Genomic DNA, 137415 nt, shown 5'->3' on the forward strand with positions numbered 1-137415 from the left:
CTTTGAAATGTGAGCTGCTTTAACGTTCTACGTGTCCGACCAAGCTCACTGCCACAACCCATTTCACATCCTTGCTGCTCTTCTGGGCTCTGCTCGGTGCTAGAAAGTGGCTGCTGCAGTGCTCAGCCCTGCAGGGCAGTGCTTTGGGCAGTGCCCAGCTGTCGTTAATGACTGACACTGGGACTACAGAAGCAATAAAATCCTTGGAGGTGGAAAAGGGTTAACTACTACTAAGACCAGCAAGAAACAAGAAATGCATAATATAGCTATGTTCAGGCTCTATGATTGTGGTGCTGAAGATCTGTGACAAAACTGAGTTAATCAGCAGGGAAATGCCTTTTCCATGGTTCCCTTCAGAGAATTCGGAGTTACCAAAGAAACCGGGCTGAGATCTTGCTCTGTGACATCTGATGGGAAATATGGTTTTAGGTAATGCATCAGTGAACCATTAGTGTCCCCACTTTACATCAGACACTGAACAGTCTCATTGTAGATCTACTCTCATTTATATAATCTTCTGTAGAGTACCTAAAAATGGGGATTTGTACCTACTTGGCTACTTACCACAGTCCTATTTCAACCTCTCCAGTGGACAGTCTGCTATTTTTAACCCAGCTGTGATAAACAGAAGCAATATACTGGCTCTGTGTTGTGATAGCCAACCTGAAATATATAAAATAAAGAGAAAATGGATATAGCCAGAGAATCCAGTTTAATAGGCTGCTAGACAGGAAGACTTTGCTCTATGGTACATTCTGGAAATAGTTTTTAAATGTTACGGTATTGTATAAAATAGATACCGGTTTTATTCTTTATACATCAAGTTTCTTTGATAACTTAACCTTCTAGTAAGTAATACATAAGATGTGTGATGGAAGGTGAGCAACACTTTACAGAACAATCTAAATCTAATAAATAGATCTCTATCTCACCACCCAGTTGAGCCACTGCTGTGCCATCATCAGACTACAGAGCAACCACAGTCACACGCACCAACACGTCTGTGTCAAGAATTAACAGAATAAAAAGTCCCATTCCTCAAGCAGCTTCTCTTCCTTGCATGACTTCTTGGCTTTGGTCTGTACAGTAACACTGTGTGTGCTTGTTTGGTCCATGCAAAGCAATCAACAGTGTCTTCTTAAGAAAAAAAAAGGAATTCAAATTGAAGAGGCATCGTTTTGGTTAGTTTAGGGCTAAAACGAAGAACCACTCTGAGCCCAGAAAGGTCAGTAACCACTCTTTGTGTGGGCCTACTTAAAAAGGGTGCAGGGAGGTCCCACGTAAGTGTTTTAAGCAACACAGCTCTTGGAGTCCACTCTCTACAACAGATATTCTGTTAGCCAAAGAGGTGAGCAAGGATTGCACATAATACAGCATGTTTAGGAAAATACAGGCCAGGGCAAAAAAAAACCAAGCTCTGAAACTGGCACCTCTTTACCCACAGGTTTATCACATCATTAAGAACACTTTCACTCTAGAATATACAACGTGGCAGCTGGGTTAAAACTGCAGACTGCATGTTCTCTACTGTCACAGGAATCAATAGCATATTTGAAAGAAGAATGCTGCTGTTTCACGGGATCGCAAGCAGTGTGCACATACGCCAGTTTTACAGAGAGATTTCCCATTGAAACCAACTGGAACAAAAACAGAGCACGGGAAACAAACTGCATATTTAATAAAATACCATTGGCACCACTTGCCAAAACCGCTGTAGTTTTACAGTCCTTACGAAGAAGAGGGGGTGATCTTCACTCAAACATTTCATAGTGGCGCGTTTGCCGTACACGGGGCACCATATCAATAAGCAGCCTGCAAAGGAGAGCACAGAGCGGTTATGCGGAGACACCGTGTCACAGTGACACTGTGCAGGAGCAGGAGGATGGCATGGGCACAGCGTGCCTTCGCAGACTGTTCTGAAGGCTCCTGATGCCCTTTGGTACATTTAAATACTCAGCACTGACTTGCCTCTGCAGCTTTCCGTATCAGCTCTGGGATGAGAGTAAAGAGTGGTCATAGTGATTCCTCCCAAAATGGCACTCTCTGTTAGAGTGTTAATTTTCCATGGTTAAGGGAAGGAAAACACACAGCTTCCAGCTGAGGACTTACTGCATCCAAGGTCCACCTCTCAGCAGTCATGGAGCTGCATCTCTCCATTTCTCTTATGGGGAAAGTGCAGTAAAACACAAAACCCTCAGATTCCTTGCAGACAAAGGGAAACTGTAGCAGAGTTTCTGATGCCTTGAATCAATAAATAATCTTAACATTCAAGTTGAAAAAAACTGGCTAACAGAAGTCGTTACATGGAGGCAGGAATCACAGGTAAGAAATACTACTCCTGAAATTCTGGCTTCCTGCCTTAGGACTTTGGTTCCTTTAGAGAACACAGCACTTAGAAGTGTGCCACAAAAGCACCATTTTTGAACATGTCAAAGCCAAAACTCTGTTTTGTTACTGTACTTCCAAATTCAGGTATAGAAACATAAAAACTGTTCCAATTTCTTTTAAGTTCTGGCTTCTTTCCTATTGATGTGAGACAGACAGTCCTTTGTCCTTTTCCATGTGCCATGCCTCTGCTAGCAGCTGGTCTACTGCACTGCAGTAACTGCAGTCACTGCATTTAAGAGCTATGGCTTTTTACAGTAAATAGACAGCCCACCTGCAACACACACTGAGATACTCACTTGATTCCATAGGCAAATATTGTAAGTCCAATTAAAACTCCTATACTGCCATCCAGATACCAGACAGAAGAATTGTGTTTAAAGACTTCTGCGCTAAGAAGGATGGAAAATCCCATAATTCCACCTACGAGAGAGTTGAAGCCTAGACAGGAGGGAAAAAAAAGAAGAGGAAGAACCAAATCTCAGCAATCTCAGATGAAAAGAGTTCACCTGCAGGGAGAAAAGCTGTGCTCGTGCCTGTACCCCAGAGAGTGCAAAGACCCCTGTGCGAGGGGTCCTGCGTGCTGCTCACAGTGTGAGCGAGGCAGCCGTGCCATTTGTTCTCTGTCACTTGGATGTAAGCTCTTTTCTATCAGAGCAGACATTTCCTTGTACTAGGTGCCCTGATTCAGTTGGTCCCAACTGCTGCTTTCCTTTCCTGATGCTGATTCCTCCAAATGCTGGACTGCTCCACGATGACTGCCACTGCAGCACTTCTCCCTCTTGTAGCTCATCATCATGAATCAGAACCAGTCACCTCTGAGCCGTATGAGGCACTATTGCTCAGAGCTGCATGCCCTGCTGACTGCATTAGGGAAGACGTGCCATAATCCCAGGAACAGCTTCATATCTGCTACTCAGAACTTCTACAAACATCATTTTACATTCCTCTCTCCCTCCCTATTTTTTAAATGGTTCTTAGTTCTAAGACTGTCCCTTCAAAATCTTTCCAGAACTTTCAGAGTAATTAGTGTCATTTGTTAGCCCGATTATTTTCCCAGTCATGGCTCGTATTCTTTCCAAACTCCCTTTTCCTGACTTTTCTGTTCCACAGTAAGCCAGAATGCTCACTGTTGTGCTACAAAAGAAGTCACTGATAATGCATTCATCTGGCTCATACCTTGATGATGACTGTTTACATGGGTTGACAGTGACAGGACAAGGGGGAATGGTTTTAAACTAAGACAGGGGAGATACAGGTCAGATATTAGGAAGTTTCACTCGGAGCGTGGCGGTGCACTGAACAGGTTGCCCAGAGAGGCCGTGGGTGCCCCATCCCTGGAGGCATTCAAGGCGAGGCTGCACGTGGCTCTGGGCAGCCTGCTCTAGTGCTTGGCGACCCTGCCCATGGCAGTGGGGGTTTAAACTGCATGATCTTTGGGGTTCTTTTCAACCCAGGCCACTCTATGACTCCAAGACAAAGGAAAAAGTCCAACCTGAAATAGCCAATATTGTGTGCTAAGTCAACTCTAGTCAGCCCAATTCTCCCTGTCTACCAACAACCACACACACAACACTTATTCCTGAATGTGTCCTTTGAGGCAGTCTAATCACATCCCATCCCATCCCATATGAAGTCATTTCTGCAAGATGCAGATAAAATCTGACTACTGCTACAGATGAAATACTTTTATAATCCATCCATGTATTAAGATGCACCACATCTTTGTCAGTATTTAAATGCAAAGGAAACCTTGCATGGAAAGGCACATGTTGCGTAGCAGGTCTGTGGCAGAATGGGGAATACAAAGCTCCCAGACCTATGAGGATTTGAGACTGCTGGATTTTTTTGGGACAGTGGTAATGCCACTGGGATCACAAATCTTGCATATGCATGCTTGGTTACTGGAATAATTGTACATCTAAACCAGCATACAGCCAAAGCTCTCTGTTAACGCAGTCTTTTTATTCACACTAAATACAACATACTACTTCTAGTGTGAATGCAATGTATATTGTGTGTACAATATATTAAGTATAAATTAATGCAGTATAAATTATAAACCAGTGTTAACTCCAAGTACCAGCCTTAGCCAGATTCCATTAGCATGATATCCAAAGGGCAGGAAATAGTAGGACATTTGTCTGATGTTTCCAAATGATCTAAAAGCTACTTACAGAGGAAATGGTCCCCTTTTCCTGATGTCATTCAGTCAAACTTTTCCCTGCTGGTATGGCAGGAAATCATGTAGCAACTGCAGGTATGGATCCAGACACCACATTCTGTGCATAAGGTCAGCACAGGAAAACACAGGTGGCTGAATCTGGGAAGGAAACGGGTATCTAAAACCTACAGCAGCACTGGCTGACATTACCTGTGTGTCTCATCACTGCATTTGTCCTTTGAGATGGTACAAGATTCCAGATAGGAAAGAGCTGTTTGTATTATCCAAAAGACCCTGACCTTTTGCTGTACACAGACTGTACGAGTAGCACTTTGCTTCATAAGGATTGGTATGCTTAGGCTTTGAAAATCTGTTGTTGCAAAGTCCTATAAAAACAAATGTCCTTAATAGAGACTGACGTGTATGAGAGGAAAAAAAATACATCTATTTGTCAGGAAGAAAAATGTATGCTCGAGTTACTCAAAAAACAGTTTGCTGGTCTACGGCCAGTGATCACAGGAGGTAAGTTAGCAGGAAACAGAAATCACTAAAAAAAGAATTGCAGGGGAGTGCTAAATCCGTCTCGGGTATGGAATCACACTGTCTCCTCCTGATGGTTAATTAAGTATATATGTAAATGTTTCTTTGTGAAAGAAGGTATTTATCTACACACGGTAAGACCAGCCTCCTACATTTTCTAAAGTAGTTCTGGAAGGGAGAAAATAGAGGTAATAAGCAGAACCAAGTACTTGTATACCTTATTCCCTAATTTTTTTAATCAAAGAATGAGCAAGCTCCAGCTCAGAAGCAATATAATTAGCTCAAGGATGTAATTAGGCGGGAAGCAATTTCTGTGTCATGCAGGAGACCAACTCAAAGCTAGAATTACTCAGGATTTTTTCAGCTAATATTTTGTCTGAAAAAGCTGACTGTTTAAGAAACAAACCACACTTTTTTCTTAGTGAGGGTTAATCTGCCTAGCAAACACGTCCTGCTTACACTGACAGCAAAAGAAGGCAGACTCGGTCTGCAGTTCCCAGGATCCTTTCCAGAATCCATCTTGCAGGCTGGAGCTCCTTCTGATTCAAAACGACTAGGGGAGCCTGCAGTAAGGAGCAGAAACAGCACATCTATTGCAGCTACACACACACAGAGGCAGTACCTTAGTTCTATCCTCTGCACTGCTGTTTAATTCTTTCTTTTTTTTCTTATTTTCTATTTATTTTGTACTGGCTCTGCTGAGCAGGTGACCAGAAAAGAACTGGGGTGGCAAATCACCTCTACAGGAGGAAGTCTGAATGAAGGCTGCGACTCCTGCTGAAGGCAGGACAGCATCTGCTGCAACAGACTTCCTACATTTGAGCTGTGGGGATGAATTTGTTCACCAGGTGTAGGCAGTAAGAACAGACATGACTTAGCCAAGCCTCTGTAAGGTGTCAGATCCCTACGTGGTACTCCAACCTCTGACAAACACACAAACACACACCTAATGTATATTACGTGCCCTCTCTACCTTTCCATTGGTGCTCACTAGCCACCCATTCAATGTTTGACTTCCATCCTACGTACTCACTGCAGCTGATGCATCTGTGTAAGAAGCCAGAGGTCACAGATGGCTCTGTTCTGTGTTTTTCCACTTTCTCATTTCGGTATTCTCCCCCAGTTGCCCTTGTGCAGGGGATCATTTGTATCTCTGGGTCTACCATATTCCCTGGGAGAACCTGAGACTGCAACAGGTTCGTGTTCACACTCACCATCAGTTATCAGCGCTCTGCTTGTAAGGACCTTGCCCAGCATAAACTTGATTACAGCCAGAACAGTGCAGAGGATGCCACTTAAAACGGAGACACTATACAGAAAGTCATCCTGAAAGAAAAGATGCCAGACATTAGCACATCTTCTGGTCCTGCACAGTATAATTAAGTGACAATTATTAATAGTTAATATGCAATTATTTGTGCCATTAAAGTATACAACCAGAGAAAAAAACACTTCCTGAGTTATGACTTTCAGGCAGCTGGTAATTATTTTGCTTATACTGCTATCAGTAACTGTTCTTGCAAACATAATTAGTGATGGTTCATAATTAGTGACAGTTCCAAGCAACACATTTTGAATAGACTCAAACTCCTGAGATCCAGGAGATGATTCCCTGCTGGGCTGGCTGCGGGCTGCCTGGTAACCTGATGTCTAATGCAGTCAATAAGGAAGTCAGTATGCAGGGTAAAGGATTGAGATCCCACTTAGTGGATCTTTGTTGACTTTTTGTGTGTGAGAATTAATAATTCAGCATTGTTTCTGGGTCTGCAGTTGCTTTGGCACTGCCTCTTGCTCCTCCTGCTTGGTGAAGACACTGGGTGCTGAAACACAGCTGCTGCAGTCAAGCACCTAACAGCAGTCCCTGCTTTGTTTCTTCTGCCATCTAACCACAGTGCTTTAGAGATTAATTTCTTACTCTTAAAACAAGCTTTAATTTAAGCCGTCATCACATCAGCACAAGCAAAGGCAATAGCAGGAATATTTTCATCTGCAGGTCTAAGTGGGCCAGTGCCACTGGGACCCTGTTACTGATCACAGTACTCTGGCAAAAACCCCCTCCTACAGTAAACGTCGTCATGACGATTCGTCATCAGCTCCATCCATTTTCAACACAAGGCACAAAGAAATGAAAGAAGAGTTGTGAAAAGCTGCTGAGGAGGATGTTGGTAATTACAGGTGTGATGTGCTCCCAGCACACAGCATATCATTCGCTGCGTTTCAGAACATTTCCACGCTGTACTTTCAAACTGCTTCATTCTCCACCTGCCAAGAGCTCATTCCCTCTAGTCCTGGTATGGTATTGAACATTATGACAAAGTGCATTGAGAGAAAGAGCACGAAACAGAAGCACTCCGACAACAGAATTAAGGCAACTAGGTAACAGTGGGATAAGAAGAACTGATGAAATTATTCTACAGAAATGACCAGAAAGTGCTCAAGCAATTTTGAAGGGCTGGGGAAGGACTAGGAGACTGTGGCGTCAGCCAGCGAAGGCAGTTGGGAGCTTCCAGAAGATCTGAAACAATACCAGTGCTTCCACACCTGACAAGCTTTGCAAGAACCTCTTGTCATATTTATGTTCCTAAATTCCATTTTGATAGTCTGACAAACTCCCATTGGCCTTGAGATTTTAATCTAATCTCAGCTATCATTTTACTAATTCTTTTAGCTAATATTTAATATACAGCATGAGTAAGACTTCAGAATAACCTGAAGCAGAACAAAGTCCAGCATCAACCTCAGGACCACCGAGTCTGCACCCCAAGCTAGCAGTGCCATTCTCACATGGCTGTTCTGTGGATGAGCCAGTCTCTTTTCACTTAATTTGCAGTAATAAGAGTAGCAAGCAAACCTGATCGTGATGCTTTCAAGTGTCTGAAGGCCCTGCATTCCTTTTTCTCAGTACAGAATATCAACCCAGTTGTTCAGAACCTGAAAGCTGACAGGATTTGCCTCTCAGCAGTTAGTGCTGCTGGAAAGAGTCAGGCAGGACTTAAATGGTGACTGCAGAGGGGATGAAAAGAGGAATGCAAAGGAGTGCCACATTACTTTGAGCTGGTTTGGTTTTTTCCTTGTCATAGCACATACCACAGATTTTTGGGGCAGTTCAGGTGGCTTGGTTTTTTTTTCTGTGTTACCAACCCATGGAACATAGGCACGCATCTTGACATACGTTCCAGCTACTGTATCGAGATCAAAGTTAGTCACACTAATTGCTTTACTGGCAGACAAGACAACTTAAGCATGGTAGGGGTTCTTGAATTAATTCACCGAGGTAAAATTTTATAGAGAATTCAGGAACTCAAAAATCTTCCTGATTATTGTTTAGTAATAGAGCACAGGCTCATTTTGTTTCTAGTACTAAACTGACAGCCACCAATACTGCAGATCTGATCCATCAGAGCTTCTTTGCAGTCACAGTGAGCACAGAATGGGATGAAACTAAAAATGTCCCCTTCTTGCTTTAGTCTGTTCAAGATAGGTTTTGTCAGGAGACTCTATTCCCTGTTCTTTAATTCCGTATGCCAAACCATAGTTCCTAATGATCTCCAGCTCAGCGCAGTTCCACACAACACCCACACGGAGGCGGCCGACACTGCAGTACCAGGCAAGGAGACAAAACCGAAGCGAAAAAAATCACCTCAGTGACTCCCAGGCCTCCCGCTGGATGCCCAGGCAGCCGGCAGCCAGGAGCAGCATCTAGCAAGAAGGCATTGCAACAGGGCAAAGAGCTGCTCCAAATGCTCCTTGGGGCCCGCACGCAGAGCAGGAAGCTGGAAGTGGTTTAGGACAGTGGCTGGCTCCATTGCCAGGCCACATAGCAGAAAGGAACAACGCTTACCATCTGATCCTCAGGGCTACAGAGCGTGGGGACACGGAGTGCATTCCCCTTTCTGCCGCAGAGCTGCAGGGACCTTAAACACATCATACTGTGATGAGAAGTGACTGCCATTGAACTCAGCCATCCTTGGGAGAAAGGAAGACAAGAGGCCAGAATAGAGAGCTAAATTAATAAAATAAGCCCGGCCATCTGGCACTGCCTCCCTCAGGATCTTCCCTGCACTGTGCCCCCTCTGTGTCCCTTTGCCTTCGCATCTGACGGTCATTAACAGCACGGAGCACATCTTGCCAGACTCCCTGTATGTATTAAGTGTTATTTTAATTAAAGCAGAAGCAGCAAATTTTGACAGATGATAAAAATTTAAATTCTGATTATTTCCATAGGATGAAAGCTTCTCAGCATTGTAAGAAAAGCTCATTCCCCGTCCATTTCTTTTGATCAGATTCACTCATTACTACTACATCATACATGAAACCTCAATGAGCGGGCATACGTATCTTTCTGGGTGACTTCATGTATAAAACAACAGTGTGCATAAAGCAAGCTGCTCAGCCTCAATGCCCATCTCACTATACAGCATTTTATGCTGTGACAGTGTCCCAAAAGAAAGCTTCCCCGTGCTGCTTTCTTTGGTCCCAGGAAGGGAACAATAGCGGTCAGCAGGCAGCTGTCCTGCACTTCATTCAGATGCATCATCCCCACCAGTGCAAATGCAAACAGAGGCCTTCAAAAAATGGGACAATACTTCTGTCCCTGCCTTCTGAGGTCGCACCAAAAGTCATCATCTTACAGCTTCAGGAAAATTTGTTGACGACGTTGTTGTGACTTTGACCCTTTTGAATCTACTTTAGAAACTAACAAAAAGCTGCAGGGATGCTTCAGTGCTTGGCTAGGTAGTTGGAGATGCTTTAACACAATTCTCAGGCTATTCACTAAATTTTAGCTGATCTGTGCTCCTAGCATGTCTTACTAATTCTGACCTTAAGACTTCGCCCTACTTTCAAACCATATTATTTATATCAATTATCTTTTCCCCTCCATCCTGCATTTACCATTCTTTACATTCATTTACACTGTGGGGATGCAGAAACGTTCTCATTTCACCTTAAGTTCACAGTGTTGAGCGAGAAGGTATTTACTGGTGTTGGAGGAAGAAGGAATCTTCAGCATTCCTCACCAGTGGTGACAACACATGTAAAATCAAGGTTAAAATCTGTATGCATGATCCTCCTTCTCTGGCCCTCCTCTGCCCCAAGATAAGCTGCTGCTTCTCCTCCCACAGCTGCAGCTTTCCTTCATCTCCTCTTAGCTTTCTCTGGGTGCTTCTGGTACCACTCCTTCATCCCGTTTCCCTCTCCCCCGCCCAGAAAAGCAGTGTCTGGTGGTGGTGTACCCCTTTTCTGCTGAGCTTTACCGAGGAAAGAAGGATTTAAAATAAAACGAGACATCTTGGCTCAGGAGGGAAGGATGTATTTCTGGAACACTGTAGCTGCTGTTGGCAGAAGTGATGTTGTGACTAGGCCAAACCGAGCGGGCTCTGTGTTGTCAAATAGCAATTCTGTCCCTCTCTGCTCCTCACCACCTGTCCCACATCCCCACAGCCGCCTGCTCCTGCAGCTCCCTCTCACCTCACCCAGTCCTGCTCTCTGAAGTTAACCAAAAAGGACTGGTTCCCCTGCTCTTCCCATGAAGGATTATGTTTGTGCGGATAGAAAGAGGGATGTTTCTAATACAAACACTTTTAAAAAGAGTCCAAGTTTCTATCCTGCTTTCTCACAAATAACGAGCAGTTTATGTGATCATCTAGAGGCAGCTTCTGGAAAGCTGGTGGGCCCGACTCACCAGCTGACTTCAAAAGGGGTGAGGCCCTTAATTGCTGTGCACTGTCAGAAAACAGACAGCCCGGCGTCTGACTCACGCAGCAGACTCTTCACACCAAGGTGGAAGGATCTATTATTAGTGCCAAAAAAAGTTCTCATGAATACTTAAACTTGCACCTTTAGTGCTGAAGCACTGTGACAAAGCAATTGCACAGAGCACTTCAAGAAGTAATGAATGACGACAATGAGGTAAGAGCTGATCACAGGACGCAGCCTGGCCCAGAGCTGAGGGGCAAAGAGCAGCCCATATCACCTATAGAGAAGCATGTACACGGACCTATCTTAGGCACATACAGTCACAAACAGCATTTCCTATATTGCCACTGACCTCAAATTCAGCTGTTGCTGTTAAATACATTACACATTTATAATCAATGATTAAATTAGCAAATAAACTAGAGCTCAAAAAGGTACACCGTGCCACTCCTAGCTTCCGTTCAACAATCAATAGTATGTGATAGAATTACAAGCAGCCTAATCTTACAAGGGATTTCATTTCTAAAAGCATCACAGGCACCACATCAGATGTGCATCACGTCTTCTGTATACAAATTGATTACATTTTCCTTCTTTGTTCTGAAGGAAGTGTCAGAAATATGGTGTGATGCTTGCTTACTCTTGCAAAAAAGTGTCCTTTGCCATACTAATGAGGACAAATGCCAAACTGCATTGACATTACATGTGTTATACTATTATCTAGGGAAACATAAGCAGTAACTGAATAGTAAATGGATATTGATTTACAACCCCAGGTGAAATTAAAACGGTCACTCTCAGTGTTGCTGGGTTGGGCTGTTTTTAGCCTTCTCAAAAAAACAAACAACAACAAAAAAAACCTCTTGCCAATTCTTTGTGGAAACAGTCAAACCAAAATATACCATTGACACTTGCTATTCAAGAAGATGTAATGATTGACATGGAGAAGGTGAAAAGGCAAAAGAAAAAGAATTTTTACTAGAGAGTTGTCAAACATTAACACTACAAGTCCAAACACAAAACAATGCTCGAAAACTATGCCTAATCTGAGTTTTACATATAGAAATCAAAGCATAATGTCATCAGCATTATGGAGTATCACCAAATGCATGCACCAAGCCTGCAGGGTTGGTTCTGGCTATGGATACAGCTCTCTGAAACAACAATAAAGGAATGGGTAATTCCTTTGCCAACTGGGAATTGTCTTATTACAGCCAACATAGGCTGGAGAACAAATGCTGTGGGCAATGATAGGGAAAATATTCTAAATCTGATAGCTAAAAAAAATTAAAGAAGTAAATCACTTCTGAGCCATGAAGAACTGATTCTATTTTAGGTTCAACACACAACACTGTAGAAAAAAAAAAAAAAAAAAAAACCCTGAAATTACGTGATCTGAAATGATTCATTTAAAATTAAGTGGAAGGGTAAACACAGCAAAGCTTTATATTCCCAGTGCCAAATGTTGATTAACTTCCTAAGTCTGATGTAATGAAGAACAGCTAAAATTATCAGAAAATTTAATTCCAAATACCCTAGAAAGAAGAGCAGCTGGCCTACTTCTAACAGTTCCAGCAAGGGCTTCAGGAACAAAGAAAGTGAGGAGAAAAAAAAAAAAAAGAAAAAAAAGAATCAATGAGTGACAACATTTTTCCCTAGGGGCCAAGGGTATAAAACCCAAATAATGACTGTGGCAGCTACGTAAGAAATAAATAAGAGAAATGTAATGGTACATTCCTCTGTCTCATTAAAAAAAAAAAAATCAAGAATGCTGTGACCTTTCTGTGCTTTCATAGCCCCCCCTTCCTCCAAATGTATTCACAATGCCTGGGCACATGCACTGTATAACTAATGCAGAGAAAGCCCAAGGCAGCGTTATGCACTTAAACGAGAGCAGAGGGCACTGCCCAGGCCTCTATACAGCACATACACACCTTCACCTTTTTTTTTTTTTTTTTTTAACCAAACAGTGTAGAACAAACATGCAAGCATCGTAGGTATAACAACAGGAGAGAAATAGTAAGATTTCCTTCAAAAACACATTTGCAAACAAGTGTTCATGGATTTAGAGGTGTGTTGCTACATCTCTAAATTCATAAAATATGAGTGCTTTCATTGAAATTGCTTTCAGACAAATGAGAAAGGAGGTCACAGCCTGATCAAGAAATAACTTGTGCTTATGTGTTGTTGCATGCAGGAACTGTGTCTACATGCACACCCACACAAATCTGTCTCCAAAGGAAAATGAAGCATCTCTGTAAACTCAGGGCAAGTTTAGATATCAGTCAGATCCACTCCAGAACATACACAAAAGATTCATCTTCACTGACAGTCCAGGCTATCCGGGAGGTGCCAGCTGAGTGCCAGTTACCTAACCTGACACCAAGGTACAAGGGGAAGGAAGGAAGGAAGGGAAAGGGGAAGGGCAGGAAGGACGACCCAGAGAATTACAGGCTTGCCAGTCTGACCTCAGTACCAGGGACACGGAGCAGACAATCATAATGTCATCTCATGGCCCATACAGGCAATCAAGACATCAGGTGTAGCCAGCACGACTTTCCGAAATCAGGACCTGCCTGATTAACCCAATTCTGTCCTCTGGTGTTCAATATAAGTCATTTCCAAAGCTTCAAAATCTGTCCTATGAAGAAAGAATTTTTGATTTCACAATGTTTTTCACAAGAATTGTATAAATATCAGAGGAACTGCCATAGGACTTGCAATAGGTATGGTGGGATATTCACCTGCAGGGCAGTTGTCATTGTTCCTAAAATTATGTGTGGGAGAAAAACAATCCATTATGCTCATCATGATAAACATTCAAAACTGGTGGTTTCCAGATTGTTTGGACAAACAGATCACTTTGGTTCCCTTTAGTTTCTCCTACATCTACATCTTATCATCAACCTTATAATTTGTGACTTCATGAATTAACTCATTTAAAAGGACATTAATATAATTCTATGGATCAATAGTTGGAAAACATTGTTTGATATCACAAATACTGAAAATGCTAGCAGAAGGGATTGTACTTAAACCTTGGGGATTGATACATATCTCAATTATTTAAAAAAAAAAACATTTTCCCATGATAGCATAATTAATGTAAGAGTTGAATTCTACCGTATGTGAATAATTAATGCACTGGCCAACTCTCCTGACACAGAATGTCACTTCTCAGAGCAGGCTTCTTTTTAATTATTATATAACATAATGTGCATAGGGGAAATCGTAAGCTGACCTAGTAGTGGTAATTTCTGAACAGGCAATTAACTGCAGGATATGGAATTTACAGTCTCAAGTTCTGCAGAAATATCAATTTAGTGCTCAAGAGTAATTTGGAAAAATGAATATAAAGTATCAATCTCTGGTGTCTCTTCTACCTTCAATCATATGGGCTCTTTGGGCTTCGCCATCTGAAAATGGAGACAAAACTGAAAAGAAAGTTATGAAGGATGCCAGTGATGACCAAAGATAATGAATACCTCCCAAGTGAGGAATGATTAAACAGAAAAGGTTCTCCTGCTGTCAGAAAAGACAAGTGGGACATATGGAGGTAGACTTATGATTGAGATGGAGGTGATTAACAGTGAGACACTGATGCCTCACTGAGCTAAACCTGAGACCCAGGACTGCAAATTATGTTGATCTTCTCCGCAGCCTAAAATGGTCCTGTGGACATCTTAGCCCCTCATGTAATGGATAGGGTACTCAGTCTGGAAATGTCTTAAGTACAACTGTCATTCTCTTCTTGGTTGGCCGAATCCTGGTGAGGACTGTCAGACCTGCAGCTTAAATCATTATACGAAATGACAAAAATACCAGATACCCCCTTTCTAAATGTTCACAGAAACAATATTTGTGTTCCAAACACTTGAAAAAGCATTCCAAATTATTTATTCACCATACGAATTTCACGTCCTTTTTTGTTAGCAGTATTTTCATGAAAGCCATCTGGCCAAGATCCACAAACTTCAAGGACAACAGAATCTCTGTATTAAAGATCTCAAATTACAGAATCACAAAACTGTGGGGGGTTGGAAGGAACCTCTAGAGATCATCTAGTCCAACCCCCAGTTCTCCTTAAGGAAAAATCTTTCTCACTACATGAATAGTGAAAATCAACAGATAGCCAACACTGTGCCTTATATACAATGAGAAATGCAACACACTTTGTGTAAGTGATCCAGAATGATTCCAAATTTATTAACTATATTGTTAGGTTTTTAATCTTAGCATGCTACAACTCATTAATGAGTACTTGATTGGTTGTTCTGTTTCGTTCGGTAAATTTAATCTGTCCACACTGCATACTATTTTCTTCAAAACCTGCACAAATTAAGATGAACACAGAAGATACAATTGCCTCCAATTTTTAATTCTGACAAAGTCAGGGAAGTGTACGACAAATTAAGATGTAAAAACAGACTTTATAGTTCTGACAGCGATGCAGTCAGCCATGTTGCTCAGCACTAACATACTTGTTAATATTTTCCAGTTGGGTTTCACCACATCACCCCCTCAGACTGAAGTCACACATTTAAAATTTCACACAACACTTTGAGAAGTCCGCACACCTTTAACGACCTTTGCTTCAAGAAAGACTATTTCAGACAAACTATACAAAAGAATCACGCAACTGTGACTCATATGTGAGACTTGCATTGTAACCTCCATCATCTTGCTCCAGAAAGGAGCTCTTCATGCTTGTTTTGTATGAGTTTGATGTCCTTAACACTCTTGATAAAAGAGTGGAAGCAGAAACTTACGCCCTGACTGATTTCACTTGAGCTAATCTCTGCTCTTCTAGGCTAATAGCATTGCCTAAGTGGCTGCAGATTAACTAAAAACATCTTTGACCAGCAAAGACCCAAAGAACTGTGAAGAACAACTCTACCAAGACAGAGAGCTAAGGGAGCAGTACGTAAATAGAAAATCATCATCAGATTTGAGCACAGTTAGAGCAACAGAACAGGTTTCTATTGAAGAACATTCTTCTCCTCAAGTATTTTTAATAACAGTAAGCTTTATATTTACTGATATTACTTGAGAGTCAGACAGCCTGGTGTCACAGGAACAAAATATTTATTCTTACACTGGGTCAGATGTAAGCATAATCCACCTACTCAGTACAGTTTTTAGGCCACCAGAGTCTGAATCCGAGGTAGTCTGCCACAAAATGGATCTGTGCAAATCATTCCTACAGGACATTTGAAACATAGCAGGACCTGCTCTTTGAGGACTCATTTCTGTAGATTTCAAATCTTACTCCTTTGCTATACATAGATTTCAAAAATTAAAAGTTAAAGTATGAGAAGTTACAATATGTCTCAGGGACTCTTCTTTCCAAGTAAGAGTCTTCACCTACAGACAATACCTGTAATGATGGAAGATTCTGAATATACGTTTTAAACTTTTGTTCCTACTGCTGAAAATACTAGGGCATTTATTTACCTCCAATTTATTAGATCGAGTCATACAAATTAATCTGACCTACGCTACCATCAAGCCTTCTTGGCTTACTTCTGCTTCTTATACTTAGATTTCATTTTCTCATTCAATCTGAGTCAAACTGCACCAGATGCACTGTTTGGGTTTAGCTAAGTTAAGAGGTTGTCCTTTAGCTGACCATCAGCATAGGGTGTTCCCCCACCCTTACCAAGATTTCCTTCTGCTTTGCTGGCACAACAGCATCCATGCTTGCTCCCTAACCCAGTTCTGTCACAATGTTTTGGTTGAGTTGGAGAACTGACTACTAAAAGTGTTTCAGTTAACCTAGATCATTTTGACAGAAGCAAGCTGGGGAATAACTACATGTGCTGTTTACACTGGTAAAAATGAGGAGGCAGTTATTTATGAAGAGTGGAAAAGAGGAAAAGTGAAATTCAAAGAGAACATGAATCACTTGCAGCCAAACAATGCATTTGGCTTCAATTCAACAACACTTTCGCTATGCTATGGTTGCCCAAACTTCACTGCACTACTGAAAGCTATCTTCTGCAGTTTCCCAGTTCCTATAAATCTTCTATGACAGGACAGCACCCAATAGGTCATCTGCACTGCTAACATAAGCAATGGATTCAAATTTCATTTTGGATTTTTTTTTCCAGCTTTGCCTCCATCTCTCAGACAAAAGTAAGGTTTCTCTGCAATTATTTGGAAATACTGATAACTGTATGGAAGAAGTCCTGATGTACAAGTCAGTATACACTCACAAATAGACCATACTTCAAAGCACAATGCAAAAGGTCCAAGTCAGGTAGTATATACAGTAGCTAAAGCCTAACTTTGTTTGGACACATTAGGAAGAGTCTTCTGAGAGTGGAACCACTGCCAAATGGCTCTTCCAGTGAGAAGCTGATTAGGCTGAGTAGAGCTCAGGGAAGTTAATAACCACTGCTGGAAGTATGCAAGGAGGACAGGACAGAGCAGAACTGAGACAAAAGCTGCTGGGAAAAGTCACTCTGTAGGCCAGGTAAGGACTGGCTTTCATAACCAAAACAAAGTGGAGAGCAGGAGAAAAATCCTTAGTGATGCTCCATGCTGAGCTGGTTGAAAAGCCAACTCTTTTACCCAGTATTCTCCCTTCACCTGTTTTATTCTTGCTACTTGTACATGGCTCTGGAATTGGAGGCAAGAGCTGGGGAAAAGAAAAGCTTTTTTCCAAATTAAAAATAAAGTATTGAAACGCTTGGAGTACTGAACTGTGGAAAGATTGTCCTACCAAAATTCCACCACTTCCATTAAACTCAGGGAGACTGCCTCACTTTCTTTAAGTGAACTTCTGTAGTCCTGTATAAAAGTTTTAAGAGATTATGCTGAGAAAGATTTGGCCTGTAAATGTAACCATAGAGAAGAAAAGGTGGAGTGAAGACTATTAAAAGCTTTAAAGGAGGAGACACTGGCCTTTCTCTGTCTCACCGGCAGCATGAGGGATAAAATGAACATTTCAAAGAACATGAATCTTACCACTTCTGGAAGAACCTGCTTTGCAAGATCATGGAGAGCTTTGATCACAATACATATAGATGATAGGAGGAATATGACACCCAGGATAACACAGGCTCTACGGAAAAAGGAAAAATGAAGTTAAGAACATCTGGAGTTTTCAACTTTCTCAGTACTGGTGCATAACAAACAACAAAGTTTTAATGTTAAAAAATCTCATCTATGTAAACATAAAGGCTGGAATTAAAGAACAGAATGAAAAGAAACACCAAGATCCTTCCCACTTCTTAAAATCCAGTCTGCGTGTGAAAAGGGGACAGATGTTTTGGACTGAGAACGGGGAAGAAGGACATGCCTCTTCTGCTCCTGATGATTTACCACATAATCCCCTAGAGGTGTGTTTCTCTCTGCCTGTTTCTGTGTTTTGCTAAGATCTGGCACTAGAAATAATCAAGGGAACTTCATTCTCTTTATCAAGCCAGAGCAGATGTTTGGTAAATCTGAACAGTAGCATGACAGAACTTGAAACCTGTCTCCCCACCAAATCTAGGAAAAAAAAAGATTTTAAGTGTAATTATTAGAATATTCAGCATGTTAGGCCAAAAGGACCACTTCACAGGTTATCCAGGTTATCTCTCAAACCTAAATGTCAGAAATAAGAACGAAAACATAACCTCATAACATTAGTTCTAGAATTATATGCTTCCTTCCTGTCCTGCAGAGCTTACAATCTAGTTTTAGAGAGAACAAACAAATAGGACGTTTTGTTTTTCAAACAAATTTAAGAAAGAGTGACAAAACAGAACAATTGTTTTTAATGGGATGCAGGCACAATGAGGTGCTTAAAAAGCAGCTAAGGCATACCCAAAACTTCACAGTCAAAAAGAAAATTCTAGATGTTGTTCAAATACAGATGGATACTGCTTTGAGATGGCGTTCCACTCACTTAGAAATACTACAGGATACAAGGCTGTGATTTTCTCTATGCAAACAATAACAGAAAGTCTTGGAAGTACTGATATACCCATAACCATTTTAATAATAGCTCTTCAGATAAAAACCCTATTAGAAAATAGCAAAATACTATAAACACATAAACAATGAGTGCATTTTTAATGTTTGAAGCCTTAAATATTTAAGTGATTCCTATATGTACATATTTTTTCTTCAAAATTTTTATTTCCTTCGTTTGATATTCATCATTTGTTATCTTTCTGTTCGCTCTGTCTATGGATTCTGTAACTATTACAGTAGCATACTACTATTTTTAACAGTTCAGACATTAGGCTGGCAGCACATGTAATGCTCATGTCAAACTCAGGCTACCTGGACTGCTACTGCTCTGCCTAGGTCAGAAGACCGAGTAGTGAAGGTGTGCAGCTGGTGAATGTATTACTCCCCAACACAGGAAACACTAAAACACACCATGGAAAATCCACACGATCCTGCATAGGCCAGCACCCCTCCCAGCACCATAGTGGTACAAGCTAGATCAGTTATTTGTTTCAGGCAGGCACAGCTCTGCTACATCTGCAGTTAGAGGTGATCACTAAGTGGCCAAAGGTGTGAGAGGGAAGTTCATCTCTCAAGAAGAGTAAGCAGAATGGAAAATTAGTGAGCTTTCAGTTTTCCATTGCATATTTGCAAATAGGTCCCTGTTCTGCAGTTGATTCCTCTCAGAGCATTACAGTTTCACTGTATGTGAACAGAGTGCTGCAGAGACCTGCCCAGAGCCTCTTGACCTAGTGCTGCCAAACTGAAAATTTTTCAGTACCACTCTTACACATTAATTCTCAAATATTTAGCACTGTTATAATCTAGAGATTTTACAATCCACCATCTTTTATGATCAATTCTGTTTTGATTGTTTTATTTTGGAGTAGATAAACAGGTACTAGAATTTCTACTCTCACACCTGGGACAAAAGCAGGAGTTAGGTGCTTTGAGCACAGAACTGGCCCACAGAAGTTGGTCATTTGCTGAGCCAGTGACAGGCAGAAACAAGAGACAAACACTTTCTGCAAGACTGCTGACATTTCAACTGAAAGCAACACCAATGGAAAACCTGTTTCATCATTCCCAGCAGGCTTAGACCAACACAGCCACAAATCCTCCAGTTGGAAACAAAACATTAAACTCGTGCTGATACATTCTGTTTAACACCAAGGCAAGAGAAGACAGTGAAACATCACCTTCCCTTGGCATATCTTCTATTCCCTATAAACATCTTCGGAGGAAGACAAGCAAACTTTCTAAGGGCTTGGCAGCAGCCTTCCTGGCCCAAGCTGAACATGTCCAGGGAATGAGCACTTGCCCTGACCAGTGCCTGGGTTCAGCTCTCTCTTATACTGCATTCTTTCTTTCCTTACATTAGACCTTCCTTTGTAAGCTCTCCCACCACACAACTCTAACAGCAATTGTGTATCTTTGCTTATACCAGTAGAAAATAGTAACTTCAGTAATCCTAAGCTGCTTATGTTATTTCCTAGATAAATTTTACTATGTCAGAAAAACTCCTCTGTACATACTTAGCTGGAAATAGCTGAAGAAGAAAAAAAATACATTAACAACAGTGACAAGAGTATTAATAGCAGAGAGAAATACAGTCTGAAGCTTGACTCAGCATTCAGACAAGCCTAGCTTTCTCCTTTACATGCTGGCTTTTGGAATCCACTGCCATGAAAAATTCATGAGCAATGGCATAGTGCTTTAAGTGCTAAAATAGATGTTTCTTGTCCTCTTGAGTGTATCAATTCATCTGCAAAACCACTGGAACAAAATATTGCATAGTAACTTCTTTCAATTTATTTTGCCAGAGGTTTAATTTCTACCTAAGCTGCAAGTCATGAAAAATACAACTAAATAAGAAGCCTTCAAAAATTAATCTGAAATTTAACTATCATGCATAGCTAAAAAAAAAAATAGATTGTAACCTTGCTTTTTTCAAGCCATTGGACAACAAAAATTTACATACTAGCTTGTTCACTTCCATCTGCCACCAATTACTCAACTGCTTTGTAACTAACTAAATTGTTTCCAGCTCCAAGTGAAAGGTATTGGTGCCAAGGCTGTAGGTAAATACAGTTTCATTAATAACATTCAATTTACTGGATGATCCAATTGCCATTTCTGAACAAGTTCAAGGCAACTCAGAAGAAACTATAAAAACTATTGGACAAAGAGCTAAACAGAAATCTGGTTTGATTGGAAAAAACAGGTAATAGTTTCCAGATACCATGAGGTACCTCCAGGTCCCCTGAGCCGTGAAGGCACTCTGCCCAGTGCCCCCCTTGATAAGCAGATCTATAAGTATTATTAGCCACCAGTATCACTCATTTACACCTCACGTCTCTCACTGAAAACTGCTTTCACACTTTCTGCCTGCTGCCCCCATCAAGAAAGACATTCAGAAAGTTCTTGCTAGTTGTATTAGCTTGAATCTATCCTGCCTCAGATCTATCAGTGCTGGACTAGATGATCTTGGAGGTCTTTTCCAACCTTGGTAATTCTATGTGGAGAGGACTCACTGAACTGGGGACTGCCAAAACACCAACACGTGGCTGTGAGCTAGGTGTTGCTTCCCACAGTCCTCACTGCCTACAGATTCTCCACCTTGCAGCTTCTGCCTACCTTCTGCTCACTGTGCTGGGCTCTTCCACCAGTATGGCACGGGCAGGTGGAAAACATGATTCTGCCCTGCAAGGCAGTAGTTCTCTCACACATTTCCCAAACCTTTCTGGAGCTCTCTGCTATTCTTTCTTGACCACAGAACCAGGTCCTAAATATCTGCTCTCCTTCCATGCTCCTTCACACCACAGCAACTTAACTCTTGTAAGAAGATTTTAGCATGATCCATAAATACCTCTCAACTCAAGATATCTGTTCCTTTTTTAGAAGTCCAAGTTTCTTCCTGTTTGATTTTAAAAAAACCTGAAATGCTAGAAGTTCTATATTGAATTGAAACAGAAAATAATAACGAATGCATTTTTTTGTGAAAACCAGCATCAGCTATGAAAGAAACCTATTCTTCAAATATAAGTGACTACCTTATGCTTCCTTAAAAAGCAATGTAAGAAGATTTTTTTTTAAATCCCCAGTTATTTTACAGCAGTTTCTACATGAGTTAATATATGTTGTCTTCCCACTAAATCTTTACTACATCATTAGTGATATAATTTATCCATAGCACAAAATAATTGACCATTATAGGCTTGATAGGCAACAGAAGAGATCTGATGAAGAATGCACGAATCCAAAATTTCCTTCATTACTATGTAACATTTCTTCTAAAAGCTTCTGAACAGAAAGAAGTACAAAGGAAAGTAAAAACATTTTAAAACAATGGTAAAACTTGACTGCATTTTCACAGACAATGAACTAGGTTCTAGAGTCTTTCAGAAGGCAGTATAAAGAACAACGGGACTAACTAACTCAGAAAGGACAAGGTGAAGACATCTCTTTGAAATCCAGGTAATAATTGACTTATAGGACTACTAGGGTGTAAAGATCCAAAGTCATTTTTTCTTAGTGCAGCAGCACTGGGAATGTAAGAATAATCAAAATTATATCACTAAGCAGTCAATAGAAAATATTTAAGTTTATAATTTTAATAGTGAAATCACCAAGTCTATTTGCAGCAGATGATGACCTGCAGAACATATTTCTTGATGTGTTTTTGAAGCAGGCAGTATTTCTATATGAAAAGTCAGAAGACAATATAAAGTATAATTCACGGTATTAAAAATGAATTCATCCATTTTGTCAGCTTTTCAATCTAAATTTCTTGCAGATGGATCTGTTAAATCACTCATACTACTGCCTCAGGAATTCAGAATGTAACTATATTTGGACTTAAAAAAAAAAAAAAAGAAAAGAAAACAACTTGTCTGGCTTTTGAGCTCTGATTTCTCCTAGTCCTAGTCCACTACATCTAAACCTATGCCTCCAAGATAATTTCCTTTTTCTGAAAGCAGTACTACAACTCATTATGGTACCAGTACAACAACCCACATACAGCCCATGAATATTTATACAACTCTATAAATATCGGCTCTGATAACACCAGTCCTGGATATGTGCACTCACAGCAACCAAAATGAGAAGATCAGTAGAAGAACTGTATTTCACAACATTAAGATGACACCTCAGTTGTTTTTTCCCCTTCTTGTCTTTTTCCAAAGAAAATAAGTCCAACTATTCAATTCATTTGCACCTGCAGACAGAGGAAAATAGTCTTCTAAGCATGGATTTATCTTTAATTTTGTCTTACATTTGGAATTATTTGTTTCAACTCTCTGCAAGTACTGATAAGAGCAAAATTCTGTAATATTTCAGTCAAGAAATGAAGACCAAACTCATTTGGTTAATTCTCATTGTAACACAGCAATTTTGCATTTCATATGGTTATTACCACACTGACTACTCTTTACCTGAGCCAAGGAGGTTACTCCTCTTTACTAGCAGCAGCCAATCTGAATTTAGTCTCCCAGGTGTTTATTTTTGGTATCTTTTGTATAAAAAATAAAATAATAATAAACAGATAAAAATAATTAAAAAGACAAGCTCTTCTATATTATTATTTCAAAAGAGATATGGGGTAAGTTACACCAGGATGACTCATAAAGAAGTTTTCCTCATACCAATTGACAGCTATAAAATACTCACAGCAAGATGCTTTGCTTCTTAATTACTATCCTGCTATCTTTCTGGTGAGGAGGGCTCAACACTAAGCTTGTGGTAATTATTTCTTTCAAGTCAATCTGCTCTGATATTCAGTAGAGGTGGTGAAATACAATTAAGGATTCAAAAAAAAAAAAAAAATTGATGAACATAAAATCAATCTGCAAGTATGTGTTAACATTTTCTTAGCAGCACCCAGATATAATTGTTTAGCAATGGAGAGGGAAAAGTTTTTCCACGTACTTGTTAGTATTTCTGTTACATCCTGGAACCAATTTTACCATCACACTTTAAATTCATTAAAATTATTCCTGCCATGGGATGACACCATGTGGAATAAAACAAGATTTCCAGCAGCAGTCTAATTACTCCCCAGTTCTATTAACATATGATACGAAATGCAATATTAAAATTCTAGCCTCCCTCCTTACTGAGCAATAATATCTACTACTAAAGTACTATTATCCAAGTTGTTATCTTGGATCTAACTGATGTAAAAAACTGATGTAATAAAAAAAAAATCAGTCAAAGCCAGAAATACCTATTTCTTGGCGTTGCCTATACTGTTAGGTTTAGTTCATCTGAAAGGGTTGCTGATGGTAAATACTGTGTAGTTCTCTAGCACTGCTACTGACCCATCAACAGATCTGCTCACTAAGGTCATAGATTCATAGATACATTAGGTTGGAAAGGACCTACAAGATCATCTAGTCCAACCATCCTCCTATCACCATCCCTACCCAACTACTAAATCAAATCCCTTAGCACCTCATCTAAACGCTTCTTGAACAGCGCTAGGGATGGTGCCTCAACCACCTCCCTAGGCAGGCCATTCCAGTGCCTGACCACTCTTTCAGAGAAAAAATGTTTCCTCAAATCTAATCTAAATCTTCCCCGGTGCAACTTGTGGCCATTCTCTCTTGTCCTGTCATAAGTTATCTAGGTCCTGCAGTAGCCTTGGCATGGCACTGCATTCTGAAGTACAATCAAATATTTGGATGCACATGTGCACTCAAGTTTTAAAAAGCTTCCCTTTCTACTGATAAGATGGCAACTCCATTCTTGAAAGTGCAGTCTCCACCCTCAAAAGTCTTCAAGATCTGACAAAGTGAAGCTCTGTGCAGCTCCTCCTGATGTCAGTGATGACTGCTTTGAGCAGGAGATTGGACTAGAAACCTTCCAAGGCCCCATCCGACCTGAACTGCCCTATAATGCTATGAGTCCTTATTAACAAAATCTTTCCTCCTGCAGGTCCTGTCAAGGTCTTTCAGCATTAGTAAGTCCCCATAGCCCACAGAAAAGGAAATGTTAAAACTTCTAGAGGCTATTTTCACCTCTGAGTGGAAAGGCAGTGTGAAAACCATTACTTCACAAGGAACTGAAACACAGCATTAAAATGTGCTGCAGGCCAATAAGTGCAATATGAGTTCTAAGTCCTGCAGTAACCATGAGTTTTTTCAGCAAAGCTGGAGAAATCACTTTTATGATGAATATGTGATTTAATCTCTGAATATATCCACTAATGAATCCTCTACAGATCAAATGAGAAAAAATTAAATCATCATCTGTGTCTAGCTGCATTTTCCTCTCTTCATTTTGCCTGTATTCTTGTTTTCATTCTTTCTTCTCATAACCAAATACAAATTATGTTCTGTGAATTCATGAACAATTTGGATCCTTGCAATAATCTACACCACATTTCTTCCAGATAAGAGGAAGTCAGTCTGCTTAAACAGAGTGAGGCTTCTTTCTTTTAACACCTGTATTATGGCAGCTCTTATATCCTGATTGCAGTAGTCAAGTATATCATTCTTTTTGCAGCCAGGAAAAGATTTTAGTGTAGGTAAAGTTGTTGACACTCAAAGAATAAGAACTCAGAGAAATAAACTCAGTCCCTTGCTTGCCAATTGATTCCAGGGTGGCAAACTAATGGCTCCTGGCTGACAGCAATGAGGTACAGGAGGGCAGAGGTAGCCAAAAAGGACTCAGAAGTCAGAGAACAAATAATATGTAATGGGAAAAATTCAGAGGACACTTAAGAGGGTAAGCAGCCACTGATGAAGAAGGCTCTGCCACTGGGTACTAGCAGGAAGAAGGAAGCTGCACACTTTGCCACAAGCATAGTTCTGACACCAATTATTTCAGGAACAGAGATCAGAATAACAAAACAGCTGTCACTAACGTTTCTTCCTTGAGACCCACTTTGCAATATTGCTGAGACAATTCTAGCCATACTTTTTCTTAGGGTGACTTCCAGAACTGCAAGGACACAAAAATCTCTCTCTAAACTCATTTAAGTTCTTACTCTAAAAAGAACAATTAATAACCACTGTGTTTTTTTTATAGTAACATACAGGCAAAAAGTCTTGAGCTTCCTGCTTCTTTGTCATGCTCTGCTACTAGATATTGAGTTCTTCATGTCCAAATAGTTATACTCTTGTGGGCTTTTTTGTTTTCAGTGCAGCTTTTTAATTATCAGGTTTAGTTACAAGTGAAGGCTTGGACACCAAACTATACACACTCACAGCTGTTCAGTGTTTACACTGCCTGCTGCCTAGTGAAGAGGGAACACTGCCACTTTAAAATGCATAGGAACAAAGTGGTTCATGGCACGTGTTCCAATCCACCTCCAACTGTCAGAATCCAAAGATGACAAACAAAAGGCAATTCAAGTATTATTCCAAACGATTGCTGAAACCTCTTTCAGTATTTAAAAATATACAATATTACCACATGGTCTAACTTCTTTTTTCAGAGCACACAGAGGGGAAATGCTGTTTATGTCTGAGACTCAGGTTAGCTACCTTAGGGACGCATTTCATGTTGAAAACGTTACAGGCCTTTTAAAACTTGTATCACTCTCAAGTAGATCCATTAAAATTGTGCAGATGCACTAGAGCAACAGTTCCATAAATAATGTGATTCTCCATCTATTAAAAAGTCTGTCAACAAAAGCCTAAAGGTACCTGTACAACCCACAAGATTTGAAATAACTTAGGATCCTTCTTCTGGTTCCTTGGTGGCCTTACAGCAGGTATGAACGGATTCTGGCATTCCTCTGAAGATGGAAATTAATGCCTTTTGAGAATTTCTGTGATACTCATTTTTTATGGTGACTATTCGAGTACAGAACACAATTTTATACATATGTAGCGTATGTACGTGTGTGTGTGTGAATACTAGGCAAAACACATATAAATACTGCCTAATCAACTACCAGTGAAGAAAAAGGAAAGGTTTTCATCAATTAAATAGACTATGGATCTGGCTATGGTAAAATCATTGCCAAGTCTCCAGAAGCCACAATTTCAGAAACAGATTTTAGAATGTATAAATATATACATTCACTGTTTTGTATTTAGTATAAATTCTATATGTGAGAAGTGTGTGTATGTGTGTGTGTGCATAAATGTACACACACATGCATTTCTGTCTGGATAAAAGCAGAGTTCATAATTGCTTCACTCTTTACCTGAATAGCAGTTAATGGATTTATGAAGAAGTGATGCAGCCTTACAATACAGCCTACTGAAGCACCAGTAAGACTTGTATTCAGTACTGTACTTGGATTTGTAGTATTTTGCCTACATATTGCAGAAGAAAAAAATGACTTAGAAATTTTCTCCTCCTATAAAATAGATATGGAAGCATAGCCCAATACATATTTTAGAAACTTTCACTCTGCTCCTTCAGACAGGAGAGACATGCATGCTCCCCAGGAGGACCAACTCCTGCTGGCTGAGAATTGGACAGGAACTGCAGAGCTGGATTCTTAGCTACCTCCATGCATGTGACATTTTTCCAGACCACTCAGCTATTCCTCTCACTCAGCACAAAAGAGTTTTTTTCCTCCAGCCACAGAGGTTTGCCCCTAACTGTGGGTAGGCGTGGATTGCTCTCATCTGTGCATCTCTTTCTTATGTGTGGCATGGATCAAATTATCCACAGTTTTTTCAGATGTGACTGATACCACTGAATCTGAATTGAGAGGATTATTTTCATTCAATGGCACCTAAACTGACAGTACATATTTAGTAGAGCTAGCCTACATAGTGGAGCCAGTATGCCCATGAAAATTTAATACAATGCTGAAACTGAAAATCTTCAGTGTTTTGTGCTGGTTTTATTTGTTTGTTTAGTATCAAGAGAGCACATACTCTGCAATGATTTGGATCAGTATGTTCTCTTACTGCAAATGAAAAGAAAGTAGAGCCATACCCAGCCAGGCCATATGACAGCCATTTTGTCCCATTAAAGGCAGTTTGTTCATAAGTTCATAAGTTCATAAGGTTGGAAAGGACCTATAAGATCATCTAGTCCAACCATCCTCCTATCACTATCTCTACCGAACTACTAAATTAAATCCTTTATCACCTCATCTAAACGTTTCTTGAACAGATTGTAACTCTTAAGCTTTGAAGGCAAGAGTAGGGTATGTCTCAATATCCATACTGCATGACTAACTACCAATACTGTTATATCAGTGTAGCTTCAGCAAGGCTACTGTGACCAAACCTGAAATAATAATGTCACATGGTATCATCTGAACATAACCATGACAGAAAAATTGATTTCAAATACTTTGGAAGGAAAGGCTTGCTGTGTTTCTGTGTCCCACCTATCTCCAAATTTTCTTAATGAGTAAGAAGTCTTTACACAAATTCTCTATCCATTAACTCACATCTGCTCACCAACACACTGACCAGCCCACCTCTGTTACCAACAGACATGGTTCTGCAGGACTTGACAGTTTGACAGCTCTTTAAAGAAGACATTCAGAAATTTTCCCCAGCAAGTGAAGAGAAATAGCATGCACACTCTTATTTCCCCTGGCCTCCAAAATGAACTGCACGAGATACTGAAGAGCAGAAGAAAACAGATGCCCAAAGAGTATTTATATCCATATGATACCCATGCTGACATAGGGAATACTATGGCAAAGAACATATCCCTCAGGTATTTTCAGAGTGGGTGTCTACTTACTGCACAGAGTTTTATAGATGATTCTGTTACTGCTGTTTGCTTAACTCTAAATTGCAGAGAGAAGGTAACTAAGCAACTGGTAAGTGTTTCTGGACACTTGACTAGGCTTCTCCAAAGGTTAAATGCCTAAGAAGATGTAATGTTATTACAGAAAAGCTGTTCAAAGCTGTATCCATCTCCTAGAAAAACATCCACTGGTCCATGGCAGTATTTTGAAACACTGACATGGCCTGTAGCTGCACTGCTCCATTTACCTGAGCATGCTACTTGTCAAAAGCTGGTTGTAACGCATATTTTGTGAGAAGGAAACTGGCAGTGTAGTTCCAATGATGCTTAAATAAATAAATAAAGGAAAATGATTAGTACCCTGGTACATTTGTAGTCATGAGGTGTTCTAAACTGGCTTTTGGAATCATTAGTATGTTTCATTAAGTGTTTTTAAATATTCTAACTCCCATGTCATACCGTTACACACCCCAGTATTTCAACACCAGTGCATAAAGTCCTAAAAAAAGTCAAAGTACCCTTATTCCTGTCCATTCTACTCTTCACTGTAGCCTGCATTGGATATCTACTTAGCAATTTCTTAGAGAAGTCCTCCAACATCCATATCTCTGTGTGCATACGTTGTGTAACACATACAGAATTAAAAAGGAATGTACACATCTTACAGTGAGCAGCACAGAGGTTTGGCAGTGAAGTCTGTAAGAGATTTTCTAATTGTTGCATCTGGCATGCTCATAACGAGCCACGTTTCCTATTTACACCATTCCTGAGGAAATGTAGAATATTTTTCTTATAGCTGTAGCTCACACTAAAAAATTCTTAGATTTCTTACAGCTCTGCTTTTCTAGTTGTAAAAATGGATACTGGTTCATCCTCACATTAATTTAAGAATCTATTTAGAGTCAAATCCTCAGGGCATGCATTTTTCACTTTGCCAATAGGTTTTGCACTCTGACAATATCAAATCTAGCCGCCACAGCTCAGGTTAATATATGGAGATTAAAGTTAAGTTACTGACATACAGCAAAGCTTTTAGACAACATCTAATAACAAAGCTGCAAAGACTGCAAAATCTTCCCAATTTTTGATTCATTGTTTCTAAATCTAGCATAAGGTGGGAAAAAGTATGCAAAATAAATACAGAAACAGAGATAATTTAAGCCACCTACTCTTCCGAGTGAAGCATCATCTTACCCATAAAGAGCACTCCAGAATAATATGCTGCTTCACTGTAGACAGGAATGCCTATTTTCACCTGGCAAAAAGCTTTCTCAGCAGCAGGTGGAGGCGTGACAGATATCTGCAGCCTCGGCTGACACACAGGAGACTCCATCTAATTCCTGTTATTTTAAGTTAACGTTTTGAATGACAGATTCACAAATATTACCCATTATAGAACTTAATTTTTTTATTACAATAGTAAAAGTAAGAATAGCTGGAGTTTGATAGTCACAATAAAAAAATTAGTGAAAACGACAGTTGTTTGCTCTTGGTTTTATCCTGTGTGCTCATTATGAGTAAGGTTTCTTATTTACTCTGTCACTGGCTTAATTGGTTCTCAGGAAACAGAGAGTTTAACTTGATACCACATACAAAATAACATATAATAAACATCAGCTGCAGCTGTCAAGCATTGCTGTGTTATATATGCTGCACAGAGTTAGACTTTGCAATACTAAAGATACAAGCATAAAAAAAAAAAAGAAGTGCTTGAAAAAAATCATAGGAGCATTGGGTCCTAAGGGCACGAGCAGAAACTCAGCCCCTGCACTGCATTGTAGCAAAATGCAATTGGAGCTCTATAACATAGCAGTGTTACTGATTTATAACCTAAAAAGAGCATTACTCCATTTGAACTGAATATTTGACCTGAGGCTGCCAACTACATTAATTTACAATGAGCCATTTCCTGAACAGAAGGAGAATCACACAGGAGATGTTTCCTTTGTTCACGGGTTTGAGACTTTTCCAACCAACTGTACATTAAAAGTTTTATCTTTCACAGACTTTTCACAAGCCTACGTGACCTAAGTTTGTTATTCTGTTTTTTCAGTCTTTCATTTTTTTAGTGGCAGTTATCACTGTTTCCTCATACTCAGTTCCACCGCTTCAGTTCACATTCTCCATCTCTGAATTTACCTGATCAAATCTCTGACCTTTGTCTGTATAGCTAGGTACTATTTCCACCTCTGGTGAGACATTTTTCCAAGTCCCTAATGACCCAGGCTTCTATTAAGAAATGACTTTACAGCTATACTCTGGCTTTATTTATGTACATGAAAAACTGCTACTACCTCATCAGTTTCAATAGATTTCTTCCATCATCAAAACCTAGAATTGCTTCAGCATCCCAAGAAGCCATTATGTTGTTAAAAATAACCAAAGGGCAGAATATTCAGGAATATATTTACACTGCTCACATCTCCTGGTGCATCCTGAATTGCCCAGTGACAGCTTGATATAAAAGCAGCCAGAAGACTGGCTTCAGAACTTTAACCTGGCACAGATTTTCTGCACGTATATCTCCATAGAGATCCCTCATCCAGTGACAGGACAAGAGGCAATGGCTACGAACTGGAATACAAGGAATACTCATCTGAAAAAGGCTATGCAGAAAGGTTTCAAAGCCTCCATCCCTGGAGATATTCACATCCCAACCAGAAAAGGGCCTGAGCAACCTGCTCTACTGACCTTGCTTTGAGAGGAAATGATCTCCAGAGGTGTTTGCCAACCCCAGCCCCTCCACAACACCACACTTACAGTAGAAAGTCTGCAGGCACAGTGCCATACAAAGATTCTCATCATTAAGTAGTAAAGCAGTTGCCCAAGGTGCACAGGTAGTCATTCTACTGTATTTTTAACAGCTATATCAGAGTTTAGTTCTTTCTCTTATGAAGAAATAGGGGGAACTACAAGGACTTTTAGTCATATGTTTTTATCTTTTGCTGAAATTCAACATTACTTCTCTAGTTATCTCAGCACACTCCTCTTTTTGGATTTCTCCATCATTGCTTTTTAGATAATTCACTCAGTACCTCCAAATTCCCATTTGTAACCCAGCAGATCATGCCAAGCAAGCCAAGCACTCAGAAACCATATTCTCTGACTTTCTTTCCAATTATTTGCAGTCTTTCCCAATTCCTCAAGATCTACAATTCTTTCAAAAACTTTTAAAAAACACATGTAAACACCACAGCCTGTGTTGAGCAGTGGAGAGACTTGGCCCTTTCATTTATTTGACTGCTGAAACAGAAAGACAGAAAAGTGAGAAGCTATCCAAGGAGTATCAGTCACAAACATTTGCAGGGTTCACCCCACTCCTACACACACTATGATTAACGAGGCAGCTAGACAGAATCAAGCAGTGTCTCCTATGGCTTACAATCTTATAGTGGCTTATATCTGATCTTTGTGAATATTCACTGTATGTTCAAAGCCATTAGGTAATAATAATAAATATAATTAGGTAATAATAATAATAAAAATAATGCATACAAAAGAAATTATAACTTGAGACACACCTCAAAGCCAACCAGGTAAATCTTTTCACAGCAACCTAAGAAAAATTCTCTGTCAATAGAAGACTTGAATAACCTTTAAATCCAGCTCTTTGGGCCACCAATTTCAAAGAACTTTCAAGCAGGGTGAATCCCAAAGGTAAGTTAAAATATATTTTAGGCTACATATGTGAAATGCCATGAGAATTATCAAAGATGTACATTGCAATACATGTACACCAAAAAGTACCTTCTCCTCTTGCTCCAGAAAAGGAGAGAAAGCAAATGAAGTAGCAAAAGGTTAAACTCAGCAGGACACATTTTAAGGACTACAATCCCCCTGAAGTCAAATGATAACGTATCAGTTCAACTTAACAGAACTTGGCACAGAGCAGTTTTCTGCTGTTCATTCTGAGTACTTGCACATGAAATGCTACATCTCTCACTTCCATATGGCCACATTATAGCAAGACTATTCTAGATAAAATACATTATTTCATATCTTAGCATCTCATTGTAAGTATTTAATTGATCATAAATAATGATTCAAGCTGTATTCTCTGAATCTTTTTCTAGAGTTCTGTTTTCCTCTCTACATTTATATCCTCTCTCAACAAAACCTGACAGGGCAGGATCTACCTTCACCCTTCAGTGAAAGGTTTTCCACTGATTTCAGCAGATTCTGCATCAACCTCCTACTGTCAAGCTGATAAAATAGCACTTTTTATACATTTGTAATACATAATTTATTGGCAATTTCATGTGGTGCCTGCCAAGGAATTTGGAATACAAATTATTTTCATATACATTAAGAGTCACACAAATTTATTTAAAAAAAAAATGTACACATCTCACTGATAAATGCAGAAATGTGTTTATAGAAATGCTGAGTTTTGTGCAGGCTTTTGGCTTCTACTCAAAAACAAGGTATGGCTAGGCAAACAGAAACATGAACAACACACAGCATGGCACAAGCATCTACATAAATTATGACCAAACTATCCAGGAGTCTTAAAGTTGGCTTTCCCTGGCACAAACAAAACAAGAACTGTGAAAGAACAGTTAGGTGCAGTTATAGGCATGTACAATAATTACTTAAAAGTTAAGTACGCAGCCAGTAAGACAAACATTGTCCCAGCAGAGAGAAAAATCAATTGCATGTGGGCTTTCAAGCAAGAGATTGATTAAACACAACAGGAAACTAGAAATATGCCTCTTTCAAAAATCTGACCCAGTAGGAACTGCCTTTAGAGATAAAATCATCTTTGCTTGTCTGTAAGACGATCATTCTCCTGTCAAATCTAGAAACTGAGCAATAACCAGACTGCCTAGCCAGTGATTAATATTTCCACCATATCCCTGTATTCATTTACTCAGTATCCCACCACATAACTTTAGCTGTCTTCAACTAGAGGGCAAGGCGGCTTAATATAGCTTTATGTAAAGCAGAGGAATTATATGAATGCAAATTAAAAAAAAAAGAGCATAAAAAGCAGGAAAATATGTTTGCCATTTCACTTGTTCACTTTGTTGGCTTAGCCATAGGGATATGTTGATTCTTCTTTTGTACTGGGATTTATTTTCTCTATAAAGTACTTAACAATGTTCACTGCTCAGCAGAAGGAGATTTCAAAAATATGTTAATTAAATGTTGACAGGAATCTCTGTGGACGCCCACAAAAGCAAGATACACAGGAAATTTCTGCTAAGACCTCCAAATTTGTGCAGATAGACTAATTTTGATCACATATTCCTGCATTTATTTTTATGAATCAATGCCACATCAATTTTCTGTGACCATTTATTCCAAACTATTATGCGTGGAATCCTGCCAGAAAGGGATTCACAGCACTGACCAAGCTGTTGCATGAGCCCTAGTTAATGAATTTAAAAATACTGCTTACTGATTTCTTAGCTCATAGGAAAGAATTATGAAGACATGTTGTAGTTCCTTCTGCATATTTTTTTCACTTGAGTCGACCAGTGATAAAAAAGCCCATTTTCATTCAGGCATCTCTTTTTGTGGAAGAGACTTCATTAGAAGTGTTTCAGGACAAAAACTATCGTGACCCCCAATAGAATATAATGATTCCAGGGACAGCAGAATTATCTTCAAACAAGCCAGATGAGGTACCACTAGATAGCAATACAGAATGAAAACAGGGCAGATAAACACACTACAGTTTTTTATCTCACTGTACTATAAATATGTGTAGGAGGTAAGTTGTCTTTATGCACTATCTGGAACAACTCCTTAGCCAGTGCCAACCTGATCTTCCCAGGTACCACATTTATCACCAGAGAAAATGCTACATAATTAAATAACACAGTCTCCACTATGATCAATACAGTGCTGCCAACTAAAGATTATTTTTTCCCATAGGATTCTTACAGCAATCATTAAATATGTTTTCTTTTCAAGAAAATACATCTTTCCCTAGAGAAGAAATGCAAATACTGGTATACTCTTATTTACCAAGAGAATAGTAGTTCTGCAATAAAAAGGGGATCTGTGTGTATGTCTCTCTTCCTGGAGTAGTACAAATTATGCCATCCTATTATCAAATCAGCAATAGAAACTCAGCCTCATCAGATGTTCTGTAACATCAACTTCTAATAACATCACAAGCAAATAAAGTGATTTACATCCAAGAAGGTGTTTGACATATATTCAGTGTTTTTAAAGGAGGCACGCACATAATATAAACATCAATTCTGAAGAGATACCCCAAGAAGAGTAACAGAGTAAGATGCAAAGTAGGAGATTTATAGTCCATTGCCGACTGCAAATACAATTCTTCTAACACAAATGCTGCAAAGAAAAAAATCCCAAACCCTAACAGAAAATGAAAATCACAAACATAGGGAAATCTGCTCCAGTACAGTTTATGTGTTTGGGCCCAAGCAGTAAATGGGCATAAGGAATGAACACTTGCTGACATGACAAAACATTTTTTCCTCAAAGCACTGGAATCTCTAACATCACAGCTTGACAGCCAAAGCTCTGCAGGCCTATATCTAAGCCAAAAGCAATTAAGTGTACTTACATATACTCCCTGTGTGCAGAATGTACAGCAGCTGCGTTGCTGTAACGCCACAAAACTATCGCTGATGATAAAACATCCAGGGTAGCATCAAACTGAAAGAGATACAGAGTCAACTGTTTTGTGAGCCATTAATATGCCCATGAACAATAGCAGCCATGTATTTACCATCCTGCTGCACAGGCACAAGGCAGCTTCAAATAAATCATTTTAATGAAAAGTAGGATTTACATTCATTAAATTGGTCTTGCCATGTATTACTGCACAATGATACACTTCAGAGCTCGTTCGGTCCATCAAAAGTTTAAGAACTTTCTACTTGTAATCCACGTGGAGGACATAACAAAAAAAAAACAACAAAAAAAACCTGACACTGTGGCACCACAAGAGTTAGAATACAATAAATATGATACATATTCAAAGATTCTAAAAGGAAAGTGTTTGAAAATGCCTGTCAAAAATTTATTTTCACTGAAAATTCATGAATTTTCTTCAGTAAGAGGTTTTGTGCCAAAGCAAAGAACTTTTATCTTATTTTGTCCAGATTTTGTATTTTTTCCCATTTCAATCTTTAAACAGAATGTTTGTATTTCCAGCAAACGAAGTCATGACTTCAGGTAAGATCTAAAAACTTCAAAAGATATGTTTGTGCCACTATAAAACCTTTCATACGTCAAACTTTCTATAGACTCAATCTGTCCTTCAAATTGAAAGAAAAAGCCAAAATGTTTGAAACCAGGCATTACACACATTATAAGGAAATTTTTGCTCTGCCACTGATCAGAAGAGCCATGGCAACTACTAGAAAAGTGTCATCCCAACGTCTGTTTTAGTTTTACCCTAGACTTCCAATAGAAAGGACATGCAACAACTTCAGAATTCTGCTCAAGATCAACAAGAAAACGGAGTAAGTTGATGGATTTTGTAAAAGAAAACCAAATCTGGTGGATAATACCTACCAAAAATAAGATGTAAATATTAACTCCTGTGTAAGTGTTACTAATCAGACACCAAAAAAATTATAATGAAAATATTTTTTACTATCCCTTCCAAAGTCTTACTCCAACAGTAATTTTTCTAATCCACTATTGAATTTGTACATTACCATGAACTTACAAAAAAAACAATATTTTGTGTTCAGAAAAAGCACGTGAAGCAAACAGCAAAGAATATTTAACTCGTAATTCTACTTACAGCAAATCCAAATGATGATGCACTGTATCTCATTACGGAGACAGCTAAAGGAAAGAAAACATTATTTAGAATCATTTAATTATTTTTTTTTAATCCTTTCTTCTTCTCCCATCTGGAAACTACAAAACTAGTTTCAGCATATGGGCTTAATTTCACCCAGCTGTCACTAGAATGACCCAACCAGTGCTTGGAAAAAGGGTACAAGACCTGGAGGTCACTCGAGATGCTTTTCTTTCTTTCAAAATAGCAGTGGGACTAGGTTCAGCAGAGCATTCAGAAACTGGTGTTTATGAAGCATGCCGTCTTTCAGATGAGGCTCTGACTAAAAGAACTCCGAAAAATTCCTGTCTTTGAAGTGCTATTTGCTCCACCAAGGTACAAAAGCCCTCCTGACCACCAGCTGGATGACATAAAATTATGCAGGCCCATCCAGACACCTTGTCTGTCAACTTTCTGCCAAAAAGCCTATGTATAATTCACATAGCCTCAAGAAATGTTTCAAACTCCATTAAATCAATGATTTCCAAAAGCAGAGTAGTAACGGAAAACATTTTGACCAGCTCCACTTCATTCTGCCTTAAATTAAAACAACTCTTTAAAATGGGCTAAAGCTTAGGAATAAAAACAGTTTGTTATTTAGATCATTTCATTCTATGCATCCTAGCTGTACCATCTCACAGTCTTCAATTCTAGATAGTATTATACAATACAAAAAAAAAAAAAAAAAAAAAAAACCACCTTTAATAGCACAGAGAAATCCCAATGAAGACGCATATGAGAGGAAAAGCTATCACATCAACTGCAGCTTTTGGAGGTCAACAGCACTGCTATGGCTGAACAAGCCCCCAGCCACCTAACAGCTGTGGCTTCCTTACTGCATTTTGCAGACTGTGGGCTGAGAGCAGCACTAAGTGAACTTGCTCTCCTTGATTAAAATGCACGCAGCACTCCAGTTCCAGCAATAAAGTGAACTATGAATAAAGCACAGGATTAATTTAGCTGTTGGTAGAAAAAGTAGTAAATCTGCTAATTTACTATTAAAAATACATTTTCATAAAAATACTTGAGCTAAAAAAAAATGCTCATCAACAACTGTCAGTCTCAGGCTGACAAAAGCAATAGCTAGTTTTCAGTATTTCATCACTCATTAGCACACCTTCACACAACAGAGCTGCTGTGGTATGACTGTTCTTTTCAGTAATTGCAAACTACATTTCTGTGACACTTATCTGGATAAACAGCAATTAAAATCTCAGAATAGCTAACTCTTTGCTTATTCATCTAAGACCTAGGTCTGGCCACATGCATGCCATATACCACAAATATTAAGACTCTGTCATTACAAAACACAAAGAAAAGTCACCGAATTTCCTTTCCAGGTTCACCTTTTCCCAGTTGTAAAGTATTCAAACAGTTACAATGGATTTACATCACCCTCTCACTACTAAATCAAGTCTTCCCGTCCTTCATCTCCTAGGCGAAAAAAGAGCCTCTATTTCTTGGTCAGACTTGCAAGGCAAGAACTACACTTGACAACCTGGCATGAGCCTGCAGTGTTCCAGCTGCAAGTTTAAACACTTCATGGCATAAAAATATGTTTCCTATCAGATTGCCACTGCATGCTTCCTTAGAGATATACAGTTTCAAATACTACAGAAGTTGCACTATCAAAACTGGGCATTCACAAGTACATACAAACTTGCTGTGTTCTGGGAGTTGGCACCTTCATAGCCTAACATTCATTCAAAGACACACTTACTTTCTATTTCTAGACTGCCTTCAAAGTAGAATTCACCAGCCTCTTGCTGGCTAGTGAATAAGAGTAGTAGAAAGACTCTGTGAGGGATGGTATCCCTGGCAATCCCTTGGTAAAAGGCCACAGTAAAAGACCAAACGCTTAAGACCACCGGCTGAAGGGCTAGGGACACTCAGTCCTTGTGCCTCCAAGATTGCTGCCATACTCCATAAGTTACACATGGCATTGCAAGAATGGATTATGGAGCTCTTGCTGAACCTTTGCCCCATCCCTTCCTTTCTCCACAATACACATTCTCAGTTAATCTCAGATGAGCCTCTGATGTTAAAAGAATAATGAAAAAAATAAATAAAAAACAAAAGATTCCTAATCTCCATATTGAATCAGAGTGACAGGAAACGAGCAATAAGGAAAGAGTAGCACAGGTAGCTTACAAGTCCTGTGGAGCCACAGTATGCGTTTAGCAGCTACATTGACATGTTGGTGGGAGCCTGCTTTTAGCTATTCTATTGGCTAAATTGGACAGCATTTTATTACCTCTACAACAGTGCAGATAATCCTAATGCATTTTCCTGACATTTGTAAACAGAATTTGCAAGCGGTCAGAAACTAAAAATAGAGGCAGCACAGTAAGCCACAAATCTGCCACTGCTTCCACCTGTACAGCAACATCAATTTGTGAGGTCTGCCAAGACACAGGACAGATTTTCCTATAATTCCTTTACTCCCTTCCAAAGTAATTCCAAATAAAGAAAAATGTCCTCTTTCCCACAAATTCTGTCCTCAGCAAAATACATTTCCTTTTGTTCTGCTCCTTTGTGCCTCAGAAAAATCCTATGGCCCCTAACAGAATTGCACCAACGTAACTCTCCAGCTGCCTGGCCTGTCAGCCTTTGCCAGATTTAACCATCCCAAATGTGTTCCTGGAAACTGTGGACTCACAGGCATCCTGGAGCTCTCCTTTATCTATGTAGGGAGAGCACCTGATACCTTTTTTCTATAAACAGATATGGCAAGAAAAAGGACAGAAGATTAACTCTGCCTCCAGTTCTCCCAGCCAGACAGAATGAATGGTTCATAAAAGCATCTCCTCTGTCTCTCAGAAAATCTCCTACTGCCTACGCAGGCAGGGGTGGGACATCAATCTAGCATGTTCACCTTAATGTTAACCTTTTGACAGACTCACCTGTATGCCTGCACATAAAATGCTGGAGCTTCAAAACACACGACCTTCACTTAGAAGAAGTCAGGTTGACAATTTAAACATGACCGAAAATGTCAGGTTTATTACTATTGTAGTACTGTGCATAACTTGCAGGTTGTGCAGAGCAGAGCAAGAGGACTGGAAGTTGTAGTGCATCAGAAGTGAAACCAAAATAGTCAGTTTTCATCTCCCAGTGTCAGTAAAACATCAAAAACAAATATTTCAAAATAAATCCATTCCAAACGTGGGGAACTGAATGAGAAATACTTTTTTAAAAAGCCACAAAAAAGTTCCCCCCACAACAACCAAAGCCAAGAACAATCACAACTCTATTACCATTAAAACTGGACATAAATTCTGCTAATGTGTGCCAGGACCAGCTGCTACACACATATTTCCCCAGGTGCCTTTTTTCCCCGCACACAGAAATTTTGCTGGAGTGAAATATATGGAGTTTTATGCACATGCCCACAATTTCTGCAATAAGCTACAAATAACCATGGCACAGCCAGGACCTCACAGCTGATTGCGACAGACATTTAATCTGCATGGGCAGAGCCAGTGCCATCCATCAGTGTTATGTACACGTCATCAGTGGCAGTAACATCTTCTGGGCATATTTTCAATTTCATACACTCAGTTAATAGAATTTTGTTCGTTTGTTTCTTTGAATCTTTTGCAATGGTAAAATATTTAGCAACTACAAATTTCCATAACCTTCTTGACTTCAATAAGCTACATTATTGTGTATCATTTATTTTCCTCATTTATTTTCCTCATTTATTAATAAAGAACCAGTATTGTTCCAGGGCTTTGTGAAAAACTGTTTAATCCAAACAATTATTTGAAATTTGCTGACATCTTTGCAATTACGTCTGATTCCCACATTTCTTTTCTGAAACCACTCTTTTTTCAAAGTTTCAATTTCATAACTTAAATAATCTACTTTTTGTGGTTCCTGCAAAGAAATAAACTAATCAGTTCTCCCTTAATTCCCTTTGTTCACACATTTTATTGTGGCATTTTTCTTGCCACTGCATCACTGCCGTGTGGTATAGGACCTGAAGACTTCCATGTCCAATGTTACGTAGCCACAGTTCCAGCTCTCAAGCAGGGAGCTTGGATACAGCTTTCCCAAAATGGCTACTCAGTTGTAATGTTCTCAAAAAATAGCAAAGCAGTCCAGACCTGAAGTTTATTACTTACTCTCTTGACTCACTTCTGTGTAATTTGCTTTCATGCTCCTATTTATTACCAAAAGAGCACCCTGCACCAGGGGAGGGTCAGGCTGGGTGTTAGGAAAAGGTTCTGACCAGAGTGCTGCTGATGGAACAGGCTTCCCAGGGCAGTGGTAACAGCCTCAAGCCACTGGAGCTCAAGAAGCATTTGGACAGTGCTCTCAGACATAGGGTTTGGATTTTGGGAGTTTCCTGTGCAAAGCCAGGAGTTGAGGTTGATGATCTCTGTTGGTCCCTTCCAACTCAGGATATTCTGTGATTCATGCTTTGCATGTCCCACCAATGAGCAGACCAGCTCTGGAGCTCAGCAGGACAGAACCATGCTCTCTGGTTTTTAGAGCATAAACTATGAAACAATCCTACTGAAAAAAAAAAAAAAAAAAACCCTTCAGAAACGATGAAAAAATTATCCACGTGGAGAGAACAATCAATCTCTTTTCTCTACAGTACACAAGACAGTTCCCAAGAGCATACCAGTAATGTGAAAAGCAAGCAAGCACTGAATGACAAAGGGAGACAGATCAAGAGAAAATCAGTTACAGATTTCTGAAATAGTAATGTCTCTTTTAACAGCTGCTGAAATTACTTCCATAAACAACAAGCCTTCTCTGACATGCTTTGGTGGATATAGCACTAAAACATGGTAAATCAAATGCACCAGAGCAGTCAATGGTCCATGTCACTCTTACTAGAACAGCCAGGCTAAATAATATAAGGGAAGGCACACACACAGAGAAAGCAGGCAATTCCAAAAGGGCAGTTAACAGGGTTGCTCAGGAGCCCGTGCCATGGGCACAAGCACCATGCAGAGCAGTCACTGCAGTACCCACTCTGGGAGGAAGCAGGACCCCTCCTGCCTGGCATCCCACTGCTTCACATGCACCAGTGCTTCCTTTCTCACATGCCAACCTTCTGTTTTCAAACTACTTTACCTGAAAATAAATCATGAGAGAAAAAAAAAAGACGAGAGAGAGAATAAGGAGCACTATTTTGGTTTAGTTGGGGCTTTACAGGGGGCAGGAACAAGAAGAAAGTCGATATGTTATTGCTCCATTTTTCTCAGGCTGAGCTTCATCAAGATGCTAAATGCAAATGTTTGCATTTAAGAATAGGAATATTTTTAATGCTTGAAGTTGTATAAGAGACACACTTCTTTTTATTGCATGCACATGGTGAAAACACTGTGTTTGAACTTACAGGTGCACAGTTTAACCTGCTGCATTTCAAATGGGATCACATAAATCAACCCAAATAATTCAGTGCAGTGACATAAAAGTACACTGTCTTTTAGTAATGCCATGTACTACTGAAACTCCAATGCCAGACAACTGAAAAAGTTCAGAACATTGTGAATGTCTGTAACCTCACATTTACCAGGGAAGCTTTGCTGTTTGTAATTACAGCCCAAAAGCTTTGCAATTTCATGCTCAACACCAGCTTCCAAAGCCAAAGGCAGCAATTTGGCTCTAAACACAGACAAGGAATAGGTGGTACTTTGGCTAAAAAACGCCACAAATTACCAGAAATGTTGAGTGATTTGATGCTGAACAAACTCAACAACTGTTTCTAAAGACACGGGGCCAAGATTTGTAACTCTCTGTATCCAAATGAAGGTTATTTCAGATTTAATGACTCAGGAGACTCCCAAATGGTGATGTTTTCCCCATTTTGTTGATGTTTTACTGGCTGGAGGTAGAGGTAGAAGCATTCAGATCAACAGCACAAGGAATTAATTCTTAGGAATTTGGACGGTTGCTTTAACCTTAGTAAGAGAATAAGCCAGAGATGAAGATTTGTAAATGTTGGCTTAACTGGGTTTCTGGAAGCTTCACAGCAATCCAGGGTACTCAAGCTCACAGGATGTGCTCAGTCCACTAACAGCCTGAACAGAGGCTAAACATCTTTTACCGGTCATTGGAGATCCACAAGCTTAAATACTGCCACTTTACTCATGGTCTGCAAGGTTTGTGACCTGGGTTCACACTGGAAAAATTGAAATATCCTCTCAAAAACAAAGAAAAAGTGATTTCATAGGCAAGCTCCGGCTCAGATATATTACTGTAGAATGTACATGCATGGATTTAGGCTAGCTACAGAGCCCAACCAATGATGAATATCTAGATACATGTATATAAAAAGAGAATAGATGTAGCAATAAATTAGAAAGTTTTCTAGAATAAATACAACATTTTGCAAACAAATTATAATTTTTTTTCTTTGCTTATGTTCCTTCTCTGCTTTTTCTTATTTATCACAAAGGATAAACATTCCCTGAGCTATGTTTATCACAGGTAAATAGTAAAAATACATATTTTTATTTACTACTACCACTGAAATTACTTGCATCTCTCTAAAGGGCAGAGTTACTGTCATTACCTATGACTCTATTACATTCAGATGTGAACAACGCAATGCTATACCAACGCACTAAAATCACTCTGAAACCATGGCCAACAAAGGATGTAACTAATTAACCAGAATGCCTTTCCAGCACCCCTCTAGACATGGTTTCTCATTAATAATGTATAAAATAACAAATTTCACTTTAAAATCCTACAGTAAATGTCTGCAGATTGTGTTGCCTGTACGACACCACTGACTAGTTCCCCAGTCACGTGGCCACACAGCCATAATTGCAGTGACCTCAAAAACAATCCAAAACAATCACAGCAGTCTCTCCACCTCACAGGTAAGAGAACTGGATAGAGGATTCTAAGAGATTTGAAGGTAATGGAACCAGAACAACTGCACTCTGAAGAGAAAGTATAATTGTTGAGAAAGGCAGCTAGATCCATGTGGCTGTCACATGATCACACATCATGGTCCCTTTGTGCGTAACTTTTGGAAAGCCCTTAAAAATTCCCTTTTTTAGAGTTCTTAATTATAAAACACCACTGAAGAATTCCAATATTTCAGGGTATTACGCACATGAAAAGTAGTTTGCCATATGGAAGCAACTAGCAACTCTGCAAAGAATGACAGCAGGCTCCAAGAACGTCATCATTTGAAAAAGTTTAGTATGATAATTTGCCTTTTGTGATATTGCACATTCTAAAAGCACCACCTTAACTTTTAGAAACACAAAAGTTAAAAGCTGAAAATGGTAACCCAGTTAGAAATTATCTTTACAGCATTCCCTTAACAGTTGTAAGATACTCTATTTTTATACAAGAAGTATTTCAACAGACTTCTGGAAACCAAAGCAGACTTGTTTCTATACAGAAATACAGCAGCACTGTAAAAGTGTAACCGGTGCTGAATAAAACATAATGAAAATAAGTTTGGACTGCCCTTTATCTGACATTACTGTAATGTAATTACAACTTCCATAATTTTGTTAAATTAATTTTCCTAATATGTGATGTGACTAATGCAAATCCATTGATGTGGTGTTATTAAAAGAACTTTTTATTGCTATTATGAATAGTTTTTCTTTTTGCTTAAAAAGTCACATAACACAGACTCCAGAACACGAAAGAGACAATTTTTGGCCACCCTGGGTTTAAACATTTCTCAAAGTTTCTTAATTTGGAACACAGAAAAAAGACCTCACAAAACTGTGAGCTGGACAGCCAATAATGAAGAAACCCAAAATAATTATGAGAAACACGATAAACTATGTTAAAACTCAGGTAAAGGAGAAGAAATAAACCAGGCTGGTTGGTTTGACCCTTCACTTTAAACAATTTCCAGCATAAAGATTTAGCTGTGCTCTTTTTTGCAGTTGCATATAAATGCAACAGGAAATCTGTTAGAAGGAGTGGGGTAAGCTATTTGCTTGACACCTTCCTTGGTATTTTTGTCTGGTTCCTCCCTCAACTAACAGGTGGCAAGTCCTGCTCTAGAGGAGGATAAACAGAACGAGAATAAACTCTCTGCAAATATGCATTTGTGACTTAGAAATCAAGATTGCTACCTTCAGTGGAGCCTGTTTGCGACCAGCTCTGGTTCACAAAGGATCCTGGGACAGGGAATTGTCATTCCAGCCTGGAAGCCAGAGGGAAAGAGCACAACCCAACGCAGATCTGCCCCATGTGGCAGCACAGCAAGCTTTCTTTCCAGAGCCAACTGATCTTCCATGCAGGTCAGCACCATCCACAGCATTTCTTACACTAACCAGATACTCATGTCACCACTGAGTCCCTCCATCAATAATGGGAGCAGGGCAAGAGAGAGCTTAAGAATGCTTGCCTTTATTCCCCTACACACTGCTTTCATGCAAAGAATGGAACACAGTACAGCGAAGACAATACTAGAAGAAAACCATGCTCACATCACCGTGTCTCACATTACATGTTTGCTCACTGAACATTTTAATGACATTAGAAATATAAAAAAACAGGATTTGAGCTGGGAAGCTTTTTGATCATTGAAAAATAATTTGTCTTCTTTACATCCTTCTTCATCATCCCTATAAATTTAAGAGTCAAGCTACATATCACAGTAATCCCCATTTTAATTAGATGGTTAGCAAGCTGATCCAGAACCAAAACAAGCTGACAAATACAATTAAACAGTTGTCAGAACATAGCACAATATTGCAGAGAATTTGTTACAAAGAGATGTTAAGAATGCAAGGCATTCCAGACACCTCTGCAAACTAATGAAGAAATGCTAACTCCATGCTATAATATGCATTTAAAAACATTATTCCAATTTTAAGTTGCTTTTCGGTGTAGAGTTTTAGATACTCCTACTGATTGTTGGAAAGGCCATTCAGACTTTTAGGGCTGTAGATGCAGCCAGTGTTGGAATGGAGCCATTTAAAATCTCACACCTGTAAAATTCCCATGGGGGAGCTCCCACACTCTCAGAAACTTCTTTTTAAAAGTGCAAAAACCACTTGCAGTCTACTGGTCTATATACTCAAGAACTCATTTCTGCAGGGTGTTCGTCAGACACTAAAATTCAAACATAAAATTAATGTGTTGGAATAAAATGATACCTATTTGGAAACTGAACATAAATTGGACAACCTGAGCTATCAACACCTATTTACATGTATTGTATGATTGGATATCTTGTGGCACATCATCACCTAGAATCTTACCCAATAAATTCATTTCTATGATCAATTAACTGGAAAGCAAGTGATAACCATTAATATCAACTTGCTGTTCATTCAGACCAACCAGCCAATTTTACCTTGTATTTCAATTGCCAATATGAGTTCAGATCAAAGTAACATTTCATGTATATTCCAATTACTGTTAGAGAAGACTTATTCATACAAAGCAGTTAAATAGTCCAGGTAACTGCAAGTAAGATTACTGTTAAATAAAGAAGAGAATTGCAGGCTTATACATATACACACATATTGCTATTCATTGGGTGTAAACAAACTGCTGAATGTAGCGACCTCCAGCCAGGTCAGGTTATTCCCAGGGTACAGTGTCTATAAAGCACAGATGAAATGGTGCTTGCTGATTTCCTCCTAATGAAGATCATTTTGTAAGCTTAGAAGAGAAAATAGTAAGCTATCCAAGGATAGCTTGGATATCCAGCTCTTATTCTACAAAAGCAGCAGTCAGCCCTTAGTTGTATTTAGCGTTGTCTTCAATGGATGGTGTGTTAGTTCATTACTATCTAATAACTTTTCTATTCCCAAACACACTTCAAGCTGTGCAAGTCCAGAAGGCTTTCATTTTGCTGGATCTCATTTGCCCATATTTTTTTTTTTTTTAATAAAAGATATTTTGTTTCTTTTGTTGGCATTATTTCAGCTCAGCAACTAAAAGATTCCAAACCTTTTCCTTCTCATACAGCTGCTGGAATGTGAAAAATACAAAGTTTAAACTAGGTTATTAATTCTTCTTTTGTACAGATCACCTAACAACGAAAACTCAACCTCCATAGCCAGATTTAATTATAAAACCAAGTTCTGAACACAGACACTTCTGCCAAGGAAATCAAAAGTCAGGAAGAAGAAAAGGAAATCCTCTGTGATATATTTTTTATCTTTCTGGGCTGACATATAAGCAAACCTGTCAGAGAGAAAAGCAGCTGTCTGATAGTTCTCTGCTGACTGTGACTGTAGGAAAGAATTGAAAGCCCTTCAGACAAATCACTTTCTCAGAGTGCTAATCTTAGCAACCTATTGCTAAAGGGCCACAATAAAGAAGCTAGTCATCAGCCTTTCCTCAGTGCTGTAACACAGACACACTCTACTAGCAAGGATGACACAGAAAACAGGCACCTGGAACACACAGAACTGCACAGCCATCAGGCTTAGTGCACAAACCCGATATATTAGGTCAGCTGCGGGCTCTAAGCCATTCAGTAAAACCTACAATTAAATGTGAGTCTTAATAACAAATTCTTTCTTCTATGCTTTTAATAAGGCTTCACTTGTAGCTTTATAATAATCATAAATAAATAAAGTTTTTTGGAAGCATGTAATACTGGTGTTCCTAACAAAAACATTTGTATTAAAGTTTTCTTCCAGTTGCTCAATGTTGACAAAATAATAACCAGTATGAAATCCTACTCAGTAATATATAAAATCAGTCATGTTTTATTTACTGTGTGAAGTAACTATCTTGAGTTCTGAAAAAAGTGTATGTATATTAACAATATATTAATTTAAGTGAAAATAACTTTAAGATAAGATTATCAATAAGTAATGGCCCACAGGGTTATGAGTGCAAGTAAACTTAGCTCTGGAACAGATCACTTCATTAATAACTTGGTAATCACTTTCAACAAGTTCTTCTGTTGAAAATGAATTTTTTCCCAAACAGCAAATACCATGAAGAAAAAATGGTATTCATGAGGAGCTGTGAGTTAACACAACTGCAAGAACTTTAAATAAAACTGCCAATGACTTTTTTAATGCTGTACATTACTCAATAAAGATTTTTCTCAACTGTATCCTTCCGTCACAGAACACACACAGTGGTGATTTTTTGGTCCATAACTGTGACATTCTTTGATGACCAATTAGGTTCTAGATTAAATCTGCAGCTTTATGCTGACTCAAGTGGAATCAATGAATTTTTAAGTTCTACAGGAAAAGAATTTGTAAAAATGGGTGTTGGTGTCTGGAGCTGTACATAACTGAGCAAAGCAAAGACTAGATTATTAATTCCATGGCAAGTATCACAGAATGCAATTCTGAAGAGATAAGTTCACTGATACAGAAGTAAAGCTAAAAGAATATCTGTATGAAACAAATAAAAACGATTTTATAAATACTCTATAAATTTAGCTTTTTTATAAATTAATGGATGCTGCCTATATGCACCAATCCAGTTTCCCCTCATAGCTTGGGTTCCCCGTGCTAAGATTTTTTAAATTTCTGTCTTGCAGTGACCTGAAACGGATGTACAGCATCCCTTTCACAACTTTACTTGCATAGCTCCATACAAAATAAAAAATTGCTATCAAAAGAATCTCACTGTGAAACACAGTTAAACACAGAACTTCAAATAATACTTAACTGGTCTTATATGTCTGTTGTATTTGTGTACAATGAGATAAGCTGTTGGTTCATTTTTTAGAGCTAAAATACCCAACATCTTTTCTACGTCCTTCTTAAAGCAAGGCCAATGACAATGACGAAGACTCATCATTGCTGAGTTAGTCACCTTCTGTGCCATGGCATTTACAAAACACTGCTGATGTGAAATGACTCACTGCACTTGTGAGTATTTCCTGCACTTTCAGAAAGATGAGCATAGCATCACCACTGGTTAAACAAGGAGAGAACTGAAAAACAATCACTAAATGTAAGTGTAGTCATATGCCTCAATACAGAACGCATCATTAGATGCAGGTCTCAACCAGTGCCCATCAGAATCAATGGAATTATTTCATTTGATCTGAGCATACACTGGTCCAGATTTACAATTTATATTATAAATATTACTTTATTGTCACTCAATTTCAATGAGGAAGTATATACACTTAAATAAGTGGACTTTTAACCTTTTATAAAAATGCATTAAAACCTTTAAGAAGGGACCTAGTGTCCCTAATCACTCTTGAAGGATAGGTAAGGCTCTGTAACTAAAGATCTTCAATAACAGGTCTTATTTGTGAAGCTAATCAGCTCTTAATTAAACGTAAGAACATACGCTCTTTCAATGTTACCCTAAGCCCATAGCTCCCAACACTTTACTAATAGTTTGAGAAGCTGTAATAAAGTACAACAAAGCATAGTTCACATCAAATAATATTAAATAAAAAAAAGCAAAATAAGTCATTTGTATACATCTTTCAACTAAAGAAAGTTTAGCAGCGCAAAGCTAAGTGTGCTATGTTTCCATGTGTTTTCATGTTTACATAGGCACAAAAACACATTGGGAGGAAGTAAATCAAACTGAGCTGACAGATGTGGTAATATACTACATTTGTAGAAACACAGAATGGTGCCAATAGGCCGTGCGTGATAAGTTGTGAGAGGTTACACTACATCAAAGAACCCAAAAGATGAGTCACACTTAAGACCCATTAATAGCACACCCTTCCACAGACTCCAGCCATGAGCCATCTGCAGAAAACCAGAAATGGGGATAGAAAAGGGTTATAGGGTTATATATAGGGGCTTAAACAGTCTTCCAACTCAACCAGTGAAGCTAGCTATTCCTTTTCCCATCTTTCTAATACAACGTAAGCTGCCATAGCCAAATGAGAGAGGCAACATTCAATGGATGGGTTGCATGTTTCATGCCACTCTTCTGGCACTTGCTTGCTTACTTTTTTTAAACTACAGAAAGTCTTGATTCTAAATGAAGAAATCAGCAGGCCAAACAGAAACTGCTCTCATTCTTTTCAAGCACGGCACAACAGGCGAGCTGCTGGCTTCAGCTTGGGCTGAAGTCTTCTGCTTTATCCAGTTCTGACACCTTCAGTCGCTGCCATGACAACACTGACATAGCCACATGCTGTGAAGTGCTCTTACCTTATATATTGTATAAATGAAAATAAATCTTTCATATTCCTCAGGTTGCTATTGTTTCTGAAGTGGGTGCTATGTTCCTCTTCTCAGTGTTATTAGAGAGAAACATTATAAAAACCATTCATATCGTTATTCACCGAACACTGAAAAATGCTGACAACCCAACGTGGCATAATTTTCATTCTTTATGAGAGGCAGTACAGTAAGACACCATATCCCAGCTTCAGAGAAAAACAATTTGAACAAATTTTCTGTCTTGAAAAATTCAACACTGTTGGAAAACCAAGGACCTCCCCTATAACTTATGCACCACATGGAAACTTGCAACAACTCAGAGGAAAGGATTGTTTCTGAAAATTTTTCAACATTCAAAGCAAGCATTTCAGAGGGATCTTCAATTAATTGTTTTAATTCCTTTTCAGTAATACTTATTAACACTGAAACATTTCTCAGGGTAGCAGTGCTCCTCTCTGTCTCCAGCTGAGCTTCAAAGCACAGAGGTGATCACGCTTTCTTTCATACTTTCTGCACTTGAGAATCTGTAAAGAAAACCCTTAAAAGCAGAATACATCTTCTACTACCACAGACATGCAATTTTATAAGCAATAACATTATTTTCAATCCTACATTCAAAAAAGTAGTTGTGAGAACCCTAGAAATAAAGTACAGCTTCTTTATATTCGACTGAAGAAACATTAGAACCTCCCCATGAACACATAAAGAAAAAAAGATAATAAAAAAGCCGTTTCCAAAGGAAGAAAAAACATTCTTTTTTTCACTGCGAAGGCCTACAAAGACATCTACATAGGTATTCTAATTTCAAACTGGCATGCAGTTGATGTTATTATTTTACATCCCCGGTTTTGCTTCTGCTTGTTGTTTCAGTAGGACTGTCTTCTTGGGAGTGGATAACTGAAGCCACAACCTGTAGAGAGAGATCATAATTTCCACCCATGTTGGCAGAAATATGGATGAGTTTACTTAGTACTACCAATCCTATGAGTTCTATTCAGTCCTATTACTGTAGCAGATGTTGTTTTCATTTAGACAGTGTATTTAAACTGCCCTAATAATCCATATTTTTGAGTTTCTTTACTAAAATGGGAATCAACCTCTTGTGTGAGCTATTTCAGGCCCTTTTCTTTCCATGCAAAGAATATGGAGCTTCTCCTACCATCTCATAACTTGACTTACATACAGATATTCCAGAGTAAAATGACACCGGGAAGCCTCATAGCACATCACTTGCTGGCAAATACAAAGTAATAATCTAAGGTCCTTCAGGGAAGTTGCACGAGACAGGATTAAGCTCATTTTTATTAGTCCCTGGATTTTCTTTATAGATAAAATTGATAATATTAGATAATAACAGGAAGTACATGAAAATAAACAAAACATTTCATCTTATTTTTCTTTTAGACTCACGTTTCTGCTGTAGCATTTAAATAGAGTTAATCAGTTCCCTCCAGAGCAAAGGCAAGTACTATGACAGAACCAAACAGCTCAAGGGATGTTCAGCAAACACATTTAATCAATGCTTGCTCCTTCTGGAATAAACAGGATGTGCCTCTGCATCAGATTTAGCCATTGTCTACTGTTTGAAGCGTACTGTAGTTTCTGTGTATGCCATAGTATGATTTGGATTGAGGAGAAAAGGCCATTAGTGTTATTCTAAAACTGTACTGCTATGTCCAATTTTTAATTTAATGAAGATTACCTAATTTACATCTGAAAACCTGCACCTACTCCAAATGAGCAAGTTAAAGAATGCATGTGCAGGGCTAGAGCGATGGTGGGAAGGCAGATTTAAATCTACTGTGCCAAGCTTCCTATTCTGTATGAGCATGCAAATTATTAGCACTAGAATAAGGGTTTCATTAAGCAAATGAATAAAATCTTGAATCAGAAAGAAGGGTAATACTGTGATAAATGCAGACATCTCAAATTTAATTATAATGGAAAATGCAAACATGAGCACAGATAGCATTTGCTGGCACAATGGGCTGATGTGTCATTTTAGATAGTGATAGATAAGCAGTTTAGTCATAACATGCATTAAAGAAAGGATTAATGCAATGAACATTTGAATAAACAGGTGTCAATTAGTTGTCTTGATTCTGTAAACCCTCACAGAAATTTCAGATTTCAGCACACTTCAGCAAAATGAATATCTCATTTAAACTGGTAGGATTGCCCAAATTCTCCTAATTAACTCTATATTCTTCATTATTTCAGTAGATTGTAGGGTAGTTTAGAAAAGATTTGGAACCTTCCTGACCTATCACTTCACATCCCTGAAACACATTAAGGAAAGATAACACAGGGCCATTCTTGCATCCAGAAACATAGATTCCTTTTATCTCTGGAGCCAAATCATGCAATTCCAATTTCCCATTAATAAGATAGCCTTTTAGAGAGTTATTTGCTAATTATCCTCAGTAGGATTTCAGCAGATGAAAAACATATACAGCAAAAAACAAAACAAAACCATAAAGATAGACTTCTCTAAGAAATGCAGCACTTTAATACATAGCACAATATGGGAATATACCTCACAGATTCTTGGGGATGCTTCAACTCTTGGCATCCTAGGAGTAACACTTGGATGTGTCAACTGCTCCTCAGGCAACAGAGCAGCCAGGGTCCCTTACACTCTGAAATCACCCAGCACTACACAGGATTTTAAAATAAGGTTATTTTTACAAAACAGCATATTTAAGTAACTACTTGTCAGATGTGGGAAGAGGCACAAAATCTAAGTGCTATGTCTAAGGGTTGTGTGGCATTTATTAGCAATGGGAATTTCCTTCTCTTTTATTCTGCCAGCAGAGCTGATGACAGGCACAAGAGAGATTTTTGCACTTGTTATGACCAAGGACCAATCCTCAAACAAGGCAATATTTCCACACCATCTATTCCCAAACAGCAATGCCTGAGTGCAAATTTTCCCCCGTACACCTCACTGCTAAAAACTCCTTAATTGTGTAGTTTTTACTGCGATGTTTACTTTTGATAGGAAACTCAATCAAGAAGCACATCCATACAAATGAAATAGTACTTTAGACCATCTGACTTTGAGCAATATGATGGTGTTTTTGTAACACACAACCCTTTCTGCCAGATATATGAAGTATTAGCAAGATGCATCACTAAGTAAATGCATTCATCTTGTCAGGCCAGAGCGAATCCAGGTATGCAATGTGTACCTTGCAATTCACATCTCACACAAGGATGTCAGCAACACTAACAAGTCCACCTTCCTATTCGCTTCTGATCCATTAAATTATGATTGACAGATGAATTCAAATTTGAGGATTTTTATGTATGTGGGCAAGGTTACAGATTCATCACAATGTTCAGGATTTGAAGGACAGCAGGTAGTATGCTATCTATATGCTTTTTGCAATGCTGCAGAAAGAAATGCATTAAGATGACTTAATATAGCACTCAGAGGGGCTTTAAAAAAGTTGTTTCCATGAAAGCTGCACAAGTAAATAAACAGCCACTCTTAGACAGAATGTGCTCAAAAAAATCTGCCTTTTCTCAGCCTTGCAATTATAACTATCCCTGCTTTGTGGGCTTTGTTTCACACTCCTTTGCTTCCTTCACAAAATGTAAGCCACAAATTAATTGCTGGATTCTCATGTGACCACCTGACACGAAATGATCTCATTCTGTGTTTTGAGTTGCTACATGCCCACCAAATGCAGCACTATCTATATCCAGTAAGTCCCACCCAAACTAGTACTCCACTGATGAATGAGACATCTGTAACCAGAATGGATGAGCCAGGAAGAGAGAACTGCCAGACTCATCGTAGCAGCAGCACAGTATTATTCTTTCACTGACACCCTGCTAACCAAAATATGGTGCAGTTTTGGCTGCAGCTCTTGACTGACTTACTGCCATATCCTCCTCCATTATTTCCAAGCCATAGTAATGCCAGGTTTGTTCCAGGGCCTTCCCCATCCAAAATCTGAGCAGCACTGTGCCATCTCTTGATGGAGTACAACTGAGATAAGCAAAACAACACCTCAGCTACCCATCCAGCAGTCAGAAGGAGGATTCATAATATAATAATGAAGACAACTCTGAAAAGGTAAGCCCTACGTGTTTTTAAAACAGTTTTGCAGCAAGTCTGGCTCTCCTATATATCTGATACTCAGGTGCTGAAATGACAAGTGTTGGCTGTTGCATTTTATTCTATAGAAACAATTTTTACACAGATACTAGCCTGTAAAACACCTAAATCTAGGAATAAAACTTCCTACAATGTTTACAATACTAACATTTAATGAGTTTTTACCTTCATATAGGCAATCCATCAGTATTTCATTTCTTCAGATAACTATAACCATGGACATTACAGTTAAATTTTGTCTACTCAAATATGGAACAAATCCAGAAAAATCAAAGTTAAAACAGCAGCAGTTTGCTACTTGTTGCCAAAGAACCTCAAAGGATTTCCAAAACCAAAAATCTGAATGAGAGGTGAGAAAAAATAACTGACTTGGAACTATCAATCTTCGTTGAAGGTCTTTCACTGGCTAAGACTTCAGACAGTTGATGACAGCAGCAGGTAGTATACTACAAAATGAAGATGAAATCCTGGCTCCAAAGCCAATGCCAAATTCCAGCAGTACTTTGGAGCAATTCTTACCCCTTCTGACTCAGTTTTTGAACTGTCACTTGAGTGGGAGGCGTGAATTGAGGAAATGTTTTCATGCGCTTCCTCATTTAGCCATTTCTCCATAACATAACATTGGCAGAGCTCAGAGAAGAAACATGCTGCAGACTGTTCACCACTTTCTGGGTGAATTACTCAGCTTTTTAGCTAAGCCAGCGTTTATACCTCCCAAAGTTTCCAGAAACGCTGAAGGCTACATTTCTTACTCTTCTACCCTTTCTACTGCCACATTTTTGCAGGTACCTCATCACATTGATACATTAAATCTATTAAACTTCAAGTTACTAGTGAAAGGGAAAAACGGTTTGAAGACTTTGTAACGCGAAGAAGGAACACTTATATTTACTAAATGAAATACAAATTACCTTCATAACTTCACTGTCTATCATAGGTTAAAATTTAGACAAATTTGCACAGGCTAGGGTTGCCCCTGATGATTGCTTAGGCCAGGAGATGGCAAAATAATCTCCAGCATCCTATTTCCAGCTCTGCTTACTTACTAGTTCTGTGTCTTCAAAGAGTATGATACTAAATGTACGATATAAAGATCCCTGTAGGGTCCCATCAACTAGCCATGTTTTGGCCATCTTTTCGGAATTCAGTACAAACAGAACAAGAAACACCAATTTTGTCTTTAAAATGTTTACACAAAAGGTGACAAAACATCAGAATTCCCTGTCTGAGAGAACAAGATGTTTGTGTTCAAGTACAAGGTCAGCCTGGTGGGCAGGAAGCAAAGGGCATAAAGCTGTTAGATGAAGGCAGGTGGAATGGGTACACAGGAATTCAATCTCAGTAGGTAGAAACAAAGTCATGAAGAAACTAATCACTAAACTTAAACTCTCTTATGAGGGTTCTCCTGATATGGTATTTTTCAATACAGTTTCTTGGACTATATAGAATAAAGAAGGTATTGAGGGAAAAAATGGTGCAAACAGCAGTAGACAAAACCTTATCTGGTTAGCAACTGCAGGCAAGAACAGCCCCAACCCCAGCTGGAGGGGTTTGTGACAGGACCAGCACATCACCAGAGAAGATGTGCTCCCAACACTCCAGCTATCGGTTAGGAGGAGGAGGGGGCATGCATACTGCTGTAGATTCAGTAATAAAAGAGTATTTTAAATTTGAAGTTATATGTAAATATTTTGTATTTGTCTAATCTAGTGGGTTATCTATTGTATTACTGATACTGAATCTTAATGTACAATTTACTAATTGCCATTTAATTACATGCCATTAGTAAACCAACAAACCTCTTTGATCTTTGCTTGATTTAATCCATGTTATCTGGGAAGGTTCTCCTGCAACAAGCATTGAAATCCAGTGCTACAGCAAGAAGCCCAGAAGTCACTAACGCCTAAATAATTACCTGGATGTCCACAGCTAAAATGTCCCTTTTAGGCTGCAATATCTACTGGGAGCTCTAGAGAATACAGCATTGCCTGTCAGATCAGAGCTCCCCAGACACACTACAGCCTGGGATTTGCATGCATAGGCTATCTCTGTGTTGCCATATGTCATTGTACTAACTAATTAAGGCTTTTTATTTCTGTTCTCTATTCACAGGGTACGTTGCAGTGGTTGGGAAAGGGGCCATACAGTAATAAACAAAAATCAGAACTTATTACAGTCATTTTTGGTAAAGTGTTAATTTTAAGTACAATGCAATATCAAGGATCTTTGGGATATCCACAGTTTGAGACAATAACACTTTGCATAACATCCATTATGCATAGAGTCTGCAGAAATGTATTTAAATGGATCTGTAATCCTATTACAACTGATATTATTCAAAAGGTAAGCATAATGAAATTAGCAGAGATTTATATATATGTAAAGTAGAAAAAATAAAATCCAAATAAATTTCAGATGTAATCCCTTCCAGTAGGTCAGATTACTTAGGTTTTCCATGTCTACCACAATGAGAGGTTTTTAGTTAGACTGGTTTGGTAATTGCCAGCCTTCCTGCAAAATGTTGACAAAACAAAACCAAAAATAACAAACAGTACACGCAGCATTGGTTTCTCAAGGGACCCATATATGTGTTGATGCATGACTGCAAGATGAATAATTCAGAATCTCCCTATCTGAAAATGGTTTTTGCATAACTAAGGTCTAAAAGTCCATACATTCATCTTTCTTAATAGCAACAACTGTAAATTCTGAGATTCCTTATTATCATTAGATTTAATGCTTAGAAAGTGGCTTTATATAGGCAAGGGGCAAGGAGCTGACCATGCTCTGCATTTTCTGGACAAATCATTCAATAGCTTTCTTTAAAATGCAATCTCATGGTATTGATCTCTGAGGTGTGTCACATTAAAAATGCACAATTTAAAACACTTTCAGGGGAAGCAGCTAACTAAAATGGTAAAAGAGAGCTTCTAGTTAAACAGCACAAAGTCTGCCACCAGACAATGACATGCCATTTTGTGCCACATAACTGATGAATCTGAGCAAACGAGGCATATACCACAACACTGTTCCTACACAATTCTCAAATAGATTTTCAGTTGATTATTAGCACAGGGTGTGCAATTATTGCTTTGCTTTCAATTATTTTTTGTAGCAGAAAATGTATTTATGTTTCCAATTCAAGTGATTCTATAAATATCCGTTTTTTTCCAAGAAGAAAGAGCCACAGCACCAATCTATAGATGAAATATCCCCTAACCTTTCTTAAGTGATCTCTTTAATATTAAATAAGGTTAAGTGAGCCTCACTGAATGATTCTGTCAACATATCTGTCTCGTGTTTGTGACTTTGGTGGTTGTCTGCAGAGCTGACTAGTAATAGGGCACTTCAATATACATGCAGTACAAGGCATTACTCTATTAGCAAAAATACAAAGCCCATATATTAAAAAACAACCAGTGGTTGCTATCCTTAAATAGCACATCAGTAATCGAGGGTCTACCTAGATAACTCCCATCAAATTTTTCAGGATATAAATGCATTAAAAGAGTACATACTGAAAAGTACCAAGGTTACTCGTGTCAGATTGATTGATACCAGACCTCTAAACCCACAGCCTAAATTTGAATTCATAGCTACTCCAGAACTGAAGCATACATTGATCAACAAATACATGGGACTTTGTGCAAAGCATAACATGATTCAGTAAAAAACAACCTGAGATACTGCCAGTTACTGATTTCAGGGCTTTGCTGAAGACATATCCAGAGAACCATTGCTGCCCTAGTGGACCTTTGATATTAAAACAGTGGTAAGGACACATAAAAGGAGTCAAACATCTTTCTGTGCATGTATAGGAAGAACCACACAAGGAAATACACGTCAAGGAGTTGAAACACACTTGCTCCTTATAAAAAGTGATCAAGTGAATAGATGCAATGAGAGAAAGTTTACAACGTAGCTTCAGATTTCCTCATTTACAGGTAATGTGATCAGGAGATGCTGGAGCTGAGGAACACAGGAATGTGGCCACAGTCACTCTGCTGGGAGAAAGGCCACTGCTGAGCAACAGGACTGAATAGCAGCAGTAGTTTTCCTTAGGCCAGGGTCTGCATAACGTTAGACCACAGACCAAGTATGCTTGGCAACCATCAGTAAGACTATACTGTATTATGCTATAAATGGTATTTCAAGAACACTGAATAATTTATACCACGTAGCACTTGTACTTCCAAATGCTAAGACATCAGAAGGCACTATTCCAGGATATGAAATAAGAACTGCCTAAGTTGGAAGGAACTGTTCCCCTTAGGCAAAATATTAGCTATCAAAAATGAGATTTTCCAGTCCTTCTAAATGCTTTCAACTTGCAAAAATCAAAACTAGAGAAGCTCATGCTATGATGTCACTAATATAGCAAAGCACGTAGTCTGATCGGTTCCTTTAGAATCTAAAAAGACAGCAAAAATAGCAAATCTTCATCTCTGAACCAAATCTTACCTTTATACAAGATTCCTGAAGCTATATATATATATTTAAAGATAAAACGTTAGTATTAAGAAACCAAAACGTGAAGTACTTGTAATAAGTTAAAATTATCTAGTAAAAACACTGCATTTGTGAGGAAAAAACATAGGAGAGAAGCATTCTCATGTTGCAGCTGTGAAAACAGTGCCTATTCCTGGATATACAGATTTGTCACAGAATCCAAACAGTATCAAGAACATTAAATACTCTTCAATAAGAACTTTCAGCACATTGAAACCTTCAAGCCCAGTATTTTCACAGCAAAGAAGCGTTTACTTGATATGAAACTTCACAATGAGCTTTTGATTTATTTCTGAAAACATCTCTCTAATTCAACAAAAATATTTTAAGCAATGGAATTTTTTAAGGAAATTTTCTAGCAGAAAGCCCTATGCCAGACATTTGAGCCACTGGTAACAGCATGAGAGTTTTAAGTTTCTCTATAATCCCTTTATGGAATTCCACATCACTTCAGAAATTTGCACACCATTTATTTCAGTTGTCTTTCTTATTCTACATCCGTGCACACCGTTTTAAGGAACAATGAAATAACCAGTACTCCCAAAGTCTTCCTCATTTCAACTCAAGCTCACCATTTCCAACACTGATTTAACCAAAATTTTTTGATTTTTTGGTGAGCCCCACTATACTTACTATTGGAAGTACCCATGAGCCCTATTACTATCCTCTGCTTTACATATACCCTATCCTCAAACACACAGCAGATAAATAGAAGTAGAACATCCGTGTGTAGATAACTTGGGCATTTGTTAGTGGACATGCTAGAGCTCCCGGCCTTGGTACGAAGATCAAACCCAGTGAAGACACAGCATGGTAATAAACTCCAACTGCATGAACCATTCAAAACCCCTCGCAGCAGCAGGTCAGGGATCCTCTAGCGTGGAAGTTCGTGGTACCTACTTCCCCATTTGTGTCCAGTTGCTGATTCCATGAGTCCATTCCTGAGTCCATGGTTGCTCCTGCTGTGCTGTGCATGCTGACCCACACATTTGGTGCAGGATATGGAAACAGTCATGCCATGACCAGCAAACAGTCAGGGACTGGGGAGGGCACAAGCACTGGATCCCCTTGTGTGCTTTCCTAGCTATAATGGTCCTGCCAGAAGCATGGCCTGAACTAAATGACAGGATTATCCTCCAGGCGATTGAGATGTCTGAGCATGAACTGCCAAGGAAAGTGGTATCAACATCTTCTCTAAGTTAGTGGAGAGACTGAACAGCTATTAGCTCTGGAGCATAAAGTTGTAGCATTGCAGAGTAAAATGAGAGAGGTGGAAAAGGAGGTTAAGACTATAGGATGTAAAGGTAATCACTCAAGAATTACAGCAGCACTGAAGAACAGCTGGTGGTGCCACAAAGGTGCAGATCACTGGAAAATGTGAGGTTTTGAGTTCCCTAAGTACATACTTTTACCACAGCGCTTCCATGAGATCCCAAGGAATGAGATGTGGAGTGAATTCTTGGACTCTGAAATTGAATTTGAGTTGGATCCAGGTGCGGAAGCAGCAAGAGCACAACCCCTCATACCAACAGGGGGGCAGCAGGAAGGGCAGAGATCATACACACTTATATCCCAAAAGAATGAAGGGAATTTTAAAGAGATCTATCAGCAAAAGAGTGGGGAAGGAATGCTGATGTGGGTTTTTCAAGCTTGGGATAGTGGTGCTGCAATCTATATGCCTATTAATGAGTGAAAAATACCTAGTAAGTTGTGTTGCCAGTGACAACCAGGTACAACAGGGATATACTCAATTACAAAATATCAGAGACCCTGATGGGAAGGATGGTATTGCACCCATGCTACCAATGGTTATATACAGCAGTTCTAACAGCATATGGAGTACCTGCCAAATGAGTGATGTCCCTCAGAAACTGGTGTACAATGGAAGGTGTCAGTTCAGTGCAGCAGATGGGGATGGCTCACACATTAACTTACAGGATCCAATCCAGAAAGGGTAGCAGTAATAAGAGGTATTGATGTGCAGCTTTTCAGGGGGAGGTCAGCTCCATTGCTTCCCTTGACTGCCCCAGCAGTCACAAGTGCTACTGGGAACGTGGGTGCCCTAGTAAACACCTTGAGGGAACTGGGGACATAATTTCAGGACCATCTGTGTGGGTGGTAGATAAAGGAAAGCTGTCGAAACCTAAAGGATTTTTATTATGGGTGATGAGGAAACATGATATTATCTTGTGCAAGTCACTGTCCCACAATCAGAAGAAATAAGCATCTATGCAAAAATATCTTCCCCTTTCTGTCCTACCTTCTATTTCACAACAAAGCACTACCCAACAAATGCCAATCAGCAGAAATCAGAGTTCAGCAGCTCCCATCAAACTGCAGCTTTTTACAGTGATAAGGACAAATGTCCCTAGGTTCCTCTAAATACAAAGTGGCAGTTTGGAGGATACGGGACCTGAACATTACATAGTAATATTAATGATGAAGAAACCACATTACAAATTTGTGGCTAGGAAGGCAGGGAGGAAATCCCACTCCCACCCTCTAAGCTAACCTAGAGATCACAATTTCAGATAAAATAAAAATGTAATAAATGCAGTGTTCATTAATCAGGAAAGTTCAAAATGTGATATTTAAGCACTCAAATAAAGCAGGTTCAGGTCCAAAACAAATGGTCATTTGTGAAAAAATAAAAATAAAAAATAGGGAGAGGGAAGTAAAGGAGAGCGGGGAGAAAGAGAGAAAGGCAACATGCAGTTCCTTTGAGTTTTATAACCTCTAAAATAGTACCTTAAATTATTAAACATGTAATTTGAATCCAATGGAATTTTTATCCTAAATGCCATTTCTTCACAAAAGATTTTTCTGTTTTTTCAAAAGTTATTTTTTCCAATATTTGCTGTGGGCATAAAAGAAAAAAAAAAAGAAGAAAAGAAAAATTAAACAATGACCAGAGGGGACAAGACATCCACTGCTTTGTATCCCAACAACTCACTGTGCCCATCAGACCTGACACTGAATTTGTATTCATCTTCTTTTAAGAATAAGTAAAACAACATAAAATTGGTATTTGGACTGCATCTCTTTTCTCATTTTCCCCTGCCAGGAGACACTACCCTAAGAAGAGCACTCATCTTAGTCCCACAGGGGCTGCAGCACATACAAACACAGCTCCAGTCTGCCTTAGGACAGTCAACCTCTCACTCAGCAAACAACATGAGGTTAACATTCTTTTCCAGAATGAGAGTGCTTCTCCTTCTCCAACCCTTTTCAATTTTAAATCTCAATTATGAAACCATTGACTTCTCATGTACTTCTAGAAAACCAAATTTAATTTTTAGCATTATAAGCTACTCAGTTGCTGGGGACTGAAAACCATCTGAACAAATGTCAACTGCTTTGAAGTCCACTGCTTACAACACTGACCCAGCTCCAGCTAAAGACAATTAACCATATGAACTGTATCAACTAAACAGACGTATATTGTTTAACTACAGAAATACAACATGCACTGTGAGCACAGAAGAGAGGAAGTTGCTTAGTATTTCTAACCTGCTATATAATTTATTTCACCATTAAAAAGAAACACTAAGGAACTTGAGTGTTTCATCTGATAGGTAAGAGTGAATATGCATAAAGAATTCATGTCTCCAGGTGCTGTTACTTTCACACCATCCTATAAAGCTAAATTCTGCCTTTCTATAATCCAAGCAAATGAGGGGAGAAAAAAAAAAGTCAATTAATTTTGGCATCACAAACTTGACAGTTGTTCAAAGCAGCTACCCTTGCTATTTTTACTAATCTTAAAATTCAACATGAGCTCTGCGTAGCATTATGAATCACTATGTTATTTTCTAAACCAGCTCAGATTTAATCATCATTTCACAAAACAGAAAAATAACATGATGTTCTGGATCCTTCACCAGTAACCATGGAAGGGGGCATGGAATGGCACTAGGGGCAGACACTGTGAGCTGTGTAACTCAGGCCAACAGCCTACAAGAAAAACCAGAGCATAGCAGCCATGGCAAACAAGAAACTGAACAGAAAAATAAGACTAATAATTTTCAATAACCAAAATATGTTACCTTTCCTTTTGCCAAGCAAAGTTTGTCACTGAATGGAAGAAGGAGCCAATTGGGTTTGCTGGAGCTTCCCACAATATGTTAGGCTTAGGTTTTCAAGCTGCCTGTGTAAATGGTGGCAGGGAGCAGTAGGGCATGTGAGGTAAGACAGCCTGTTCTTCCAGAAGTGCATACAGAAACAAGTACTTAACCTTATTGCAATTTACTTGAAAGATATGTCAGGCATAGTCCTTAATGCTGTATCTAAACCTGTACACTAGGTAAATGCTATAAACAAAGCATTGCAATTTTCTTCACATGTATGCTTAAACTCACACGTCCCATGCACTGACCCACAGCACCCTGAACAATTCTAATGGCAATTTGCCTGAGTGTGTAGCTGTAGTGGTGGAGGCAGGAAGAAAAGCAAAATGAATCGTAAAGCAGTGCAGCCTTTCCCCTTAGCCTGTGATCTGAAGCACGTTTCCTACTGGGCAGTGCTAATGGGCTTAGTAAATCACTCTTTCTGAAGTAGAAATAACTCTTTATTTCCATCTACTACTGGGAAAAGGGCAACAAGAGGGCATAAACACTTGGCCTTGAAAATAGAGCATGCCAGTGTGTAACATAGGACTGAAACATGACGTTTGTTCCTGTAAGTCAGTCAGTCTTACTGTCCAAAAACAAAGACTGATTTCTATTATCCTCTACATGAGAGCATTAGAACAAAATAACCACATTTTCAATGCTAGTTACAGTTGCTTCTGTTTCAGTGAGAACCATGAAAGTCAAAGACCATAAACCTTTCAAAACAATATTAACATTCCATTTAAAAAGAAATCACGTAACTAAAATCAAAGGCTGCTTTTCTCATCATTTCCTCATCAGTCCCCAGTGCCTCACTGACAAAACTATATTCTTTCACTAGTACTTCTCTACTAGTAGTAGAAAAAAATATAAGCTTAATGTCAGAAAAAGCCCTAAAGCAAAGTCCATTATAAAACATACAAATTCACCTGAATTTGAGTCCAAATATGTTTTTCAACTACTTTTACCCTTGCTTCAAGATGCTTCAACAATTGAATTACTTTTGTACCTACGTACAAGCCCTCTTTGCTCTCACCTTTTGTCCTTCCAGAGAGAAAGAAACAAGAAAACAATGTTCTTTTAAGAATTCATTAGACTTCTTCCAAAATAAGCAAGGGAACAGATGAGGCAATAGAGGCAAAATATGTCTGCGAGACATGAAGGGTTAGATTTTGTTCTTCCACTTTGAGTTAAATACCATTGCTGAGCCTGAATGCAGTTAAGATTAGCAAACTATTCTTTAAAAGAAAATATATATATATATTCTAGTTACAGATTTCAGCAGAGCAACCAAAGACAGAAGACTTCCCCAAAAGGCCATATGAGCCACATGGAGTGTTTTTAATGGAGAAAGACAAATACTCCATAGAATTCTTCTACTATACAGAACCTATGGAAAAGATGAAGATGTATACTCAAATCGACAGAGGACGGGGTTCTCATCCCCACCTCACATTCAACTGTTATACCAATAGGCAACGTGGAAGCATGAAATTACCATCTCATCCCATTCAGCAGCAGTAGGAGAAATTGAAGATGATAAAGAGACGGTATCAGAATTCAAAACGTTCCTGATTTTATTTTTATTTTTCATGAATATGTGCTTACTGGCAGTATCTTCAAATCAAAAATGTCCTTCTTTGAAGTAGGCTAATTCTTAGTTTCATTTAGGTTGCTGACCCAGGATGGGACTTTTCCCATCAAAATTTTGTTCCAGTATCACAAGATACACACCATCGGGTGTGAAAGTCAAAATCGTTTCTGATTAAAGTCATGCAAGTGAAATCAGGGCTTATGTATTATTGTGAGAGTAAGAGCTATCCGCTATCATTAATTGTATACATTTTATTAGTTTCCATGCATTTTTCTTAACCTCCTAGTGAAAACATTATATGCACACACAAAACATTAAAATATGAAAACACTGTAAATGCTTAGGGTCTAGAAGGTGTTCTTGCAACTTACAGTAATATACACTTTCTCTCTTTTAGCTTGTTGCAAATGTAAAGCTTTGTCCAAGGATATGCATAAGTAAAAATACAAAAGGAAAAACACACCACATGCATTCATCCCTAATTGGACCCCAAAGATGGATGTATTCAAACTGAAGTTCATAAGTTCATAAGATCAAATCAACTGCTGTACAGAATAATGCTGCTGTGAAACTGGCTGCAAAGTTCAGGTAGCAATATCACTTCTTAAACTACAGATGACTGTGAAATACATCACTTGGATGATAGTTAAACAGATTCACTGCAAGAAAAGGTCAGGTCCTCATGTGTCCACTACTTTTGATAAATAACCTATTTATACTTGCATGAGAAATTCCAAAAGAAAGACATAGCTGAACAGAATGAACATCAGCAAATTCAATTATTTACCTTCAAATGTGCCTTTCATCCTCAGAAGTGTTTCAAAAACAAATAGCACGGGACACTCTATTTCATTTTAACTGGTTTTGTCTCACTAGCAGCCAAAAATAATCTTACTCACTCTACCAACCATCACATGAATGAATTAACTGTTGCACATGAATGTAAGCCTGGTTTTATAACCCTGACCCCTAGCTGCCTCATTTGTCTTGAGAGCTAACTTGATCTGAACCTGATACTGCATTTCAAGAAACACTGCATCTACATTATGCAATTCTATTCTACACAGTACTTAGCAAGGAACTACGTACTACTGCTCTAAATCACAGTACCTGCATGCTTATATTATATATCAGATTGTTCAACCGAATTATTGGTCCTGAAGCTTTGCAACTCAGTTACAAATATGTTTTCCTTGGTGCCATCTCCTGTGTTGAACAGGATGACCAAGTACCACTTCCCTATTTCTAATGTGGTGTAAAGACACAGTTCGGAGACTCTATCAGGATGGTGCATTTTTCTACAGGAAAGCAAATAGCAGAGATCTTCCACTTCTGAAAGTACTCAAGTCACCTGTCCACAAAATCATCAGAAAAGCCTTTGCCTTATTTCATTCCAGAGACACTGAGCATGAGAACAGTAAGAGCTGAGGCTGAAGGCAGCTCTGGAAACAGTCAGATACAAAGACTTGACAGCCACTACACATGTGACACTGACACCTTCTCAAGTCTGAACTGCAGATACAGTAGGTTCAGTGTTAATATATGACCTTCTCACTCTAAGGGCTCCTTTGTATTTCTTCCCTAATTCCAACCCATATTTTCAAAAGCTACTCCGTTTTTCCTCACCCAAAAAATAACATCAGACTTGTGCTGACATGACAAGTTACAACAAACTTCAGGTCAAACGGTTAGGAAAAAAAATAAAAAGGATTATTTCCTAAAAGTAAATATTCAAGGTCTCACTACCATGTTCATGGCAACTGTCAGCAGACTAAAGGCATTTTATCTGCTGCTCAAAGATACTTAAAAACTTTTTAAACAGTCAATTTCCATAAGGATCTCTTCTTTGTGGTCAAAAACCTTCATGCACTTCAAATTCAAGGCAGGTACTTCCCAGTACTCTCCTGTATATTGTCATTTCTCTATGCTATTTATTTGACAGCAGTTGTAAGTTTTAAGAAATCCTTTCCAAAATCAGTTTGCCCAGTTTGAAAACTGTTATTGAGAGCAAAAGAAGAAACACAGTTCTCTCAGCACTGGAAAAGTAATATTAGTAACATTTACCCTTCTCTACTGTCTACCAAATGAGGAGAGAAGAAAAAAGAAATCCGAGCCCAAAAAGAGGTACTTTACACATACCTCTACTGCATGCCCTGTAAAATTACTACTGCCCAGGCAGTCAAATACATCTAATCATGTTCAATTAAAACCATTGCAACACAACAAATTCTGCGATGTTGAAGTAGCTTTCACCAGGTAAACCACAACAAACCACGGATTTATCTCACAAACCAGTAGTACTGAGAAAAGAAGTTTGCAATAACTTCATAGAACTCAAAACACAAAATTCAGAGCACTTTTTCAAGATAGACTTATGATGCACATAAACTGTCAGCTATTGTATAGCAAAATACTCCAATTTTTGGCAGAAAATTCATTTACTTTTTTATATATCTAATCCTGATGTATACAGATGGAGAAAAAGCTTGCAGCAGTAAAATTATTTTCCCAAAGCTAAAAAGCAAGTTTGGTCTATGATCAGGATTAGAATAGTCCCAGAAGTAAATTCTTGGCAAGAGCACTGTGAATGGAGTTAGTGTTATTTCACCTATTTTCCTCTGCCTTTAAAAATGCTTGTGAATGAAAGCTTAAATCTGTTTTAAATTGAAATGAAGTCATGAATGCCAACAAATTTTTGTAAACTTTCTCCAACTGAAGATCTACTCCTTTAAATAATTATAAGTGTATTTAGGAGATCCTTAGCCCAAAAATTCCATAAGCCATTAAGTACTACTTGCAACATTATTCCGTAAATCCAATTTGTTTCCATCCATCAGATGCTTCCCAGCAGGGAGACGTACACATGATAGCCCAACAAGCACCTCTTAGTGGGAGAATGGCAGGAACTCTTCCACTGAGTATGGTTTTGCCCAAGCATTGTCCAGGATTCAAAATAACAACACTGGATCACTTTGCTGTCCACATCTGAATATCACTTTTTTCTTTTTTTAAACCCCATGCACACGCAATAGCAACAGCCTTCACACAATCCGAATTCACATGGCAAAAGACACATAATTAATTTTATTTAACTAACAGTCTGTGGAAATTAATTTGCTGTCCTATTTTTCCATGTCTGGAGAGAGACTTGTTAAATTACCTCTCCTTTTATTGTTGCAGTTAATTACACACAGAAATACTAAGTCATGCTAAATGAAAAGGATACAGAGTTTATTATTAGTGTGTAATGTCCACATTGAAGAGCAAACGAATTGGCCCTTTTGGGTACTATTAGTTCCACACAGTTAGGCATTACAGTTTGATATACGTTAGCAGCAGCAGCAAGGCAGAGAACAGCGAGGTCTAACAAGCTGGGATGTAGGCAATGATCCTCCAGGCGTACGTATATCCAGCCCTCATTCACTCCCTCACAAAACAAGCCAAGACTGACATCTTTCACCTGCCTTTCTATATTCCTAGCAGCGTGCACATAAACTTGATCAACACGTAACAACGCTAGCACAGGCTCCCTTACTTCTTGTGCTGCTTAGTAGTTATGAGAAAACTTCTTTGCCAAGCAAGAATTGATCTTCTATCGCCATAAGGAATATCTACAGAGTTAGAAACCAATCTTTCACCTACATGGTCTTTAGCAGCTCTGTCACCAACTTGCACACTGCTGCTCAGGTCTGATGCTCATAACTCAGCTCTGTTCTATGCTTTTCATGGAATAGTTGGAAACACTTCTCTATGATTAACGCAACTTATACTAAATGTTAATTTAAGGGTACCAAACACCAATCTGACATTAAATATCTGAAGCCATTCATTGTTTTGAAAGAGCATTCTTATCACAAACCACTCTTTTGATCCCATAAAATAAGCTGGGCAGCTTCCACAAAATATCATTTTTGAGGAACTTTTTTCTAATTTACACTTCAGCATTCCAATCCTCTATCAGGCCTAGCAGAAGAAATTGTAGGAAACTACTTTTGTTTCCCCCAGTTACAGATCCTAGACAACACAGCAGACAGCATTTGCATTCTATTTAATCTCCCACTGAATAATAATAAATCTTCCCTCTAAAATTTGAGTTTTTCTTTTCAGAGCACAGGAAAATACAGTCATTCTTTAATCATTTATATGTTTCATTAAAAAATGATCTGAGGACAAAGAGCCTGGAAGTACATTTTCTATACCTTGGCATACTGAGAAGATGGATTATATGTAACAGTTTCTTGATGCATAATCTTCAGTAGCAGAAGGTACAGAGAACTGATGAAAAACCTTCATCTAGGATTCAGCTACAGATCCATTTCTGCAGTAGATCTCATTACCACAGCACTGCATCTTGCTTAGAAATGGCTCAGAGATCTCTCCAGAAAGGCAGTGCTTGTGGTACAACCATCAAAAGCCACTCTCTCGTAGCAGTTCCTGGAAGGCACAATGCTTGCCTAACTACTTCCATGGTATTTGTCAGACTGTCCCCCTTCCTCTGCAGTTTTTTGTCTAAGCAAAAAAAATACCAGCTGGTTATTTCTGGTCCCTCCTTTGACTAAGCACTAACTAATCTGCTTCCTCTTATTCTGAAGCAAAGCTTTTCTTTTCTTTTTTTTTTTTTTAATGTACATCCAGAGAACACAGGATAGTAACAGATCATGCAGGAAAGCTGGAAGAAAGACGTAGGAATACTTTTTCCTGAGAAGACTGATTTGCAAATGAAAGTTAGTGTTTTATTTAAAGTTATCTTGCCTTCCTCAGTCTCCAGATATTTGGCTTCCATCTTTACCAAAGATTTAAGATAATCCTTATTTGAACAAAACTAATTCCATCCAGTCCCACTGCCCTTTCAATACAATGTAACAAAGACTTTCCATCTTTAATTTCAATAGTTTGACCACTTGACAATACAGTGGCCTGATGGGATATCAAAATGTAAGAACATAAATCAGAGATTAGAACTGTAGACCTTCACCTCTCTGTATCATTATCTCAACAGAAAGAAAAGAAAAAGTATTTTTACCTATTTTTATTTTAGACTAATATCTGTGCAACATTTTCAATCACTACAATAAGGAGCTGACCAAACCACATGCAGAAATCCATCTACCACCACACTGGAAAAGCACAGCAGTTTGACAGAGGGTAATGGGCATCTGTTACAGTTTATCACCTGCAATGATAAATAATATTTTCAAATGAAATATTAGATTAATTTATCAAACTGCATTTTTTACAAGATTAGTATGATCTCGCCTCTTAAAAACTGTCATAGCATGTAACAAATGGGAGTTACAAGACAATTAGTTTTGTGATCTTGCTGGTGGCATTTTCAGAAGAACAATGTCCTTTGATTAACAGTAGACGAGGGGCCTTTAAAGGGGTAGTGCCATCTACTGAAACATCACTCTTTCTTATCCCAGCTTTCTCCACTACCACTCCATACACACCCTCAGCCTTACAGAGGCACCCAATTCCCATCCAGCACTACCAGTGCATCACTAGCATTGGCAAATAGAAGCACATTTGTCAGCCAGCCAACAGTATTTACTGGAACATGGCAAAGATCTGCTGGGAGCTATACTTGATAGCTACATTGAAAGGAAGCAGGTATTACTCTTGTGATTATTTCACTGTTATTAAGTTCTTCCTACAGTGCAGGCATAATGAAATAAGTTGAGTCATCCGGAAATAAAAACCTATATTCAGAAAGTATTAAAATGTAATAGGCTTCAGACCTTCAGCAAAAGGAACTCAAGCACTGTTACTGATAAATCACAGTGAGTAGGTGCAAGAAGCACCAAGCACTACCAATCCCCCCAGTAAAGCAGAACAGTTCTGTTATTCAAAAATTGAGATCAGGTACAAGTTTACATCTGGATGTCTACTAAGTTAAAATAAATGAACATTTGAAAATTCTGGCAGAAGAAAACAGTAACTTTTAAGGCTGTTTCTTCAAAGAGCAGACATACAACCAGTTATTTGGCATATCACATAGATAAGTCAGACTTGTGCTAGGGAATCATTTTAACTCAATTTCGTACAGAGAAAAATTAAACATTCTTATGCACAACGGTTAATTCTGATGACATACAATGAACACAATATCCCTTCTTTTTTTAAGTATTTTCATCTTCTTTCAGACAAACCTTATACTTATTCAACTGCAGGCAAGGGACAGCTGTAGAGCACATCATTCCCACACCAGTCAGCTGTTACCAAGTGCTTTGCCTAAAGGCCACCCCATTAAGTGCTCACATCATGTTCCCATCCACAAAACAGCCTCTGCCTACACCTACCTCTAATGCCACTACGTAATTCCCTCAGGGACATGCACAAGATGCCTGACACCAGCCCAACAACTTAATGCTGCCTCATTATCTACCTTACTCATTTCTATATTGTACCTTGCTACCCAATTGTATTCTTATAATAGAAAACTGAATCAACAAATGCAAAGTTGCCTTTAATGAAAATCTAGCAGAGCTCTGACAGCAACACTGAAGACCAAGTTGCGTAAAAAAAGTACCGAAGTGCATAAAATCTTCTGATATCATATAAAAATGTATTAGAATAATGTAGGATTTATATAATGTGGTACATGTTAAAAAAAACTAAAGCCTCTGAATGACAGCAAACACAGGTAAGAGGACAGGGGTCAGAATCATGATTTTTACACTAAATGGCTTAGCACACTTGAGGGTTCCTCATTCTTTGTGAAATGATTTTACGACTACTAGCTTCCCCTTAATATATCAGGACTGAAGTTCCTGAAGATCATCTTATCTCAGCAGGAAGGATCATGAAAAAACCATTTAGATCATGAAATTACTAAATTTCAAAAATGAACTGACTTTTATATCTTAACAGTTAACACTGACAACTGATCTCAGTTGTTTCAATAAACATCCACCACAGCAACCATTTTTAAGTTTTGTGTACTGTTTAAACATGCAGATGCAGATCACATACTGTAACTATACTACCCTGGATTTCACAGGCTTCTGTCACAATTTGCCTGTCAGCTCAGTAAAAAATTTCATGACATGCAAAGCATCGCAGATTTTAGACCTACACTTCTGTTCAACAGTTATCAGTCTTGAACTTGACACCCATATGCTATTTTCTCCTACCAAGAAAGTCACTTGGAGTTTTGTATGCCTAAAAAAAGACTGGCCCTTCTTGCTTCTCATTTCATTTTCAGTGAATGAAAACTGCATTTTGCTGCTTTGAAGTACAGTCTGACCTGCACAAAAGGTTATCTTTTGCCAGTGCTGCACAGGTAATTGATTTTTTGTCCTTTAGATCTTCACATACAGTCTAATATAAGGCCAAACTCTGCTTTCAACTGCATTTATGCAGCTATAATGAGGACAACAGGGCTACACAAGTGTCACCAATATCAGAACTCTACCTTAAGAATGTAAGTTGTATGTTTCTTTAACACTTCTGGGAGTCTACAGTCCTGAAGCATCTATCTGTGTCAAATGTAATTAAATAACCTGAGAAATGAAAAATGAGGAATTTTGAATATATTATCACACAATAGTTCTACTCAGTATTTAGCCTTTACTTGTTTTTTAGTTTCTGAATGCTGTTATGTTAAAATGTAACTTAATAAAAATACACTCAAACCTTCAGGAGTGTGAAATGCAAGCCTGTACAGCTCCCAGGAGAGAAAGAGCCAAGACTTTCCATGTCACCGGGGATCCTAGAGAATTCTGCTTACATACCCAGCTGACACTCTGCTGAACAGGCCTGAGCTCAGAATGCCCAGCATTTTTCCAAAATTCAGTGAGCTTTAAAAAAAATGTTGAATTGGGTATCCAAAATAAAGAGCCTCAGAGTCATGAGCCTTTATCTATATGTTCTATTGGCAGTATTGCTTACAGTTGTGTCCAGAGCATACTATTGTGCCTACATGAGGGAAAGTCCTCATATATTCAGCTTTTCAAGCAACATTAGGAGATGTCACTGGGAAAAAGATATATTCATTAATAAATTAATATAGACACCTCCCAACTCAATTGCATAGGTAGTTTGCCTGAGATGAGGAATTAAACATTACATCAATAAATCCACATCCAAGCATCCAGAGAACAGCTTCACTTGGCTCACTTTGTCCCACATAACTCCATTTTCTCTGCATCAGAGGTGCATAATGGGAGAAGAATCAGCAAACATTCTACAGCGAGCCAAAATGAGATCTGATGGCTCAGGTTAGTTACCTGAATGAAAAAAGGTAGACCTGGATCCAAATTTTCTAAGGTTTGTAAGCATTTGAATGTAGGGAATCTGAACTAGCATGAACCAGTCTTTGATGAATTTCTAACCTTAAACTTCATTCTCCACGCATTTCAAATAGCATGCTTCTCTAATTTCAGTACACGTAAGTTTGCTTTAATAAAATAACTTCTCAGTAAGTTGTGTTAAAACAAATTATTTTGTGTAGAGCATCAGTATCTTTACAATTTCTTGCAATGTCATACACACAGTCCAACAGCTAATTCTATGAAATACTTCCACTTTCAGATTTGTGTCTACTAAGTTTGCATCCAAAGCAATAAATAGATGAATAGAATTCACATTCTCAAAATAATTATTACACCAGACTGAACACTTACCAGGATAAAACTTAAAATCATAAACATATCAGTTGCACTAAAGTTTCCAGTTAAATACTAGACAGCTAAACCTTCAAAATTATTACCTAGAAAGTGATCTGAAGCGAGCAATGTGTAAAGCTACCAGGACACATTCCACAGCCTGGTAGCTCTCTCAGCATTTTGCAAATACTTCAATATCAACGTTTCCTGTGATGCATTCACTGGAAGAGCCTATTCAAGCCTGCTCCAGCCACACTGGGAAAGGCTGAGAGCAAGTTCCTTCTCGACAACTGCTCTCCACAAAGCAGGCATACATTATAAATCAAGCTCTGACTAGAAATCTACCCCATCTCTGACTACAAAGAGAGCTTTTAGTGCAGAATTTTGTCTGTACATTGTTTTGATATATTGATATGACTGCTCCATTCACAGGGAAACAATTTTATCAGTTTTAGCTAATCAAATCAAAAAGATGAATGAACAGATTGCACTCTGTGTATCACAAGTCTAAACTGGACAAGAAATACCAGACAGAATGTGAGCTTACTTTCTGCTTTTGTAGTATTATTAGAGAATAGGTCACTGGGTAGAAATTAAACTGTAAAAGCAAAAGCCATATTTGCATATCTTTCTAAGTTAGACTTTAGTAAAGGAAATGTGAAGACACTAAGAATAATGAGTTTCAAAGCACAGAAGCTCCATTCCACCTGTAGCAATCCTTCATCCTCTATTATAACACTGAAATGAGGCTCACTAGGAACTTACAGTACTGCAGCTACAGAAAGAAGTTGCAGTTGTTACAAGGTGATTTAGATTGCAGCATTACAATACACACAAATACGCACTAAAAATGTTTTATTGTGCTAACATTCTTCTCTTGTATTACTGTATATCAGAAAGACATAATTATATTAACGTGATTACTCCAGTACTTACTTGCCATGCTGAGCAACAAGCCAACGTTTATTTTAGTAATTTTTATCATGCCTAAGCTCCATTTATGACTATACATTTAAAAAAAAAGTAAATCCACACTTGATGATAATTCTACAGCAAGGATATTTCAGGCAACATTGAAATGAAAAGTGAAATCAACTTATCTGTCAGGCATTGCTCAGTATCTGAACATAAACATATTGCACAAAACCCACAAATGTCAGAGTATGCATAACTGATCATAAGCAAGCCTAACTTACAGCCACTGCAGACAACATCATAAGGCTCTACTGACAACAATGATTTTACAAACTGAAGTATTTAAGGACTTTATAGAATCCTTGTGCAACTATATGCTCACAAGCAATACCTTCAGCAGCACCCAGAGATCAATTACTGTCCAGTGCAGGTGTTACATTCAGAGACAGGAAAGCAGTATTTAGAGAATGCTGAAGCTTCCAAGTGGTCTTTCAAACGTACAGCATTTCTGTGGTAAGATTAACTATATTAAATGCCTGATGGCAAGAAAGTAAAAAGCTGATCTTACTGTCTTTGTAGGTTCCACTTCTCAACATCAGTTGAGAATGAAAGATAACAATTTCATTTTCTTCTAAGCAGTCATTTTGTCCCAGACCCTATTAGCCTAATTTGACCTTCTAAACACAGAGAACAAACAGTTTTGATGCACTCATCAACAATTCCCCTTCTGCATTCCAGTACTTAGTCACAATAGCCAACCTTAGAGAGAACAAATACCATACACCTGTTTTGTGACAATTATAAACCACATACATAAGAATATTGTCAACTTTAATTTATACTCATTAAACTTCTATAACAAAACATGTTCAGGAATTTGCTATAACTTCACATCCCACCAGCAGGTCCTAACAGGAACAAAGCAAGCACCACTGGGCTATGTAGAGTAGTAGAAAGATGTCATGAAGAGATACACACAGACCCAAATGAGACCCACAGTCCAGCAGTCACCCTACTCTTTCCTATAACTCAGTACTCTGTGGAAATGTTGCTCAGGTCCTCTTGAGAGTAAATCTAATACAGAGAGGCAGGCCATTAGAAACAGAAGTCTAGTAAAGAGTACTTGGTTGAACAAGATTTCCTCTTCCCATTCTGCACGCTGACCATGCAAAAAGTATTGTTCCCCTTAAAAGTCCTCCATTTCCTGATCTGCATTTATCAAGTAATTCAGTTCCCAAGCCAAGAATCTTTGTTACATCAACTGCAGCTGCAAAAGCAGTGGTGTAAGTTACATTTAAAAGAAAGTATTCTAAGGCCTATGAAAGCATAAATCAGATATTTACATATAGACTTTGTATGGGAATCATAAAGAGTAGTGAGGATACAGCCAGTGTAGCAAGAGAACAGTCAGTGCAGTCACACAATTAGCACAGCAGGTCCCCGTTTTTCACTGAAATAGAACATCAGGAACATGTTGCTAACACCTTACCATTACAGACAAGAGGTAAAAAGGAAATGGGATGCCCTAAATAGCAGGTGTTTGCAAAGAATTGGCAGTGTCAGACACCCCAAAGTGACAACTAGTCATTTATATCAAACAGGCCACAACTCTGGTAAGCTCCCAAATCATGGACTGGCTAAAATGGAACCTGCTAAAAGGGCAGTAAAAAGGATTGAGCTCAGCCAGTGTAAAACAAACTGAGTAGAACTGCAAAAATGACATGGGGAAGCAAAATGATTCTAGAAGAACCACTATATTTTCTTCAAATATTAAAAAGATTTAAAATTAAGAATACCAAAAGCCCTAACAATACCTCAACTGCTTCCTCCCTTGCTCTTCACAAATTCAATCCCTTCAGATCACAAGACTCCAAAAATCAGTCTCATATTAACAACTGACTTCAGCAGTTCAATGACCATCCACTCCAAGTGACAGTATATGCAGGCAGGGACAGCCTTTGTTATTGTTAGGTTGTTTTCCTGGGTTTCTCTTTCTAAAGAGTTTCTAAACACTATATGGGTGCCACAAATAAGTAAAACAGAAAATAAAAAGCTTTCATACAACCTAACGGAAGTACCAAATTTTTGAAAGATCTTTCTAAAAGAAATTGTTTTATTGTCCATTTTGTGCTTTTATTATCAAGTCGGATAAAAACTTGAAGTAAAGCTACTTCTCAATATTCCCTAAGATTATATTGTTCTACAGCACAGCTGCTTCAAACAGAAGACAGGCTAGTATATTTTCATGAAGAAAAAAATGAAAATTAAGTTGTCCTGTTTTTTTTGTTTTTTTTTGTCAATATTCAAATTCTTTTCACAGTGCTAGATTCTGCTTATAAGTGCTCCTGCACTTTTCTCTGGTTTTTGAGCCCAGCTACTGTACCTGTGTTTATATAAAAATTGCTCCAAGTAATATATGTTGAGTTTTCAGAGACCATTTGGTCAGATTCTAATAATCTCTCCTGGGAGCTGACACCAACTTCTAGCAGCAGGTCGAACGCTGTAGATTAGGATAATAAAACACATGCTGCTGCAGCTTCAAAAACAGGAAAAAAAGACAAAATCACAGCTAAAAAAGCAAGTCTGTCTTTATCAAGCTGAAGAATCATGGGTTTTTTTTTTTTGTGGGTTTTTTTCCCTCTCTTTTAAGAGAGAATGTACCATTGCAAGGATTTTGATCCAGGTTCCACATTTCTTCTTTTTTAATGGTGATTTAGTGCATTTTGCAATAAATTTTGCACTGAACTAAAATATATTTTTATTCACACATTGTAGCTTTTTTCCTGGTTTGAAACAAAAGAAATGTTTTATTTTTCAAAGTAAAGATGTTTTGGTTCAGTTTTTATCCAAATTCTTTGTGTAAAGGTAAAATAGACAAATGCCTTGAGAAGCACAGGAACATCAGCTGATCGAGAGGCTGACATTTCTCCTCCAGAGTAACACTGTCACAGGGTACCTGCCACGTAAGAAAAATATGTATTTTCTCCTTTTAATTCATTAGTCCTTCTTTCAGTGTTGCAACTATAAATCCCAGGTGGATTGAGACTTATTTGACCTCTTTGGTTAAAGTCAATTCACTGCATAATGATTTTTTATGCTACTCTGTAAAATGAACAATTTCACATGCATAAATGCTAGCAGGAATCAACATCTCCTGTTTCTTTATCCGACCTTCAACAACCTTGTTCTTTGCAGAAAAAAAAAACCCAACAGTTTTACTAATTCATAAGCACTATGCAGATACAGGCAGCCTAGAGAGAAATCTTTTCAGCAGTTGCAGAGAAAAGAAACACGAGAAAGGTTCCACAAAGATTCTGAGAAATTCTGAGAACTCAAAAGAATGAAAGAAAAAAAAGAAAGAAAGAGGTGTGAAGATTTAAAATATTCCCAATACTCACTGAAAGCAGCCACTGCAAGAGCCAGTGTGACAATAATGGAGACCCAGGAAACCCACAATGCCTTCTTTCTGTAGCTTTGAGCTTCATGAGGTTTTAGCCTTGTACTGCTTTCTAGTAAACCTGATAAGCAATAAGCAAAGAGGGTATGAACAATACATTGCTCTTTTTAAAGGCACAGCTGTGTTAGTTCAGACCTAAATCTTGCATTCACATTCTATATTACATTTAGAATCAATAGAGAATCAAACCCTTCTCACATTATCATGGTTAGGTGAATGAAGCCATCAAAAATGTATGAATAAGCAAGCAAAGCACACACAAGGTGTTTTGATTTCACAAAGAAGACAAAGCCTGCACCTCAGTCACTTAAAAGAGCACTGCAGCTGTACAGCAGTGGACGTAAATTCACATCAATATGCTTTCCACCTATACATCCACACAACGAAGGGCCCAGTGCTATACTTGCTGAAACAAAAAATCATTTCAGGAGTTCAGGATCCTGAACCTAATTAACATGGGAGAAAAACATGGGTCCAACAGTCTCAGAGAAGTAACCTACCAATGCACAGGAATATTGTGAGCATATTGCTCATCAAGTAGAAGTAGAAGCAGGCTCAGTTTGGAATCAAAGCTATCTCACTTGAAAAGACCCCTTGAAGCATAGTGCCCTTCCCACATAGCAAGGATACAGCCCCATCCAGAAGCTGCATTAGGAACTGACTGAAGAACAATTCTGGCCTTACTGCAATCAGAGTGAAAGTCTGTTAACAGATGCAAACAGGACTGCTTTCTCTCATTACTGATACTTTCAATTTGAGGAAATATTTTTTTTACCACTTAAATTACAGAAAAGAATTCAAATTAAAACAAAAAACAAAAACAATTGCTTTAATTGGCTTTTGTTCTCTCAGACTGTGTTTTAAGCCATTTTTTAAGATACATTCATTACCAATCAGACTCGCCTTTTGTTTACCCCAGATCCTTTCCTGCTTAAGATAGTTGTTTCATTTAAAACATACAAACACTTCTTTTTCACCAACAAGTTCCAACTCAAGCCTGTTTAGCTGGTAAGAGAAGGTGTGATGATTTTTAACTTTGTTAATAAATTACCCCAGCCATTGTGGGTGATTCTTCTCAGGCAATGATCTCGCCTGCCCCCACTGTACACAACACCAGTTTAATAATGCAGTCTTTCATCTGGTCTCACATCCTAGGCAAGGGGTAGAGAACAGGAGCTGGCAGACAAAGCAGCAGATTAAAATCTAACAGCTGAACCTGGTAATATCCTCACCTTCCCCAGTTTTATCTCCAATCTTTTGCTACTGCCACTTTGAGGGTGGGGACAACAGATCTGCTTATGCGCATAATCCTGAATCTACACCACGCTTAGCTCAGTTTATTAATGCTACCAGATATTAATTTCAACTGACTGTAATATGCTGGCTGTAAACTGCATTGGTTTTGAAATCAATGCAGAAGTGAATCAGCCATCTCTGCCTCAGGGGCAGCATGAGCCAGTGAGGGGCAGCCGTCCAACAGGGGGAACAATTTTTGCCACCAGATTCTATTCTGCCATTTCAAGCCTGTCAGAATGACCAGTTCTAATCCAGGCCTAGTTGGTCAAATTCACTTCCTCTTGGAAAAATGTTTTACACTTTTTTTTTTCAGGTCATTTCTTCACTGAAAGTGGACAGAGATTCTCTATGGGAGTTCAGAAAGACACTGGGATAATTTAATGTTGTTCCTGTATTTTCAGAAAACTTAAAATACTGCCTGCCTTTTGTACTACACCCTGCCCTCTTAATGAACAAAAATGAATTATGAATGCCTATTATGAAACAATGTTTGCTTCTTATTATATGAGTTATTCGTCTAATACTTGAAACCTACCAGATGACAACTTGGAATGGTCTGAGCCCTGCACAGTACTGCACCTCCATTTCTTGCATAGTCTGCCCTCACTTGTACAAAGGAATGTATCTGTATTTTTGCAATGTTTCACCCATATTCTGTCAGCATAAATAACAATACACAGCTTAACTGCTATTTGATATAAGGTCATTAAAAACAGATCTTGAAATAAAGAATTAATTTCTACTAATGTAATCATGCAGAAAGCATCTTCTCATGTTTGTGATTTTTTCACCTTCTTCCCCTCTCCCCAGTTCAAAAACTCTAAATTAAGGCCCAAATCTTGTTGGAATGCACAAGGTGTTTTCCCTTAGCCAATTCAAGATTTCAAACCTGAAATAAACACAGAAGAGAATGGCAGACATCCTCACCTGGTTCACTCTTTAAAGACATCCTACAGTTCATGGCTACTGCTCACTATTACCTGGGAAGACCAACATATACAGTTGATAATTACAAATCAGATAACATCCTAATTAAATTGAGAAACGAAAAATAAGCCCCATGGCTAGCATAGCACTCCTGATTACTATTCATATATCAAGCACGTGTCCAGTATGACAGAGACTGCAACCCTAATAAAACAGAACCACTTCTGCCGTGCGTGTGTGTACATGTCTTTCACTCTCTCAAAATGGCTGGAATATTCCAGCTACCAGAGAGGTGATCCCTTCCTTCCTATAAGAATTCAAATATATTTACTGTATTTAACATTTTCATCTCCTAGAAAGATAGTATATTCCTTAGGAGCGTCCAAGGGGATGCCATGAAAAAAAAATACAAACCCATTCACATCACTGCCAAAGCCATAGCATGATTCGCATATTACAAATCAACACCAGCTCATTATTTTACACACAACTACACAATTCACAACGTAAACCTCCATGATTTGTTTTGTCCACTGACCATAAGAAAAGAAATTTTAAGCATTCATTGGAGGCTGAAAGATACTCTTTCAGTATAATCTGCATTGCAACAAAAATGAAAAGCTACTATCTTCTACTAAAATTAACACTCTGAATATTTTTACTACCAATATTTTATTTAACAATCAGACATCCTTGAGGTAAAGAAGAGATGATGAGCTGGTTAAATCTACTGGATTTTTTTTCCCAGTACCTTCCCATATTAGCAGATTTACTTTAAAAAAAAAAAAAAAAATCAGGAGAAAAAACCTGCCTAACAGTTGCAGAACACAAGCTTGGCATATTTGTGAAGTGATTCTAGGATATTCTTTACCATATGCTGACTTACCACAAGTACTTTTCTGTTTGGCTAAGAGATCATTTTAAAATGTCAAGACAGAACATGTAGAAAAGATAAGGCAAACAGAAAATTGTTCATCTAAGTCATGAAAAGACCCTATGTGAAATATTACCACTCATTTTGGACCTGAATCTTAAAGAACAAATATCTTTGTACTAAAATTTGAGGTTATTATTTATTTTTAGCAAACATGGAAGTATCATCTCTATAACTGGATCTGCTATGATTCACAGGAAAGGATCATTAGGAAAAGTACAATCTAAAAGGACAGAATGTAACTGTTTCAATATGGACAACCTGCAAAGAGCATACCAGGATTTCCTCTATAATGACTGGGAATTATGCTTGTAGTTGGAACTGGTGACGATAGGATAAGCGATGAGAAAAAAATACTGCAAAGGCCACTGAGAGAGTGTGAATGCGGAGAAAGAAATAGAATCAGCAGCTTTAGTCTCTTCTCACTCTAAGAAATAAGGCTACATATATCAGATTTTCCCTTGTAGGAATTCATACCAAGATGGCCAGCTTTCACCTACAGCTCTGTCATACTGAGCACAAATTAAGTATTTCTGCACTCAAACACCCATATTTGAGCCCCAATCAAAATCGATGGTGCCCGTGATCTAAAATAGAACCGAAGCCTCAAACTGCCCCAGATCAAGACATCTGTCCTCTGCCATTGGCCGCCACAGTCAGGTACTCCTGGGAAATGGATGTCCCCAGCCCCAGCGTGACTGAAACCTGCCAGGAAGATGGTGACTGCTCTACCCCATTGCTGCCCTACTTCATGCCTAGGAGATGTAAGCAAGCACAACGGGAGTCTGGAGAGCTGGGAAAAGAATGGGGGAATATGGGGTTACGCGTAGGATGGAAAAGTGGAAGTGACTTTGGGATGACGGAAGGAAAAAAAAAAAAGAGAAAAAAAAAAAAGCAACAGAGATGCTAAGCCTGGTACGTGAAATAAAAATGGAGACAAACTGCGTGAAACGAGAGCCTGGAGGCGTTATGGAGGCATGATGGAGGAGGGTTACGACGGCAGCTGGCAGCGTTCCCAGGGGGCAGCAGGTAAGCCAAGAGCCACACACACAGGGAACGCTGACCAACGTGAGCGCGTTGAAGGCTCGGAGCTAACCATCACGGCTTTGGAAGCCGGCAGCTTTCCGTCCCTGCTCAGACGGGCGGGTAAATAACAAAACAACAGCAGTCCCACGGAGCGCGCGGGGATGGCACGGCTGCCCCGACGGGACCGCATCGCCCTGCCCGCCCCGCGCCCTCACAGCCGAGCGGAGGCGGCAGGCGGGCAACTTTCGGTCGAGGTGGGAACGGCCGCGAAGGGAGTTTGTAAAAATATTTCGGAAAGGGGAGCGGGGACGAGGCGGGCTGATAACGCGGGTGCCGGTGCCGAGAGGAGGCGGCTCGGGAGCGGGGAGGTGTCGGGGCACGCCCCGAGGGAACGGGGAGAGGGACTCACCTCTGTCCTCCGGCCCCTCGCCGAACTGCCCGCTCTCCCCGATCCGCAGCTGCTCCTGCTGCTGCTGCTGCTGCTGCTGCCGCTCCCGGGAGGGCGCGGGCGGGCTGCTCCCGGGGGGCTGCACGATGGCGGGGTCCGGAGTGCTGTCCAGGGCGGCTGCGGGCGGCTCCATGGCTCGCGGGGATGCGGCGGCTGCGGAGCGAGGAGAGAGTGGAGCATCCAGCCGGGATGCGAGCCCGGGGGGAGGACGAGCCTCCGGTTCAGAGCATCGGGGAGACGGGGAGCGAACAAACTCCTCCAACTGCTCCCCGCGGCCGCCTCATCGCTAACATCGCCGCCGCCGGGGGGGGCGGGTGGGAGAGCGGTGCCGCCTCCCCGCACCGCCCGTCCCCTCCCCGCCTCAGGGAGCAGCGCTCCGCTGGCGGGAGCGGCGCGCGAGGGGCCGTCCCGAGCCCGTCCCGCTTAGCGTGGCTGCCCTCGGGGCGGGCGGGAATGGCTTCTGTGGGCGTCGGCCGAGAAGGAGGGAAGGGCTGCGGTGAGCCGCTCGGAGCGGCCGCTCTCGGGGGATGCTCGCCCTCAGGAGTCCGCAGGTGGCTCCGGAAGGTGCGCCGGCACCGTGGGCTTAATTAAAGCGGTCGGCCGGACAGATTTCCCCCGCCGTGGAGGGCTCTGCCTTCCTTCGTCGCCCCGACCCAGAGAGGTAAACGCCGCAAACGGCCCCGGCCGCCGCCTCAGGGTGAAGGCTGAGGTATGCCCACTCTCGGTCCTCCGGAGCCATTTCTCACCACGCACACCCTTCCCCTTTTGTTGCTCCGCTAGTGTCCTAAAAGGTACAGTGCTCTCGTGGGAGAGTGAGATTGGAGCTGGAGACTTGCTGGCGCCCAGAGATGTTCCCAGTTTACGGCCGTCCTTCCTAGGGCTGAGAATAGAGAGGAAAAAATGAAAACCTTGGGAGAATGGAAGTGGGGAAAAAATAGAAAATGTTACTGATAGATCCGTGCTGGAACCGTTTTCTTCTTCTTCTGTGCTGGTTTCTAATGACTAAAATAAACAGAAGCAATTTCCATGCTAGCACAGCTCCCAGTTGCGTGCTCAGTAACAGAGAAATTCTGAAACCACAATGTGCTTGGACTTGCCCCTAGGAAAATATCAGAAGGCCATTAGGCATTGCAGCCCAAGAACTCCACTGATATAAATATACAATCTATGTTATGTTAAATAAAGATGAGCTTGTCTCCTCTCTTGACAAATCAGCAGATTTGGGGAGCGTGAAAAAGCCAGTGGGAAACTAATAATTATGCAAACGTAGGAACGTGATTTTATGAACTTGATTTTATAAACTGTCAATCTTGCCTTAAAAAAAGCTTTTGTGATGCTTTGGGAATGCCAATTTGGGAATGGTTTGTGAAACATTACAATGTATGGCTTAATTTTTCCTTAAAGCGCCTCTTGATCCTGTATGGTAATCTTCAAAATACTTTCACGTATATTTTAATTATTTAATTAATTATTTGAAAAACTAAACATGAGTAAATGCTAAGGAAAGTGAAATCAGCTGTTACTGTAGAAACTGGCTGGCAATCAGGTAGCCATATAGAATGGGGTTGGCTATTATGGTGAGAGAGACTGGTGTTTGCTCATTTACATTATCATTTGATACCTTTGTGTACAGTTTACTGTACCTAGAAAATATTTTTGAAGTCTTCAGGCCTCTTTCATCTTCACCCTTAGTTATCCTACCCTGCTTTGCGATCCCAGGGCTCTTTCTCTTCTAGGTGGATCTGCATAGATACGAATATAAAAAATACCTAGGGTATTTCTCTTTTCCCCCATGTAATGGCTACTATAGTACTGAGTATCTGTTGGTCTCCATAAGCTAGCACAAGTGAGTTATTTTGAGGGAAATGTTTTTTGAGTTTGGGCTTAGTTGGGAGAGGTAGGAAACTATTTATTCTTTAAAACGAATGTGTTGTTTTTCTTTATGGGCTGTTCTCCAAGGTTTGGTGACATTTGAACCTCCTAGAAATGAGGGAAGATCTGTATGTGTGTGCATGTAAGCTGTGAATGAAAAGTAGAAAATACCTTCATTTATTTCGCTCAAAGTAATTGTCACTTCTGTCACTTAAAATGCATTTGTAAGGAAATGAAGATCCTTAAATGAGCAGAATCAGTTTCATAGCCTGGTGAGGGACTTGGGGTTGGGGTCAAATCACTTTTCAGGATCTGTCAGGGACACAAAAATGTTGACTCACTTCTGGAAGGCGTGCTTCCATGTAGAGTTCATACAGTCCTTTAAAATCGATGCTATGGGCTTAATGCTCCCTAATGCAACTATTGCAAGATCCTTTCTCTTCTAGGCAGATATGTCCCTTCTTTGCATAAATGAGTGACTCTCATCCAACAATGCCTCCTTTCTGTCAGTCCCTCTAAGCTACTTTAGCATTCTTATAACTTCCAGAAATCATCCCAAGAGGAAAGTGCCTGGAGATTCCTAATTCAGCTGTCTTTACAAGGAAGTTTCCAAATGATTCGAAGAGGAAAAACCAGGAGCCAGGGAGACAATTTTCAACTTTAATATATTCCTTGTTCTTTTTTTAGATATTCTCAGCTGCTGTTCTTACTGACTGGCAGGGTCTGCAGCTGTCTGTGGATAAATGCTATAGTGTTCATGCTATAGCAAAGAATATGAGGCTTGCAAAGAATATTAGCGTTTCTTTTAAATTACTCTTTTCAGTACTTTGAAACATGGCCTCGTGTGAGAAATGATGTACTCAGCCTTTAACAAATACAAATTCACTACTTTAAGCAGCTCCACAATGGAGAGGCTTTCAGATCGGACAGTTCTTTGTATAAGCCAACTGTGAAAAATCAGAAAGACTGCCATACCTTAGAAACTGGAAGCTGCTTTCCTTTCCAGCACTACCTCCTATTTCTGATGACAGATCACTCCTTCATCCAAAGCATATTCCACTGGATAAAGAAGTAGGGTTGGGGGCTTAAAGGCCTGAGTCCAATTTTCCAGCCCTGTTGTACTTCTTGTGTAGCAAATGTGTACGCAAAGTCAATTAAGAGGGCCTGACCATAATTATTATATAATATTATTTCTTGGCCCCTCAAACATCCCCTTGTTGGATATGAACAACAACAAAATCAAAGGGAAGAAACCATTTCCCTGGGTTTGGTCTGAGTAGACAGATGCCATGCCAAATACTGCAGCTGCTGCGAGTTTAATACACACTTGCAGAATTTTGTTCTCTGCTGGAACCACCTGCAATTTCCATAGCGTTTTGGTACTCTTAAAAAGGTGGCTCCAAACAAAATGCAGCTCCCTTGCACCACTGCAACCAGAAATGAAGAGAACTCCTGCTTCCCTTCATCTGGATTGTCTGTGGTCTGGTTTTGCTGTGGTGGTGGTGGTTTGTTCTTTCTTCCTTTCTAACCCTCCTCCTTCTTTCTTCTGAATAAAAGAAAAATCACTCTCAGATTTGTGATTCAGGCCCACTCTATCTCCCAGCATTCACAGAATTTCTTATATTAGACAAAATTTGGATTAGGTCCATCCGTTTTCTCTTTTCCAAGGTAGACCTTCTCCTGTGGAAATAAGCAATCTCTTGGCAGCACAGTAGGCTGTCTTCTGAGTACAGTCCCCTTGTTTCAATTAAACATTTTTCCCATTCTGCCATCAACACTTATTATGGCACAGCAAAGGGTACCATGGTGCAAAAAGGCAGAAAGAATACCGTGCTGTTGTATCATGTAGAGTGAGAGTGGATCTGATGGGCATCAGTGTTGAAAGAGGTCATTGCCTTTCAGTCAGCACTGCATCAGTGCAGAACATTTCTTATTTCTTTTCAATCTGTGGAGTTTGGAAGTTTTATATGTTCATTTGTCATTCTGAAAATTGTGGACTTTCAGTATTTCCTTGTCTTGTTAACACTACTGACACAAATGTTTTTACCTGAGTTGGCAGAACCTTACGGTGCACTCAGAAGCTTCTGAGAAGAGTTTTCTTGATTTAATGAACATTAATTAGTCAGTATTCTGTACTGACCAACTTCTTGAGTGCAGCACTTACATTGAGAGCCCTCTTGTATTTTAGGGAAGAGCTGGTCAGCCTATCTAGTGATTATGTTCTAGTGCATTTAAAGGCATAAGAGCACAGTACAATTCTGCCACCATTAGCCATTTTTTTTTCAGGCCCATGTTTCATTTACAGCCTCAGCACAAAAACGGTCTTTTACAGGCAGCGTAAGCCAGGATGGTTTTTATTTTGGTCTAGCAGAGGTCTTAGGCCTGACATTTAAAAGAAAATGTTCACTTCATACTTTTATCAATGTGTGCTTCATGGAACCACAGTGGGAGGTAACAGCATCTCCATTCAGCTGTGTGCATGACACGGTAAGACACTTCAGATCACTCTCACTAGTTAAACTAAAATTAGTAGATGAAATACATCTCTCTAGTGATGAAATCCTCTAGATGCTATATTTCACAGACTTCTTTTAATAAACCTAGTATTTTCTTTTTATAGTCTCTTCACCATCTTGTGCAGTTCTTACTGCCATAGCTTTAGTCTGAATATTAACTTGGATCAAATACAATCAGAATGTTATTTTAAAAAAAGAATATGGTAATTCAGTAACTTCCTTCAGGCTCTGAAGTAGTGCCTGTAATATGATTCCCAGGGAATACAGCATGTATGACCTTGGTCAGTAATTGATGACACCTCACATAAGCACCTACTCTTCCTCTGTATGATGTTGCAGGATCATATTTGCAAAAAATGCCCAAGCTAGCAGGAGCCACCAGCATTCATAAAGGGCATTGTGGCAACAAAGGAGGAATGAAAACACATCATGCAAAATACGTCATCTTGCAGGGATCAAAAGCTCTTGAAAAAGACTCTTCATGGTGGTCATTTTCCATCTTAAATCTATTCTAAAAGCTGTTTTAAGTTGGGGTTAAATTTTCTGTGTAAATATGGGAAACCAAATGTTTACCTACAAAAACAAACTTACCATTTTGTTCAGGTAAATGCTGCTCAGTCGAAAGATTGCATGTCTGTACTCCCAACAATGTTAAATAACTGAAGACACTTTGTTTCCAGTTTTTATGTAACTGAGTGAAACTGCCTGACTAGGCAGTGGTAGTAGTACTTCGCTGGTAATATTCACAAGTATGCAAGAGAGGTGGAAAGGGAAGTGAACTGAATTTTTAAAATTTTAAAACCTGATATTTAATTAATAGTTTTCCTTCTTTTTTTTTTGCTGCTGAATTTCAGTTGTATTATTTTTCTATAATAATTTCCCATGAACCTAGAGCTTCTTAATCTATATGAAGAGATATTTCTTCTTCCAGTGAGATTCTAACAACAGCCTAATAAATGGCTTGAATATAAGCAGATGAGATTTCATTTGTGCATCAAGAAACAGAAGAATAGACAACTAGGAAATTCCTAAGGAGTAAAATGATTATAATTTTCTATTAAACTTACTCAGTGACTCATAATTTCTTCATTATAATTCGTATGCAAAGCTTCTTAATGACCAGACATATCCAGTGTATCTGCATAACTCCAGTACCTTTCACAAATTTCCATTAAGTTTATATGATTAATCAGCAGGTGAAGTGAACCACAGAAACCACAGAAGATTTTTATTCTATACAGATTGGGTCAGCTGTCCTATTTCCAAGGCAGTGCCCATTCCTAATACACCTGTCTACCGTGATATTTCCCACCACGTCAGACATAAATGTTAATTATTCTGTATGCAAGGATAAACACATATTTGTTTCCTATTCAGTCTAGACCCAGGTTCTGTGATTTAACCCTAGACCTAGGGTTTGTTAAACATATATAGCTTATATATATTTAATCTTATTCATCAGAAAATCTTTTAAAAGACACAATAATATCCACCATGAAGGTAAGAATTTCATGAGAAAAAGGGGCTAGTTGGATTAAATTATGGCATTCACCTGTGCTGGAAAGTAAATCTGCTGTGTTATATTAATAATAGCATTCAACCCACATCTATTTGCTTTTCAATCTTTTAAAGCCTCTAAATTGCAACTTGGATTAAAATCTTACTCTTTGTCAACTAGTCTCATCTGCAAAAGAATTATTAATTTTTATCTTGCTGTATTTATTTTTCTTAACAAAAAACAATATATAAGTATTTAAGGAAATACCTTTTCACTGATCTATACTATGGTAATAGAACAATATTTGTGTATTGTTTAGAATACCAAATGCACATTTTGTTTAGAAAATTGGAAGTGTGTACCTCGTAATTTTCATATGCCAAGTAAGTTGTAAATTGAGTTCTGTTCATTTGCACTTGAGTATTTAGCTAGGATGATTACAGAAGGTGTTTGAAAATAGAATCTTAGCTACAGCCAACTTGAATGATTTGTAAGTACAAGATTGTTGTTCTTCATAAAGAGGAAACTACATTCATTCTGTTTTGTCCCAGACTCAGGTTTTCTGTGGGGGCAAGGAGCTGTTCTGGTTCGGGGTTGGTTGGTTTTTCGTCTGCTCTTTGAATCCCTAAATCATCTCATTCTTCTCAAGTTTTTTATGCAGATCAAGCTCCCAGGTACCTTTCTGGAACCTGTTATCTGCTTACATTTTTTATTTTATTTTGTTTCTGTTTTTTTTTTTTGTTGAGAGGAAGATGAATTTATTTCATGAGTCCTGGCATGCACTTTGAGTTTGAGTATTAAATTTTAATGTCAGATAGTGTAGATAAAATTATGAAATTTTGGGGGTACTAATTTTTGGAATATTACTGGGCTAAGCACAAGTAATGCCAACAGCATATGGAACAATTTTAACAGGTTTCTGAATCCTTGATTTTCACAGTATATTCATGAATTCTCTTATTAGGTAAAAGATTTGGTGGGCAATGGGAAAAACAGAAGATAGTGATGATCCCTTCTCTGATTTTAAGAGCACGAATTGCAAAATTCACTGCATTCTTCTAGTAAGAATAAACAGGAGTCAATTTTTGTGGAAGTCAAAGAATTCTTCTCTGCTGCAGCTAAATCTTTTCTCATGTGTAACAGTAGCAGAAGCAATGGATCTATTTGATCTAGCTTCATGAAATCTGCTGTGTATTTATCTAGTGAATAATCCACTAAATACTGGATTCATATAAGATGATGGTAATTGGTTAATAAGCTTACTCATAATAAGCATTCTAAAATATTTATATTGCTTTTAGCAGCGCTATGGAGTTTCATGTGACTATCAACATTTTCTAATTCTAAAAAATTTTAGAATTAAATAATAAATAAATAATAATAAATAAATAAATAATAAATTTAGAATTTTCAACATTTTCTAATTCTAAAAAGCTGGAGAAGAGCTTTTCTCTGTAGAATGAAAAGGGTTAATCACACCTTACCTATGAATGTAATTTTAAGCAACCAGTAGGATTAAACTGTAAAGACAATTGCAGTTTGTAGTTGGAAATATCAGTGGGTTTTTTAATATCTGCCACAAGAAAACTGTCCTGTAACCAAAAAGGACGAGGGAGGTGTCAGTCATATAGCTTAGTCAGATTATGACAGAATTCATTTTCTGCCTTTTTCAGATTTTCTGTAAAGCTGTCAATGATGCCCTAAAAATAAAGGGCTGTGCAATTATATAGTAACACAGACAGCTTCTTCTTCACTATCAAGACTACATGAATTTTCAGTATCAGAATTCAGCTACACTTCAATAGACACAGATGTTTAATTTAATTATCACACTGTTGTGTAAGAAAGCTTATACACACCCAGTTATTTCATGCCCATAAGATAAGTTATTTCCATTATTATTCTAACCAAAGTCTCTTTTACATCTTCATTAGAACTGCTTGGTTGTTTTTTTTTTTCCCATCCTTAAGAAACTATCTCAATATTCTTTTCAAAACTGAAGGGGAAAAATAAACAGAAATGTAACAATGGATTACCCGGCACAGTGTTCAAAAGCTGCGGCTTGAAAGGTTAAAATCAGGCATTACAAAATACTCTTCACTATGATCTTCGTTCAGTAGAAGAGTTTATGGAGGGGTGGTAGAATCTTTTTCACTGGAGGATTTCTCAATTCAACTATAAAAAAATCCACTTACAACCAAATTCAACCATGTGTAGGGGGATTAACAGTCCTTCTCAGAGGCGAGAGCTGAAGTAAGCAAACTCCACTCCTTCAAGTCTACATTTGTAGCATTCAAACAATATAAAGATCGGGGGCTTTGTAATCTTTTACCTAGTAAATTCTAAGATAAACAGTATCAAAATAGGTTGACACAAAATGTGCAGAGGTTTAGAGACTGTCTGAATTCACCAATAAATGTCAAGTGCTATGCTTTTATGAAGGATAAAACTCAGATGGCCTACTCCTCTTCCATTGTTCCTTTCTGGTTGATCTGAGAAAGGCTATTATTGGAGTATATTACTTATGTGATACAAGTAGCTTCTCTTGGCCACTTATTCTACTCTGATCTTTTTATGACTAACCTATTTCCTTTAGATTGTTTAAATTTGATTTTAGGTACTTTTTCACCATCTTCTTTCTGACTTTTGTTTATGGACACAAGAAAGTGACGTCATCATTCTACAGATGAAGATCATTCATTCTGAAACTCTCCAGGATCACAAGTTTTTCCAACTGTTTTATCAGCAAACTTCTTTGAATTCTCTCCTTTACCAGTTTGACATGGGCATCAAGTTACTGATCAAGACATTCAATCCTTAAGTAAAATTAAAACTGAAAAGAAAATCAAGACACTTCCAAGGTCTGTTTCATATCCTTCAATCACTATGAATACAAGTTCACTGAGATCAAGATTTGCGTATCTTGCATGCAGGGATGCAGTGTCTTTGGAATATACTTCAGTCTGGTGAAGATCCTTCTTTCATGATGGAGGTTTTGAAAATCAAGCTATAGTTATTTTGCTTTATATTTAAATCAGTATTGAAACTGACAAGTGGACATTAATTAGGTTCACATTTCATGGGATATCTAGGCAAACTTGTTGCAACCATGCTTGTTGATTTTCCCACTAGATGGCATTATGCATTAACTGCAAGTTAATTTATGAACTGCCCTGCAATTGAACATGCTGAAGATTTACAAAAATAAGAAAGGATCTATAGTGCTTTCTGCAGTCCTACGTATGAGTGCAGGATCTGTAGCTTAAAGATAATTTGACCTACTTCTACTTAGGAGTAACCCAATCCATCCTTAATGCATCAAATATGGATTTACTCAAAGCAATAAAGGAAGCCAGCCATGGCAACACTATCTGATCTTGTGTGTCATGTCCCTTTTAGAATAAAACTCTTCCAACCTTTTCTTCATTTAACATTTGGAAAGTGACTTCAGTACTGCTAACTGCCTCCTTTCTGGCTACGTGGCTTCAGCTATGGTAGTAGGAAGTGTCCTAAGTAAATCTGCAGTGCTGAAGGTTGCTTTTAAATAAAAAGCCTTATATGAGTTATTTTGTTGTTGGTGGTGTTGTTTCGTTTTTGGTTTTTTTTTTTTTTCTGATTTCAAATTGCTAATTCAGAGTAGATTATCAGAATAATTCATCACTGCAAGTGTAAATATAGAAAAGCTATTGTTGCCCTCACCTAGGTGAAACAAGCTATTTGTGATCCCTTCCCCTGCACCATGATATGGTTCTCAAGAGTAGTGTTTCTGAAATATCTGAACTTGTGAAGCACCATCTGCTGTGGGGTGAAGGTTTAACAGCTTCTGAAGAAGTGACCAGTGGGATTTCTGCTTTAATGCTAAATTTTGTGGTGCTTGGACAAGGAGAAAACAGCAGTTCCAGCAGCACAAAAGCAATGGCAAGGATTTAGTGTGTGAGAAGCAAGTACTATGTAGGGTACAGTTCCTGCATTCTATATTCTGAGCTGATTTCTATCTTGATTCTTTAGGTAGGATTTAAGAAGCTCCAGCCTAGCAATGAGTAGATAATTTAACTATGATGTTGCATTAATTACTGGTTTTGAAATCTTAAATAATACTATGTAAAAAGGGGTCTAGAATCCAAGCTGAGATGAAACAATTTTGTTGGTCTGAGATAATAATGGAGAAGTAAGAATAGCCAGGAAAACACCAAATATTAGCTCAGTATTAAACAAGTCTTTTTAATTCTCCTGGTAGTCAAGCACATAGTAGGAAAGTACCTAAACTTGTGCTTAAGGTTGTCTCTGAATAGGGCTTTTATAAAGAGGACCTACCAATGCCTGTTATAAAAACTTATCATAATCATTGCCATAAATTTGGGCTGTTAAGCTATTTCTGTTTTCTACTTAAAGCTTTTCTTTTTCACTTGTGGTAGACTGAGCTTTAATAAAGTATGGGTTTAATTGACAGTGCAGGACTGTGGATAAAGCTATAGGTAACATACCTGCCTTCTTCCACAATCTTGCTAGGCCTTTGGAAACCCAGGTAAGTAGGTTGGACATCAAGAAGTTTTGAACAGCTATCCATCTTTCCCCCAGCACTAACCTTCCTTTTTTAAATCCTCCAGCTCATGTTGCAAAGGCCAAATTCTGCTACTGGGTGCATTTCTGTATCACGGAGACCATAGCAGATGCTAAAGCTGACGCCAGTAACTGTCATCTGCTATCATGCTGAGCTACAGTGCCATTTAATTCCCACTTATTCAGGCTCATTCTCTGTTCTTGTGAGTTACATTTACATGGGGGCTTTGGATTTCTACAGCTCCAGGTTGAGAGGGAGGTGTCACAAGCTGGGGAGGAGGGCAACCCAACTCTCTCTAATTCCCTGCTGTTGGAGCAGAGATATTACAGAACTTTCTGACTCTAAAAGCAGAGGCACAAGGTCACTGACAGTGCAGGGAAGGGAGGAAGGCCGGAATGGTAGATCTCACAAATGGCACAGTACTAATGTTGCCTAATCTAGTTTTACCTGCTTTTGCATACGTGTGGAATTGCAATAGCATCCTGCAATAGTATGTGTACAGTGAACCATGGCCAGGCTGTGAAGGAAAGGAAAAGACAGGAGCCAATACATGGCAAATGGCTCAGTAGGAAATCCCATTTTCTTCATGAAAGCACAGCTCTTGGCAAACTCATACCTCTGCACCTCCCTATAGGTATATAGATATTGATGGCAGAGCACTACAATTTCTGGTTACCAAAGGGCAAAATGTAGTTGTGGTGTACATGGCTTTTATCTTCAAACAAATTAGAAAAAGAAATTAAAAGAAGAGGTGAAAGTGGAATTGGAAAAATAAATGAAAAGAAAAATAGAATTAAATATAAAGTTTTCCTTCTCAATCTTCTAGCCAGCTCATTGCTAAATCAATGAGCCTCTTTGAAAGAGGCAGTATGCACAAAATACATAGTTCCACTGAATTGATGTAGCTGCTTTCCTTTTGTCACTTGAAATGAAGAGATTGAATGTTGGTTTTCTCTAGTTAATAATACTAGAAAATAATTAATTTTATAAGCATATCTAATTTGTTTCAGGATCTGAAAATTAAGGGCTTCTCAAATAGCATAAAATCTTATTGCTAATAAGCAGATTTTCATACTCATTCACACTCCCCTTAACACCCTTAACACTTGTCTGTGTTGGGCATGTGTTGAAAATTAGCATTGTATCTGAAATATTGCAGATTTTGATCCATGTAAGAGTGTTCCGTGCCCCCAGGAAATGGTAATATATCTGATTGTTTAGTAAAACACCACAGAGATGAGCAAGCACGTTAGGACAACTATTTTGAAACATGTGCTTTTTGTTCCTAAAAATGCTGTCTAATTAGAGACAACAGAAAATTCAAAGAACCATTCACCAAACAATGAATTATATAAATGAGTAAAACATTCACTACGAATTCTCAGCACTTAGCAGCAGCGGTTCAACCCGGCCGTACTTTGACATTGCAGCCTCAGCCCCAAGACCAGACAGCAGCAGCTTGCGTCACTTACCACAGGAAAATCCATTCGAATCAATATTAAATATGTGCTCTATGTATATATTACAATCAGTAGTCAGTGCTCCACTTAATGTGCTGCAAATTGCAACCAGCTCAAAAGCTAGTCCCAAATGTATGGTTTATAATGCAAAGGTTTTTGAGGCACTATACTGACATGGAGAGTCATACATTGTCATGGTCGACTGACATAAACCAAAAACTCTAAGCTGCCTTTGTTTTTAACTACTGAACTCCAGCAGAAGTTTACTTCCAATTCCTCTTCTAAGTTGATTTGTCTTTGCAGTGGCCCAAAATTACTTTTTGATCTGAAACCATCCCTTAATAGATTTCCTGGTGAGTTAAGTGGGCTTTTTGTAGAGCTTAAAATGATGAATTATAACAGTCTTTCTAAAACAGCTGTAAAAGGTGATATGAAATAGAAGCGATAAGAGGCAATGCCTTGAAAGGCAAAATGCATCTAAATGTGGAAGTGGCTTTTATGCCCTTCGCACTCAGAAGCAAACAGATGTCCTTTGATGTATCTATAGTACTCTTCTGGCTATAGCTGTAACCCAGAAAGTAAAATTTCTTGGTTTTTTTTTTTTTTCTTTTATTTACTGAAAAACGTTAAGTGAATTAGGAAAGCACACTTAAACACAGCCAGGAAATCATGGACCTTCTTTAGTGGTAGCACAGATGGCAAACAAGACTGAGAGCAAGTACTGATGTCATTATAAAGGAAAAAGACGGTACCTTCCTTTTCCTGAGAGGAAAACCAAGCATGAAAGTTGAGGAAATAATTCAAATTGCAATGTTCATTCTCAATCAGCAGTTGCATAAGATTAAGTCTTTTTTTCTGGATTTTGCATATCACAAATTCTAAAGCAAAGTGCATCTCACAGGCTTCTCAATGAAAAAACATAGTTTGGTTAGGCTTTTTTTAAACACTTGGATAGCTTGGTTGCTTAGCTGTGACTGCAATAGGAGTGAGCTGAACCATTTTTGAAAACATTTTTAGACTCTCATTTGGTAGAGCTTTCCTACTTGCTAGAGCCTCTGTAACCAAAATGCCTCCTCCCTGGCATCCTCGAGTAGTGGTACATCTAATTCTTACTTCAGCCAGTTGCATGTAAACATAAGCTGGTGACCACTCGGGCATGAGTGCAACAATTACTTTTTATAGTGCTATTAATTCCAGTGGTCCTATTTTGTTTCAAAGTTAAAGGTCTAGGGAGCTGCTTTGGCAGGGGGGTGGACTTGATGATCTCTAGATGTCCCTTCCAAACCCTACAATTCCATGATTCTGTAATTAAACATGCATTCATTAGTAACCATGAGTCAAAGCATGGAACTGTCCCCAGGAAAGGCAAGAATCACAATGGGTAAACAGAGATCTTCATTTGGAATGGTAAAAAACAAAAAAGCTATGGTAAAAATGTTTATCAGTGGCCTTTTGAAGGAGAAAAGCCAAGGCAGCAGGTAATACTCCTTCCTACTCCATTTGTGGAACTCACATGGGAAAGAAAATAATTCAAAACGGATCAACTGAGTTCAGCTGTAGTTCAAGCCCACCAAAGCTTTCTGGTCAGCAATGAATTCAGCCTTGGGATCATTAATTTATTAATTACATTTTTATTTGTGAGAGTAACCGGGATTTGCAGAGGTAGGAATTTGCTGAGGCAACAGTACAAACTCAGACACTTGTATTTTTTCCTTTGATTCTTCATCTTCCTTCTGAAGAAACAAAGTCTTTGAAAAGACCACTCTTACCCCCAAAACCTAAATATCCTCCAACAGTGGTGTAAAGAGGCCTCTGGAAGGAGAGAAAGGTGGGGATAAGAGTATTTAACAGGAGGGGGAATGAATTTGAAAGACAACATTTGGCACTAATCATTTATTTCCTTATCTTAGATACCACCTTATAGATGGATGTATCAATCTCAGATGATACTACAGGGTTTTCACTTGAAAAGTATGAGTTTTTTATATCAGTAGCTGTAAACTTCATTCCATCTGTTCCTCCTGGAGCACATTTACACTATTAGTATCTGTCTGGTTGTTCACACTGTACAAGAGTGACCCTTGCCCTGAAACATGCTTAAATAAGGTCTCTTTTATTTGGGGAAAAAAAATGAGAACTCTGTTTTACTTGTTCTCGGGTTTGGGAAAATATTTATCTATTATCATATTTGATAGAACTTTTCTATGCAAGGTAAATGTATAGTAAGTGTTAATTGCAGAATTGCAATTTTAATGTATTAAGGAAATAATTATGTCATTTGAAAGGTAGTGATATATTTTTTATTAGGAACACCATTTGACTTTCAAAATTTAGCAGTTTTAGGAACCTGGAAATAAATGAGATAAATTAAGGCTTAGTTTATGTGGTAGAGAACACTGTAGTGGTCAGGAATTTGGCACAGGATGTATTGTTTGCTTTCACCACTGTGTGATTCATCCGAACCCCTGCTAGGCTGGTGGTCACAGAGCAATGCAGTGTGCTGCCAAAGGCGGCGGCAGCCCTGGCCACCTCAGCACTATAAATTGCAGTGATATAACTGGTGGCAGTGGCAGATCTGATACAGAGCCCAAGTGGTGAGCATCATCCTGAGCTTTTGCAAGCGTGAAGCTTCCACAGCAGTTTGATAGCTTACATCTTGGAAGCGTCAGATGCATCACTACAGCGTTACGTCTGAACTAAAAAACCTCATTTCTCTGCAAGACTAAACTGACTCAGACACCAACCAGCATCAGCTCTGCTGCTTGTTTAAACAGAAGCTCTTCCAGTTGTTTCTGCGAAGGGTTTTGAATAATATAATTTAAAGTTGTTGGAAAATGATTATTTAATGATTAGTACGCTAGAACTGCTGTCATTACCCTTTTACAATAAGGGTAATGCTGTCACTACCCTTTCACAGTAAGAGCAGTGAAGCAATGGAACAGCATGCTCTGTCCCTGGAGACACTCAAGGTCAGGCTGGACTGGGCTCGGAGCAACCTGGCCTAGCTGTCGCCGTCGATGTTCCCGTTCATTGCAGGGGATTTGCACTAGATGACTTTTAAAGGTCCCTCCCAACTCAAATGACTCTGTGATTCTGTTCTGTGATCTGTGATCATCATGAGCAGATGTCATCTCTAAACTGGAGATCTGTGTACCTCTGTTCTTGCATTCTGCAGATATAACAAAGTGAAATGCCCACAAAGCAACCCAGCCAGCTGTGCAAGCCCTCATTTGGACAGTCCTACCGGACTGCTTGGTAGCTGGTGCTTGAGGACATGGAAACATAGTGCCACCCACTCCCTGGATATGTTCTTGTTGAGGGCTTTACTGGAGTAACTGTAGCTGGACATGTTTACCTCACAGAAATAACACCCATTGCATAGCATTCTCAGAACAACATGTGGAAATTGCTGTGTAAACACTCCCATTAGAATAGCAGTGATAACCATTGTTTTCATTCCCCACAGAAGTGGGGCCTTTCCACTTCCACTAAATTCTCAGTTCACTGGAGCTCCAGAAGTGCACTAAGTTCTGCGAAGAACAGGCTAATTCAATAGAAAAGGTTTAATCATTTAATACCACACAAAAAAATAGAACCACCGCCTCCTGCATCCTCTCCAAACATGTCATTTCCAAGCAGGCCTGCGATGGCAGTCCCAGAGGAGTGGGGCAGCAGCAGCAGGGCCGAAGGACAGCTGGTCGCTAAGCAACCAGCGTACACAGGCTGCTCAGCACTTACTTCATTTGCAAAGGGACGTGTTCTTCAAGCACTTCATTTTCACTGCTGGGCACAACGACTTTCCCACTGGCTTTCCAATGCTGTGCATGAATAAAATAGCCATTTTTCACAACCAAATGTGCAATTTAAAGAGCAGATGCCAGAGAAGAACATGCAAAATTGTAAGGATTGGAAAGTTGGCACAAGTATTTCAGGACTTTCTGATGTCAGAATCCTGAATTTTTTCTCTCTGTTTCTGTGTTCATCCCACCTGCAAAGGGGCTGTCTTGGTATGGGCTGGATGTGCAGCAGCACTGTCTGCAGTTTACCCATGTTTACTGATGTACTCTCTAGTGAAGAGCACTCTGTCATGGTTTTTACAGACACAGCAAAATACATTCTCTCTGATTAAAAAAAAAAAAGGCAGAATTGAACCCAGTTCCCAGTATGAATATTTCAGATCTCAAATTCTGTAATTCTTTCAGAAGAACAGCTACATAGTTTTAGAAAATGAGCATTTAGTGCAGTACATCTAACATCGCTTTCTATTAGTGCTAATCCCTATAGTGAGATAAAGCCCTATAGCTCTGCTAGACTTATGTCTGCCTATCTGAAATCATCTCTGCTCTAAATAGTGCCCTAAAATAGTTCCCTAAAAGGGAGGTTTATCATAATGAAGAATGCAGTTCAGTTGGTAAAGGCCACACTGTATGCATGTTTTACTACATGGGATCTAAAAGACACAAGTGCCATACGTAAGGGCACTGAGGCAGGTGGGACAAGTTATTGTAACATATGCTTCTTCCTAATGTATGTAGGAGGCTCCTTTTGGCTGGGAAGATGTCTGTACACATTTCAGTTCTCCTCTCTAGCAGATGTAGCAAGTACATTCATTCACTGATAGATGTTTTGTGGTTTTTTTTCCATCTTCTTTCACTGGGTCTGCCTGGGCTGGAGCTAACTTTCCCTACAGCAGTCCATACAGTGCTGTGCTTTCCACTTGCAGAGCAGTGTCGATATCTCACCCATGTGGCTCCTACCAAGCAGTGCTGGCACAGCATCAAGGCTGCCTTTCCACAGCCAGTATTGAGGCCCTGCTTCCCAAGAAGTGGCTGAGCATCACTTACTGATGGGTAATGTAAAAATAGGTTACTTCTTCTTTAGCTTCTATGCAGCCTTTCCTTTTCTTTTAGTATTTTTCCATTCATTAAACATCCCAAACCTGCAAGTGCATTTTGTTTTGTTTTTTCTGCTTCTCCTATTCTCTTTATTTCTCTTTTCTCCTTTTCTCCTCATCCTCCATCCTGCTGAGGGGAGGGAGTGAGAGAGCAGCTGTGTGGGACTTCACTGCCTATCCATGTTAAGCCACAGCATTTTGTCATCTCATCCAAGTGCTCCAGACATAAATACTTTGTGGGTAGCCCAAGAGTGAGTATAGTTCAGAGTCAGACACCTAACAGGTCATATGGATCCACAAATGGTAGAATATATCTTACCCCAGACATTCTGCATGTGAAAGTTTCCATTCAGTCAGGACCTTCTGCCTGGAAGTACAGTGAATTTAAGCTCCTCTCTCTCTGTCCAGAGCAGTCACACTCCGGAGCTCCTGTTGGCAATTCTTGCACCTCTGCATCACTCTCCAGACGTTCACAATCAAATAGAGATAGCAAGGGCAGTGCTAAAAGGCATCACGTTGCATTAGGGTACAAATATCATAAAAACTGAGGCACATAAGTCATTCTTCTGTTATTAGATAGATCGTCTAAAACATTAGTCAAAACTTCAGCTCTTCAAACCCATGCATTCGAAGCAGGATGCAAGAGTGACACTTGTTTTTCTAGTTGCTTGATTTCATGTTGATAGATTCATGGCAAAACTTTGTTTTGAAAAGTCAGCATTTTTCATTAGAAACAAATTAATCAAGAAATGGTTAACCAGGTTTAGCAAGAAGACACCATGTGAGCAGCCTGCATTGAAGTACAACTATACCAGAAATAAATTACAGAGAAAAAATGCAGCATCAATAGAAGTCAATGGTATCTTGAGGAAAGAATATTAAATTGTGTAAAGGGTGAAACAGAAGATGTAATTACACAGAAAAATCGAGGTAGATCCAGTTAAGCTTCACTTAGCATGCAGAAACCACTTGCCAATTAGCTAGTGCACTCCAATAGCCTTAATTGCTGAAGCAATCTGATCTTGAGCCAGCTTGAAAGGCTGAGCAGTGGCATGTGTAAATATCCATCTTAAACCAGTAATTTAATGAGGGAGGGAATAAAACACAGAGCATAGATTTGTCTACAATTCAGTATTTCTGTAAATTTTTAAAGTAACTCTTCAGAAAAAGAGTAGTAGATGAGGTATGACTGCCTACCAAGAGTATATCATGTGCTCACAACAAATTCATGGAAGAGTCTAAGAGAGAAAAAGGAGGAAATTCAAATCACCACGCTTAATGCATTTATTCTAATTCAATTTCATTGAATGGTTTTCAACTTGTAAAGCTGAGCTTGCAAAGGAGCTTGCATTTTAGACTCTAGGTAAAATAAATCCCTTTATACTGCCAATATAAACATACATTCCTCCCTTTGCCCTCAGTCAGCTGTAGTTGATGCAATAACATGGACTTTCTGCTAGAAGCCTTTGTTCTTTTGCAGAGCCACTCCTCTGGGATCTAGTCTCCCTGGTTGGTTACTGTACTGTGTTCTCATGACCCACAGCAGGTGGATCCGAGCAGCAGCCGAAGCTAATAACCTGCTGAACCAGGGACAAGAAGGATAGTAGCAATTACGGCGAAAACTCTGTGAAACAGTATTTCTCCTTTGATACTTCCAAAATGAAAATTGATATTCATAGCCACATTCTACCTAAGGAATGGCCTGACCTAAAAAAGGTAATAAGAGTTTAGATATTCAGTGCCTTTTATTAGCAGCAGCCATTGGTACCAGTGTAATTGTTGACAGATCATTGAATGAAGGATTCTGTTATAAATACCTGTTTTCAGTAGGTTTTTATCTAATTGGATTTTTTCATTTTCAGAGGTAAGATATTTGCATGCCATTCCATTTTCTTGATGAAACCAGATTCACAAATGGTGTTCACTTCCAATTAAAATGGAGAAATAAGCAAATGTGAGATAAGATCAATGTTACCTAGAACAAAAGTCATTCATATCTTGTGCCCAGGGGCATGAGAGCCATTCACTTCAATAGGTATTGGGTGTCTCTAACTATGGCTAGCTGACGGTTATGATTATTTTACTAATATCTGTTATATTTTCAGTTGCTGGAAAGAAGCAGCATATTGTACTACAAATACAAATCTCAGTTGTCACAACACTGTAGCTATAAGTCAACTTATCCTAACTCGGAATTTTTGCATGATAGGCTATTATTAGCATTCAACAGCATGAATATATTCTTGCCAGTAGCAATTTTATGATCCTGTGAAAAGTATCTGAGAATGGAAAGTGTCATTTAAGTTTTCATGCAGTAATTCTACACCTTTTCTTACTTCAGATTATCAAAAACAATGTACTCATCTGGCTCTGAGTTAAGTTGTAGAGTTGTTGCCTGATTAATTATTATCATAATTGAACAATTGATGGATGACTGCTTTTGGACTCATAAGATACCACATCTGCAATGCTACAAAGGGTACTGAAAAAGATTGCATGATGAAATTGTATTTACATACTGCTTATATATAAAAATTGTTTGCAATTAAAAATCGCTTTCAGAATTCTAGGACAGCTACTTTTATAACTCTTTAATGTTTTCATTCATGAAATCAGAGAAGATGAGAGCTGCATTGTTGCTTCTTCTCTGACTGGAATTCTGTGTTGGCAGTAGCTTGAATGAACATTGGCTGTGTGTGCCAGTGGTATGGAACCAGCTGATTTCATTGTGGCTGTCAGCGACAACAAAAGAATACCATTATTTTAGCTATGCTTTTAGGCATCTGACACATTAACTGACACTGTTACACCGTACATCTCTTTTACTTCAATATTTCGAGGTTGATGATGGCAAATTCTCAGGTAAGCATAAGTTCCATATGTCTACGACTTTAAACATGACAGTCCAGTATCAGGTGCTAGCCAGATTGCAGCTGGAAGGCTGAAACAACCATTTAGAAAAAAGTACTGAGATAATCTAAAATTAAGGATATATGTGGGATTATTTCTCCATGAGGAGTGAGGAGTAACATTATTATGCATAAAACCTCCTGGAAGGGAATGTTTCTTCCCTCTAGAAAGGGCTTTATAAGTATTTATATTTCTTATTTATAAGAGTTCCTTGATGACAAAAACATATACACTGGATAAAGTAGATGAGATGGCAGATATTTTTAGTACAAATGTCTGGTTTAAACGAGTAGAGGCTTGAATATCCAGACTGCAAAAAAAGACTACTCTTACTTATTTCATATTTCTATTCATTTTTTGAGCAAAAATCCTTTATCTAAAAAAATTATATCTTTATTCTGAATTGAAATGATTTAAATCTTTCTGTCATATGTAAGTGAAAGGGACAATAAATTCACTGAAGATGAGATCACCTCAAGAATGCTTTGATGTTCATGGGTGTATGTTGGGATGAGATCACTGCTGTTAGTCCCTGGGGTCAGCTATAGGCCACTGCTGCATTTATTTAAGCACTGATTAAAGAGGTTGATACCAAATTTTTAAAAGTTAATTTCTGCCTGTTAGTTTTGGTTTCCTCTATTCTAAAGTTTGAGATTTGTAAAGGTTTATTAATGGACCCAGAATAGAAAACAACTCTCAAAATTGCCTGGAGCCCTCTGTAAATTCAGGCCATTAACATAGCTCTATACACCTTATGCACAGGCCAATTAGCCATGTACACAGTGTTAAACTTCTTTCATTTTTTAGCCTTATAAACATTAAATCCTGAACCTATCACTGGAACTTTCTATTATCAAGATAATTATTTAAGAATTTAGGAGCCCCTAATAAGTATAAAAATGAATAGAAATTAATGAATTTCTTCAGGATGGATTATCAATGCATGCAGCTAATAACTGACAGGTAAAAAGAGGGAAGGCAGTTCAAACACAGACCAGTGAGTTTCTCTATTGCCCACAGGTTTCCTGAGCACCTCTGGGATACTCATTTTCTGCACAGGAAAATAACACAGAGCTAATTCTCATTAGATGTCATAGCATTTTCCCTAAATTTTAATGCCTATATATATATATAAAGCTATGAATATTTATATAAATATTTAAATTTAAATAAAATGTACCTCTGGCTGAATTCAGGAGGCTTGGCTCTGCACGCCTACTGTGGGAAAGCTGATGGTGGTGCTTCATATCGATTTTTTTATCACAGGAAATTCTGGACTTTATTCACATTGTTCACACTTCAGTGAAAGAAATCTCTGCTTCTACTTTGTTTCCTTTGAAATGTTTCTCGATAGAAAAAAAATAGGAGTTCTGAGCACTGTTTATGCTATTTCATTATTTCTAACCTTTTAATTAATGAAAATAAAGTAAAATCAGCTTTTTCTGTGTTGTGTTTTAAAAATTGAATCTCTAGAAGAATCAGTGAGCACCTAAGCTTCTCCTTTCAGCTTCTCTTGGCTGTTTAAATATTAACAGAGAGAGACTGACCTTCAGTACTGCTGCTGAATCATGGAAGCTGAAAAGTGGAATCGATACATCTTTGTGCTAACGATTAACTGATAACTTTTTGTTAGGATTGGAAAACTGTCAGCTCAGTTTTTACACTGCCACGAGTTTGATTCAATTGGTTATGTGTTAAAATATAATTCCAATTAGACCCTGAATGAGGTACGCACCTTTAAGCGCATTGAAATCAGATTTAATAGGTATTTTAAAATGTTGTCGAACTGGAAGCAGAAAGTTCAGATTTACAAATACAACTGGTATAGTTAGGTTAAATTTTTGCACTTCTACTGACATCAGTGGGGCTACTTACATGGAGTATGCACGTTAAGTATGTATAACCTGTATGAGGCAGTGCTGGGTTGTAAGAACTGATGCTGTTATTATTTTGCAGAGTGCTAACTGGTCACTGGCTTTCTCTTCTTTTCTAGAGATATGGATATGGTGGATGGGTACAGCTGGATCATCACTGCAAGGTTTGGGCTGTTTGGTGTCGGTCTTGCGTTGCAGTCACGAACAAAAACTCCCAGGAAACCCATTACAGAGCAAAGCAGCAATATGATTGGCTGTGTCTTTGAGAGAGATTTACCTAGAGGTCTATTTTTATGAATTAATATCACTCGGAGTCCTAATATGCCTCAGCAGGACTTGCTTAAGACATGAAACTCAGGATAGTCATTTGACATTCTCCTGTATGAACCACTATCCATTTTTTGTCATAATATCTAAACGCTTGGAATGGGTAGCCCTTAGGAATTGTGTTAATAAGACATGTCTACCTGAAGTAGATAATGCAGAATTCTCTTAGTTAAGTCTATATGAGAAGCTACAACAAAGGTATTTTAATAAAAGTGTAAGAATTTGATCATGGAAATACCTTCAAAGGGAAATAGTAACTTCTGTAATGTTATGATGACAAGGAGAACAAGCAGTGGTTTCAAGTATTCAGGAACAGTAGGAACAATACATAGATTTTGAAGTGTCTAATCCTTGCCAGCTAATAATACACACTGTTGTCACTATAATGTGCAAGGCCATGACATCAAATGCCTAACAACCTTTTATGAAAGAGGGACACAAGATATGAAGGCTGGGACTGAGAATGAGGAGCAAACAAATACTATGGTGAAATTTCAGATCTCAGCCTCAGCAGGCATGGGAGGAGAGAACAAGCCACCTGCTGAATCCAAGTGTGGATGGCACAGCTTCTGAGATTCTGGTAGGTGCAGGAAGGGGAGACTCGGAGACACTGTGAGCAGCTTAGCTGTTTGCTACAGGCCTCATGCTAAAAATCCTTGCTAAAAATAGCTCTCGGAGGAACTCTGTGGCAAGTCAATAATAGCTTTATATTCTCTGCAGAGAATTCTGCCTAGCCTACTTCTGTCTGAGTGTTGCATGAAAAAAGGGCATGGCAAAATAAAATCCTGGTCAGACATGAGGAGCTAGGGTTAATGCTTAAGAGTCTTTAGAAGATTTTTTCCAAAGGAAAGTCTTCTCAAGCTTTGATGAAAGAAAATAACTACATGCATGCCTTAAGAAGTGCAGTTTGGGATGTAACTGAATAGTTTAGTGATGCAGTAATTTTAAATGTATGAAGCTCGCTGAACCAAATCAGCCTCCTGGACCCAAGGCCCTTAAATCTCTCTCTTAATGTTCAAATAAATTAATTAAGGTCTTAAATATTAGATAATGTTAAGAATAGCATAGCAGCACATCACAGCACAGCTCCAGCAGCCATTCCTTTGGAACATGGAAGATTTCTCCATGATCTATGTTTCATTCTCACTACTGCAAAAACTTCTCACCAGCTGAGGTGTCTGAGTAATTCCTTACTTAAGAAATATGAGGTGCAGATTAGTGGCAGTGTCTATAGATGATAACAGTATGACTGATTTTGCAGTCAGACTGCTGCTGGGCCAGATCTTTCTATCCTGACAGACATGAGCATGAATCTATTCAGACGGTCGTGTTCCTTCATTACTAAGTCTGGTGTTGCTCACATACAACATTGTGAGTTTAGCCTTGACCTGTAGGATGTTTTTGTTCTTGAAGAATCAGTTAATGCAAAGGAAAATAGGAAACTGCTCAGTGAACTCTCTAATGAGAACAACACAGGGCTTATTAAAATCTTTCCTATATTGCAAACCCTGCTGCAGCATTCAGAGAACTCCCATTCACCTCAGCATTTATGTATGAGCTGGTGAAAAGGTTGCTGGTGAAATTACAATCTATGTAACACAGTTTTCAATATTAGCAGAAGGAAGTATATATGAGCTCAGTATATATGCTGTGCTTTAGCTTTGCCTGAGGAAAGAATTAAAATTCACCTGTGCTCACAGAAATACTGCCAGCAGTAAACCAGTAAAGGCCACACAACATATTTGTATGTGATACAACGCTCAGTTCTACTTTGACTGTTCTCCCTACTCACACCCCAAATATTTTTCCATTTATTAGGCAGTCTGCAGCCATGGGCTCATCTTTTTTTCATCATTTTTTTTTCTTTAATGTAACTGAGTACATGGCTACAGTAAAACTTTCTGTCAGGTTGGAAAATCAATTTTACAAGAACTTGAAGTATATTACCAGAGGACCAGGATTATGTACTTGTTATTACTGATTGTAGGATTTCAAGTAATTTTCACAAGCTGTGATACAGCCAACAGGTAACTTGCCAGTGTGTTGAGGCAGCACAGTAACATTTGCTGAAGAGAGCTTTAAAATATTCGTTAGAGCAGTATATTTGTGAACAGTGTCTAAAGTTAATAGCAAATGCAAGGTTAAGAATACCTGACTTCTCAGAAGATGGTGACAGAAGCCCAGCTCCTCTCTGAATAGTGAAATTGTGTAGGTTATTGCTGGTTTAGCATAACTGTAGGAATGATTTGGTTTAACAAGTTTTTATTTAGCAAAACAGGCAGGTGTTCAGAGGATCCTAAATAAAAAGATTTTTGCTGGGAAAAATAAAGTGGCCTTTGGAGAGAGAGAATTCCCTTTCCAGGAGAGCACTTCTGCCCTACACTTAGCTGGTGGTTACTGTGAAGGTGAAAGAATTACTGCCGTGCTTTCTCACAATTTATCTGGCTTTCAGTTTTCAACTGTAAATTCAGTGTCTCCTTCTCCCAGCACATCTCCTGCATGGCCACGTTTACCTATCCCATATCCACATGGTGGTGTAGGTCTTCTCACTTGACCTATTTCCACTTAGCCCCAAAGATGCAACAAGCAATCAAAATTACCAGGCCTTGCAAGTACTGGAGAAATGTATCTACTCAATTAGTGCTAAGCCAATACAAATACTGTCTTGTCTGTCTTGACAGACACGTAGAGATGTGTGGCTATGTACACCTGTGGCAGATATTTTCTTTTGCTTAATGTAACATCACTGCCCTTCTAATCATCTTTGGACAGCTGAAAATCAACTGAAGAAATAAGTTTAGAAGTATGTTTCCATGTTCACAGTTAAAGGAACGGTACTCAATTTCCTGACCTTGATAATATTTTGAATGTTTTAAGTTTGGGAACTGGTGGCAAATGAGGAAGGTATATAGTAGACTGGGTAATGGTTTTATACTGTGTTTAGATTTGTGAGTTTGGTTTTGGTTTTGTTGTTGTTTTTTTGTTTGTTTGTTTGTTTGTTTTGTGTGTGGTTTGGGATAAACTTTGGTTAAAGTTTAGATGAGGTTATGAAATAATTATATTTACTATATAAATCAGCATGTACTACTTTGTCATATTTATAATATATATGAAAATGTCATTTCTCAGGGACAGGCAAAGATGATGAAGGATGGAAAGGTTTTTAGAGTTATTCAAGAGAACTGCTGGGATCCAGTAGTACGCATTAAAGAGATGGACCTATCAGGTACCTCCACAAAGGAACTGAAATCTCTGTGTCTCATTCAGAACATCTGCTCTGTTAATGCATCTGAAAGTGCTTAATAACTGTAGCAAAAATTAAAAGATTTATCAAACTGCTTCCTTAGCTTAAATCCATTAGAAATCAGTGAAAACTGATATGTTTTATACTCAGACTCAAATTGGATGTGTTCCTGTAACTTTCCTCATTGTCAGTAGCTATTTATTCCCCAGATGTGCTCCCTGAGTTCAGTGGGATTGTTAATGTAATAAGGAACTAGCTGACATAAAGAATGCAGAATCTGGACTTGAAAAGAGACATTCCAGGTATAGACGAGATGTTCATTAAAGAGGAAACCATTTCATTTTCATTCCAAATGTTAGGAGTCCGCTTATTTATTTATCTAATTGTTTCTTTTTGTAATATTTTTCTTCTGTTTCTGTGTGTTTGCTAGAAAATTGTGAGCTACAGAACTGTTACTATTGCTTTCTTAGGAAAGAGTTTTCCTGATTTAGAACCTTAACCACATGCCACAGCTGTAATTTTACCTTCTAGCAGGTGTCTTTGTGTCACTAAACGAAATTTGCAGTGACTGAGAATGAGCAAAAAATCAATGATTTCTTGGTTCTTACTGACACTATAATTCCAAATTATTTTCATGAGAGAAATCCTAGATTACTAGATTATCTATTCTTAGACTGAGGCCAGAATAATTCCCTAGGTCAGTTCCTAAGTAAACATAACTTGACTATTTTCTCCAAGATATCAAAGAGAACAAACATCTGAATTATTTCAAAAACCAAGTATATGATAAGCAATACCCTTATGATCGTTATTTTACTTTTCTAATGGGATAGTATGTTAGAAGGTATTTGGGGTCTTCCTCCTAATGGAGGTTTACTCTGCAACACATAACATAAGCCAGTCTAGAAAAATATGACTCAGATAGCTTTAAACTGCCTTACTGTCAGCCTGGAGAAGAACTTCAGACTCCAAACATCAGACATTTAAGTGGGAATGTGTGCAGCTTTGACTGGATTGTGATCATTTCCCTGAGTTAAGTCAGGGATGTTTTTGTGTTTACCACAGTACTCAATTGCAGCGTCAATGCCTTTGGGCATTGTTCCTTTCCAAATATTTCCTGTACCACTAGTGGCAAGTTTCTAATAATTCTGCCTATCTAACTGGTGTAGATGAAGAAAAAGTTAGGAGCAACTTTTCAACTTTTTGCAGCAACTGTCCAGAAAAGAAAACCAAATAAAACCAACACCACAATACTTCTTCACCAACTGAACCATCCTCGTTTGCTTAAAAAAAATAGCAATAATGATCTTAAACCGTGTGTTACAGCACCATCTGGTGACATGTACCATAAAAATATCCCCTTTATTACAGCACCCCAGAGACACAGGTATCAGTTAATTAAGTGTGAAAATAAAAGAGTGCATAGCATTTTTCATTCCTATCATTCTTCTAATTATAAAGACCGTGGGCCATGTTGATTGCTTTCAGTTAATGTAGCTCTAGCTACTCAATGCAAAGGCAATTTTATGTAGCACAAACCGATATAGAAACCTACTCCAAAAAATAAACTTCCAAGTACATCATCATTTTTGAACAAAGATACAGGGAGGCTCCATGCTGAACAAAGCTACTGTCACTCACTGTAAGGTGCTAGTAACTCAGAGAGGTAACGTACAGCATGGTCACCAAAGGACCTTGTGCACTGCCCTAGAGTTCTTGACAACAGCAGGGGTAGCCAGCGTAACAGAGACAGACTGGCCCCATGATCCTATGTCCCAGGTCTGATCAGTGTACAGATCTGTCTTGATTAACTCAAGACAAACTTCACACAAACTGTAAAGGCTATTCAATGAGAGAAACCGTAAATCAGATTAACGTTGCAGATCTGTGACACAAACCATCACAGTTTTGTTGGAGAAAAGCTTTCAGTTAATCTTTACTGCCATTTCTTATTATTTTTGCTTGTGAAACCCTTTGTAGAGGTGCATCCTACTTCAGCTATCAAACCAAACTCAGTAAAATGCACTTAGCAGTGTGATTGCAGTGGTACAGCTAGCTATGGTATGGCTGCCATTCAGGTATATCATCTGCTAATCAGGTTGCACCAGGAGGATTCAAGAAGTTAAGAGAAATCATATTTGGAATATAAAGCAGAGTTTTTTCCATGCTGATTCACCTTCTCCCTAAACTTAGTATCTGGGAATGTTCAGCATAAAAATCTACCTTTAAGGTAGTATAAAAGTGGATGGAAACCAGATATAGACATACTGTGAGAAACATGGAGAATGTTCTCAAGTGTTCTAATCAAGTGCCTGGTAGCATATAAGCACAGAATACAAATTAGGTTGTACTTGGATAAATGTCACTGTAGACCGAATCTTTAATCTCCAAAACATCACTGTTGTGCATAATATTAATCAGATCTTGCAAAAGAGACTCCTGAGTCAGCTTTCCCTCTTATTTCCCATTTAAAATACAGAGAGGGGTAAATGATTTTGTTAAAAATGTGAGTGCTTTATCTGGGCTATTGTCTTTAATTCTTGTAGAGTTCCTCTGCCATCTTTTGAATTAGTATTTTTATTAGTTTTTATTGCTAACAGCAGACAAAACTTTCTTGTACTTAAAATCTCATTAGTCCAGAAACAAGATGAATAAAACCTAACACAGTATAGCTCTGAGGAACCTTCTGGAAAACAACCAAAGCATCGTTAACAAAACATTGTTTATCTTTGAGCTACTTTACATATTTATTATATTATGTATAAGAAACATGACCCCAAAGCAAACAAGATATTGCATGCTGTTGGCTGAACGTTCATTTACATGAGGATAACATTAAATTGCTGTTTTACTCAACTTCACACCTGCTTGAATCACAATACACTGCTAACATCAAAATATATGGTTTCACAACATACTCTGTGTCAGTTTTCTCTTTCTTTCCCCTTAGCAAAAACATTTCAATCCCATAAGCTGATGCACCACAAGATTTATTGCCACGATTCTCAATTAGCAAAAAACAGATCGTATCCCTACTAAAGTTATCTCATTCTTTCTCTCCATTTCAGCTGTTACTTTCTATGCTTCTGCCTTTCAACTCAAAGTGCTTTCTTATTTTATCAGAAGAATGAAACATTAATAACTGCTTTTTTCTTTCTCAGGAGTTACAGTGCAAGTCCTTTCCACCGTCCCTGTAATGTTCAGTTATTGGGTAGGATTCTACTATTGTTTTTTATTATTCTTATGTTACAGTTTTTAAAAGAAAACTGAACGTATCTTCCTGTAAATTATGTGACTGGAACAGTTGCCAGAGCACAGAGGTAAATGGGGAACTGTCCTGCTGAGAAAAACAAAAGGAAAAATAGCCCAGTGATCAGAAGAGCCAGCAGGGTGTGCTGGCAAAGTTCCACTCCAGAGTACATCCAGTAGGAAAGAATGGGACACTGACAGAATTCCTGGTGGGGATCTTAACGTGGGGTATCTGGAAACGTGGAGAAGGAATTCACACGAACCCCTGGTTAGTGGGAAGAGGCACTGATGGACCGATCCCATGGAAGTTAGGCATCAGACACTATTTTCACATGCACTACAAATTCAAAGATGTATTTGGGACTTTGTCTCACTCTCTTTTAAATGTGCCATAGGAGGAGAACCAGAATCCTTTGAATATTAAAATCCAGTTGCAAAATTAATTTGTTCCCTTTACCACTTGATCTTGTATGCATCAAAGAAGTAGTAACAGTCTGGTAAGATGAACCATAGCAATATGGTGCTGTAAACACACTCTGTTTGAACGTTTGTGTATGTGTAGTAGTCAAGCTGTAGGTTGTAAAAAGATGTCACATAAAAGTTATTGTGTTAAGCATCTGTATAAGCGGTGCTATTGCACCTTAAATTCTTTAAAATTTTACACTAATATTTATGGGATTTTTTCCATCAAGTGTGTATTAGGAAAAAAAAAAGGAAATGAATTATGTGGATATTGCAGTTTTTAACTCAATCTGTAAGTGTTATCTTATTAATTGCTAGACAGCTTTGCTCTGTTTTCTCTGTAAGATTACCACATCTTTCACATTGTTCTCTTCAGCTTCTATGATAGGGTGGTAATACCAATTGCTATCTTTGTAAATGATTTGCTCAGGTTTTCACACTTGGAACAACAAACACGGCGGACTGGTTTACACAAAAAAAAAGACCCAGTACGTCAGTGCATCAGCAACCTGAGCCTTACTGTGCTCTTCCTGAGTGCTAAAGGCAGTCACAGTTGATACAATATTCAAGACAAGAACAACTGTAGTCAGAGGATTTAAAGCAAAGCAAGGTTTGATTTGCGTTCATACAGAACTGTAAAGTAAATTTCAGTTTCAAGCCCTGTCTCTGATTTGTTTGCAGAGACATTCATCAAATATCTACTAAAGGTGATAACATTTGAGAACTACATTTTAATATACTATTCTGCTTAATATCTTATCAGGCGAAACCTCAGGATACTTTAGATCTATCCCAGATGTTAAATAATGACTTAGCAGATACAGTAAAAAAGTACCCCAAGAGGTTTATTGGCTTGGGTACGTTGCCCCTGCAAGCACCAGAGCTGGCTGTGAAGGAAATGCATCGGTGTGTGAATGAACTCGGGTTTCCTGGAGTACAAATAGGATCTCATGTCAACGAGTGGGACCTGAATGCCCCAGAACTCTATGACATTTATGCTGTGAGTAAATGTTTCTTTCCTTATTTGGCTGAATCCTGGGACGTGGAGTTCCATCTAGAACTATATTGATACGCATTCAATAACCAGCTAGATTTATAGATACAACAATGGGCCGTTCCAATCTGCTCGGTGTAAATGAAGGAATTTGCAAAAGACTCTCACTAATTTTGTTTAATGTATTGAAAATCAAGCAACTAAGAACATTAATTTAAAATTGCACACTTTTTTTAAAGAAAGAAGAGTGCATCTCAAATGTTTTTCATTCATGAATTCACGAATCCAGCCCACTTAAACCAGAGAGATAACATTGCAGTCTGAGAATTCTGTGTTTGATCCCAAGGTTCTTATTTACCCAAGCGGAATCAGCACAATCCCATTTTCACACCATGTACTTACATCAGACTAATCACTAGTTAATTAAATTTATAAGTCTGCCAAGCCACTTACTGAGTTGCTATTTTCAATTTACAAATGTATATAACCATTACTCCTTAGCATCCAAAAGTTGCACCTTTATTTATGTAAGTGTGGATAAATAAACCTGATTTTTTCCCAAGTGTGACAATCTCCTTAGCAACAAGAGGAGGTCCAGAAATAAAACTGACAAAACAAACCTGTTCAATCCTGGTTGAGCGTATGAATGACTCTGATTATTATATGCTTAAATGTAAGCTTGTCATTAAATAACTCAGTCAGGATCAGCAACCTATATTGTTCCTCTGTTGGTTGTTTTGTTTGTTTGTTTGTTTTTAAAGTTATCAGTAGTTTGGGAAAAACTGATGTATTTGTGTGGACATGGTTTCTTGAACAAACGCAGCTAAATTTCTGACTCAGGGTGGATTAGAAAGAGTTGTAAGAGCCAATCAGAGGACCAATGAGGACAGTGTAGTGCAACAACAATGAACACGAGGGAAAACTTCTTAACCCTGAGGGTGACAGAGCCCTGGAAGTGGCTGCCCAGAGAGGCTGTGGAGTCTCCTTCTCTGGAGATGTTCAGGTGCTGCCTGGATGCTTTCCAGTGCAACCTGCTTTAGGAACATGCTTCAGCAGGGGGGTTGGATGATCTCCAAAAGTCCCTTCCAACCCCTACGTTCTGATTCCTGAATGCAGCTGGAACAGCTGTATAAAACCACCAGATACAGTTCTACAAAACATTTGGAGAATTAATCTTCATATGTGAAAAAGCCAAAAGGATCCTACCTTGAACCAAGTTTTATAACGCAGAATGACTGATGTTAAAAAGTACTTCTGTACCACATTACTGTGAGAAACACTTGGCTTTCCACACAGATATTATCATCCATGTTTCCAATCCTGCAGTCTCAAAAAGAACTTGGAATCTGAGTGAGGAATTCAGGATAGGTACCAGAGGAGTAAATGCTACAAACTAATGCTTATAGTTCTTACTTCTGGGCCTATTTACAGAGCTAGTACTAGTGCTCAGTATGGTTTTGCAGGAGCCCTTTAAAGCATGACTAAAAACTTCAATGTATTTTGGCAAGATTAAGAAAAGGCTTAAGATTTTTTACTTTTGCTGCAGGCTGCTGAACAATTAAACTGCTGTCTTTTTGTGCACCCCTGGGACATGCAGCAGGATGGAAGGATGTCCAAATACTGGTTTCCTTGGCTGATAGGTGAGTATATTTATTTTGCTTAATCTGTACTCACAAACTGTCATTGGGCTGTGCCCAAAAGATTGTTGTGATTGTACTAACACAGACAAAAATGACATGCTCTTTCTTTAAAATCAAGCATTACAATTATATCTGTGGTGGAAATCCAGCAGGCATTTCTTTTTAAGCCAGTATAGTTTTCCTAAGTTTTTATACATAGAACTGAAATTAACGAGACTTGTAATAGAATATAGTATTCTCTCTTGTCCTAAATACAGAGTGCAATTGACTAGGTGAAAATCAACTGCTTCTGAAACCCAGGCCCAAAAAATAACACAAGTAAATGCAGAAAGGGTAGAGTGAGCAAAACCAACAATAATTCCTAGAATTTCTTTGGACTATTTCCCAGTAATGAGTAGACAGGTGAGGAAATATTCAATCTAACTTCATATCAACAATAGTTGAAACAACTTGTACTTTGGAAGCTCCCCAGAGATGTAGGGAATTCAATTTGGTTTCTCTTTTACTCCCCATCAGCTGGGTAAATGAGGGTGACACTGAATGACAGGAAATATATTCAGTTGCTACTTAGGACTTTTGTAAGATTGATTCTACCCTCACTTATTCTTTTTCATGGTTTCCAGTGGAGATGTTCTGAACTATATATGCAATATGCAAATGATGCATGTTTTGGAAAGCAAAGTGTCCCATCCACGAGTGCATTAAAGCACAGTTATCAGTTGGCCTTATTCAGAGAAGGCCCTACAAAACAGACTTAAAAAGAGATTAAAATTGTTATTAATAATCTGAAAGATTTTCCTAATACGCCCATAAGGCTTTGCATCTGGGAGTATAGTACAAACATGAAATAAAGATACCCTTTGGTGCTGGATAAGTGTTGTTTCCCCCCCTGCAAGAGGGGAACTCCAACAGCTCCTGATTTCCAAGCTGGATGACTAAAGTTATGCACCAAAATAAGGTGATAATATAAATACATCGTGTGCTCAGAAACTGAGACTTGACGTAGAAACCTAAATAGTTGCTAGGTACCTAACACTGGGTATCCAAGCTACCCAGTGCAAAAGATGGAGATTAGCTACTGTGGGAATACTGCAGAAACTGACACCACATCATATTAAAACCTGTGTTGGAATATGCACCAATGTTGCTGCCCCACTTTCCACACAAAGGAAACCCAGAAGTTCAAATGAAAAGAGAACTTGGTCTATTCCAGACTTGTCTTTAAGCTGGTAAAGCTGGGAAGCCAAGTCAGTACCGTGCAGTTCAGGACACACCCAATGCCCAGCCCTGCCAGTCAACTTCATGGTGTAAAATAAAAGGAGAGCTCAGAATTTGGCTGATTTCAGCTTCTAGTTCTGTGCCTTCGTTTCAATTAGAAATCACACAATCACAGAACTGTAGGGGTTGGAAGGGACCTCTGGAGATCATCGAGTCCAACCCTCTGCCAAAGCAGCTCCCAGCCCAGGTTGCACAGGTAGGTGTCCAGGCAGGTCCTGTACGTCTGCAGAGAAGGAGACTCCACCACCTCTGTGCAGCTGTGCCAGTGCTCCGTCACTGCACTGTGAAGAGGTTCCTACCTCCTGTACATCAGTTAACTGTAACTGTATTTCTGTAACTTATTTCTTCAGTAGGCTCAGGGCGTATTAAAGAAAATGAAGATAACATTTCAAACTCAAGGTCTGGCTTGATGGTGTTTTTTTTTCACTCTTAGGCATGCCAGCAGAAACAACCATGGCCATTTGCTCCATGATTATGGGAGGAATCTTTGAAAAATTTCCTAAGCTGAAAGTTTGTTTTGCACATGGGGGTAAGCAATACACTTGCTCTTTAGCTGAGCAGGGTACAATTGTATTTTCTGCTATGCCAGGTAGTGGCGTGAGTACTTCACTGAGCACAATTAGTAAATGAGGATATCTGACAGACAGGTTGCTCATATGAACATTTGCTATCATATTTCAGCCTGTGTTTGAATTGCTATGACAGCCTTGAAGGAAGGTGAAAAGAAAAGGGAGGCAGGAAGGCAGCCTGTGGGTAGGGAGCACTAAGAATCTGGGTGTCACTGTAGCAAAGAAGTGGGAAAACAGAGAAAGACAGTAATGAAAGAGAATGGATAAAAAAATGCCTGTGCAGAGCTCTTCTTCTCTAGTTAGTTAATAATAAAACTTATGTATCTCTGTTTTCCCTCCTACATATTTACAGTTTCTGTTGCTAATTTCTCCTTGCAGGAGGTACTTTTCCATACACAGTGGGGCGAATCTCCCATGGATTCAACATGCGCCCTGATCTGTGTGCCATGGATAATAAGATAGATCCCAGAAAATACCTTGGCTCATTTTACACAGACTCCCTTGTCCATGACCGTGGTGCACTAAGGCTCCTAACCAGTGTCATAGGAGAGGTGAGTTTTCATGCTTCCAGAAGCAGGTGGGTCATTCTGGATTTAATTCCCACAATGAAATAGAGAAACAAGAGAAGAGTAAGAAGGCAGACGCTGCTCTCAGATAGAGTTTGGATTTTGGGTGGTCCATCCCTTATTTTTGTACTCCCCACCAGACAGTGTTGTAGCAACACCTGTAGCCTACTGATTGGGAGAGTTATTTTGGTGAATTGGTGGACCGAGAAAGCTTCATGTTCTCATACTGAGAGGATGTGCCGTGCAGTGCACATCCCAGTACCTGTTTCTTTCTTTCCAATTCAGGAGACAGTCTTGCTTTATTCAGTGAAATGATGATCATTTCATGATGTGCAGCTTTCTTTGCCAGGTTGGGTATCATATGTGCTGGAGTGACCAGCTGGTACCTACAGTGAAGATTAAATCTCTGCCTTTTCAGTGTGTGTCCATGTGGAGCGTCTCCTTCACAGAACCTTGTATTTCATATCAGTTTTTCACATTACCAAGCACACACAGCATACAGAGAACTGAACAGAATAAATGCAACCATCTTGTCTTGGGAGGGAAGAAGACTTGGTCGGTATTTGGGTGGTTGGCCTCAGGGCCAGAAAACAGTCTACAGCCAGCTTCATCTACAGGTCAGACTACCTTTGACATGACTATATTTCAGCTGGCCACGTGCTGGCAGTGCCATTAGCCATGCCTCTTTTACTTCCCTTGAAAATGTTCCTGCTCAAAGGATTCCATATGCACAACAGCAAAAAATGAGGCTGCACTTGTTAGAGAAAGCTGTTAACAAATACCAGAACTTGGAAAGCAGTATATTTTCTTTCTTTTTTTCATATCCTACGGCATCTTATCCTTGAAGAAACATCCACACCACATTTTCAAGCCTTATTTTATTACTATGAAAATTTCTAAAATTCTTCTTTTTCCCATTGAACTTGTTATCCTCACATCCACCATTTCAAGAGTCTCTAATATGTGAACTATTAGCAGAATTACAAGTATAAGATAAATGAATTCAGGGCTAAAACCAGTGTGATGGGTTCTCATGTGGGATACTGCCACTTTATAAACAGAAGGTCTGAAATGGGACAGCTCTCTGGGGTACAGCTGAGAGCTGTGCAGGAGAGGCACTGGTGTGTGTGCAGATCTCCACGTGTGTGTGCCTCCAGGGCCTTAGGGAACAGCCACTACCTGCCCTCAGAACGTCATGTGGGCCTTCAGCTTATGAACATGAACGTCCAGCTACAGCTCAGAGTTGTGTGTTTTTAATCTCATGCATTCTTATTTTGGGGTCCGGGTTAATTTCAGACTATCCCAGTTAAAAAATCATTTTGTAAGACTGCAAAGTTAATCCCCACAATGGAGCAGCACGAACATAGCTGAACAAAAATTCCCTAGTGGTACTGGGTATAAAAAGCAAAGAACTGAATTGACAGGTGACTGAATGATGCAGCTTCTCTCTGCGAAAATTTCCCCATGGTGACTCCTTGAGAGCCATCACCAGAAGGTAAAAAACAATTTCAGTCCAGAAGTCGGAGCTGAACTGGCCCCAGCAATCTGGTCTTTTCTGCAGATGGATCCTGATAGCAGGAAAGAAGGCAAATGCAATTGTTTACTAAGGGGAAGGACCTGAAGATCTCTGACATTCATTTTAAGATTCTGTACTAGTGTGAGAAACAAAAAGCTGTTGGGTACAAGGGTTCATTGGGTTATTCATCAGCCACATTTACCTTTCTAAAAAACGAGATGCTTTATTGAGGTACTGGGCCTTAAGGGCTCTTATGGAAAATAAACTTCACTGATATCCTTCAGCATAACATAATAGATAACGTTCTAGGAGCACTGCTCACCTGCACAGACTTAGAGGGCTCCGCTGAGGCCAGCTGGATGAAGACAAGGACTGCAGTCCTCATGGCTGTGGATGGGTACAAACTGATGCTCAGGCAACAAAGGTGCTAATAAATGGGCAGCAATCACACTGCTTCTAGATTTTCTCATTACTTTACAGCTCTTAATTTTGCTGCCTATGAATAAATCACAGAATTGCAGGGGTTGGAAGGGACCTCCAGAGATCATCTAGTCCAACCCCCTGCCAAAGCAGCTCCCAGCCCAGGCTGCACAGGTAGGGTCACATAGTTAGCTGTGTAATGCTTTAAACTAGATGTAAATGAAAAAGAAAAGGTCAAAATAAGATGTGCAGATTATTGCAATGAGGAGGTGGGATCTCTTTCTTCAAACCTTAAACAAGAATTGATGAGCCTCTCCAGCCTACTCAACCTTAACAATTAAGCATCCGTGAAGGCATTGGGTTTTCTTCTCCTTTGTCTAACATAAAGTTGGTATGCTTATTGATTTAGTTTTCTAATATGGCGTACAGTGGTACTCCATGTGTTCAGAAAATGCCTCAGTATCCACTTAAACTTGATAAATACAAGAGGATGTTCAATTGTACACACATCCAAGTATATTTCATTTAACCTGCACTCACACTGATGCCGAGGGCTATAAGTTCTCCTATTCTAATCTCATGGCGAGACTTATGTACTGAAGTATAATGCAGCAGTACAGAACTGAACAATAGCACTCACGGCTCCTGTTGAGACCGCCTGGGTTTTTTCAGAGACTCTCGGGTGACATCTACTGGAGATAAAACAAATAAGCAGCATTTGTCACAATTATTTACTAAATAACTGAAATCAATCAAATACTGTCACGAGTCCCCCAGAATTCGTGAGTTTGACTTTAAATTTATGAGACGCTTCAAAAGGGACATTTTCAATGAAAAACGTGGCTTTCAAATACCCATGTTGGCAGGAGATGAAGCCTAAAAGCAAATGGACTTCTGATGATATCAAGTGTGTTGGCAATATTCATTCTAGAGCAGACGATACGAGGAAATAGCAAAGTGGAGAGGAACCTATCTACAGTGGATCCCCTGAGGCTCTGCCTATTTAATTTCATCTCTGATAGCAGCGATGATGCATGCTGATTTTTGCTGCATTTCCTGTTCTCTGACTGCTTCTGTCAGAAATAAATGAAATCACGTTGCCCATGTTCCCGTATGTATGTTTGGTGCTCACAGTTAATACCCAATTGTAGCAAAAGGCAGCAACATGTTAAAAAAAGTGGACTTCTGGAAATGTATGTGAACTCTGAGAGTCAGATTTAGGTTTTGTTACCTGGAGCCGAATCCCAATTAAATTATATACTTTTCTAATGCACGTCTGCAACAGTTCTCCATTTCAGTGTGTATGAAGCCACACCGCTCTGCAGCTGTTACACCTGGGGTTACTAATCCAGAAAAGATAGCTCTGATTGATGGAGATTTTGATGACATTCTTCCCAAATAGGAACGTAGCTTTGTGTTGGGGTGTGTGTACTCCAGAATGCAAACCCACGTGTCTCTCCTGGGTTTGGTACAAACCTCCTGAGGCGCTTCCTGATGTCTGCCAGAAGCTTTCGTGGTCTTTTTTGGGCTACAAAACAGCAGCTTTTTCCAAATATAAATTCACCGACAAGCCTTTGTTTTGTAGTTTTAGGTTTTTTTTTTCGGGAACTCAGGGACCGTCTTCGCCATCACTTTTATGGTCCATCAGTTCCTGCCGTGCTGGTGCAGGTTTCCCCGTGGTTTCTGACGCGTCCCAGACAGCACGCTCAGCTGCGCGGCTTCCTGCCACTACAAACCGTGCCATGTGTTTCTTTGTTGCCAGGACAGAGTTATTTTAGGGACAGATTACCCTTTTCCACTGGGGGAACTCGAACCTGGAAAACTGATCGACTCAATGGACGACTTTGACAGCAAACTGAAGGTATCCCCTTTCCATTTGGCTGCGGGGTTTGGGTTTGTTTGTTTTTTTATCGTTTGGATTTTGGGCGGGCTTCGGTTTGCGGGTTTTTTTGTTTTCTAAGTGTCTGATTTTGGAGCTGAAGGGAAACTTGAGAGCAGCGCGGGGTCCGCTGATACCGCAGAGGCTGCGGGGGCTGTGAGTGCGTGTGGTGCACGGTGTGCAGCATTTCCGCTTGCATGGGCACACACACACGTATTGGTTTTTTTGCAGGATAAGCTCAAGGCCGCCAACGCCCTGGAATTCTTGGGTCTCAGCAGAGAGCAGTTTGAGTGATCGCCCCGACGCCGCCGTGGGCTGCTTCACACGGCCCCGAGATCGCTACTTCCGTGCACAGAGCGTTCATTAAATGTCGCAGTGAGGGAAAAGCAAGCTGCTCGTTCCTATAGCGGCGCTGAGGCGCTCCCTGACCGCGCGCGAACGCGACCCGCGCGCTGAGGAGGGGCCGGCCTACGTCATTTCCGTACTCTGGAGGCGAGCCAGGTTCTTTAGTAGGGGCGTGCCGCGGAGTTTGCGTAGCTATTACGGCAGCCGCTCTCGGCGGGTCGGCCTCCGCGCGTCACGTGCTGCGGGAGCCATGATTCCCCCATCGCGCGGGCGTGGCGGCGCTCTCGCCGCGGGGCCGCCGGACTCTATGGTTGAGAACAGATAGGCGGCGGGCCGCCCGATCTCGCGAGAGCCGCCATGGAGGGCGGAGGGGAGGAGGCGGGCGCGGCGCCGGCGGCGGCGGGCGGGGCCGCGGGAGGAGGGGGAGGAAGTGTCATGGCGGCGGCGGGCTCGGGCGCGGGCACCTCGGCGCGGGGCGGCGGCGGCTCCTCGGCGGCCTCGCGCTGGTTTTTCAGCCGCGAGCAGCTGGACAACACGCCCTCGCGGCGCTGCGGCGTGGAGGCCGACAAGGAGCTCTCGTACCGGCAGCAGGCGGCCAACCTCATTCAAGACATGGGCCAGCGCCTCAACGTGTATCCGAGCGGCGGGGCCGGGCGGGGGAGGGGGCGGCGGGAGGAGGGGCCGCGGCACGGCTTTGTCGCCGGGGTTCCGGCGCGCGTCCCCGCCCCGCACAGCCGCGCTCCCCGCGGGGCCGCTGTCCCGGGCTCCCGGCCCGGGCGGAGGCGGCGCGGAAGGCGGATGGGCTCCGTTTGTCGTTGTCGCCGCTTCCTTAATTCGGCGCTCCAGATCGCAGCTCACGATAAATACCGCGATTGTTTACATGCACAGGTTTTACATGCATCACTCCTTCACGAAATTTAACCGAAACGTAAGTGCGGCGCCGTGCGGGCGGTGCGGTGGGTGTGCTCTGAGCGCGGTGCCCGTGCGATGGCGGCGGTGCGGCTGACACGTGCCCCGTCCCTGCGCTGCGCTGCGGGGCCGGGTGTGTTCCAGCTGCTTGGCTGCGGCTTTCGGTGCGACGGTGATGCAGACATCAGAACAAATAATGCAGCATTCTGAGTTTCTTTCGTGGCTTTCTGGGTTTTTTTTCACGTATTCTGCACTGACTTTGCAAGAGCGGTGAATGGTGATAGTGGGAGGTCGTTAAGTGGTGATTATTTTTCTATGAAACGTGAGGCAAGCTCATGCTGCAAGCTTGGCACCGTGACTGTGGCATTACAGGTCTTGGGGGATAATAGCTGAGCCTGAAAGCACAACCTGAGATAAGCTTCATCAGTCTGAAAAACTTGTACGAGAGGAAATGTGTAATGTGTGTTTGCTCATGCAGTGATGGGGCTGATGTATATACAAATCAGAGGGTACCTTCGTAGAGCTGCTTTCTAATTGTACAGCAAGAACAGCACACGTGAATAAGTTCGAGCAGGCTTTGTAATTAAATGTCGTGGAATTGCAGTCCGGTTGGGGTTGGAAGGGGCCCTGAGGATCAGTATGGCAGAAACACTTGTAAAGGACCTAAGCAAGAGAAGGCAGTGAAGCACTTGCTCGATCCTTCTCTGTGCATGGTGCTACCATTGCAGCAGTACCTGGAGCTGCTGCTGCATTCGGAGCCTTCTGTGGCTGTGTGTGGATTTGATCAGCTAGGCTGCTGCTTGGAATGGAGGGGTCGCTGGAGAGGCACCCCAGCGAGGGCTTGTGTTGTCACATGGCACCCATGAGATGAGTGCTTGTCCTCCCAGCTCATAGCTGAGGAGAGACTTAGATAGCAAGAAGCTTTAGCTGCTGTGTTCTGCTTTTCACCGGATGCTAGAAAATACCAGGCCACTTGGAACAGGAAGCACAGTGCTGCCTGGATTCGTGGTGTCCTCCTTCTGAAAACTAAGCCTTACATTGCATTCGTGAGGAACTCCAGATGTTAAAGGAGAAGGTGTATCGTTACATTTAATCTCAGGTAACAGTATTAGGTAGATGTTTCCCACTGCAAGTTAGCACTGGGAAATAGTGGTTCCTGTTGAATACCTTTCTGCAGCTGTTAATGAGGCCAGACAGTAGCTTTCTGTGTGTGCTGATGGAGACGTTTCTTTCTCTCCCTATTCTAGGATGAGGGGGGTGGTCTCAAAGTGAAGGTGAGCTGCTTCTGGAATTCACACTCCCATACCATCTGGCAGGTTCTTTGTAGAGAAAGCAAAAGCCAAGGACTGTAATAAATACTTGATCTCAAATCTCCAGAGTGCTTGGCAGGCTGAGAAAGTTATCAGTGTTTATCAGCTGCAAGAAGAAGCTAACCCTTGGAAGTTAAATAAGAAAGTACTGTCAGTCTTGAAGTTGAGACCTAGCTAAAATGGTCTGTGGGGGGAATCAGTTATGTTTCTTTGTGCGTGCATGTAGTGATACTTATCTGTGGATAGAAGCAAGGCAGGGGTTAGGAATTTAGACCACTCCATTGGTTGGAATTTATGATCTCCCACTGGAAAAAAATGAGGTGGTTTTATTGGTAGGTCAGTGTTTTTCGTTGAGTAATAAACACCTGAGTACTTCAGATCGTGTATGATTGTGGGGTTATGCAAATACACGTACCACACGTCCTGCATTGTTTTAATAAACAAGTCTTATAACAGGAGGTAATTTACCAATAGGTGTTGTGTTAATTCTATTGTTTTTATCTTAAACATAATGAATTATTGTTTAACAATTCTGCATGCTTTCAAGATTGTTCCCTACTCACAGATGTGATTCTCACAGAATTAACTGCAGTGCTTTGGGTCAGTAGAGCCACAGGGGTGGGACACAGCAACGTGTGTTGCATTCACTGCTCCAAAGACCAAACATCCATATTTCCAGTGAATCACTGCGGGTTAGCAAGTCGCTTTCCAAATATTGTGGTTTATCTGCAAGGAATATACTTCTAGTTACAATGATTCCAGCATCAAATAATGAGTGCAGAGGAGGGCGAGACCCTGCGTGGTTGATGTGCTCCAGCAGTGAGGTGGAAACTTGCTCGAAGCTGGTAAACAGAAATGGGTGTGCCATGCAGATTGCTTTTCAGTACGCATCTTCTCAGCAGCAGTGCGAATTACTGCGTTAGCGTTGACCGGAGCGTAACGACTTGGGTTTGCTGAGCAGAAATGTTGTCAGAGCTAAGATTGGGGTGGGGGAGCTTGCTGGCTTTTTATAGAAAGCACTGGCCTGTTAGTGATGCCTTAAACATCTGAAATAGTATTTACAGAAGTTTCTTAATTTTCCTGTAGTACTTTATCTGATGCTATATAGCAGACACCACTTATAGAAGTGTATTATTCTGTACGCTGTGACTTGAAGAACAGAAGGGGGAGGAATCTGTGGTATGCTGGAGATGAGAGGTAAGGCGTCCAAATGGTAGCTGTATTTTTAAATCTAATCCTTAGAAATGCCATGTGGAATACCAAACAACTAGTTGATGATGTCAAGTTTTTTTTGTACCACACAGTGGGACATAGTAAAGTGCCCAAAGAGAGACCACAGAAGGAATTTTTCCTGAAGTGCAAGGTAGGTGTGAGTTGAGTGTGCAGGGGATGGGGGGTTCTCGTTTCCCATTCCTCTGTTCCCTTCCTGTTTTCTGTACCTCATCCGAACTGCAATATTAAATAATTGATTTTGCAGCTGTGTAAGTTCTTAAAACTTTCATAATACGAACGAAATTTTAGAGAGACTGTTTTTGGACACTCAGCTGTTTTTAATCTTTCATTTTGACATATTAGCTCTTTTGACAGAGTTGAAGCTGCTGGTAGGAATTATCAAAAAAGTAAAAGGCAAAATGTGTCCACTCTTAGAGTGGCACTTTGAGCTCCATCGTAGGCTGGAACCACCTATTGTCTGAACTACCACACATAAAGTATAAAAACATGGTAATGTTGGTATTGAAAGGGAGTTCTTAGAAAACTGTGTGCCTGCTGGAGATGCATTCTGAGGTGATTCCCAATGTCCTATAGCAGCACTGCTCCTGCAGGATGTCTGGTGCTATTCATTGTGAAAAAGGACTTGTTCCACTTGTGCCAATAGAACTTGCTGTACAATGCCCTTTGGCTGACATCAGAATGACACTTGTATGTTGTGTTTTTATTTCCTTGGATTCTGGTTCTCTGAGCTAGTAGAAAGTGGGGTATAACTTCATAAGTATTGCTCAAACCTTACACGTGTTGGTTGTGTGATAACTTACTTATGTTATTTGGCTTTATGTCACGTGGGGGTGCTTGTGTATAAGAAGCTTACAGCTTTGTCAAGTCTGTCATTAATACTGCTTTTTTGCTCCACTTTGTTTTTTTCCTAAGAATTAGAAGTGAATGAAAGGTTAATGAGTAATTTTGAAGCTACACGCTTAGCTGAAGGCTGTGCATGCCAAGGCCTTTATTAGGGTTTTGTTTTCCTCAAATCAAGGGAGACAAAAGTATTGACCTGCTCCAAACTGGGAAAGCGTTCCCTAGTTCTAGACAAGACAAAGACCTGAAATTCTTTGGCAGAAGCCAACGCTTCCTTTAAGTAAGTAGATAATCGTGGTGTGTGTAGGTTTCTGATGAAGCAGAGCTAAGTACCTGTTAATCAGGTTGACTTTCATCAGCCTCCAGAACCATTTTGTGTAAGGTCCCAGTGAGGAGGCTTCTTGACTGGAAGTGACACCTCTTGCTACAGTACAAAATATCCTGAAGTCAGCCTGATGAGCACTGGACTTCTTTGGAGTGAAGTAAAGCTTAATTGCAGTCAGACATCAAGTAATGCTGACTGAGAATTTGCTGATAAATTGTACAGTTCTTAGTGGTTTGGTTTGAGAATCTCTGAAATGTAAATATCTCCATGGTAATTGCTACAAGTTGCACTTAAAAAAAAAAAAAGTAAATTTGGAAAGTTCCACATGTGGGATTTGGAACTTCACTTACTAATTGTGTAGAAATAGACCTTTGATCAGGATATAACTGAATTAAACTTCTATGCAAAGCCAGAAAAACAAAGGCCTGAATGCTGGAGCTAGGGACGATGTTACCCTTGGTGGATGGTAGGGCAGGAGGGAGGGAAGAACAGTGCTGTTCTTCAGCTCAGCTGTAAGGCACTGCTGCAAACATCTGGTTTAAAAACTTAAACCACTGTCATGAAAGGCTGGGAGTTGTCTTCTTTTGAAACGTCTTCCCACTGTCCTGCCCGTTCCTGATTCTGTGTACACATAACTTAGTTTTTTTCTTCCTCAGGGACTGCACTGTGCTGAGTCCTTTCAATGCCAGTTTTGGTTTTCAGTCCAGCAAAGTCTACCTCGTTGTCTCTCTTTTTCTTGAGTAAAAAGAAATGGAGCCTGTTCTAGCCTGTCTGGTATCCTCAAGAATATTTTGTCACGTTTGTCCAGTGTGCTGTGAAACTTGCTTCTCTACAGCTTTATTATTAACTGTTTCCAGTTTCCTTCTCAGTAGTTCAGGTTTCTGTGAATAGCTGGGCCTTTGCTAATTTGGGTTGGGATTGTTTCTGAGACCATAATCCTTGCTCTTAGGCTGGCCCTCCTGTAGGAGCTGCTAGCATTGCATAACTTCTTTAGTTACAGCTGCCCCAGATTGCTGCAGCACACCATGGAGGGGTTTCCACAAAGCTCATTGGGATCATCTAACTATGAATGCAGGAGGTTTGCTTGGGCTCTTCATTACTGGACTGGAGCACTGTTTGCTCTAGAACATATCTTTCTGTAGCCTTCATGCTGTGTTACATGAGAGCCTACTGCTGTGTCTTCATCAGAGCTACTGATACTGGAGCTTTCTGAGCTCCAGAAAGTCTTTCATATGTTGTATTTAAAAGTTTGTCCCCTGACTTAACTGAGGCATGTTATTTAGTTCATCCTAGGGAAGGGAATTTCTTCCAGAACTTCATGTCTTTATTTCAGACAGTGTGGGTATAAATTTCTTAAAAGCTGTCAGGACCTTAAATCAGAGTGTTAGCCTGGCCTTGCTCAGTACTGCTGGCATCAGACTTCTTTTTTTTTATTCATCTGTAAGAGTTGGGTTATGAGTTTCTTGAAAATGGAGTTCTTTTTTTTGTCTCAGTTGTGAAAGAATTTGCTCCCTGTGACTTACTGTTTTTGTTACGTTTGCTTGTGGGTTTTGGTGTTTTTTGTTTTTTGAAGAGTATTAGCTTGCTTTCTTGATGCACTTCTGTGCCTCATAGGGTACCTCACCTCCTTAGGGTGTCAGTTTGTCCCCAATCTGCCAACTCACAAGTTTTACTTAAGATCCAAGCGGATGCTTCAGAGGGATTTGAGGAGATTTCAGATGTATCAAGGGAGTACTTTTTGCCTCCTTAAATATTATAGGTAATCACTAAACGTTCCATGCTGATTGGCTCATTGCAGTCCTTCGTATTTCAGGAGTTTTTCGCCAAATGTTTCATTTTGGCATAAAAAGGGGCTGCTTTCAAAGAAAAAAATACCTTGTAGGGGGAAGCATGATTGCAGTTCCAACTCCTTTAGTCCAGTTCTGTGGGGTGATTAAATGAGAAATCCAACACTTGTTCTACAAGTACTGCACGTTATTTAAACACTCATCAGGCATTTATTTTTGAAGTAATGAATGAATGCTTGATTCTAATTCATCTGCTGATATCTGTGTGAAGATTGCTGCCATCATTTTAATTTGTGTTTAATGTGGGCAACTTTTGCATACAAGAGGACCCTGACTCTTTTAAGTCATACGAGGTTAACCAGATCACTTACCATAGGTGACAGCTAGGCACAAACACTCCATTTCATTGTAGGTGATACAGAACTGTGAACTGGTGGTTTGCTGCCAGCTTTATGGAATTATCTTCATACATAACTTGTCCTTGCTAACGTTTGCTATCACTGGTGTTTGTGAGTCTTTGTGCTTTGCTGTCCAGATGCAGCTGGGTATGTAGTAAAATTTCTGGGAGCAAAATTCTTTCTGTTCAGTCAGTGGCTGTGCTGTGATGTTATGCTTACTATGCTTATTTGTATAACCTATATTTATATAACAGTCTGTTTTTCTTCAAGTTCTCTGCCAAGTTGCTTGCTTTTTTAGGGGAATCACATGCTATTGGAACTTCATCTCAACTTTTTTAACTGTTATTGGAAAAAGTGCTGTAATGGCTCACTACCATGCTAGAACTTAAATGAACTTTCTCATCAAGTGTATTTAACTTGGAAAGTGTGTTCTGGTGTGACTAAATCTATTGTTTTTATGTTGAACTAGAATAAGGTATGAGGTCAACCTAAATAATGTAAGTTAGCTTTTATGCTACCCCTCTCATATGCTGCTGGGAAGGCTGCATCACTTAGACATTAAACCATGATGAGTTACTTTTACCATTTCAGAACTGCTTAAAAACAAGCAAAATTCAACTTCTAAACCTTTTCTAATTACTAGTTTACATTCTCCATTGGAAAATTAAAATCCTGTTTGTAAAAAGTATGCATGTTTTTCTTCTTCAGATTATATCTCCTACGGCATTGTTCTTGGCTGCAAAAGTGGAAGAACAGCCACGGAAACTCGAACATGTTATTAAAGTAGTAAATGCATGTCTTCATCCTCATGAGCCACAACTGGATACAAAGTGTGATGTAGGTAGAAGTCATGTTTTTTAAGATAATCAGATGATGCTTTGTCTCATGAGCTGTTACATTGTCTTGACTGGATTACTGCTGTCTACAAATGAGAAAAAACTTGTGTTTAAATAGTAATACAGATCTGTTGTATTATTTAAGATTGCCAATTGAGGACTAGAATATTTGAGTTATGGCAGTTGAAAAGATTCCTCCTCCTTGAGCTCACATTATTTCTAATACTAAGGTATAGTAAAAGTCTACACAAGACATTAAATAGGTTTCGTGCAGGGTTCTATATGTCACATGTTTCATGTAGAGAGTTCAGGGTGCTGGCAAAGGGAAATACTCAATGTGAGGCTACCTGTGTGCCACTGTCTACACTGTGTTTTGAGGGATGCCATACAGATGTTCTCTGCTGTACATTTGGTCTTCCAAGCATCTGCCAAACTTTGTACAGCTCCCACTTAATAGTTCCCATTTTATTTCCTTTTATGATGATGCTTAGAACCATATGTACAAGGAAGTAAGGTAGAAATGCACCAGAGTTACTCTGCTTAATTATCAGGCTGAGCTAGTTACACCCTGCTGGACCTGAACTGACAATCAAAACTATCTGCCATGCTCCCAGTTCTTGGAATGATACACGGAGCTGTATTAGATGTATATTTGAGCCTGGAACGAGGCTGCTTGGGTATCTCCACCTTTATTTTAATGCACTTGTGATAACCTGCTTTGAGATATTTGAGTTGGTTTGCACTGGCAAGCCTCTGCAATGTGTACGGCATCCCCCGCTCCAGAAAATGCTCTGCTGGAATTATCAGCTCTTACTGGGAAAGGTGGTTAAGCTGGCGTAACTAAATGTGCAGTAACATACTAATGGATACAGGGAGGTGTTCTGAGTTGTCAGCACTCCCTGGCATGGATAACAGTCTTTAATGTGTATTGATAATGCCCATTAGTTAAAAAGGAAGTGTATAATTGAAATACCGAGAAATAAATACTTATGTCTTGACGTTTGCTTCTTTGTTTCAGGCGTACCTTCAGCAAGCTCAAGAGCTGGTTATACTTGAAACAATAATGCTTCAAACTTTAGGTATGTCTTTCTAAATAGCTTTTGTGCAGACAGCTTCTCATGAACCAGTAATGGGACCCAGGTAGCTGGATTTTTTTGATGCACTGTTGGTATATTAGAATGTCACTAGTTTTTGCATGTAAGTTGTGAGTTTAGTTTTATATTGTGTTCATTTTGGAGAAAATCAGTATACCAATACTTCTCAAATGTTTTGGACAGTTTGGTGAAATAAAAAAAGTATACCCTTCAAAACAGTAGTAATGGTGCGGATGTGTCTTGATGTGAGGTAGCACGTGCTGAGTTAGCTGTGTGTTCTGTAGCAAATGGTAAAAGCTTTATGCCAAATGCTGTTCCCCATTTTGTCTTTCAATAGAAAAATGTTATGTGATTGAGTAGGGTTACTGCCTCTGAATATCTGAACATATACTGTTACCATTTAATGGATTCAGCTAATGCCAGAATCTGATAAGAAATCGTTTTAGCTTTAAAGTACTGTTAATAAAGACAAAGCTAGCAGGCCTGAGAGCACTGACTTAAATACCACTGACTGTATCTTAAAAAAAAAAAAAAATAGTAGTGACCTAATTCTTAAAATAGCTTTATAAATAGAGAGAGGTTTCTGGAGGGACTAGCCTATAAATTGTCTTAATTGATAATGTTCTGGATGGAACACATCTCTTATCCCCAGAAATGATTGAACAAAGTGCATGCATGTGCACGTATTTCAGTGTCTGTGATACAGCTTGTACTGACTTACAGATGTACTAGAAACTGTTCATATGTCATACTTTAAACAGATCATAGCTTCACAGGTATTATACAGAACATGAGAGTAATACAGGAGTGTTGATCTCTGAAGGGCTCTACTATCTGCCATTCAGAAATACGAAAGGATGCAGAATAGAAGGTACTTAAAGAGTGTTCCGTGATCAGCGTTGGGAAGGCTTAGCAAGCATTAGGCCTTTGGGAAAAGGAACAGTTTTCTTTTCTGTGTATTTTACAGATGAAAATGTGTTGTTCTAAAATATGTTCTTAACTCTTAAGGTTTTGAGATTACCATTGAACATCCCCACACAGATGTTGTGAAATGCACGCAATTAGTGAGAGGTCAGTGGCTTTTATCCCCTTGTGTAAGCCTTTTTTCTGCCTTTATAGTAAACTTTGAAGATGTTATTTGGTAATATGATCTTCTACTATGTTGTCTAAAGAGTTTGTTTAAAGCTAGTTCCTAAAAGCCTGCTCTTAACATTTAGAGTTTGATGAAGGGTCTACTTCTCTGTCCTTCATGAAGCTTTTGCTTACTTTTTACTTTTGAGTGATCCATTCCACGTCTTCAAACGACAGAGCCTTTATTAGCTGAAAACTAAATTCTGGGTTGATTTTTTTCACTCTGAAGTAGTTTTACGATTAATCTTTGTGTTAAATAGTGGCTAATCCTAGTTTTCAACCTCAGCAAATCTCACAAGCTGTGAGATATACAGAGTGCATAGCAGGTCTGCTATCACATGCAGGTACTTAATGATGTAATTGTTTTTCTCAAGTAGTGTACTAATTTCAGTTAGGTGGTAACAAATGCCCAGCCTTTCGTTTTGTGCATCCTCTAACTTGCATGCCTCTCATGAATGTGACTCGAGCTGCAAATGTGTTGTCAGTATTTTTGTTGAGCTTTGACACACGTTTAATTCTAAAGTCTGTTTCCTTTAGGACTTTTAGTCTTCTCTTATCGTAATCATATCGGGGAATCAATTGAAGAAGCTCATAAAATAGGCTTTTGGCTTTAAATCATGTCCCTTAATTTAAGAAATGCTTGGAAATAATTAGACTGTAGTTGCTGACCTTTAGTCATTAACTGTTGTTGCAGTGAAAAATAACTAAGTTTAAGTGCTTCAGAGGTCTTAGTGGCCCTGTAAAATATCGGAAGGATCGGAGCAATGTGGTTAGGTTACTGGGTTTGTTTTGTAGTAATTCTAGGGGTAAGGTTGTTCATTGAAGGGAAAGAGTTCTTTCTCACTTGGAAGTAGCTTACTAGAATTGGAGGGGAGCTGGTGTTATGTGTAGCTTATTTGCATATAAAGTAGCTTTATCACAGTCCTTGCAATTGGAATGTTCTTTGCTTTCTGTCCAGATTCAGTTGTGACTCAGTGTGTAATAGCAGCTAGTATCTTCATAGACTGCATCAGCAGCTGTAAGGTTTTGCCTCAACTTTTCTTAGCTGTTGGCCAACATGAATGTAAGCAGGTTTCATTAATATGAGTGAGCCCCAGCACTTCAGCTCAGTGTCTGCGGTAAGTGGTAGTGTGCCTAGTACAGGACTTCCACATTTGCACTCATGTCTGATGGAAGCTTACAAACAGAAAGGCATCCTGTTCTGTAAACTTCACTTCCTTCAGTTAAGGGTAGCTATCACTGTACAGTTCAGCTGTTTCCTGTGTGTGCTGTATGCTACTTTCGTGTACTAACAGTTCATGCATTGAAGGCAGATGTTATAATTAAAACATTAAAATTTAAAGCCCACACTTAATGTCAGTGCAGCTTAACAAAATTCTCAAAATTCAAAATTATATGAAATGTTGAAATCTGGAGATTTCACCTAGGGCTGAAAGTCTGCACACCTCAAGAACTGGTGCAAGGTGAACGTAGTACAATTGATGCTTGAAAAGCTGCTGAGCTGGGTAGGTGTGCTGCTTCAAGTGTGTACATAAATAGAATTCTTGTTAGGATATCCTTCTCCTAGGGGTGGTAGGGGCTGTGAACAGAAGGCTCAAATGTCATGTTTTTAAAACATAGGGAAAAAAATCAATTTAAAATATGAAATATGTAGTGATCCTTGGAAGAAGTTAATTAAGTAGAGAATAATTACTATGGAATGTTAATTTTATGTATTAGGTGAATAAATATATGGATTTCTGGAACAGTGATACTGTGATATGATTTTAGCTTTCTGTCTTAACATCTGCTCTTTGGACAGTGTTGCTTTAATGTAGGTAGGTTCTGTATTTGGATATCCAGTCCTGAAGCTTTCAATGCATGCTGAAAACCATTGTCTGTGGTAAGCCCTTAATGCTAAAGAGATTGATTGAGTAGTTAAAGCAATGTGGAGTCCCTTCATGTGGTTCTGATAACATCTTCTTAGCAAAAGGCATTATTCTAGAAGGCAAAGCAAGCTCATCTTACATGAAAGGAGTTTTAACTCATCTGGGATTATTATGATCAAAACCTTCACTGCCTCTTTGAGGGAAGATAATTTGGCTGGTTGTTTAACTGTCAGAGGGTACAAAGTTAGCTGAGGACTTCACAAATCCTGACTGGATTTAACAAGGCTGTTTGGCTGCTCAGTACACGTGCACTGAATTGTCATGTTGTGAGAAAATGCCCTGCTCCCTCAGAAAAGCTGGCTAAAAGTTAAGTTTGATGAAGTAGCTGAGTAGATGCCTCATTCCCTATATTGCTTTTTGTTATCTTGCTTACAGAGTGGTGTGCTTTGTGCTCTCACTGTTACCTGTGTTAGTCTGTAAGATATTTCCTTTAAAAAATCATATTCTGTCGATGAGTTTCAAAAGTTCCAGCAAAGTCCTTCATCAGAAGACCCTCTAGCCAGAAACAACTATTGGAAGTCGATCTAGTAAGTAGGAACTGGTGCAAACAATCTGCTTGAACTTACAACTAAAGGGAAAGTTGAATTCATCTCAAGATTGAAAGCTTTCTGAAAGTCATTTTAGACAAAGTAGATTATTGTTGATAAGGTGTGACTGGATGCGTATATATATATACCGACTCAGGATGCTTAGGCATAAGATATTTAATTATTCATTCTGGTTTTCAGAGGTTCATGAGTTCATAAAATTGTTCTGTCTTTACAGTTTAGTCAGTATAGTAGTCAAGGACAGGTGTGGGCTCAGTCTGTTTTCTGCACCATTCTTCCTCAGTGCCAAGAGACTGAGAAGAGGAGACAGGACCATCATTCCTTAGGATCCCACAGGTCCTCTAAGGAATCTTGGGCAGTGGATCCATAAAGGCCAGTCAGCAAGCTTCAGAGCCCACTCCAAGGATGCTCCAAGGATGAAGAGAAAAAAGGAAGAGGAAAAATAAAAGCAAACCCTTTGTTCCTGGTGCCAAGCTACCTTTACTGGGTTGAATTCTAATTGAGTAGTGAAGCTGCCCTAGTGCCAAGAATCATCGCAATGTCCTCTTAAGCTCTGGTGCAGAATGTCTGTTCTTAGCTGCATATGGTGTAGCTTGAAGTGGGGGAATCTCCTCATCTTCATCTTGGGAGCCAAGTCTTCAGTTATTCCTTTTTTTGTGTGTGTTGCTACACAACCTTCTTCTGGAACTGAAGATGGGATCACAAGAATTTCTAGGATTGTTCTCATTACTTGGCAGGTCATAAGGTATCTTGAACACCCATGATCCCTACTGATCACTTGTGGAAATTGCACTGCCAAGTTCTTCAAACATGCCATACTGTGGTTAAGTCAGGCTGATAAAGCCTCAGAAGAGATCAGTTCGGGGACAACTTAGATCTTGGTATGATAAGTGGTGTGGAAAAACCTTAGACACCAGCTGTAGTCCAGCCATACTCCAGGTGACTTTAACGTTCTGAACATTCACCTCAGTCTTTTTCAGGCCTGTTCATAAGGTTTTGAAGTGTCTAAAAAAAGTAAAGCTGCCAGACCTGAAAACCTATGCTGTGGCCTCTTCCAGTCCTTTCTAGATGAAATAAGTGTCCACTGACAGCTCCTCTTAGAGGCCTCTGGCTTATTTTCCCTCAGAATGATTTCCAGTCTTCTGATGTTGACTGGCTTACCCCCAGTCTTTTTTTCTGGGGAAGCTTTCATGCTTTCTCAGGGTCCCAGGCAGATGGAGCCTCCGTGCTTCAAAGGGTTACTTGGCGATTGCATTCTCAGGATTATGTCAAGGTCAAAGATAACTTTGTTGAAGAAAGAAATGTCTTGGAGTTCTATCAGTTGATCTGTGTGACCACATCCATAAAGAGCATTTTTACTTGACACTGGGAATTTCTTGGAGTCAGTAGGCTTTTGGAAGTTGCATCAGGCAGCAGGTTTCAAAATCTTGACTATTAAGTAATCCCCCGCCTTATGGTTGCTTCTGCGGCAGTGAGACAGGGTAGGTTTTTTAATCACTCCTGAATGAGAAAATATCCAACTTATTACTAATGTCTGATGTCAGTCATCTGTCCTACCCTATTACAAATCTTACGAGTTGTAACAGGCAAGCTGTGCTAGCTTGTTTTAACCTCTGTACTTGTTTGATTTGGGAAATGGACTTTCTGCTACTTTGCCATAAGGGAAATAAAACACAGGAACCAAGATGTACTAGGTTTAATTTTGGTGGGTGAATTCTGCTGAACAAAAACTGCTCTAAATGTAAGAGTTTGGGACAGTTGTTTTCAATTGTGCCTTGTCTTTACAGAGATTTTAATTATTGGGCTGAAATTCCTTCTGATTTTGTCAGTGTTGATTATTTAGCTGTAAATCCACTGAAACAAGTATGATACTGCTTGTAGTATAGGTAAGGTATTTATCACATTAACTTTTTTTTATTGAGGCTAAAAATGTGTGTTTCAAGATGTGATTCTTTTCTTCCAGGTATGTGTTTTGATTTACTCAACTTTCAAGCTGATGTTAAATAGAAGTTTTCTGGCATCTGCTTTTCTTCCTTTTTTGAGAGAGCCATTTCAGTGAGAGTAGAGATGCTTCTTGGTCCGGTCCCTTAATTACATGTTGTAACCATACAGAACGTAGAAATTACTGACGGTCCTTCAAACATTCATTTGAAAAGTGAAGAGCAAGACATCAGTTTCAGTCTTGTTAAACCATTCTGTTTTCATTTGTTTTTATGATCTCGTTTTACTTTTCCCCTTTTTGGTAATACTGCCTTGTGCTTTTTTTTTTTTTTTTTTATGAGAGGGAGTGGAAAAGAGTGATCTCCATGGCATACAACTACCATTATAGTTTGCAAACTAATTATAGTATAATCTGTCACATAGCTCACCTTTGGATTGTTAAAGATTAGCAAAACTTGCGTGCAGGAATGGATCCTGTTATCTTGCTCCTTCCATGTTCTTTTTCAGATTACGGCACTGTCCATTTATGTAGCGTTAAGACAAACCTGATTTATACTCTTTGGCAATCATTAAAAATAGTTAAATCATGATATTAATACACTTAAAAAAAAATTAAATGTTAAAGGCCACTGCAGTATTTCTCAAATTTAAGCAAAAGATCATTTAAAATAAAGTTTTGTGACAGTATACCCTTTGACATAAAATTCAACAATACACTTTCTGCAGGTAGCACTGATTTCAAGTGATAGCGTCACAGTAAGAATTCAATGAAGGCTGCATTCAATCTTCAGTTAATACCATTGTGCCCAGCTATCCCATTATGTACATGTTACAGTAAGTTCTTTTACTTGAGTGAGGATCACTGGGGTTTCACTGGTAGGGGTCAATGCTAGATGGTTGTAACAGTGTAAGTCATTGGCTTTTTGTTTCTGGTACGTTGCAGTCTCTTGCATTTTTTTCTGACTAAAATGCAGTTGTTTACTACTTATCAGAAGCTTTGACACAGGTTTAACAAGTGTGGAACAGAACGATATGAGTACTGTGTGCTCTTGATTAGAGGTAGCCAAAACCTTGTTTTTCTAACCATCTAGCTTGGGAACTGTCTGTGTTCTGAGGTCCTGGGGGAGAAATGTGGTTAAGGTTTTGTGGGGGGAGGTGGGTTCCTCAGCTATATTGTAACGTTCCTTCAAAGAGCAGAAGTTGCATTGTAGGGATTGGTTTTTGCAGACTGCCTTGCTGCAGTCCACGTATGGGTGGGGGGAGGAAATCAGGTGTTTCTAGAAGAGTGCTCTCTTGTATGAGGCTTTAGTGGGGTAGATAAGCAAAGGGAAACTGTACTGTGGGTTGAGTGAGGGGAGAGAGTCAGTGGCCCAAAGGATTGGTCCATCTCCAGTTACTGAATGTAACGGACACTTCTGTATTTTGGAAAGGCTTTCCAGGCTAGCTAGCTAAATTCCAATCATTTCAGTGAAAGTAGTAAATGGTGCTTTTGGAAGGTAAAGCTGTTTTTAATTTTGGAACAAACCAACTTAAGTTAACATAGATTCTTAATCACTTTGTTTTTCCTTTTCTTACAGCAAGCAAGGATTTGGCACAGACATCCTATTTCATGGCTACCAACAGGTTGTTATCCTGAACCTCTTTGTTGCACTGTTGTAGCACACTATAGCTTCCTTTACTGCAGGGCCCCCTACACGTGTCTTACCCTTGTTGCAACAGGAGACTGGGCCATCTACAGTGGTGGTACCTTTCTGTTTGCAGTGCGGTGTATTGTACAAGGGCTTGATGGCACAAAGGGGTTAAATGCACAATGAGAAGTGTAGTGGTGCTTTCTGATGACATTTTCTCGATTGTGAGTGCATAAGTCTAAAATTGGTAGCCTGAATAGCAGCTAAAGATTACAAAGAGCTAAACTTAACCTAGAAATTCGAGGATCTTGGTAAGTACAAAACTATTTTTAGTTTACACTTTTAGTTAATGGCAGTTTTCTCTTAACTTTAAATATATTGCAATCCAGTCTTAACTTACGAAATTGTAGTGGGCCTAAATCTGGTTGATTTTCTTTCTTTTCAAAAAGACTAGAATTAATCCAGTGTTTTTCCTTTTAGAAACAGCTCTTTAATCTTAATATACTGTTTTAAAACTTAAGTACTTACATAAATTTAAGTTAATTGATTCCAGATGGGGATTGTGAATGGACAAGCTGTTGTAGAAAGACAGAATTTGAGAGTAGGCTTTAGTGTTGGTTTCTTGATGATTGCAGTTTATTTCTAGCAAGACAACATTGCACTTTATTAGGATTACATTAGATGTATCTAGTATTTAAGTAACATCTACTGGTTGTCAGAGTTATTCCAGACAAACATTTCACAGTGGTTCTTTAGTGGGTGGAGTTCTGTATTTGAAGCAGCTGTTAAGACGAGCTGCAGTAAAGCAGTGAAGCTGAACCAAAGCCTGTGTGCTGCTGCCAGCTGGGAGCTACAGCTGAGATCATAAACACCACCAACTCAGGCCTGGTGAAAGCTAAGCTCAAGAGTACTTCACTTGGTCTCCGTGAAACTTTGGGTGGCTTCATCTAATTGTCTAAATCAAAGACTGTATAATGAGCTGTGTTTTGTTTTTGTTTTTTTTTTACTGTAGGTAAAATATTAATTGACCATATTACATGAGTTTCTTTTTTTATTACTTAAGTATAGAAGAATAAACGGTAAATTTATTTACTATTAACCAGACTTTTTCTATGAAAAGCAAATTAAACTTTGTCAGATCAGTGCCTTGCCCTTTGTTTTACTAAGGCAGTAAGGCATCTTAAGAATTTAAACAGAAAATTATTCTGTGAACTGCTGTTTAACTGCTCTTGTTTGACAGATGATCTTAAGCTGTATGTTAATGGCTGATTTGTTTATTTTTTCTGTTTTACATGTTTGATTTCCTTTGGGTTCCTCATTACAAAATGTGTGCAACAGTCTTCACCTTACTACGTTCTGTCTTCAGTACAAGCCTACAGTGATAGCTTGTGTGTGCATTCACTTGGCCTGCAAGTGGTCCAACTGGGAGATTCCAGTATCAACTGATGGAAAACACTGGTGGGAATATGTAGATCCTTCAGTTACTCTGGAATTACTAGATGGTAAGTAATGCTGCCTTTTCACATCCTGGAATTCAAATCCTTATTACTGTGGCTGTGAAAATAGTGGCATAGTACATTGGAAGAGCATAGTTTTGATTCCTAAACAAGTCTCACTGATTTGACATACTGAATCCTCAGATTAGAGGAAGGTATAGGAGAGAGAAGAACTTAAGAAAACAATTTTGAAACCCATCTTATTGCAACTTGTGAGATGGGATTTCCATATACTTTTTGTAGGTGCAGGTTAGAGTTTTGCTTTTAAATGCTTTCCAGAATGAGGAAAATAGGTAGAAGGATGTCTGTGCAAATCCATGCAGTTCTGGTAATTTTCATGTACATCAGTGTTGAAATTTTCTTGTTTTACTGTCACTAAGACAACTGCTATCATGTCATAACATAAAATTGCTAAGTTAACTTGTTAACTGTTCCACAGGAGTGGTAGAAGCCTGCAGGCATTACATGGCCCACCATAGCTCCCCATGCCCTGCTTTTCATGTCTGCTGAGCTTTTATTTCTTAATGACAAAATTGTTTGGAAGTCTAAGCAGATGCCACATGAAGCACAGAACCAGAATGAAGCTGAGAGTTCAGATGGTCCTGTCTTAGGGTTCCTCGGGTTGTATCTGTAGCTTGAAATGCTACTCTGCCTTCTCATCTGGCAGTTGGTCATACGTGTGTGGTGAGCAGGCATCACTGTGGTTTTTAACATCTCATTTCAACATCAAAAACTATTGTT

General features: G+C 39.2%; 3 protein-coding genes across 12 annotated transcripts in view; 2 read left to right on the plus strand and 1 right to left on the minus strand.

Annotated features, from left to right (window-relative positions):
* Positions 1-1102: 1102 nt before the first annotated feature.
* TMEM163 (transmembrane protein 163) lies at positions 1103-81471 on the minus strand. The gene is made up of 8 exons (XM_065750343.1): positions 81158-81471; positions 76507-76626; positions 36138-36181; positions 34947-35038; positions 17756-17852; positions 6304-6415; positions 2685-2826; positions 1103-1812 (listed from the first exon to the last, which is right to left on the minus strand). The coding sequence occupies exons 1-8, from the start codon at positions 81327-81329 to the stop codon at positions 1752-1754; spliced, it is 840 nt and encodes a 279-aa protein (XP_065606415.1). The 5' UTR covers positions 81330-81471; the 3' UTR covers positions 1103-1751.
* Positions 81472-99502: 18031 nt separating this feature from the next.
* Positions 99503-119219, plus strand: ACMSD (aminocarboxymuconate semialdehyde decarboxylase). Of its 6 annotated transcripts, XM_065750337.1 has the most exons (10): positions 99509-99713; positions 102901-102945; positions 106238-106334; positions 109514-109563; positions 110827-111063; positions 112604-112697; positions 114409-114504; positions 114923-115095; positions 118809-118907; positions 119157-119219. In XM_065750337.1, the coding sequence occupies exons 1-10, from the start codon at positions 99657-99659 to the stop codon at positions 119217-119219; spliced, it is 1011 nt and encodes a 336-aa protein (XP_065606409.1). In that variant the 5' UTR covers positions 99509-99656. The 6 variants fall into 6 exon arrangements, with proteins under 6 accessions (XP_065606411.1, XP_065606409.1, XP_065606414.1 ...); XM_065750339.1 differs by lacking the exons at positions 118809-118907; positions 119157-119219 and adding an exon at positions 116672-116794 and having other exon boundaries at positions 99503-99713; XM_065750342.1 differs by lacking the exon at positions 106238-106334 and having other exon boundaries at positions 99515-99713.
* A 491-nt stretch (positions 119220-119710) lies between these two features.
* CCNT2 (cyclin T2) overlaps positions 119711-137415 on the plus strand; it is a 21392-nt gene continuing 3687 nt past the window's right edge. Inside the window, exons 1-7 of one of the 5 annotated variants that reach the window (XM_065750328.1) lie at positions 119711-119902; positions 120117-120198; positions 126781-126909; positions 127927-127987; positions 129011-129073; positions 135128-135173; positions 136517-136680. In XM_065750328.1, the coding sequence (XP_065606400.1) occupies positions 119883-119902; positions 120117-120198; positions 126781-126909; positions 127927-127987; positions 129011-129073; positions 135128-135173; positions 136517-136680 (565 nt within the window). In that variant the 5' untranslated portion in view covers positions 119711-119882. Of the gene's footprint in view, positions 119903-120116; positions 120199-126780; positions 126910-127926; positions 127988-128217; positions 129074-132514; positions 133091-133182; positions 134385-135127; positions 135174-136516; positions 136681-137415 lie in introns of those variants that run through there. The other 4 variants (XM_065750333.1, XM_065750330.1, XM_065750331.1 and 1 more) reach the window with 4 other exon arrangements.

Source organism: Cyrtonyx montezumae, unplaced genomic scaffold (genome assembly GCF_038088225.1).
Source record: "Cyrtonyx montezumae isolate F1298 unplaced genomic scaffold, pur_monq_1.0 scaffold_7, whole genome shotgun sequence".
Classification (NCBI taxonomy): Eukaryota; Metazoa; Chordata; class Aves; order Galliformes; family Odontophoridae; genus Cyrtonyx; species Cyrtonyx montezumae.

Bases quoted from the DNA above. Each gene is read 5' to 3' on its own strand.
- TMEM163 (XM_065750343.1), bottom strand. From the start codon at position 81,329: ATGGAGCCGCCCGCAGCCGCCCTGGACAGCACTCCGGACCCCGCCATC. The intron at 76,627-81,157 runs GTGAGTCCCTCT...ATTGCTTATCAG, and splicing joins CGAGGGGCCGGAGGACAGAG to GTTTACTAGAAAGCAGTACA. The intron at 2,827-6,303 runs GTGAGTGTGAAC...CCTCCTGTCTAG, and splicing joins CAGAGCGCTGATAACTGATG to GCTTCAACTCTCTCGTAGGT.
- ACMSD (XM_065750337.1), top strand. From the start codon at position 99,657: ATGAAAATTGATATTCATAGCCACATTCTACCTAAGGAATGGCCTGAC. The intron at 102,946-106,237 runs GTTTGGGCTGTT...GTCATTTCTCAG, and splicing joins AGCTGGATCATCACTGCAAG to GGACAGGCAAAGATGATGAA. The intron at 115,096-118,808 runs GTGAGTTTTCAT...CTTTGTTGCCAG, and splicing joins TAACCAGTGTCATAGGAGAG to GACAGAGTTATTTTAGGGAC.